Source organism: Salvelinus fontinalis, chromosome 35, assembly GCF_029448725.1.
Source record: "Salvelinus fontinalis isolate EN_2023a chromosome 35, ASM2944872v1, whole genome shotgun sequence".
Classification (NCBI taxonomy): Eukaryota; Metazoa; Chordata; class Actinopteri; order Salmoniformes; family Salmonidae; genus Salvelinus; species Salvelinus fontinalis.
The window spans coordinates 12250345-12394523 of record NC_074699.1 but is presented as its reverse complement, the minus strand read 5'-3'; the positions used below and the strand labels follow the sequence as shown (position 1 = coordinate 12394523).

The following is a 144179-nucleotide window of genomic DNA, read 5'->3' as shown; positions in this document are numbered from 1 at the left end:
TGGGCTCATGGCAGACGGGCGGCTTTGCAGGCTCATGGCAGACGGGCGGCTTTGCAGGCTCATTGCAGACGGATGGCTCAGATGGCGCTGGGGAGACGGATGGCTCAGATGGCGCTGGGGAGACGGATGGCTCAGATGGCGCTGGGGAGACGAGCAGTTCAGTCAATGCTGTGCAGACGGCAGATTCCTGCCGGCTGAGGCGCACTGTAGGCCTGGTGCGTGGTGCCGGGACTGGTGGCACCGGGCTGGGGACACGCATCTCAGGGCTAGTGCGGGGAGCAGCAACAGGACGCACAGGACTCTGGGGACACACAGGAGGCTTGGTGCGTGGTTTAGACACTGGTGGTAAAGGGCTGGAGACACGCACCATATAGCTAGTGCGTGGAGGAGGCACTGGTGGTACTGGGTTGGGGCGGGGAGGTGGCGCCGGAAATACCGGACCGTGCAGGCGTACTGGCTCCCTTGAACGCCGAGCCTGCCCAACCTTACCTGGTTCTATGCTCCCCGTCGCCTGACCAGTGCGGGGAGGTGGAATAACCCGCACCGGCCTAGGTAGGCGAACCGGGGACACCATGCGTAAGGCTGGTGCCATGTACGCCGGCCCGAGGAGACGCACTGGTGACCAGATGCGTTGGGCCGGCTTCATGACATACGGCTCAACGCTCAGTCTAGCCCGGCCGATACGTGGAGCTGAAATGTACCGAACCGGGCTATGCACGCGTACAGGAGACACCGTGCGCTCTACTGCGTAACACGGTGTCTGCCCGTACTCCCGCTCTCCACGGTAAGTACAGGGAGTAGGCGCAGGTTTCCTACCTGACTTCGCCACCCTCCCTTTAAGGCCCCCCCCAAGAAATTTTTGGGGTGTACTCACGGGTTTCCAGCCTTGTCTCCGTGCTGCCTCCTCATATCGCCTCCTCTCGGCTTTCGCTGCCTCCAGCTCTTCACGAGGGAGGCGATATTCTCCAGGTTGATCCCAAGGTCCATCTCTTTCCAATTCGTCCTCCCAACTCCAGAGATCCTGTGTAGGTAGGTCCTGTTGCCGCCTTCCATGCCGCTTGGTCCTATGGTGGGTAATTCTGTCACGATCGTGTGGCGGATTGACGGACCAAAACGCAGCACTTGGAAAATAAGCCATCTTCTTTTATTAAACACAACGAAGATGAACACGACACAAAACTCTATACAAAATAACAAACAACAAAACGACCGTGAAGCTACAAACGTTGTGCACATACAACAGGCTACAAACGTTCTTACATAGACAATTACCCACAATTAATGAGAGCCTATGGCTACCCTAAATAAGGCTCCCAATCAGAGACAACCGACATCAGCTGTCTCTAATTGGGAACTCATTCAGGTAACCATAGACTCTTCTAGATCACTCACCAACATAGACAACGCTAGACATCTACACTAAACACAAAACCATATTTTACACCCCATAACCCCTTTACCAAATAAACATCAAAAACCAACAAAACATAAACATTACCCATGTCACACCCTGACCTAACTAAAATAATCAAGAAAACAAAGAATAATAAGGCCAGGGCGTGACAGAAATCCAAATAAAAATCTATTTAAATTACAGGTTGTAATGCAACGAAATAGAAAAAAATCCAAGGTGGATGAATACTTTTGCAAGGCACTGTATGTACAACTGATTGGCTCAAACGCATTAAGAATAATATTTAGCAAGGCACACCTGTCAATTGAAATATATCCCAGGTGACTACCTCATGAAGCTGGCAGAGAGAATGTTAAGAGTGTGCAAAGCTGTCATCAAGGCAAAGGGTGGCTACTTTGAAGAATCTCAAATATAAAATATATTTACATTTGTTTAACACTTTTCGTTTAACACTTTTTTTGGTTACTACCTGATTCCATATGTGTTTGGATGTCTTCACTATTATTCTACAATGTGGAAAACAGTAAAAATAAAGAAAAACCTTTGAAGGAGTAGGTGTGTCCAAACTTTTGACTGGTACTGTATATATATACTGTATATCAACTTCGGTTTCAGCTCGTCCATTAAACCATTTTGTTCTCCTACTGAACAATTTAAACACTCTAATACTATCTCTTCAGCGTTATACTAATCTAATGAAAGGTTCAGATTTACCTCAGTTTACTGTATTTGGAGAAATTAGTTTTTTGGGGGAAGAAATTAAAGGAAAATAAACTGGTGAACATGATTATGGTTTTCTTGTCCACCATCCTCCTCCACTCAGATGCATATCAATATATTCCCTAATATCTGCAAGTAGCCCGCTGGATGCAATATACTCTAGACATTTTCATTATTATTATTTTCAGGAGTCATCGGGGTCTTATATAAGGAAATGTAAGTGACAGGCGTTTAAAATGGATTTTAAATCATGTGGGATAGCAGAGGCCCTTTCAGAAATATTTGTGTCAAACTGATTTTCACCTTTTGCCAATCAATATGCACACGTATTCATAAACTGACGAATGTCCATCAAAAGACTGCGCTGCCTTTTAATATACACTACCGTTCAAAAGTTTGGGGTCACTTAGAAATGTCATTGTTTTTGAAAGAAAAGTACATTTTTGGTCCATTAAAATAACATCAAATTGTTCAGAAATACAGTGTAGACATTGTTAATGTTGTAAATGACTATTGTAGCTGGAAACGCCAGATTTTGTATGGAATATCTACATTGGTGTACATAGGCCCATTATCAGCAACCATGACTCCTGTGTTCCAATGGCACGTTGTGTTAGCTAATCCAAGTTTATAATTTTAAAAAGCTAATTGATCATTAGAAAACCCTTTTGCAATTATGTTAGCACAGCTGAAAACTGTTGTACTGATTAAAGAAGCAATAAAACTGGCCTTCTTTAGACTGGTTGAGTATCTGGAGCATCAGCATTTGTGGGTTCGATTACAGACTCAAAATGGCCAGAAACAAAGAGCTTTCTTCTGAAACTCGTCAGTCTATTCTTGCTCTGAGAAATGAAGGCTATTCCATGCGAGAAATTGCCAAGAAACTAAAGATCTCTTACAACGCTGTGTACTACTCCCTTCACAGAACAGCGCAAACGGTCTCTAACCAGAATAGAAAGAGGAGTGGGAGGTCCTGGTGCACAACTGAGCAAGAGGACAAATGCATTAGAGTGTCTAGTTTGAGAAACAGACGCCTCACAAGTCCTCAACTGGCAGCTTCATTAAATAGTACACGCACAACACCAGTCTCAACGTCAACAGTGTGGAGGCGACTCCAGGATGCTGGCCTTCTAGACACTGGCCTTCTAGGCAGAGTCTGTGTTCTTTTGCCCATCTTAATATTTTATTTTTATTGGCCAGTCTGAGATATGGCTTTTTCTTTGCAACTCTGCCTAGAAGGCCAACAGTTTTCAGCTGTTTTAACATAATTGCAAAAGGGTTTTCTAATGATCAACTACCCTTTTAAAATTATAAACTTGGACTAGCTAACACAACGTGCCATTGGAACCCAGCAGTGATGGTCGCTGATAATGGGCTTCTGTACGCCTGTTTAGATATTCCATAAAAATCTGCCGTTTCCAGCTACAATAGTCATTTACAACATAACAATGTCTACATTGTATTTCTGATCAATTTGATGTTATTTTAATGGACAAAAAATGTGCTTTTATTACAAAAACAAGGACATTTCTAAGCGACCCCAAACTTTTGAACTGTAGTGTACATGCTTGGATTTTAATGGGCTACTTTGGCAACAATGCTGCAGACAACAATATGACTCCATGTAATATTCACTAGAAAAATGATGATACTGACTCTTTGGTTAGCATGCTCAGACATGCTCAGACTCAACTCACACACTCTGACATGCACGTACACGTACACGTACGTACGCACACACACACACACACACACACACACACACACACACACACACACACACACACACACACACACACACACACACACACACACACACACACACACACACACACACAGGGAGAGGGAGAGATACACACGCATCGGCACACAGTTTGTTGTTAAGTGGTGGCCTAAGTCAGCGTAATCACAGTCACTTTGTTACACGGTTCGTAAATGATTTAAAACTAGATTTCATGCATGCTTTCATACTAATTCACTCTCATTTTTTCATTTTGGTTGGAGAAACTCTGAAAATAATCAAGATTTACTCCATTCTCCAATTAAGCTTCTAAACAGGACTAAGAAAAGGGACTCTATTCATTTTCTTTTGATTAAAATTATCGCAACACGCGTGGAGCTTTGGGGTTTACATATTAAATAATGCATCATTTCATAATTATATAGAATATATAGATTTTTTTAAATAGGATACTGGGCAAAATGGTGACTTTAATTAGATCGGTGTGTAAGATATCTCCAGGGTATGATAAAACAATGTTAAATATCTCACAATGGATGTAAAATATGTTGAAACAGATAATGAAACACAAATAAGGCCTCATTTTGTCATGGCTCCTATTTGTTGAAACATCCCCCTATGTATTACTGAAATGTGTTAATTATATTGAAAATACATGTATGATCAGGGGAGAACATATTTAGGTGCTGAATATGATACACCCTGTTTAGGAGTGTACATTATCATATTATTACTATAACAGTACATTACTGAGGAGTTGCACAGGAACAAACATATCAAGTTCCGTAGGAACAGTCTCACATTCGTTAAAGGCATTCTGTTTATCGACATACAAAAACACGCCTGCGCGCCTGCATGCAGGCATTCCCACATGCACACAATACACCACAATGAATGAGCAGATGTGTTCTTTTGGCCAGAAAGGTCACTGGGACCATAATATCAAGGCAAAGATGAGCTAAGAGTGAAGATTACTCACTGATGTTAAAGAGCACTTGGCTGAAAAGAATGCATTTACAACCAGAGCAATAATAGAGGAATTAACTATGCTCTAAACACATGACTTTGCCAAGCAAACAATGCCTGCAGTCTTGTTGAAAATTACAGCGGCTAATTTGAAATGAAACACAAACAGTGGCGTGTTTGTTTCAAACCTCCATTATAATTCTCTGCATAGATCCCTCCTTTGCTATATATAAAGTATGTAAATGCTAGCTGCGGAAGTCAAATACATCAATGAAAGTTGACAGCTGAATTATAACCGGAGCTGAATGCATCAGTCTTTTGTTTTAACTCAAAGAATGGAGCATTTTTAAAACTCACAATGGCTTTAATCAAATTCTCAAGGTTGTTCAGTTTGGCATTGTATTAGTTTAATAGTTTCTGGTTCGCCGTTGACGTTAATGACACATTCCTATGTAAATATAATGTGCCTCTGAGAAGCCATCAAAACATTTTAAGGTCCAATGAATACGGTTGCATTTTTCCTTTTTCTTCATACAGAAATCTTTTTTATTTAGCAATCTGCGCCACGCTTACAGAAATAATAAAAATGGTGGATTGATTAATGGTGAGTTTAAGGTAGTGATGCAAAGCATTCATACAAATAACTTGGGTGAAAGAGAGGCAGGATGAGAGGAGAGAGAAAGGTTGCCCTCCACCTCCTCTCCAAGCTCCTCATTGACTTGGAATGACTCTCCATCCCATCCCACCCCCACCTTCCCTCCTCTATATACCATGTATGGTTTAGGGGCCTTTGGCAAAGATTCATCACCCACTATTGAGAGATAATAAACCGCACAGTTTCTCAGTTTTCAAAGACTGATGAAACCATTTAGAGTAATATACCAGAATACATTAAAGTCTCTATCATTTTTGGAGGCTTCATAATATGTCACTATCTAAAAAGAAAAATGTATGTGTGGAGATCTCAGTTCATATCTTGAGCATTGATGATAGGCCTTCTTTTGTAAAAATGAATTGCTTATTTAACTCTTTTTGGGGATATTTGTAATAGTTATTGTCAGTTCTGCTCATGTGATCATATGCTGATGCCCCTTACCCGTCTTACAGCCTCTTCCCCCCTCCTGCCAATAGCATACTACTGTCTCTACTCTGTATGCCCCCAAGTGAAAAAGAGAGGCACTATTGACCCCAAGGCCAGATTACCTGCCCCATCTTTTTGTTTGCCATCACTGAATGTCATCTAACCTGGATTTATAGGGGAAGACCAGTTACGATAGACCAGACCAGATAGATACAGACCCTGCTAGAATGCTGACATTCTCCAAATGAGTTATCAAAGTCTGAGCTGAATCATAGTGACAACTAGAACACTCAAAGGCCCCTCTGACCTCTGTCCCTAGACAGCATGTCCCTAGACAGCATGGGCTGTCCAACCTAGGTAGCATGGGCTGTCCATACGGGGCATGGAGGGATTCCAGACAGATGTTTCACCTACTTGTATGTCCCAAATCTTTAGCATACCCTCTGTCTCTTAGTTACAGTAATAACAGGGCAACAGGGTAGAATAGTTTTTTTTTCACTCACTTAGAGTGAGTGAGAGAAGCAGATTGAAAGAGACAAATATCTAAGGAAATAAAACGAGGCAGTTATTTATGCATCTTTAATAAAACGTTTCTCAAGACAAGTATTCAAGTCGTTCAGCCTTTAAACATCACCTATGCAAATATCAATTATGATTTACGATGGAGAATGTGTGTTTCATTCTATCTCCTTTCTTTGTGTTGTTTTTGTTGCTTTGTGTGTAGCCTTAAAATAAAAAAACTTCCAAATCAATCAATGTTGACCTGATGTCTATTGTTCTGTCTCTCTTTTAATGTGTCATTATTATTTATCTACAGAATGCGCTCCAGCTCAAGCTGAATCTACAGTAAAGGAGAGGTACGTGTCAAACAAATACTGCACAAATAAATGTTTTATTCATGTGGATCTTATAATTGGTTTATTTGTGTTTTTACCTCAAATTAGAATCTCAGTGGAAAAGGGGAGTGGCATAAGGGTAATGGCCTTAAATTAGAACGTCAGAGTATCTCTTTTCATTTATCATACTGTATTTATCCAAGAAGGCTGACAGAGGTGAAAACAATTTTTTTAGCCTCTTATTCCTCACAAAGTCGGCACAAGATGGCGCCGACAGAGATGGTCGCCTTGCTTCAGATCCTTAGGAAACTGTGCAGTAATTTTTTTTTTTATGTATTATTTCTTACACTGTTAGCCCAGGAAATATCAAGTGTTATTACATACAGCCGGGAAGAATTATTGGATATAAAAGTGATGACAACTTACCAACATTACGACCAGGAATACGTCTTTCCTGAAGCAGATCCTTTGTTTGGACCTCCACCCTGGACAATGGATCTTATCCCAGAGGCCGACCCAAAACAACGCGGTCGCCGCAGGAGAGGCAGACGGAGCGGCCTACTGGTCAGAATCAGAAGGCGAGCACACCATCCACCGCTCCCGAGCATATTACTCGCCAATGTCCGAACTCTAGATAACAAGGTGGACGAAATTAGGGCACGAGTTGCCTTCCAGAGAGACATCAGAGATTGTAACATTCTCTGTTTCACGGAAACATGGCTCACTCGGGATATGTTGTCAGAGTCGGTACAGCCACCCGGTTTTTCATGCTTCGCGCCGACAGAAACAAACATCTCTCTGGTAAGAAGAAGGGCGGGGGTGTATGACTTATGATTAACGACTCATGGTGTGATCACAACAACATACAGGAACTTAAGTCCTTACAATCAAATGCCGACCGTATTATCTTCCAAGGGAATTCTCTTCGATTATGGTCACAGCCGTGTATATTCTCCCCAAGCAGATACCTCGTCGGCTCTGAAAGAACTTCAATGGACTTTATGTAAACTGGAAGCCATACATCCTGAGGCTGCATTTATTGTAGCCGGGGATTTTAACAAAGCTAACCTGAGAATGAGACTTCCTAAATTCTATCAGCATATCGAATGGGTAACACGGGCTGCTAGCGTTCTGGATCAATGCTACTTCCGCGACGCATGCAAAGCCCTCCCCCGCCCTGCCTTCGGTAAATCTGACCATGATTCCATTTTGTTGCTCCCAGCCTATAGACAGAAACTAAAACAGGAAACGCCCGTGCTCAGGTCCGTCCAACGCTGGTCTGACCAATCGGATTCCACGCTCCAGGATTGCTTCGATCACGTGGACTGGGATATGTTCCAGGTAGCCTCAGACAACAACATTGATATATACGCTGACTTGGTGAGCGAGTTTATTAGCAAGTGCATTGGAGATGTTGTACCCACTGTGACAATAAAACATTTCCTAACCAGAAACCGTGGATTGATGGCAGCATTCGCGCAAAACTGAAAGCACGAACCACCGCTTTTAATCATGGCAAGGCGACTGGAAACATGACCGAACACAAACAGTGCAACTATTCCCTCCTCAAGGCAATCAAACAAGCAAAGCGTCAGTATATAGACAAAGTAGAGTCACAATTCAATGGCTCAAACGCGAGACGTACGTGGCAGAGTCTACAGACAATCACGGATTACAAAAATAAAACAAGCCCCTTCGCGGACATCAACGTCTTGCTCCCAGATGTTAAACATCTTCTTTGATCACTTTGAGGACAATGCAGTGCCACTGACACAGCCCGCTACCAAAGCCTGTGGGCTCTCCTTCTCCTTGGCCAACCTGAGTAAAACATTTAACCTTGTTAACCCTCGCAAGGCTGCCGGCCCAGGTCGCTTTCCTAGCCGCGTCCTCAGAGTATGCGCAGACCAGCTAGCTGGTGTGTTTACGGACATATTCAATCAGTCCCTATCCCAGTCTGTTGTCCCCACATGTTTCAAGATGGCCACCATTGTGCCTGTTCCCAAGAAAGCTATACCTATGTAAGATTAATGTTCAGTGACTACAACTCAGCATTTAATACCATAGTACCCTCCAAACTCGTCATTAATCTCGAGACCCTGGGTCTCGACCCCGCCCTGTACAACTGGGTCCTGGACTTTCTGACGGGCCTCCCCCAGGTGGTGAAAGAATGAAACTACATCTCATCCCACAATGGTGCGTTCTCAGTCCTCTCCTGTACTCCCTGTTCACCCATGACTGCATGGCCATGCACGCTTCCAACTCAATCATCAAGTTTGCAGACGACACTACAGTGGTAGGCTTGATTACCAACAACGATGAGACGGCCTACAGAGAGGAGGTGAGGGCCCTGGGAGTGTGGTGTCAGGAAAATAACCTCTCACTCCTCAGTCAACGTCAAACTAAACAAAGGAGATGATCGTGGACTCCAGGAAACAGCAGAGGGAGCACCCCCCCCCCCCCCCCCCCCACATCCACTTCGACGGGACAGTAATGGAGAATGTGGAAACTTTGAAGTTCCTCGGCGTACACATCACGAACAAACTGAAATGGTCCACCCACACAGACAGCGTGGTGAAGAAGGCGCAACAGCGCAAGAAATTTGGCATGTCACCTAAAACACTCACAAACTTTTACACGTGCACAATCGAGAGCATCCTGTCGGGCTGTATCACCACCTGGTTCGGCAATTGCACCGCCCTCAACCGCAAGGCTCTCCAGAGGGTAGTACGGTCTGCACATCGCATCACCGGGGGCAAACTACCTTCCCTCCAGGACACCTACAGCACCCGATGTCACAGGAAGACCAAAAAGATAATCAAGGACAACAACCACCCGAGCCACTGCCTGTTCACCCCACTATCATCCAGAAGGTGAGATCAGTACAGGTGCATCAAGACTGAAAAACAGCTTCTATCTCAAGGCCATCAGACTGTTAAACAGCCATCACTAACATAGAGAGGCTGCTGTCAACATACAGACTCAAATCTCTGGCCACTTTAATAAAAGGACTTAATAAAGGTATCACTAGTCACTTTTAATAATGCCACTTTAATAATGTTTACATATCCTACATTACTCATCTCATATGTATATACTGCTTTATACCATCTACTGCATCTTGCCTATGCCGCACGGCCATCGCTCATCCATATATGTATATGTACATATTCTTATTCGTCTCTTACATTTGTTGTTATAAGATAGTTGTTGTGAATTTGTTATCTTCTACTTCATCACAATCCCGGATCCGGGAGCACCCCCATCAGTAAAAAAGCTGACTAGCATAGCCTAGCATAGCGTCACAAGTAAATACTAGCATCTAAATATCATTAAATCACAAGTCCAAGACACCAGATGAAAGATACACATCTTGTGAATCCAGCCATCATTTCCGATTTTTAAAATGTTTTACAGGGAAGACACAATATGTAAATCTATTAGCTAACCACGATAGCAAAAGACACAACTTTTTTTTTCCCACCCTTTTTTTCCTGCATAGGTAGCTATCACAATTTCGACCAAATAAAGATGTAAATAGTCACTAACCAAGAAACAACTTCATCAGATGACAGTCTGATAACATATTTATTGTATAGCATATGTTTTGTTAGAAAAATGTGCATATTTCAGGTATAAATCATAGTTTTACATTGCAGCCACCATCACAACTCTCACCAAAGCAACTAGAATAACTACAGAGACCAACGTGAATTACCTAAATACTCATCATAAAACATTTATGAAAAATACACAGCGTACAGCAAATGAAAGACAAAGATCTCGTAAATCCAGCCAATATTTCAGATTTTTTAAGTGTTTTACAGCGAAAACACAATATAGCATTATATTAGCTTACTACAATAGCCAACCACACAACAGCATTGATTCAAGCCAACAATAGCGATAACGAATAAACCAGCAAAAGATATTAATTTTTTCACTAACCTTCTCAAACTTCTTCAGATGACAGTCCTATAACATCATATTACACAATACATATAGAGTTTGTTCGAAAATGTGCATATTTAGCGGCACAAATCGTGGTTAAACAATGAGAATAGTAGCCAAGCTGCCAACAAAATCTTGGGAGAAATCTTGGGAGAGGCACCTAATCTAATCAGTAACTAATCATAAACTTGACAAAAAAATACAGGTTGGACAGCAAATTAAAGATACATTAGTTCTTAATGCAACCGCTGTGTTGGATTTTTTAAATTAACGTTACTACGACATACAGCGTGCGTTAAAGCGAGACCGCACCGAAATTAATGGCGGAATAGTATTTTTACATTTTCCAACAGAACAAAGAATTAACATCATAAATACTTCTTACTTTTTGATGAGCTCCCATCAGAATCTTGGGCAAGTTGTCCTTTGTCCAGAGGAATCGTTGCTCGGTTGTAGATTGTCGCCTTCAACTTTGGAATTAGCAGTAAACATTAGCCATGTGGCAAAGACGTGTCCAACTCACTTTAACGCAGCACTAAGAAATATACGAAAATCGCAATATACTGATATAAACTGATATAACTCGGTTTAAAATAACAACATTATGATGTCTTTAACACCTATATCGAATAAAATCAGAGCCGGATATATCTAAGGGCTATAACGGGAGCTTTCTAGAACGCCATCCTGAGGTCTGTCTTGCGTCATGGCGAACGAAGGAAAGACTGGACCCCACGTTCCCAATCCATTTATATGGCCTCAGATCTGCCTAGCAACTCCATTCCAATTCTCACTATTTGCTGACATCTAGGGGAAGGCGTATGCAGTGCATCTCAACCAATAGAAGACATGCAAATTAATAAACTAACCTCAGAACAGCCTGGCTGATTTCAGATTTCTCACTTCCTCACAGGAAAATTGCTCCAACTTGAGTTCTGTTTTACTCACAGATATAATTCAAACGGTTTTAGAAACTAGAGAGTGTTTTCTATCCAATAGTAATAATAATATGCATATTGTACAAGCAAGAATTGAGTACGAGGCAGTTTAATTTGGGAACAAAATTATTACAAAGTGCCAACAGCACCCCCTATTGAGAAAAGGTTAAATTACTAGTTAGATATTACTGCATTGTCAGAAACTAGAAGCACAAGCATTTTGCTTCACTTGCATTAACATCTGCTAACCATGTGTATGTGACCAATAAAATTTGATTTGATTTGAAGTAGGCCCAAAACGAGTACTTAGACACCATTGAAAGGCGTTCCAAATGAATTATCCTGTCCAGGTAACAAAAAACGCCAGTCTTGCCCGTCCTGCCAAACAACAGAAATAAAGAACACCAAGTAGGTTATGTCTGATTCCCTCCACTCGTCAGACTCACATATATTTGCTTGCATTGTCCTCTCTGTGCTCTGGGGTGTTATATTTGCTTGGTTGGGAAAAACAATCTGATTTGAAAACGACAATATGACTAATTCACCCCCCTTACCCCACCCTTTTAATTTACAATGCAAAGTATAAAAATAAACAGTGAGGACTCAATTTACCGTGGTTTTCACGTGGAACCCCTAATCCCCTCCCCTCCTCGTCTTCTGCTCGGGGACCTGGATTTTCCACTGGGAGGCTGTGGCCCCTTCTTGGGAGAGATAGGTGGGCAGAGTGGAGGGCCATTTCACACAGCACACAGCACCCCCGGGCCCCAAGCAGCCCTGCTCTGATACAGCGCACTAATCACACAAACAAGCAGGAAACTCTGGTTCACGCTGCCGTGAAGAAAACAAGCAACTTAAAGACAAACAAAAGAGAGTTGGTTAGACACGGATCTCCATGCAGAAACAGGACTTAGAGAACAAAGGGTGACATGAATAGGTGAGAAACAAACTGGGATGTGGTTGCTACTGTGCCTCAAAGCCATTCTGAGGCTTAAACCCTCTCATCACCATCACTCTCTCCACAAGGGTTTCAGTTCTTATTGAATGACCAACGAGATGGAGACACATAGTCACTATACCATATCTTTTTCCCTCTATCTACCTCTGTAGGCCGACCTTTCTCCACTTTCAAGAGCACAACAGTATTACGATGGAGGACAACTGACAGCTGTTTACCTTGATGCTCAGCGGTGTTTTTGTTTTCCAAGTTAACCACGCAAAGTGGCGTCCTGAATCACGGCTGATGTGAGTGAGCACACCAGACCTGTCTGATTCCTGGAACCCCTACCAGCTCCAAAACAAGCCTCCCTCCCTCCCCAGGAGCTTGCTGTCCACCCAGTGGGAGACTATCTACCTGCTGAACAGCCCCACGCTTCAGGGGGGCCGCGGTATGATGAGCAGCCCCCCCCCCCCCCCCCCCCATCACCACCCCCCCACTTCACACCAAGCTAGGCTGACAGACTTTTGGAAGGGAGGAGATGATGGGGGGAGAGCGATCGTTAGTAAACAGAGAGAGAGGGATTGAGACAAGGGGATGACGGCGTGAGATGGATAAAGAGAGAATATACATTTAGAATGTATTGCTGAACAATGATACTTTGTTATACAGAGCTCTGTTAGAGGGGTACAGCCTTGGAGGTAAAAATATACCTTGGTCACTTTTTATGTGATGTTGTGGACACAAAGCAAAGTTGCTACAATACCCCAGTTTAAGCACTACCTCAAAAGAATGGTGCGTTTGCAGCCTGATTATAGTCCCCTATCTTCTTCAAAGTAGGGGGGATTTTCAAATTGACATTTCAAGAACAAATACAAAGCTCAATTGGGTGGCATATTTGTCCATTGTTCTTTTTAAGTTAAAACTTCTGCTCATGTGGATGTTAAGTCTTCCCGGGTAGCTTTTGTGCGTGCATGTGTGTGTGCTGCCTGTGTGTGTCTACAAAGCCCCATTCAGATAGACCTCAGTCCAACTTTTCTGGTGGCCCATGGCCACAACCAGAGCTCTAATAGTGCATGGGAGTCATACATGCAGCAGTGTGGCTCCCCCTTATCTGACGAGACAGCACGGTAAGCTCGGATTAGCATCTATATCTGGGAAAGTGGACTTCTGCTTGGGACAATGGTGAGAGGAGGGCCCAGGCAGGATGGGAGATATGGGGATGGACAGAGATAGAGGGATGTCAGAAGGCCAATAGACTTGATAGAGAGATCGCTTTCATTCTGTTTTCAGTTGTTGTGTTTGCCTTCTCTCCTCCTTTTCTTTGAGCCGTTTTGTCTTTTGGCCGCTTTGACAAAGTGTATGACAGCAGTATGTTGCATACATTTGAAGAGGACTTTTTGGTGGTCTGTCTTGTGGACGACACTTCAAACCGCTGAAACATCACACTCATGGAGAGGGCTAAATGGCCCTGTTTTTGAAGTCTTTCTTTGAAATAAGCGAGGCAATCCCCTTGGCCCAGGGATCATATTCTATTTACATTCCCCTTGCCAACGACAGAGGCGATGCTGGCCAAATTCACAAAAGAAGATCCACATTGGAAAATCCGGCTAATCCCTGATTGAAAGTTCATGTGTTGGCTTCGATGTATAAGCTCTGGCAGATTTTCCCAGGAAAGAGGAATAAAAAAAACAATAAACTGGGATCTTTTAATGAAAAGGAAGCCACTCTTCCAGGCATACATAGTCAATGTCAGTGGTCAATGCCCATTGTCCCTTTTTTTTAAAGAGAAACCTTTCAAACATTTAAAATGCAGGAGATGTGTGTCTTACCCCTAGTAGAGGAGAGGTAACGTCTTCCAGGAGGTATTGTAGGGAAACACAGTCGTCCAGCTCAAAGAGGCCATCAGGAGGTCATTGACAGTCCAGGACTGCTTGTCCACCTCCTCGTTTGTTATCTTTCTTTCTCTCTCTGTTCCTCTCTTTCTTTCTTTTTTCTTTCCTTCTCTCTGCATCTCTCTCTCTCGTGGTCTCTCTCTCTTTCCCTCTCTTCCAGGGGTGGTGGCTATGGCTAGAGTGTGCGCAGATGGCTGGCCAGCTTGCCTTTAGGGGAAGGCTCCACAGCTTAAACTTCTTGATTTTTCTTTTCTGTTCTTAGGCAAAACTTTGGCCCTGCAACTTTTGATACCGCCTGGCGCGGCTTTATCTCGGCGTACATGTGAGGGATAGCGGGGTCCTCCGAGGAGCTGTGGTTGGAAGCTAAAATGCCCGGGCTCTATGGCTCTGTGTCCTGCTGCATCAATGAGGCCATCAGTGAAACTCACACATACAGTAGCCGACTCTAGCAGCTCTCAGAACCGTGGGTCACTGGCGTGTTGTATGGACTTGAAGGAGGAGAGATTTGGGACTATAACTTCCCTCCCTCCCGTCCCCTTCTCTAAAGCACTGACTTACTGGTACAATGGGAGGGAGGTCTCCCATTCTGAGGGGTTGGATTTGATGGACACATTGATGCTCTAAGCTGCTTTAGATAAGTTGAAGCTATGATCTAAGGCTCTGTCGGATTGTCAGAAACAACAGCGTTTTGACAGTCCACATCATACAAATGTACTTGACAACTTGCAATGGACATCATTTCATTTCGTGAACGACATTTTGTTCCATGCTTATTATAGTGCTAAATTGTGGCTAATCTAATTCAATTAAAAAAGCAGGGTTAACAGACATACGGTGGTATTGATGTCTTCTATGGTGTTTGACCCCATGATTGTGCTATATTACCACTCCACATACCGTGCTCTGGAACTGAGTCATCCTCAATAGTGCTGCTTAATGGCTCGTTGTACTGAAAGCTATTCACTAGACAAGTGCCACGGTCAACCATGGCCCTCCTGTGTAACAGATCAGTCAAGCAACTTGACCTGATACTGCTAGCTCTGCTTTTAGTGTCCTTTCAGACCATGGAGCTAGTGCTAACTCTCATCTGGAATGAACGGTAGCCTCAGAGAAATATAGGCATGTTCTCTATGGCTGTTCTCTGTACCTCCTGAGCTATGGAGATAAGGACATTTTCCTGGATAGGTACTGTAGATTCAAATATTCCTTCACTATGTATTCTTCATTTTTAATGTCAATACCTGTATGTGTGCTGTGCACTAGCAAGTGTGTAATTCAATCCGAAGCTACTGTAATCTCTCTGTAAAGAAGACATAAGTAGACATGGCTCTGTGTGCCTGGTTTTTGTGAAATTACCGGAGGGTCATTACATTGTCTTGGATGATAGTGGTTTTTAAATATTTTATTATAGTTTTATTGTGGTGGTTGTCTTGTGGAGGACGACCATATGGGAATTACATTCACCTTCACCTCTGACACTCACGAGCAATTACTCATAAAATTCTAATTATATGGAGAGATTATAACGTTTTTAAATATGATTGCAATATTTAATACACTTAAAAAGTTGTATGTGCCAGTACAGGACATATTTTATAGCATCATAATTAAGCTTAGAACGGATTTATCATCAACGCGCTTCAAGCATAACCTAATTCTAATTTTCATAAAACAGCTGTGAATAGCCCATATTAAACGCATATTATGGTTATTTCATGTGGCCTTTTTTGTCTGTTTCTCAGACATCTCCAAGTAGAGATAGCAGACCCATCTCTGAGGGAGTCGAGCACCCTTTTCAAATGTCATAGTCAGAGTTGAAAATGATTTCAGACTTTGCCATAGAAATCAATTGAGAACGCATACAAAATCGGGAGCAAATTGGGCACCTGCGATAAGGCAAGAAGTCCTTTCTCTCCCTAACGAAGAGCAGTGAAGCATGAGGTGTCCCAGGGTAAATAATAGACACATCTCTCCATTTCTTTCTCTTGTTCTCTCTCTCTCTTTTTTCCTTCCTCTCTTTCGCCAGTCGGAGCTCCCGAGTGGCGCAGCGTTCTAAGACACTGCATCAAGCGCAAGAGGCGTCACTAGAGTCCCTGGTACGAATCCAGGCTGTATCACATCTGGCCGTGATTGAGAGTCCCATAGGGCGACGCACAATTGGCCCAGCATCGTCCGGGTTTGGCCGGAGTAGGCCGTCATTGTAAATAAGAATTTGTTCTTAACTGACTTGCCTAATTAAATAAAGGTTAAAGGCATTCCCTCTTCCTGTTCATCTTTCTCTCTAGGTGCTCCCTCATCTCTCTCTCTCTCTGTACCTGTGTCTCTGTCCCTGTGCAATGTCACAGCACTGAGAAACCTTTAAGGCAATCTTATTTGCCCGTTTGTGAAGCCTAAGAGGGAGTGTAAGTTTTCTGCGAGGGCACATAGAGGGTGCGGGAGTGTTTACCCTTGCAGAATATAGAACAATGTGAGCATGCAGTCAGTCACTCCGTCTCTGTGGCTGGGCTCAGAGGTATTTTGCAGGTGCTGTAGAAAAGGACCCTTCTGCAGCAATGTGTCTTGTCTTGGATGGATCCTGACAAAGCCTCGTCTTTGGGTGCCAGATGGACCCATGCATTCCCCATACTCTTGCGCAGCTAAGACCTAGGCTTTTCTCCCCTTTTTTTCGACAAAAGAAAAGCGCTTTGGCTGAAAGAAAACCACAGCTGAATTTTATGGTGCCACTTCTTTTGCCAAGCTGATTTTACAATTCAAAGGACGAAGTGCACGGAGATGCTGTTTCGGCTGCGTGGTCGACACGCTTTTGATGCAAGTTTGAATTGGCAGATATATCTGCCACACTAATATTTCTCTACTCAGTGGGAAATCTTGATGAAATCCAGAACAGCACAGAAATGCTAAAACGCAGCTCAGTGTGTTGTAAGAGCAGATCTTCTCCAGTCTAATTCCTATAAGGCCTAAATAGGGTGACAGCGTTGTCAGCGCAAACGTGATCCTGCTGTGTTTCGACTGATCACAAGTCTGTGCAGTGTAATAAACAGACACACAAACACTCTCAGAGACACAAACGCACACAGGCGTTGCCATAAACTGACGGTCAAAAGCAGCCATTTTCATAGCAGCCAACCCAAGGTCTTTATTGCTCTCCTCTCTGCCTTTACAATGTGTACAGACAGTATCCGTTGGAGGCAGACCAGAATAAACAGATCCGCCGATGGCTACTGCTCTAAGAGAATGGTTAGTTCTCACTGTTTGGATTGCAACATATCCCAATTCCCATAATCATGACCTTCAACATCATTATATGCAGTGCATTCGGAAAGTATTCAGACCCCTTGACTTTTTACACATTTTGTTACGTTACAGCCTTATTCTAAAATTGAAACAATCAAAAAAAATCCTCATCAATCTACACACAATACCCCATAAGGACAAAGTGAAAACAGGTTTTTAGAAATGTTTGCAAATGTATTAAACAAAAAAAACAGAAATACCTTATTTGCATAAGTATTCAGACCCTTTGCTATGAGACTCGAAATTGAGCTCAGGTGCATCCTGTTTCCATTGTTCATCCTTGAAATGTTTCTACAACTTGACTGGAGTCCACCTATGGTAAGTTTAATTGTTTGGGGAAAGGCACACACCTGTCTATGTAAGGTCCCACAGTTGACAGTGCTTGTCAGATCAAAAACCAAGCCATGAGGTCGAAGTAATTGCCCGTAGAGCTCCTGAGACAGGATTGTGTTGAGGCACAGATCTAGGGAAGGGTTCCAAAAAATGTCCGCAGCATTGAATGTCCCCAAAAACACAATGTCCTCCTTCTGGGTACCTTCTTACATTCTTAAATGTAAGAAGTTTGGAACCATCAAGACTCTTCCTAGAGCTGGCCGCCCGGCCAAACTGAGCAATCAGGGGAGAAGGGCCTTGGTCAGGGAGGTGAACCCGATGGTCACTCTGACAGAGATGAAAACCTGCTCCAGAGCGCTTTGGACCTCAGATTGGGGCGATGGTTTACCTTCCAACAGGGCAACGACCCTATGCACACAGCCAAGACAATGCAGGAGTGGCTTCGGGTCAAGTCTCAATGTCCTTGAGTGGCCCAGCCAGACCCCGAAATTGAACCCGATCGAACATCTCTGGAGAGACCTGACAATAGCTGTGCAGCGATGCTTCCCATCCAACCTGACAGAGCTTCAGCGGATCTGCAGAGAAGAATGGGAGAAACTCCCCAAATACAGGTGTGCCAAGCTAGTAGCGTCATATCCAAGAAGACTCAAGGCTGTAATTGCTGCCAAATGTACTTCAACAAAGTACTGAGTAAAAGGGCCTCCCGGGTGGCGCAGTGGTCTAGGGCACTGCATCACAGCGCTAGATGTGCCACCAGAGATTCTGGGTTTGCGCCCAGGCTCTGTTGCAGCCGGCCGCTACGGGGAGGTCCGTGGGGCGACGCACAATTGGCCTAGCGTCGTCCGGGTTAGGGAGGGTTTGGCCGGTAGGGATATCCTTGTCCCATCGCACACCAGCGACTCCTGTGGCGGGCCGGGCGCAGTGCGTGCTAACCAAGGTTACCAAGTGCGCGGTGTTTCCTCCGACACATTGGTGCGGCTGGCTTCCGGGTTGGATGCGCACTGTGTTAAGAAGCAGTGCCGCTTGGTTGGGTTGTGTTTCGGAGGACGCATGGCTTTCGACCTTCGTCTCTCCCGAGCCCGTACGGGAGTTGTAGCGATGAGACAAGATAGTAATTACTAGCAATTGGATACCACAAAATTGGGGAGAAAAAAGGGGTAAAATGAAATAAAGAAAAAAAGAAAAAGTGGTTTGAATACTTATGTAAATGTGTACTTTTGCTTTGTCATTATGGGCAATTGTGGGTAGAGTGAGGGGGGGGACGATTTAATCCATTTTAGAATAAATAACATAACAAAATGTGGAAAAAGTCAACGGGTCTGAATGCTTTCCCGAATGCACTGTATTCGTATGTATGTTCCCTTCTACCCAAACCATTGTTTAAAAACATTTCAACACATGACAACCCCAAAGCCCTCTGAGGGCCTGATGGTATTGTTTTGTATGAGGGTGGTACATTTTAAGGTAGGCCCTATGTCCTCTCAAACAATGGTGAAGTCATACCTGCCAGATTCAACCACTTCAATCGCAGTCCCCTATCTCACTCCTGTATCTCCCAATCCCACTCCCTAACCCCTGCCCACTCCTAGTTTAGTTATGGATTTGATCAGCACAACAATAAATATTCTGTGTTTTAGAGAGCAAGAAGGAATATTGACGTGTGTAAATGTTTCAGCTAAACAGCTTCCACATCGGTCAACCAACTGCCACATCCATCAAGGCAAACCCACTTTAGTGAGTTTCACAGCGACATGTTATCAGACAGGCGTGGTCACTCAGGCCCAAAGTCACAGCGTCGTATCAGCGGGGATGTGAAGCACAGCCAAGGAGAGAGGACCAGGCCGTCTCTGGGTTAATCTCTCTGTTTTTGTATCTTAAACACCTTCGACTATGCAGAGTCCCACGGTAGGCTACATTCTTTCAGTTAAAGAAAGAAAATGTTAAGTATTATTCTGAATACATAATTTGAGCTGAGTAACTCAGGCATAAAAGGCGGCTTAAATCACACTACCCATACCGACTCCCTCATTAATATTATAGGGACCATTCTTTGAGCTCATTTCGTTTCTCAATTTTGAGTGACGACAAACGCTGCAAGAGTAAGGAATTATAAGGTGTGCAAATCACATCTTAGGGGTCAGTGTACAAAGGAACTGCTAAACTTCCTCGACATTCAATGTTAAGCTAAGCTCTAATTTCCCTATATGACTTCCTCCTGTTTCTAACCAACTGAAATAAATGTGGTCCGAATGCTCCGTATAAGTGGCACGATGTTGTTTCATAACGTTTCGATTTTTAGTATTGTCTTGTTCTGTGTGAAACAAAAACACATTCATATAGCTTTTATATGGGTTTTGTTATTAGCACTGTGTTTGAAATACTTTATATTGTCTGTACCAGGGATAAACTGTATTTATGAAATAGTTTATTTCTTGCTGGGTATTAAAAAAGCTGATCTGCTAGTCAGTGAAAGTAAGAAACTGATTTCACATTTTGCCTGCGGGAAAGGCAAGTGAAGATGCTAAAGAGTCTGTGAACATCCAATAATGGAGGCTGTAAGTTTAGGGGATAACTGTTTCAATGCTAATGTTGTCAACCTGGCTATTTTTCACATACACTATCCACCTGGAAGCGAAGTTTCTCTGGATGGAGGTTCATTATGCACAGATATGACTTATGTGCGATGTGAGGTTTTTAAATAAAGGAACTGAGAGGGGAGGCAAGAAATAGATGAAGAATGAGTGAGAGGAGAACGCGTTGGTTGGAAAAGAAAGGCTTATTGTTGCTAAAGTGTAGCAATACTTACTCTTAACTTTTGGTTGGGAGAGATGGAGAGACTCGTTCAAGGGATAGGTCAAATGAGTTTAGAAGTATGCTGTGTTCCTGGTGATATGCAGACCTATGTTTTCCCCTCTTCACATGGGGGAGGTGGACTGCCACAGTTAACAAATGTAAAAGTATCCATTTTATTGATACGTGTGTGTGTGTGTGTGTGTGTGTGTGTGTGTGTGTGTGTGTGTGTGTGTGTGTGTGTGTGTGTGTGTGTGTGTGTGTGTGTGTGTGTGTGTGTGTGTGTGTGTGTGTGTGTGTGTGTGTGTGTGTGTGTGTGTGCAAAAATTAATCAAAGCGGGGGTGATGATGAACAGTTTCTGTAGAATTCTGTCAAAGGTTAAGAGCTAGTTATTTTTAAGAATGACATGAATCTCGGAGAGACAGTGATTGCCTAAATGACCACTGTAATTACCAATTACTTCTTGAAGCAGAGAATATATTCACGGCATGTAGCCCGCTAAATACAGACAGGCATTAGCCCATTTACGTACAGTACTAATGCACATAATTTAGATCCTGAAAAGGGCAGATGGGAACACAATGGAAGATATAATAGATACCGTCTAATATCATTCCAAAAAGAATATTGGATTCATTGGAGATGAATATTACTTTGTGTCAGATTGTTTTCCATAAAACATTCCAAATATATTTCATCTCTCTCGCTCTCTTTTCTCCTTTTGTAACCCATCATACTACTGTGATTATTAACATGGGTATTGCTAAAGTGAGATCCAGCAAGACAGAGCAGATTACTGTTGTGTGTGTTACTGGCCGTTATCCTCCTCTCTGCATTAAAAGACAATGGATATTAGACAAACTTCACAAAACTAGTGTTGAAGTCGGAAGCCCTCACACTAGTTACTGCATGTTGTTTAGTCTGTGGCATACAGCTAAGCAGTTCAACTTCTGTGCCGGAAAACAGACAGCAAATCAGAGAGAATGCATTGTAGTATCAAGACTCGTTTAGTTTTCTCTTTGTCAACCAACCACACTCCAAACCATTGAAGACAGTACGAGGAAAGTCAGACAAAAGCAGAGAGCATAAAGGGGGGGGATGGGGGGGGTTGATGACAAGCCTGACTGGCGAAAGGATATTTACTAAATTAGACATAAACTGCAAAGCTCTGCATCTTCACAGGAACTTGTAAAATCTCATAAATAAGTAACACTAAATGACAAAGACAGAGTGCACAAACAGAAGCGGTGTGCAAGAGAGAGTGTGGGATGTTTTTGGGGTTGGGATAATGAGTTGTATTTTTGCTTCTTCTCTCAACCCCTCTTCTCTCAACCCCATTCTCTCTCTTTTAGACACTGTTCCCTTTACTCGCTTCCTCATACTCCTGCTCTTCCTCCTCCTCCTCTCCTATCCCCTCTCTCCATGTCTCCTCCAGTGTCAGTCTTGTTAGATGCTCCCTGGCAGGATAATAGGGACACATACTTGCTCTCGATGTAATCTCGTCTTCCCTCCATCTGATAAATACTTTGAGTGGAAGCTGATTATTGTAGTTGGCTGTGAGTTTCAAAGGGAAGGTGGTGAATGGGGGGAGTGTGTTTTCAATCCAAACTTTGAACGGGTGACATCATCTCCCCCTTTGCAAAGTCATGTCCGCGGCTGCTGCGTCCCGCTTGAAAGGGATTAGTTTATTCCATGTGGAGTTTTCTTGAACGAGCGTTGGCACTACACAGAAAGCAAATCCATAGGGGCGAGAGATTCACATTGTAATGGTAGTAATAGCTTGGGAAAAAAACACTTGCTCACAGCCGTTGAAAAGCCGCCCTATATCCCACACCCCTTCATCCATTGCCCAATTACAGAATGTTTTAGGATTGAAATGAAACAGGATGTTTTTAAGTAGAGGAAACAAAGTGACTGTGTGATGTTGACTGTTTATTTCTTTCAAATGCCCCTGTCATCTCTTGCCAAAGCAGTTTAGCAGCACCATTGTCACTCCTCACTTTGCCACTGGCTCCACTGTGACATCTTTTTGCTTTAAACAATACCTGCCATTTTACAATAGAAACACTTTTTCAGCTGTCTTGGCGTCATCACCTTGTCTTTTTTAGTGTACTGAGCTTTTTTCATGTGACGTTGGCAGTTGTCTTTAATACTTAATGTTGCAGTGAAATGAGGGGACTTACTTTCTAAACATCCCAAGGGGGATTTGTCTCTCATTGTGACCTCTTCTCAGATGAATGGAGTCATTAGATATTGGAGGTCAAAAGTGACTTTCAATCTGAAAAAGAGACGAGCACAAGGACAATCATGCCAATAAGAACAACCAAAATACCAAAAGAAGAAAGCAACATTCTTCAGTAGTACGGCTATAAAGGCATGGTATTTGAATGACACATTGATGGCCACAACGCGTGTGTCGAATGCCAAGAGTCCAGAAGATGGAACCAGTCTGGTTTGGAGCAGGCCAAACTCTTAGCGGGGAGTCCACAAACTGCTTAGAGCTGACATTTTGTGTCTCCAGGAGGTAAGTAAACAGGGATAGGCAGACATTCAAACTCCACCTAAACCCCCAATCTCCATCGATCACATTTAATTGTTTTTCCATTGGTGATGTTGAAGACAACATACATTTTCCCTTTACACTATAACTGGCGTTGTGAGAACAGACCCTGTCTTCCCTTTGACTCAGGCAGTAGGGCTCGAAAATTGCTGAGGTACTGTATTGTTCTTAGTCTGATAGGACAAGGTTCTTGTTAAATCACAGAGACTGATTGCTTTTATGTTCTACTGCACTGACTTTTCTATTTCAGCCTAAGTAAATAAATAACCTGGCAATACGAAGGGTATGAGAGGGTGAACTCAACATGATTCCAGTCAAGTCGACGGAATATTAGAACATGTGTATTGTTTTACCATGAAACAGATCATTAAAATCAAACAAATGGATCTTCACTTTTTGTAATCTCACAACACTGTATCTGTCCCCAGACCATCCAACTCCAGGGCGGATGGTGGAGGGAAAAGAGAAGAAAAGACAGGGACCCCATAGGCTTGATGGGCGAAGGTACCGTTTTCAAAGCTAATGGAATAGAAACATTATATTGTGATTCCATTGACTTGACTTATATTGCAATTCAACTCACATTTTGAGATCAACAAAGTGGGATCACTTTGGTCAACATCAAAACAAAACTGTAGAGCGACTGGGTACCTACCAGCTTCGATGACTTCCTCGGTGATATGTTCATATGAAATGATGCCGCATGCCATGAAAGCAATATCGGCTTAACAAGAACTCATTGTTTTATGCTGTTGCTCACCATGTGTCATTGACTTTAATGCCTTATAAATACTGTTGATATACTAAATTGCTATTATATTGTCACATTTTATAATCTTGATGGTAAAATGGTGGTGTTTTTATATAGGAAAATATGAAAAGGCTCACTCAAGTTTGGAGTTGTACGATGACGAGTCTTGCTCATTTCACTCAGGGCACTTTGTGTTGATAGCTTACTGTGCATACGAGAGGCGTGCGGTGCTAGAAATAATTGTTCTTTTCATAGTAAGAAAGGCCATATCAATTAAGAATAAATAGCTCCTTAGTTATTATGCCACTGCACAGTGGTCGGTCAGCCATTAAACGTGTTTTTCCCCTATCCCTTTTTCAACTTTTGCGGAAAGACTGAGGGTATATACGCCCATAATAGAAGCATTTCATATCAGCTACTTTAGCCTATGTGCTTATTCATGAGTTGTTGCGTAGCATACGTGTGTGGGGAGAGAGGCGTATTTGAAATGAACACAGAGGAATCTATTCATCTTCGAGTTCAAACAATTCTTTATGGATTATATGCTTTCCCATTTGTACAAATCTTTTTTTATGCATGCAGAAAGGCATACCACTGCTAGAGAAATAAAGAATTTGGCTAAATCCTCCACTGAACTCTGTTACTAGAGCAGTTAGGGGAAATACTGTATTTGGTTGAAATATTTAGGGGAAGGCCGGTGGCTGGACAGCAGGTTTGGATGAAGAGATGACTTGTCTCACTTCACTCCTCTCTTGATCACACACCCATGTGCTTCTCATCCCTCATTTCATTTAGACATGAAGACGGTTTGGTCTTTACAGAGAGTTTGGTTTGGTTGGTTTGGTCTTTACCCACCATACATAAAAGTGAAACTAAATGTAATTTCAGTTAATATCCTTCCAGATTGAATGCTGTCTTCTCATACAGTATATGGCAAATTAATACACCCACACCCAAATGTTACATTTACTCATTGGATTGGAGCAGTTAAGTGATTATTTGGATTAATGGAGACATGGGGACATGTTGAGCTGTGGTGCAGGCGACCTCCGACCTCAGTGATTTTCTGTGAATACATGTGAAGATGGGCCAGGGCTCAGTCAGTGTGGGATGAGACAGGAGAACAGGGTGGATAGATGAGGTGTCTCTAATTGGCAAAACAATAGGCTCATCTGCTCAACTTAGGTATTACTAGAGGCATAGAGAGGTTAAACTGAGAGAGGACTGAGAGTGTAAAAGAGAAGATGTCTACTTACGTGATAGGACTGAGTGTGAAAGAGAAGATGTCTACTTACGTGATAGGACTGAGAGTGTAAAAGAGAAGATGTCTACTTACGTGATAGGACTGAGAGTGTAAAAGAGAAGATGTCTACTTACGTGATAGGACTGAGAGTGTAAAAGAGAAGATGTCTACTTACGTGATAGGACTGAGAGTGTAAAAGAGAAGATGTCTACTTACGTGATAGGACTGAGAGTGTAAAAGAGAAGATGTCTACTTACGTGATAGGACTGAGAGTGTAAAAGAGAAGATGTCTACTTACGTGATAGGACTGAGAGTGTAAAAGAGAAGATGTCTACTTACGTGATAGGACTGAGAGTGTAAAAGAGAAGATGTCTACTTACGTGATAGGACTGAGAGTGTAAAAGAGAAGATGTCTACTTACATGATAGGACTGAGAGTGTAAAAGAGAAGATGTCTACTTACGTGATAGGACTGAGAGTGTAAAAGAGAAGATGTCTACTTACGTGATAGGACTGAGAGTGTGAAAGAGAAGATATCTACTTACGTGATAGGACTGAGAGTGTGAAAGAGAAGATGTCTACTTACATGATAGGACTGAGAGTGTAAAAGAGAAGATGTCTACTTACGTGATAGGACTGAGAGTGTGAAAGAGAAGATGTCTACTTACGTGATAGGACTGAGAGTGTAAAAGAGAAGATGTCTACTTACGTGATAGGACTGAGAGTGTGAAAGAGAAGATGTCTACTTACGTGATAGGACTGAGAGTGTAAAAGAGAAGATGTCTACTTACGTGATAGGACTGAGAGTGTGAAAGAGAAGATATCTACTTACGTGATAGGACTGAGAGTGTAAAAGAGAAGATGTCTACTTACTTGTCCCTCTTTGCTCTTTCCAACAGGACAGGCAGTGGGGGATCTCTGAGCAGCTATGCAGTTGGGAGCATGTGATCTGGTATGTAACAGAGCACCACTAAGACTTTGGTCACGATGCCAGCCAACATCGCTCAGTAGATCCAACATGCTGCTACTACTTTGATACATAGAGTGGTTGAGTTCACATCACGCACAGTTGATTTTTAATCTCAAGTACTCACCAGCCAAGCAACATCTGTTTCAAAACGTGGGATAGTATTTTGACTCAAGGAGACGCCCCCCATTCAAAAAACATTCATCCACATATTCGTACATTGTGCAGTATTTACAAATTCATAAGAATTCAAATATTCTGAATAAAATGTAGCAAACAGAGGAGCAGCCATAAGCATGAAAATACATCAGATTTCTTCCTCCTGTCTTGTTTACTGGTTCACGGAACACTGGATGCAAACAGAATGCAAATGGATTTGATTGAATCAGGTGATGCAGAGGTAATTGTATTTGGAGAAATGTCCAAGATTTTTTTTTATCATTATCAGTAGGGGGGTTTCTTTATGAAATCCATCTTAAACAAAAGCTATCATCGCTCCAAAGGCTTGTGATCTTCCTTTGTCACTTGCGGATGTGGATGCGTCTTTAATTTCCTTTCAATTAAAAGTAAATATGCAGTTTTATTTGTTTCCTACTGTGAAATCTAAACAAGAGGAGTCAACATGAGCAGACAGGTGAGGAGTATTCATTTTTTTTGTGATCTGATTCAACAGGCGCTGCTTGCCTCTCTCAATGCTTGTTCTCCCAGTGAGATCCAAGACTGTGGAAAATGAATACTTTTAAATAAAGGTTTTATTGTCACATATACTGGATAGGTGCAGTGAAATGTGTTGTTTTACAGGGTCAGCCATAGTAGTACGGAGCCCCTGGAGCAAATTAGGTTTAAGTGCCTTGCATCAACAGATTTTTCACCTTGTCGGCTCTAACATCTAAGATACCGGCTACCCTTTATGTAGCTTGTTAATAACTGGACTATATATATATATAAATATATATTTTTATTACTATTATTTGTATTTAAAAAATAAATAAATATAACAAACATAACCATATATATATTTTTTTTAGCTGAACCCACTCTGCTGTAGTTTTAACCAGTTCAATATTCTCGAGAAAGTCAAATCCATACATGATTTTTCTTTCCAGGTGTTAATAAGAAGGTGCTATTTAAACCCCATCGTAAAACATGTTTGCTTTGCTGTACCCAAAAAAGGGTTTAAAGGTTCCCTGAGAAGTATTGGCCTATACAGTATGTCCAGTTACCTCGCTATTCCACAGTAATTAGATATCTAAGCACACATTCTATTCTGTCTTTGTTTGAAAGCACCCCGCTCTCTCCATGTTTGCATCGTGCCGGTCTAAATCCAACCGTATCTATGTTCCACAGTCACAAAAACTGACAACACTATTCCATTTTTTCCCCCCCATTCCACTTCAGGAAGTACACCAGTTCAGCTTAAGTAATACTGAGTCAAGGCCTTGATTTAATATAAGTGATGTCATTACAGGGTCACATGTCAATGCGTAATATGATATCAATTTGGTTTCCTTGGCCCTGTCCAGGCTATACTCTTACTGTGCTTTTAAGCTCCTCTGTTTCTCTGTGGGCTTCACATGATAGATGGCCTCATCCCTTCCAAATGTTTTATTGCTTTTGTCATTAGCAGTTGTGGCAGAGGCACACTACTGTCATTTACTGCATATATATGTGAGATTAGAAGAGTTGGAATGTAAAATGTATGAATGTACACAGATACACCAGCTTGTGGAAATAGATGCATCGTTGAGAATCTAAAGACATGCATTTTACCGGATTGGTTTTGAGTCACACTGTCTCAAACTAACTAGCAAACAATGGGCTGTGACCTTTGACATGTCACCCTCTCAAAACATAATCTCTCCCCGGTTAAGTTAATATATCTTCCATAAGCCTACCACATGACACACTGACAGAGAAAATAAATACAACTTGAGTTTTTTCCAACCCAAACTTACTCTGCGCTCGTTTGTATGCCGCGGAAAGGACTAGATGAAGGTGTGGAGTGGTGGAGAGTGAAGAGAGACAGAGAGATAGAAAAGGAGGTTTTGGTTGTGGGAAACCCTTAGCAAGCACAACATGCCGTAATTGCTAGGATCAGACTGAATATTCGGAGGGACTGTCTTTTGGATCATCCGCCACCTTTTGTCTATTTCTCTCCCAGTTGAAGTGGATGTGTAGCCCAAGGTGAGCTAGTGTGCTGAAGCTTCTCGTTCTTTGGTGTTATTTTGTGTTTTCGACCCGGCGCTGTCGGAAGAATTTGAAATAACACATTTCCTGGTTGTTTTCAGCAAGGCCTCATGTAAAATGGATAGGGGTGGCACATTTATTGAAGTTTGATTTAAAGTGTGGGGCAAAAAAGAGATCTTGTCATAAATTATTTGACTCATATCCAACCCTGCAATGTATGTTGGATTGTTAAATAATGCATCACCTCACGCATAATTAGGACAACACCATTATTTTTACTGCTTCAAGGAAACCATAGGCGGTTCCTTATTATTGGATGCAGAGGACACCTGATTGATCTCAAGAAAACATGACCCTCTGTAAATGGCACCCAGTGTTTTAAATTCAAGTTTCACTCTAAATTATATAGGTTATCATTTGAATGCTCATTATCATTTAGACAGAAAATAAGCGAGGGTAATGGGACCTAGAACGCAAGCCACCAGCGTAATGTTGTACCCAATAATGTACCTATATATTTGCTTTCAGAGAGTGATTATTGCCATGCGGGAATGCACGCTTTGTGATTCTAACGCAATGTGACAAAATGCAATGGGCAGTAAATAAAGAAAAAAATAAAGAATATTTTATGTGCTTTTTTACCTCTCCTGAAGATAACACCTTTAGTGAAAGTGCCTAGGAGCATTAATAAGCAGACAGGATGTATGGGTAATCTTCAGCTTTGAGCCATTACGCTACATTTATCTGTGACCCACACACTTTATATTATTACAGTTAAAGTCCATGAAAGTGTGTTTAGACAAAGATGAAGGCATTACCTGCACAGAAACCCCAAGTGCTATTAGAGGCTTAGCCCTCGTGATGTGAACTGGATATTAAATATCCTTTATCTTACATTTCTCTCAGCCTCGGGTAAGCTGATATCTCACTTCGCCTTGCCTTATATTGCTATTGCTGTAATAAATACATTGATATCAATGGGGTGAGTTTGTCCCAGTCTGAAAAGATTATGGGAGCCATGCCTCCCTTAACAAAGTATGAGGGCTATATATAGCTACATGTATAAAGAGTGGTGGTACGTAAGTAGGTTCTGGATAACGATTGTCTTAGTGACACAGTGAAGCGTCTAGCTGGATGAGTGAAGGGGCAGTGCAGGCCATCTAGAGTTCCTCAGGGACAACACTCACCTGTATTTGATCTCTCCTCACTCCCTCTCCGTCCCTCCCACTACTTGTATTACTTTTCAAGGCCAAGACCGTGCGCTAGCTAGGGAGCTAGTTTTAGCTGTAGCATCTTCCCTTGGGTACGGATGGAGGTTGATGATATTAACCTATAGCGTTTTTTCCCCCTTCTCTATTACACTCCAAATTACACACATTTAAGGATACGAAAGTGGAAATCACATAAGGGATGCAATCTATTTAAAACCCTCTCCTTGGGGTGAAGAATGTGACATTTGCTGAACCCCTCCCCCTCGACCCATCCTTAGCTCATTGCCCCCCCCCCTCGAGTTTTCCTGTTACCGTAGGGCTTCACCCTGCTGTACCCCCCTCATGGGGAGGAATCGGGATGGCATGAACACATTGTTATACATTTTCTATCATTTAGTCTAAAATACGCCTGTAGGTCTGGCCTTGTTGATGATGCTGATGATAGACCACTGTATGTGAATATCCCATGACTGCAGACATCAATGCTGTATCATACATATAGAGGAATATCTCAGCCACTACATGGTCAGTTTAACAGACATTAAAGAGAGACAGACCTGCCACTTGGTGTTCTATAAGCCAACAGTGTAGACTACTTGTTCTGTAGTTCCTCTCATAATGATGTGGGAAAAGACCCACACAATTCAAGCCTTGCTACAGTGTGACTAGGGTGGTTGGGGTGGGGTCGTTAGGGTCGTTAGGGTGGTTGTGACGGAATATAGAAAACCATCTCATAACTTCCTGGTTCTGAATAGCCCTCCACAAAAGGTCACGGCGGTGACAACAGTGTGATGGATGTCACCAACGTGCAATTAAATTCTTCTTAAAAAGGAGAATCCGGGCTGCTCTGTGTTGCTTATTAAATATAAAACAGTTCAATCAAAAGTCAGAGGCCTTTATGTTTAATGTAGTCTGGACAAGCAAGAGTTTATCTCTGAATTATTCATGGTGTTGATGGGTGAGGTCAATAACAGAACCAATACTCGTTATGATTGTTTGTAGCCCAGCGCAAAGGTCACTCGACAACTTCTCTGACGCGTCAAACTTTTTTTCCTGTCTGAATAAATAGTGAAGAGCAAACCATAATGCTCTTGTGTTTTGTGGTACGCAAATATTTGCTGTCCAGTTGCTGGAGGTTTTGATGCACAGCTTCCTCTTTCCCTCTCCTCTCTTTCTCTGTCTCTCTCACATACACACAGTCACGCGCAAATGAACACACACATGCACACACATTTACACGCACAAGTTTCTTTGAGGAAATTGGGACTGACAATCAACGCCTGAATATGAGGAAACCCATCTCTATTTGAATATCTGTCTGGCCATTGAAACAGAACATCTACATACACTATATATACAAAAGTTTGTGGACACCCTTTCAAATAGTGGATTCGACTATTTCAGCCACACCCGTTGCTGACAGGTGTATAAAATCAAGCACACCGCCGTGCAATCTCCATAGACAAACATTGGCAGTAGAATGGCCTTACTGAAGAGCTCAGTTACTTTCAACATGGCACCGTCATGGAATGCCACCTTTCCAACAAATCAGTTCGTAAAATTTCTGCCCTGCTAGAGCTGCCCCAGTCAACTCTAAGTGCTGTTATTGTAAAGTGGAAACATCTAGGAGCAACAATGGCTCAGCGGCAAAGTGGTAGGCCACACAAGCTCACAGAACGGGACCACCGAGTGCTGAAGAATGTAGCGCGTTAAAATTGCCGGTCCTCAGTTACAACACTCACTACCGAGTTCCAAACTGTCTCTGGAAGCTATGTCAGCACAATAACTGTTCGTCAGAAGCTTCATGAAATGGATTTTCCAACCTCCCCGCCATTGGACTCAGGAGCAATGGAAATGAAATCTCTGGAGTGATGAATCATGCTTTATCATCCGGCCGTCCTTTGGACGAATCTGGGTTTGGAGGATGCAGTGGTGGAAAAAGTACGCAAGTGTCATACTTGTGTAAAAGTAAAGATACCTTTAATAGAAATTAGTTAAATAAAGTGAAAGTCACCCAGTAAAATACTACTTGAGTGAAGTCTAAAAGTATTTGGTTTTAAATATACGTAGGTATCAAAAGTAAATGTAATTTCTAAAATATACTTAAGTGTCAAAAGTAAAAGTACAGGTATAAATTATTTCAAATTCCTTATATTAAGCAAACTAGACGGCACCATTTTCTTTTTTTTTCTTTTTTATTCACGGATAGCCAGGGGCACACTCCAACACTCAGACATCATTTACAAACGAGGCAGTTGTGTTTAGTGAGTCGACCAAATCAGAGGTAGTAGAGATGACCAGGGATGTTCTCTTGATAAGTGTGTGAATTGGACCATTTTTCTGTCCTGCTAAGCATTCGACATGTAATGAGTACTTTCGGGTATCAGGGAATATGTATGGAGTAAAAAGTACATTATTTTCTTTAGGAATGTAGTGGAGTAAAGTAAAAGTTGTCAAAAATATAAATAGTAAAGTACAGCTATCCCAAAAAACGACTTAAGTAGTTCTTTAAAGTATATATACTTTACACCACTGGGCGGATGCCAGGAAAACGCTACCTGCCTGAATGCATAGTGCCAAATGTAAAGTGTGGTGGAGGAGGAATAATTGTCTGGGGCTGTTTTTCATGGTTCGGGCCCCTTAGTTCCATTGAAAGGAAATCTTAACGCTACAGCTTACAATGATATTCTAGACTATTCTGTGCTTCAAACTTTGTGGCAACAGTTTGGGGAAGGCCCTTTCCTGTTTCAGCATGACAATGCCCCCGTGCACAAAGCGAGGTACATACAGAAATGGTTTGTCGAGATCGGTGTGGAAGAACTTGACTGGCCTGCACTGAGCCCTGACTTCAACCCCATCGAACACATTTGGTATGATTTGGTACACCGACTGCGAGCCAGGCCTAATCACCCAACATCAGTGCCCGACCTCACTAATGCTCTTGTGGCTGAATGGAAGCAAGTCCCCTCAGCAATGTTCCAACATCTAGTGGAAAGCCTTACCAGAAGAGTGGAGGCTGTTGTAGCAGCAAAGGAGGGACCAACTCCATATTAATGCCCATGCTTTTGGAATGAGATATTCGACGAGCAGGTGTCCACATACTTTTGGTCATGTAGTGTAGCAGCAGCACACACAAGCTGAGGAGGACCTAGAGTTGGTCATTCCCTCGACCAAATGAATAAGAGACAAAATGTCAGATGCGATGGAAAAGTCTTCTCATTCCTTAAGTCTACCTCTAGTTGAACTTATCGTTCTCTTTTTTGCCTTGTATATCCACTCTGAAATTATAGATGATGATAACAATAATAATGTCATTTTGTACCGGAATCTCAGTCATTACCTGCTGTAAAGTGCTTCTAATTGATACCTCCAGGGAGATAATGATTACAATGCCCTCCAGGAAGATATTATTGCAATATTAACCTTTGTATATACTTTTATGCAGAAGACTCTGGCACATTAAGTGATCTGTAAATCTTGCTTCTCTTGTAATGTCATTACAAAAGAATGGATATTCGGAGGTGTGCCCTTTTCCTGATTAAGTGTGTCCAGGGTTTTTGGTCGTCTCTGGGAAATTGATGGCATGGAACTGCAATTTCCGATGTCTCTTCTCTTACTGCGAAAAGGTTCTCAACCCTTGTCTCTGTGTCTCGCTCTTTGTTTGACCGTCTGGCAGCACGGTAGCCATGCGGCACTACGCTGGACTCCCCAAAACAAGACAATATTTTCCAAAGTACCAGCTATTTTTGGATGGGCCATTGCATCAGTGTTAATTGGGCTGCACCACAGTCACCACCAACATGGAGAAACATTTCTCTCTGCATCGTAGGGATGCTACAGGAAGGTTGCATGTCAGAATCTTTTGAGAAGCTCTGCAGCTGTAATCAGATTGAACTGAGATGAGATACTGTGCAGTACACAGTACTTTACTGTTATCTGTCCTGCTATCCCACTGTAAAGAAAAAAAAGGCTGATTTAATGATTAAGGAGGAGGAGACGGACCCTTGCTTAAGAGATCCTTCAGCACAGCAGCAAAGAACAAGTACTGCTGACATACTGCAAATGAAAACAAATTAATTCAGTGTGTGTGTGTGTGTGTGTGTGTGTGTGTGTGTGTGTGTGTGTGTGTGTGTGTGTGTGTGTGTGTGTGTGTGTGTGTGTGTGTGTGTGTGTGTGTGTGTGTGTGTGTGTGTGTGTGTGTGTGTGCATGCGTTGCAAGGGTAGTGATTCAAAACCCATAACACAGAGAGCACATCTAAAACTGAATCTTAAGAGTGAGCACAGGAAATTGACATTACAGCTAGCAGGCACGCTGTGGCCACTGCCCCCTAGTTTACCCCCTGTAATAACAAGCCACGGCCTCTGGTGTGCGCCGTAGTGAGTGTGGTTTTGATGGGAAGGTTGCCAATCATACTACATTTACTGTAGGTAAGCCTACAGGGTATGCAGACAAACAAATCCATAGCTACATGGCCATTGCTGAGCTTGATCACATTGACAAAGTATGGTTACACTTACATTTCTATTCATGTACAATGTTAATATTAGTTGTAGTATCTTTTCATCTTACCACAATGTTGTGCTATATATCTTCACTATAGGGTTCAGCTGGAAATATAAAGTGATCTCGCGTGGAGCCATATAAGCCCTGTTTCCAAGGATGGCTGATGGCCTACAAAGATTATCCTGGGGAATTTGTGTTCGGTAGCTCATATTTGTAACACAAGGTCACTGTCCTTCTGTGGTTGGTTACAAATAACCAACATAATTGTCATGTGATTACAGATTATTCGCTGGTAATTTAAGGCAGTTCTAATGTGTTGCATTTCCCTGACAAAGCAACACATTCCTTGTATTGTCTTATGTTGTTCTCCAGGGCTCCTCGGCTGACATGAACCTACTAAGACTCCCCTTTGTTCGCAGTAACTGGAAACCATTGGTAAGTGTACACAGAGGTTAGTCTGACAGGGACACTTGTGTGGCGCGGCAGCACCTTGCACTATTCAGCACTGCACTCTTATGTGTTGTCCGATGAAAGGAAATGCTACCAAAGGAGGTGAAAGTATAGAGGACCCTTTCTAAGGCTAGAAGCTTATTTCCAGGTGGATGTATAACACCTGTTCATCTGTTTTCTTTCGTTCTAGTTTTCCCACAATCACACACATTGTACCAGACCAGCTTAATGTATTGTGTTCATAGACATGCCTATATCTCTGAGGACATGACTATTGGATTGCCAATGCCAACCCAAGTTAGCTCAATGATAGTGGTCTCACTGGGGAGTAGCTTTGATTGAAGTGTTAAGGGGAGAGGCGCTATAGAGGAGGCATCACGTGTGTCCGGTGGAGGTCACCAATGGTCTGCAGGTTCTAATGATGTGCTAATAGCCACTGAGGAGGTCATTTGGAGCCATTAAGGAGCGCCTGTAGGTAGTTAACGGCCCACAGCATAACCCAGGCTCCTTAATGTTCCCACGGAGGCAGTTAGCCCTCTGTCACCAACGGCAGCTGCCTCGTTATTGCGATTAGAAACCAATTGATAGGTAATAGTAAAATATGATGGTTCACTGTCCCATAAATACAGTACAGTAGTAGTTGGAGTATGAGGGAGTTAGCTGGACTGCAGATGTAGGTCCTGGTTAAATCTATGTGATAACGGCACCCTCTGTAAAGGTATCACCTATGAGCTTATCAACTCAACAACAGAAGGGCAGCCATACTCCTATTTGGGTTGAGGCTTGGGTCATGTATCATTGTTTGCCAAGTGAGGGGAAGTCTGTCAGTAGTGGCCTAATTGTCAACCCATGTTTCTGATTTGTTAAGAAACTCATCACAGGAAAGTCTTTCCCTTCCCTTTTCTTCCTACGCCGTCGACTATGTTGTCATTGGTCTTGTTGTCCGAGGGTTCCTCCTAACACACAGTCGTTTACTTTACTTAGACATATGAGAATGATGGAGCCTATCAAACGAGGGATATTTTCAGCATGCCGTAATCATTATTAAATCCCTGATGCTGAACATTGTTCTTAATCAGTTTGAGTCAGATGTTTTCATTTAGATTTGTTATCTTCCAGTAGAGACATTGATTCAGATGATTTAAATTAGCATGCGTCCAGTTATCGGTCATAGGCAATACACTGCAATCAGTAACTCATCGAGAGAAGCTAAGGTTGATCAGTATATACACTTTATCCTGATAAATATAGGAATACAGTTTTCCCTAGTCTCACAATATGAGGATGACGAAACCTTAGACTTGAGCTCTAAATATTTGTCTCTGCAGTATTTGTGCGAAGCCTCATTAATGATCAGAACTGCCAAACATGTAGTGTACTCGGCCCCAGTCTGAAGGGAAAAAGATACAGTAGTGTGTTTGTGGAAATGTAAAAGCTTCACATACGGGATTGATGTAACCAATAATGATGAGATTGTGAAATGAATCCGGGCAATAGAAACGTTTGTTATAACAGTGCTCCTCATTTAGTGAATGTCATACTTGAAAGTGTAATTGATAGAAATTTGAAGTTACATTTTTAAAGTTTACAGTCATGGAGGGTTCAGAGAATCGAGTTGGTTAAAATTGCACTCAGTCCATTTTCATTTAAAGTAGGCTACTTTGAAAAAATGTCTTCATCAAAGACCTGGAACAGATTAATTATACTTTGAGAAACTCAATTTTAAGAAAGAAGCATCTTCTCTACGTATGAGCCACTCTGGTGTGTTTTCATTTAAATCTGAACTGGGCAAGAATTTACGTTTCAGTCTGGTTTCAAACACACACACACACAACATACAACACACACAACATACAACACACACACACACACACACACACACACACACACACACACACACACACACACACACACACACACACACACACACACACACACACACACACACACACACACACACACACACACACACACACACACACACACACACACACACCATCCTCATAATATGGGATGCACAGCAACATGAGCGTATTGCTACTATAGGTCACACTTTATTGCTATCATGTTGCATCAATGTTCTAAAATTGTTCTGTCTGTTACTAATAGTACTAATTTGCAATTGAGCTGAGGGTTTGAAATGACTACAAGCAGGGCCACATCCAAGAGTACACAGAGAGGAGACTGAAGGAGTAACATCTCAGTTTAGTTGAGAATTGAACAGTGGCGAGTCTGTTTTTCAAGCATGTTTTCTTGGATGCCTCCCAAGCATATAATACATAAGAAGAGCCATCTTCAGCTGGTAGTCAGAAACATCAGTCTAATGGGCCCGGAAGGACTGTCCAACACCCTGCTCTGTGCTCTCCTCCCTGACCCCTGACCCCTGGCCCCCCAAACCTTAGCTCTGTCGACCGCGTTGTTGACTTTTAGTATCTGTTTCCTCTGTCAAATCTCTCTCCTCCTATTCAAAAATGTAAAAGACACAAGTCAAGTTATTGGGAGGTGGTCCACATACAGGAGGCAGGGAAGTACCGGAAACCTCTACATGAGACATGCAGTAATGAAATATCAATTATCGGTGTATTCTTTTTCATAAATATTCATAATTTGTTTTTATATGAAGGAATATGATGATAGAAATAAAGGCTTGGTAGAGGTCCATTTCAAAAGTATCATCTTGAATGTCGGTCAAGAAGTGTATTGGTCTAAAGAGGTCTCTTGTTGTGACTCCCTTTTTCAGCTGGAGCACCTGTTGCTCAGTATAGGTAGAATAGTGCTGTAAAAGTTAACTGTAATCTTTACTCGTGTGTGACTTTTAGATGTTAAAATGTTGGCCTGATTTGCATATAGGCCTATATTCTATTTCCTATAGGCTACTGTATTAATTCAAGTTTTTTAAAACTCAAATTAAACATGAAAAATGATGTGTTGCCTGAATTGCACAGAAAAAGACAAAGGAACAAAATATATAGGCCATTAGGCGTGTATTTTAACTTAAGAGAATAGTTCAATAGTTCAAGGAAGTTAATGTTGTGTGTTCATGTGTTATTCCCTGCAACATAATGCACAATTATTTAAATGCAGGGTATGTTTATGGGACGTACCCGGGCTATATTGTTAGAAATGTGCATGTATAAATCCATATGGCAACTTCCTTTTGACCTGCTTTCACATCCCCGGTCGCATTGTCAAGCCTGTCACCGATAAAGAATCACTTGACTTGCTATAACAAGTTCAAAAGAAACCGAGAACGCGCTGTTGATCCATGAAGAATTGAGAAAAGGAACACCCCTACTGCTCTCGCTATCATTCCCATAGAGATAGCGATATTATTGATGGGTTGGTTATGCTAATTTCTTTAGAGACAAACTTTTATTTTGGAATTTGTTCAAAAAAGAATTTCATACACATCAAACTGGAAAATGCATGCTGGATTCCTAACCGTTTAAGGGGCAGCATGAGAATCCGATTTTCATAGTGAATAATGAATGTGGACTATCTTTAAAAAAATATGTTTTGTCTGGAAGGAAAAGAAAGCGCAGCCGCGTCCTTTCCTTCTGGATTATCTATTAATTTTCCACTGAAAAAAAGATAACACTATAAATGAAGAATACAAGAAAATAGAAAGTTAGAACTATGTAGGCTAACACAATCAAACATTGTAGTTACAAATAATAGTTACAAATAAACATACAGCATTATAGCCATAAAGCCAACAACTACTAGCTATCTGTTTTTACTCTGATTTAAAGTTACATTTTAAATCACAAGATGTCCAAGATTCAATACAGATATAACCCCCCCCCCCCCCCCCCCCCCCCCCCCCCCCCCAATTAGGCTCATTGTAGGCCCTACACTCACACTTGAATCAAGCTGTAACATACCAACGTCCATATCAATTTCATACACAGATGGAGTGGCATGTGCTCATAACACATTAGTTCACTGTCATACTACCACACTGAGCATTTGCATGTGAGTATCCTTGAGTCACACACCGCCTTGGCACAAGTGGAAAGGGGAGACCATACGCTCACAGCTGTTCTATCTCCCGTATAAATACGACCAGGGAGTCCGTTGTGGATTTCTGTCTGATTATATACAGGATTTGATATCATCTCGATCAATGCAATGATGTGTCCCATGGTTCGAGGACATTTTGAATAATCAATCCGTCTGCGTTTGGCCATCATCGCATCACTGTCCTCCTCTTTGTCGACCTCTCCACGTTTTCTGGCTCTTATCATCGTTCCAGAGTCACATACCCTTACATTACAGAAAACCAACCGTTCATATGAGTATTTGATACTTTTTATTATTATTACCAAACCGTTCCCACAATTACGCCATCATCGTTATATGATCCCATAAGAAAGAGTCTGTTTAAGCAATGGCTTTTGTCAACGCCGGAACACTGCATCTATAATTGCATTACATTCAGCTCCTTCCACCCCCTATAGAAACATAATATATCAAACCATCTTGGTGCGAACATTTAGGAGCATGAACGGTCGGCCAGTGCATCTCTGTCCTACCGCAAAAGTTATGCCAAAAAAAGTTTAGAGTCCTCGACGAAGAATACAGGTCTTTAAATCTTTTTCCCACGTTACTTGGAACCGTTGAGTGAGCGCGTTTAATATTGGACTTTTCTCTTTCTGTTTGAGTAAGGTACGAAGAACCCTTGTTCAACAGCTGAGTTGTTTTAAATATCATATTTACTAATAAATATGCTTAATTCCTAGCCTATGGCTGCAAAAAGCGCTCCCATGCATGGTGTTAGAATAAACCCGGTTCGTCAGGGCACCTGAAAAAAAAGCCTCCCTCAGGACTAGTTTGCGTTTGTATGCATGCGATTGGCAACATAACGGGCTTATTTACATTAAATACGCCACAAGGTTACAGTGAGATGAACGTCATTTTATCACTGATTACTTCTCTTAAGCACTAGAGCTGTGACTGATGCTCAGGACGCGCAGACTACACCGATTTACCCTGGAGTTTTTTTGTGAAGAAAAATACTTGAAATAGTTAACTGAAAAGGTAAGGACGTGTACTTTTACAACATTATATGTTTTCAGTTGTTATGTGTTCACTGCATGGTCCTGGACGACATGTATCAAAGCCAATTAGACACGGTGTCAACGTAACAAGACTGACAATGTGAATGGGTTCAGAGGAGAATAGACATATTTTAATAAGAGTGTTTACGGGAGCTCAAGGTCAGAAACAAGCTGCGAGGTTGGGAATCCTTTATTTTTTTACCGTAACACGGGGGAAATGTAGCCTACGATTAGAGTATTATTGTTTACGGTGTTATTTTATCTTGGGTTACGCTCTTAGCTCCAGCAATGCCGAATGCCGCAAGACCTATATCTATTTGCTGTGAATAACGCGGCGGACGACAATGGACTGCTTTTTTAACGGTACAATGCATTTCACCTACCAGATAGGGAGAGTCCAAGCTGAAATATGGAAATGTATTGTGATGCTGAGTAATTAGTATCAATGAACACGTTTGGCCTAGGAAAAAAACTGACCGAATGAAATAAAACGCTATTTTTTACTCAGGATACGTGCGGAACAGTTAGAGAGAGAATTCTGTATTGGACAATCGTAACAGGTCCGAAGCGCACTTTTCCCCCTTCAGCGAAAGAAAATGATCCGGTCAATCATATGGACATGCCTCATTATTCAATGAACACAATCTCTCACCAAGGCATCGTTTACAGACAGGAGTTTCTTCGCGCTACTCCAAATTTAAAGGTAAGAAGTGCGAAGCTTACGCATGGGTTTAGGGGGTTCGGAATGGTAACTCGAAGACGTTTCGCTTTTGAAAGTCAGTCAATTGTTATTTCTATTGTATCATCTCAGTGGGGCCTGTTTTCTACGTGATTAAAAAATACAGTATAATTAAATATCCATAGCGGTGACGTTAGCATGCGGGGTTGTCAGGGGGGAATCGCATAGTCTACATAATGAAAGCATGGGAAGACGTTGAACAGCGACTCAGAACCAACTATTCTCTTTTATATTTCAATGATTTCATAATAGTCACATATAAAAGTTGTATATTCCAGACGTTTAAGATAGACAACGGAGTGTGCATTAACGTATTGGACACATGACATGCATAACACAGGCAGATATTTGCGACTACTTTTAAGGAAGTATAAACTGTTCCCCATCCAATCTGCTTCGAAAACTTTCTCATCACATCCCTAGGGGTTTTGCTTAGAATTTCAGCTAACCTGAGTGCAGATTGTTGGAGAAATAGGATCAAAGTTATCCGCTGCATGCCATGTGTCAAAACTTGTGAGATGGAAGAGCCGGTGAGACCTGCCATTTTGTGCTGTGATCGACCTCTTATGAATAGCAGCCATGCATTATGCTTTGAGGAACGTTATGATGGCATTCAACAACTGAGGGCTAACTGTCATACACGCTTTAAAACCTTTTATGTAGACACAACACGCATATTCCTGGAGAAATTAAGATTTGAACGACTGATTCAAAACGCAGTTGCTTGGGGAAATGTATCCAAATGGTAAAAGTTATAGCGATTCGGAAACGAATAGAATAGACACCCATGACAAATAATTTTATGAAAATGACGTAGCCTAGCCAATAACTTAATCGGTGACGAGGTCGAGTCTAGCAAGTAGCGTATGCCATAACCTTCATAGCTATATACGTTCACGTTGTCTAATTTAAATGTTCCAAAATATAAATTATATATTTAAAGTGCATATAGACTGTTGGTGTGGGTTTAAATGTTTTGTTCTTGCGCTGTGAATCTCAAATCTGTCAGGATAAATATATTCCCATACATACTGATAACCCCCAAATGTTAAAAGTGCCTTAGTACGAGTCTATTATGTATCATTTCGTGGAATAAAACACATGCTCCGTTGCAGGGGCACTACCAGTGCTTCAAACTCTCCCCTGGTAGGACTAGTCTGCAGGTGTCTCTCATCCAACCGAGCAGCCTTTCACCTTGAGTAGAAGGGAGCGATCCTCCCATGTAAACACAGAAGAACCAGGTTTGAGATTAACCCAGCTCGAAGGCAGCAATTTAAAACAGTAGCCTAGGCTACAATGGCTGATAAAACACATGACCCCCTTAACCGTAACGTAAGTGTTACACAACGTCCATCACATTGTTTTACTTTTTTTTTGTATCTTCCGCAAAGTTGAGTTTGCGAAAAATGTTTATTCCTTAGATTCATTGTCAAGGGAAATGAACAAATAGGATGCACAGATGCACTGTCCGAGTTAGCCACTGTCATTGTTTAATGGTATTTGCCAGGCGGATATTATGTCTGTAATAGTGTCTGGGCGTGAACCTTTTTGTGTCAGTTCTTTTTATTTTCTTATTGAGATGAAATAGCGATGGACAACAGTCACACTGGAGTGCACTGAATTCCAGATCGGGGCCCTACAGTAGCCTCCATGCAATTACCGATAGTTAGGAGAATGACAATGAATTGTGAGAGGTGTTATGAGGGAAGAGAAAGTGTGACTTTACTAACTGGCATGTAGTTGCAGCTCCTGTGTGTGTTGTCCTGGAGATACTTGACTGGTAGTTGACTGTCTGCTACAAAATGTATTTTATTATTACATTATTATTACTATTAATATTATCATCATCATTAATTATGCAACAATTCCATGAATTGTATGACAAGCTATCACGTTTCACATAGCTCAAACAATTGCTTTTACACATTCAACATTTTCGTCATGTGTACACTCTATTGTGAATTTGGTATTATATTCCTAGTCCAATTTTTAAACATGCTTTGTTCTCATATAAATCACATTCCTAAGCATCACCAGTGCTGTGTTTGATCTAGTTCGTCAGCCTGTTTAGTGGTTCAGTATTGCAATGTATCCTATTGTACCTGTGTCTGTGTTCCGTGGGTGATGACAAGCTACGGTAATGCACATCTTTAGGGGGAGAGAGAGCGAGAGAGGCGGATGAGAGAGGGCATGGCATGGGCATGGCATCAGTGCTCCTCTCCGGACCTGTCAGTCTGCAGCCAGTCAACTGTAGCCGGAGCAGGAGAGCAGTCAGAGACGTGATCAAACAGCCATCCCACTCTTAAATGATTCTCGGCTCCTTTAATTGGTCGAAATTGTCTTCCAGATGTACGGCAGTAGCCAGGGTCTCTTGTGGGACGGTATGGCAGGCGAGGCCTGGTGATTAGGTATTAATTGATATGTGCAGTGGAGCCCCCATCCCCTCTGGCTCCAAAGGCTAAGGCCTTTACCCCGGTGGCTGTGTGCTCCCTTCACCCCCCCCAACCCCCCCAGTCTAGTTTGGCAGGCAGGAGGGGTTGTTTCAGGAGGGGGCTGGAAGGCAGGCTGGGGGCATAACACATAACAAATAGGCGCTAGGCTATGGTAAGCCTTGTAGTATGGTGACCTTGATTTAGAAGGTACACTTTGGAGAGATGGTCTTCTGTCAAATGTCATGAGCCCTGTTTGAGCACACAAGTGCTACAGAGATGAGCCGTTCACATCTCATGTTTGTGAAGTTAGGTCCCGTTTTCGTCTGTAGGCTGTGGCTCTCAACAGTTCTCTGCTCATGTGTGTCGTATAGCATATATTTTAAAAGGTGTGTGTGTATGTGTGTGTGGATATGAGGGCGACAAGGATGTGAAAGTCCAACGTTTCTGCGGATAGCAATCGTAGACGTCAGTGTGATCTAAGAATAAAGACTGGGCCGACAGATGAGGTGATGACGGATGAGCTTGACTCAATTGCCTCATGCCAGGGTGCCACCAGAAGGAGCGTCTGTCTGTCTGGAAAGAGGGAACGAGGGAGAGGGAGAGCGAGAGCACACAGGAGAGAGGGAGCGAGGGGTTTGCAGTGCTAGAGCGCAAACGAAGAGGTAGGCCTCTGATTAAAAAGAAAGTTAGGCTGGTAAAAGGAGTAACACCAGCTTGAAACACATACGTGATAGCTAGAATTTGTAGATATATTCACAGATATTTTCTCCTTCTCTTTCTCTCTCTCTCTCTCTCTCCCTCCCGGTCTTCCCAGGGGTTCTGGGATAGATCTATATGGATCGTGGACCTAAGTATCTAGATTGATGTTTACGCTCAATAATAGAATGTGTTAAGTTGGACTAGTCTACCCATCCTTGGGAAAGATGAGCAGCTTGTGCTTTGGCCTCTGCCTTTGTCTAAGTGATCTATCTAATCACACACGTCCACAGTAGCCATTAATCTGTGATTTTTCAACAACAAAAAAATACAAAATACAATATTAGAATACCTCCTGAAATGTCCCCTTTGCATACAGTACCCCAGTCAACAGACAGTTTTGCAACATTAAAGCCTATTTTTTTTTTTAAACGTTTATTAGCATTTGGATTTATAAATGTGCTGCACATTGTGTCAAGACTGTTTCCTTTTGATCTGCAAAGGAGCACAAAATTACAGCCATGTCATTTTTGTAGACAACAGCTTAACACAAACAGGCAACCACCCATCAATCACGTGTTCTGAAGCATGGCATTGTGTTATTTAGCATTCTCCCCGGCGTGCCTAAAAGAGTGGTAAATATCTGCAGTCCTGCTGGGGGTTGACTCCAGAACTGTGTGTGGGGGGGGGGGGGGGGGGGGGGGGGTTGGGGGGTTTGGGTGATGGAGGATGTCGGGAGGATGTGGGGTGGGGGGCAGTTACTGAAGGAAATATGTAGTATGAGATCTCTCCAGCCCTATGCGGGCTTCAACGATGTCTGTACTCTGACTTTGTAAAGGTCGTGACCTGCTGATCGCTAGTTAGTGCATTTTGGGTCTATGTAGAGGGGACCCTGGTGGCTTGTTGCAGAGAAGTAAGAAGACCCTGCACCTTTAATTATGATCAAGAGGTTTTCTCCAAAGGACAGAGGCGTAGCAGTTATGTTGCCTCGTAAATCTGCCCCTGATGCCGTATATTGTGTTGAACTATTAATGTATACTATTATACTGCATATTCAGCTGCCTCTTCAGGACCTGATTTGCATAATTGGATCTTTAATGAAACTTGCCTTGTGGAACAAAAAAAAAAAGAAGAAAAACACGATAGGCAAACCCCTGTGTATATTTGTTTGGAGAAGTACTACTTGGACTTTAAAATAAGGGGGGCTTTAAAAGCGAGTGACCTGCGCACCACACACATCAGTGGCGGTGCTACAAATAGGATGAGAAGTGCCTCTGAAAGCTGTACATTCCCAGCCAGGTCTCGCGGGTTATTACTACAATAGCCTGGGGGATTTTAGGTTCTATGTCTACACTCATTTCGTATACTTGTTACACAGGGAAGATGGGTCTTTTGTAGAGGAGCTGCGCCGCTCGGCTGTCGGAATTCCTCTGTCGCAAATATTTTGACAATTCCTAATCAGGAGCAGTCAGATATTAGGAGTGCCGAGTGCCTTTGCTTTCTTGGGGCTGTGAGAGTTTCAAAGCCAGGTCTTTTTTCTGTCCTCTTGCATATGCGTGAGAATCACTGTGTTTGACTGTTTCTGTGATCTTTGTAGTGTGTTTGTTGATATGCATGATACACTATATAAGAAATATAGGGAGAATGTTTTCAACATGTTTATATTCTATGTGTGTGTGTGTGTGTGTGTGTGTGTGTGTGTGTGTGTGTGTGTGTGTGCGCCTTTACGGGACTTCTGCTGTGTTCTCCAACTTGTTTGTGGGTAAGAGGGTATTATGTTTAATTGGTTAATTAAACTCCAGAGTCATTTTTCCTGGACTTCAACAAGTTGAAGGTTAAAAAGCTACTGGTGCCGTTTTCAAATAAACGTGAGAGTCATATATAATGACATGTTATTTGTCCTGCGTTTGAAGGACCTATCGTTTAAAAGTGAATGAAAAAAAAAGAAGCGAGCTGGCTTTTTATCAGCACAGCAGAAGAGGAGCAATTTAGCAGCACTATAGCACAAGTGGTTTTTATCCAGGAGGGGAAGAGTTGTGAATCAGCCACCAATGTTAAAAACGTATAACAACCAAATGGTGATGATGTATCATAGTGCGAGGGGGCCAAAACACTCCCTCTACTCCAGAGACATAAGAGTGGATCGTGTGTCAAAGCAGTTTACAGGTTGCCATTAGAGCCATGCTAGGGAGAGAGAGAGAGAGTGAGGTGGAGGACAAAAAATAGGCTCAAGTGCGTTAGCTAGCATTGAGCTGCCATTTACTCAGGGTGTGCAGAACCCCCCCCTATCTCTTTATTTCTCTCTCTCTTTCCCTCCCCATCATTCTCTCTTTCTCTCTCTCTTCCTCCACTGCCTGTGTGCTCATGGGGAGTTTCAGGCTGGTGCAGTTTGTTCTCCCAGGTGGACCTGTATTGTATTAGACCCTCAGCACCCCCTCCCAGACCCCCCTCACGTGTAATTCCTTGAGGAGATGCCTGGGCCTGAGTTGCTGTATTGTCTCCCTGCCCCCCCCGTGGACCGAGCGCTCCCGCTGTTGAATCTCTCGGTAATGATGTCACAGCGATAGTGGAGGGGAGCAAATGTCTCCTGATTCCACCATTTAACGGCTGGCTGAATTGGCTGATAATGATAGCATTGGCGTCTCCAGGCTCGGAGACGGATCAGGCCCTGTGAATTAGTGGCTCCTAACCAGAGATAGAGAGAGGAGGAGGGAGAGAGAGAGAAAGAAAGAAAGAGAGAGAGAGATAGAGAGGGGGAAGAGATGATCTGACAGTGAGGGCGAGAGAGAGAGGGGGGACAGAGAGAGAGAGAGAGGGAAGAAAAGAGAACAAGACAGTGAGGAGGGGATGAGGTACTTAGCTATGTCTCTGGACTGCTTTTGAAAAAGCTTCTGGAGATTTCAATGGCAGTGTTGATAAATGTGGCTTGATAAAAGTCAGTCAAATGTCGGCCTGTCTGCACACCTCTATTAGGCTAGGGGACATTTGTAATAATGGCCAGTTGGAGTCAAACAGAGAGGTATAATGTCAGCTCGCACAGAATATACTGTAACTCCCAATCAAACGTGTATTTCTATGTGAAGGCCTACTGTATTTCTGGTCTATCATTTCAAATCATTGTCTTGGAATTAGCCGCTGATTTATCTGGTGCAGTCTATGGATGTGTATTTGAGGAGCATGTGGGAATACGGTTGCAAGTTTGCTCTTTATTTGTGTATTGCACTTTATTAACACAGATTTATTCGATGCCGTGTATATCGTCTGCCTTTTTATAACATTTAAAACTGAGCGCATTAGCCTGCATTTTAAAAACACAAGTTTCCCCCTGAGATGCACTAATACCATATTACTGTTTTCCATGGATGCTAAAGTAAATATGTAGGCCTAAAGGCACATTAGGATTCCCAGCTTTGAACACATGCTCTTTTGTGAAGGCTGGCACTCACTGGCCACATCTTCAGGTCAACAGTGTCATAAGAGGGAGCAGGGCAGCTTGTTTTTTTTTGTTTGCACAAATATTGAATATACATTTATTTGTATATTTATGACATGCTCTGCTTGTCCAAAAGCTGGGAGGTACTCGCTCCCCCCCAAAAATGTGGGCTGCGAGTGTCACCAAAGAAGGGCTCTTTTAGAAGGCTCTGGGAACATCTCACATTCCACGAAGGAGGCCTTTTTTTTTAAGAGACAAGGTATGTGGTCCTGTGACTGCTGGACTTAAATTCACATCGAACGCACGCACGCACGCACGAACGCACACACGCACACACACACACAATCAGTAGTTCCCACCTGCTGTTTTAAAAACAGGAGAACAGGCACTGTGTGGGGAGAGCTGTCAGTCCTGTGTGAACCACTTTAAAAACTGCAGCTCAAGGTGTGAGCTAAATAGTATTTACTTTAGGGAATTTGTCTTTATTTATCTGCGTTATTACCTAGGTGAATTTAAAAGGGCTTTTGGAGAGAATTCCCCTGACACGTAGCTTCTTTTTTTTTTACCCCTTTTAAGTGTTAAGATGTGCTCGTACCCCTGCCGCAGCAAACCCTTAACAGATCTCCCGCAATTTCTGATGATTCTCATAAATCAGCCTTTTTTTCTCCCGTCTTTTTGTTTTCTTTCTATTCCTTCTTGATCATGAGACGTTGTTTTCTCCTCTCATTTCTCTGTTTCATCTCTTTGTTATGTCGTTCACACCAATCGTTGTAATGGGGAGAAAGCTAAGTGGAAGTGCTGGGCCACAGTCTTGGATGCTTTCTCCTGTTTTAGTAAATAGGACTGTCAGTGTGGATCAGGCAGGAGCCGTGTAGGCAACACTATCCTCGCTCCACTCAAAGGCCCATCCTCCACTAGAGTTTGTGATAAACAGAGGACTTTGAAGAGAAACACTCCACAAGAGAAACCAAGTTGTTTTGGAAGAAATGTGCATGTGTCTCTGTCCATGGGAATAGAACACAGTGATAGACTTAGAGAGTGAGTGGGAAAGAGTTCACCCATGAGGTTAGTCATCCGTTCACTATGTGCTCCTACAAACGTTGGCCAAGTGACCGTGGTTCCATAGTGCGTTGAACCTGAGCTCACCCTGACCGGCTCTCTGCACAAGGGGCTCACACCGGTCCCTTCACGCGTTAGCCTCTCTGTGGTCAGGTGGTTTCAGACAAGTCTTTGTGTTGTCTTTGTAATGATTGGGTTGTACCCACAGACCTCCAATAGCCTGGTGTGAGGCCCAATCCCAAGTTCCTGGAGTTCTACAGTTCTTCACACTGTATTCCCCATGTAGCCACCTCATCATCTGGGAGATTAAGCTAATGATGACCACACAGATGATGTACTTGTTAGAGTGGTGAACTCGCCTGGTGTTGATAGTTTAGGCTTTTTATGTGGGGGGGGGGGGCATCATTAGTGCAATGAAATATCTTCTCTGTTTAAATTTGCATGATGATGGTTCTGTGACCAGTCATCGTTAGATCAACCAGGCACAGCCTAGGTTGTAGAGAAGATTCATGTGTTATTCCCCAACCCCGCCGTCGTGGGAGGTCTCTGTTAAAACGCTAAACACCCCCCCCCCTCCCCCAGTGACGTTCTGGACCGATCCATTTCAGCGCCGTCGGATTGGGAACGTTTTCCGGAGATTTGGGTGGAGTTTATTCCTCTCTCTCTCACTTTCCTCTGATTGCTGTAGCCTCGGGGCTCTCCAGCACACACTAGATCCCTGTGATTATATTAATGGCCTCCCGCTCTGAGGCGGAGGCAAAGGACCCACAGGATAATGGGCGTCAGCGTGGAGCGGTGGGTTGGGAGATGGATCTCTGACCATCGGGTCGTAGGTTGAAAGGCTCAGGTGAAGGAAGCTGCTCTTGGTCCTCTTGGGCGGGGTGCTTAGCGGGGAAAGTGTTAGTGAGTGGATGCCCAGACTTGCTGGAGTATGGCAACATGAGAAACACATGTATGAAATCTGGAATGAACCGTAACAGTAGAATTACTATACTGTAGCTAGGTAATAGCAGACGTTGGCTATCGTTTTCAGAGCTGGCTGATTATAAGCGCTTAGGTAATGTGGATCATCATTTTGCGTTTATGATAGCGACACAGTGGGATTTAATTTTGTCTGTGTTGGTTTCCAATTCTATTTATCTTTAGCAGACGGTATAGGGACAGAACCCAAAGGTTTGTACATACTGCATGAATGTGTGTATGTTTGTGTGATACGCCGAATCTTGTGCGTGCTTTGTAGTTGTAGTACAATGCCTGAGGTACTTTGATATGGGTCATGTAGCTGTACCCCCCCAGGCCCTGGATCGTATCCGGTGGGAGTCCCTCTCCTGCTGGGGAGCACATTTGATCCAGGCAAGGCCGGTGCTAGCATGGAGCCGAGAGGGGTCAGGCCCGTCCTCACTCTCTTTTTCATCCAATTTCCCCGGCTGCAGGCGGCGCGCTCGCCACGCTTTTGTTGTCAGAGGTAATCTGTGAAGTGATCTTAATTATGGAGGTTCGGCCTGTTTTTTTCTGTTTTTTCTTACACGCTTTTAATCAAACAGCGTAGTTAGTTAGTAATGAGGATGAGGGAGGAACGGTGCGTCTGCTTCCCCATGCTGCTGGGTGTCGGGAAAGAGGAATAGGAAGCGTAAAGAGAGGAGCGTACCAATATATTTATCATACCATCATACTGCGTTTATTTAGGACACGTTAACAATGCGACACATTTGTGATGGATTATCTTCCCCAACAGAATTGTCTCGTTTAATTCTCGAGAGATTTTGCTAATTTACACAAATAACTATTTAGAAGCCAGTCCAAGAGTCAGAAGACCCAAAATAGTCCCGAACATGAACCCAGTAAACATGACTTCAACCATACAACATCACCATTCATGTTGTTGGACAAGCAATGAAATGACTGACTGATTTAATGAATAAAAGGCTAAATTGAAAAGACAAGAGGGAGGGGCAGGTGTGGGAGGATTGGTGGGGTGGGGTGGGGGGGGGTAGATGGAATCCATTACACATAAACACCCTTAGCATTGATGGGATGATCCAGAGGGATTAGATTGGAAATCCTGATGGACGTTGAAAAGGTGACCACATGGAGGGAGGGCTGCATAATGAGCCCATTGGCAGATGCTCGAGAGTGGAGAACCTCACCCGGCCCCCAAGGTCAAACGGGGAGTCACATCCAGGTCACAGGAGGTCAGAGGACAGCAGCCTTAGTTAGAACACAGCGTACTGGAGGCTCAATGTTAACCGCTTAACAAAATCCTGGTTGACTGAAAGACTTCTGTTGACGTCTCCCTGTGGTTTGGGTGCTCGTTTTCTAAAGCTGCGTGTGTTCGTAGTAAACTAACATTTGTGTGCATTAACCTTCATGTGGATGTGACGAAGACAGTCTTTCGAGAATGTTACTACTCTGAACCTATGGGATTTCCGTTAAGGAATAGTTCACCACCTGGGGGACTTTGATGATCTAAACTCTAAACTGTGTATCGTGGTGTCTTGTTTTAGCCGTGACTTTGGCTTTCGGTGGAACCCTTGTGCGACCAGTACCGGAGTAGGACTTGAGGGATTAAGCAAGCTCTGGTTTCCAGAGTTAGGCCTGGCTAATTTAGACAGGGTCACTATGCCAGAGACTGGGGTTAAACGGTGTGACTGTGGAGGTCAACAGTAATTAGCTTCCATATGACCCACTGTGTGTGTGTGTGTGTGTGTGTGTGTGTGTGTGTGTGTGTGTGTGTGTGTGTGTGTGTGTGTGTGTGTGTGTGTGTGTGTGTGTGTGTGGGTGAGTGTGTGTGCGTGCGTGCGTGCGTGTTAGACAGAGAGCGAGAGAAGGGTGGAGGCTGTGTGTGTGTACGTTTGTTGAAGAGTTTTAGGAGTGTGCTTGTGTGTGTGTGAACAAAGGGACAATTGCAGATAGCATCACTTCTCTGTAGCTCTCTCTTGTAATTGTGTGTCTCTTCAAGTGTTCCCAATTCACATCCTTCTATGGCCAACTCACATCTTGTCCTTATATTATTAAAGGTGGCCTCCGTGCTTAAGGAAGACCGACAGATGGCCGTTTTCATAAATCATGCTTATAAGATGATTCTAGAAATCACCAGCCACTATCTCACTTTGGTTACAGTAGCTTACATTCTTACAGGCCTGTCGTTGCAGGGGTTAAAACCGTCCCTACCCTCCGCATGTCAATTATTATTTCAGAGTCAAGACACCGATGACAACCTTCAGTAAAATAGAACAACATGTTAGAAAATGGGTGGCTAACTGTTAAAAAAAATGCAGCAATCCTTTCTTTGCTACCTCCTGTATGTGTAAGCCTCCCTCTCTTACTCTAACGTGTGTTCTTGTGCTTGGCTGAAAGTTGCTCATAACAGGGTGTTAAATATATAGCAGTAAGAAGGGGGGTAGGGGGGAGATTATGTCTGTTTGGTTGCACTATTCCTTGATGTATGCACCATGTCAGGCAGCCATTGTCTCCTGGGTAAAGAATGATAGTTCAAATACCTACCATCTCTCCCCTGGTGCTCCAAATGCTTGGCTTTGAAGTTTTTATAATCCATCTGTCATCTTCGAGCAGGGAGGGCACATGTTCTGTACTGCTCAATTACAGAATCTTCTTTTGCCAGCTACAATGAGACAGGAAGCAAATAATATGGGCGACCCAAAAGGGAGAGGAGTTGGAGAGGAATCGCTCGAAAATGCTGCATTCCTGGCGTTCTCACGCACTTGATTGTGTCCCTCTCTCTCATAACAGGAGAACAAAGCGTGTTTGTTGTGGGTGGAAAGTCTGAAACGCTTCCTACCGTTACAATTATGAAGAATTTGATTGAATGCTTATTGTTTCAAGGACAGCGATTTCGCCACTTTTTGGGCGAGTCAAACATTCACTATATCCACTTAAGAACACTAACCTTACAGCTTATTAATCAAATTGTATTTGAAATTAAGATTAATCTGCTACAAGAAACAAAGGGTAATATATGTTGGCTTGGCAAGTGAGAAAATGTGCATTTTGATGACGCATTATTCGTTCCTTGCACACAGAGTAGTATATATGTCGTCAGTTTGATGTTCATTCTAATGAAGTTTTTTTGCAGTGCATGGTGCTGAAATCCTCTTTAATTGGAGAATACTGTGTTGCAGTGCTTTAAAGCTACACTGAGGAGCCTAGAACTTCCGATACCCTCGCTTCAACAGAAAAATAACAACAGCAGCAGTTGCAAATTAGACCTCAGAAACATTTCTTCTTCAGGAGAAAGAGGCTTTTAATTATTTTACCTTTAATACACAACACTGTTAGATCTCTCGGTCTTATTTCATATATTTTCTGAAAAGCCCCAAAGAAGTCTCAAAGAAGATGAAAGATGGACAAAAATTGACATTTTACATTCTTTTGTTGCCTTTGAATCTTCAATATGTTGCCTGTAATTGTCTCATACTACGGTATGTATCTTCATTTATGGAGGAATAATACATTGGGCCTTTCTTCCTAAATAAAAGCAGCACCCATCTGCTGTTTGAGCCACTCCTGGTTGCCTGCTCCTCACAAAAAGAATACTTGTCCTAATGACTTCCACATATTTTGAAATCTCCCTTTTGAAATTGGTCTTGGCAGATTATTTGCAGGTACTTGAGTTGCATCTGTTTGCAATTTTGCAATGCGGAAGACTTTAATGCAGCGCTCGGTGGGAGCCGAGGAGAGGGGCTATTTTAATCCCAGAGTAACACCGGCTATCATTACACTTGCCTAGGCCCTACCTTGCCCGGGTCCGTCTCACCCAAGCTGGGTCGAAAAATAGGAGACATTGGAGGGGTCAAGGTCAAGATCTCCGTGGGTCAGGTTTAGTGTGCCCTTCCTTTAGTGAAGCCGCACTGTCTGCCCTGATAACTGGTCAGTCCCCTTGCAGTGACACGGCCCTCTCCAACGAGATGGGTCCTTTATAAAAGAAGTGATTAGGAATCGAAAGCTGAACTCATTGTGACTTCAGTCCTTATTATTTCTACCATGTGGCGGGCAGCTGACTGGCTTAAGACGGTTTTTTTCTTTTGTGTTCTTTTTCCCCCTTCATTCAACTGTAATAACTTACCCTATTGTCCCACCCAGGATATCAGGACATAACCAAGGCTGCCAAACTGGGATTGTATAGGTGGTTACAATTACATTCATTAGATTTCATCAGGGGTGTTTATGCAGTCGGACGATAAATGAAAAAGACGACCTTTCAACTCCTTTCTTTGTTTTGTATTTTTTGTTCTTTTTGTTTTATTAGGAGTGAGGGGAGGGCGATGCCAGAGGAGGAATTATGTTGAAAGTGTATGCCTTGCAACTTTTTCCCTGTTGGAAATGTTTATTTGAACAGTAAGCTCATGATTTGAATATTTGTAATCCATGCTTAAATTTACAGGCCAGATGAACTTTTTGGCACAGAATGGCAACCATAAGTAGGATTTTCTGAAAAGCTTTACAAAATTTTAAGCCATTTGCATAGCTTATATAATTTAGAGGCAAAAAAATGTGTTCTGTCTTATTGCTTTATACCTTTAAAATGTTCCTTATTTGTCCTCTCAATTTATGTACATTTGCTACTTTACGTCCTATAGTAATGTGCATTTTAAAGCTCAGTTAGGTCATTGAACGAGTATATGAAGACTTCAAAAAATGCAGTGGCCCAGACGCTGGAGTGGTTTTCCTCCATGTTCAATTCAAATGAGTTTACTCCATATTGACTTCTAATGCTGAAAGGCCACCCATCTTGTAGGCTGGGCGGTCGCTGAGCCGAGCAAAAAGGAACGCTTTCTTAAATGATGCTAATCAGTCCGGAGGGGCCTGGCCTCCATCCTTCATCAGTTTTCTGTAATTCAGATGTGCTGAGAACCTGAAATTAAACGTGTCAGTGTGTGTGCATGTGTGTATGTGCGCTGCAGGGGTGTGGGGGGTTAAGGAGAACCAAATTAGTGGATGGGAGAAATAACTGAAGCCGTGGCTTTCTCTTGGGCTCCACGTTGGTGAATGTCAAGATGATTTAGCTTCTTCTCTATTTGCTGTCTGCCTGAAAAGTCCAGCCCTCCTAAGATTGCAGGGGTTTCTGCTAGCCATTTGATGAAGGTATACCTTTATTGAGTCAATCAGAGCCTATAGGCAAAGTGTCAGTATGTGTGTGTGTGTGTTCTTGTATGTGTGTGTGCAGACGCCAGTTGGGCGAACAGCTGAACCATGGCGCAGCCCCCTGCCCCTCGTAGGCCTTGGCAGTTAGCGGTGTGAAAAAGCCCACTCTTTGAGGGCATTATATAGATTAATGTGGTGTGCCTGGGGCTTCCAGCGACACCTCACCAGGGAGGCCGTACGGCAGATCTGGGGGCTGACGGGCGTTAAGGGGGGACCGTGGAGGACTGGGGGGAGCAGAGCCCCGTCCTGGGGAAGGCAAACAGAGGCTTCTGGCCTGGGTATTGGGGGGATTGTGTGGGGCTTGTGTGACCTGCGATGGGCATCATCTGGCCCAGGCGGCTCGTTATAGGACCCTGCTCTCCTCAGCCAAGCAGCTCCACTGTCTGGACCTCTGTTTCAGCCAACTGAGACACTTCCTTTCACACACACACACACACACACACACACACACACACACACACACACACACACACACACACACACACACACACACACACACACACACACACACACACACACACACACACACACACACACACACACTGCTCCAACTTCCCGCACACACACACTCACACGCTACTCCTACTCTACACGTACACACACACTGCTCCAACTTCCCGCACACACACACTCACACGCTACTCCTACTCTACACGTACGCACGCACGCACGCACGCACGCACGCACACACACACATTGACATAAGAATACATGCTAATACACTCATCAGTGCATACTTACAGAGAACAAAGGACTGTGCTGTGTAACCCTATATTCATTGTAATAAACAGAAATATCCAATGTGAATGTTCTTGTATCAAATAGTCAACAGTAGTTAGTCTGAACCATGTATCAGATTATCTCACACACACACACACACACACACACACACACACACACACACACACACACACACACACACACACACACACACACACACACACACACACACACACACACACACACACACACACACACACACACACACACACACACACACACTGTATCCCTCTTAAGATCTGTATGTGTAAAAGAAAGTAGAAAAGAACAACAGAGTACTAATCTTTCTAAGTTGGAATAAAATCTTGCCTACTTAAACAGCACATGAAGAACAACAACGGTCCCATTGTTGTCTCTCTGGTGATTGTTAATGTTTCCGAATCTCTGATTTCATAACCTCACTTTCTATAGTGAAAATGTGGAGATTTATTATCAGGATTTTACCACATTCCATTCAAGATTAGGCACATCTGGTATTGTGTGTTTGATTTGGTTTATATCAAATTGTGTATACAGTATATACCTGAGACACATGGATATTTGTGGGTCTCTATATACCTCTCTATCCATGCATGTGTGTGTGTGTGTGTCTATCTGTGCGTGTGTGTGTGTCTATCTGTGTTTTTTGTGTGTGTGTGTGTCTATCTGTGTGTGTGTGTGTGTGTGTGTGTGTGTGTGTGTGTGTGTGTGTGTGTGTGTGTGTGTGTGTGTGTGTGTGTGTGTGTGTGTGTGTGTGTGTGTGTGTGTGTGTGTGTGTATGTGTGTGTCTATCTGTGCGTGTGTGTGTGTGTGTGTGTGTGTGTGTGTGTGTGTGTGTGTGTGTGTGTGTGTGTGTGTGTGTCTATCTGTGTGTGTGTGTGTGATTGTTCTAGCAGGAGCGCTCCTTAAATAACCTACTTTTGTCTGACAACAGCATTAGTTGTAGAGGTGCACATATGCAAAAAGCTATTTGGAAAGGCATCCTCGTTGCTGTCAGCTTTTATTATGCGGGAAGGTGTCATGTTTGTAACGAAGCTGAGTGCAGATGGCAGAGTGGAAGAAATGGATCACTAATTTTAACAATGATTAATGAACAGAGATGGAAAATGAATTACATTGGACTATTGGAGGCAAGGAATATTTGCAGTTAAAATGTTAACTTTCTCTGCCAGGCTGGTGTAGTATTGGGAAGGGGAATGAGTGTGTGTAGTGTGTGTAGTGTCTATAGTGTGTGTAAAATCAACACTTGTCTGCTCTTGACTGCCATTCCCCTGCTTAAACACTGCATGTGCTATACACATTGTTTTCACCCCCTGTGTATCACGCTAGCATTAAAAGAACACAATGCTTAATAGGATAAACACAGCAAAGGTTATCCTGTCTAAAAATGTTATAGTATTTCCTGCATGCTCTGGAATCAAGCCACTGTGTACGTCTATACATTCTGGAGAACTAGTGAGGTAGAAGTCCTTCACCCCTTTGCCTTTTTGGCAGTTACCGTATGGCCCAAATCTCACACCATCGTTGACCACACCGCTACCCGCCCTAGTACCAATTATTGGCTACGCCATGACTGTTGGGCTGACTCTTTCTAAGACAGGAGAGGTGAGCTACTCAACTCAACCCCTCTCAAAGGAACATCTGAAAGACCCCAGAGTAGCAAAGTCTCATCCATGACAAACAGGATTCTGAGAGCAGGAGTTGTCTCTCTCTGTTTCTTTACTTTTTTTTTTCTTCTCCTCTCCTTTTTTTGTTGCTCCCAGTCTTGCGTCTCTACCGGGGCTTGCAGGGTGGGCGGCTTGTGCGATCCTGCATAGTAGGTATATGTGAACTATTTTGAATTTAATTAAGCTCCTGATGGGAAATAGTTAAAGGGGGAAAAACAACTTCTGGAAACAATGTGAGTGTGCGCAGAGGAGATCTCACGTTACCCAGCATATGCTAAGCACTCAGAAAACATACACAATGCCTTTGGTGAACAAGGTAGGGGAAATGCTCCTGGGAGCCAATTTAGAATGTGACTTAAGGCAAGTGTGCCTTTGTGTGTGCTCACGTGTGTGTGTGTGTGTCTTTTCCTATTGAAATAGTAGTGGGGATAAGAATTCCCCTTGCAGGCTCCTGGGGTGGCCTCCTTTGAGAACCACATCTGTGCCCCTCTGCCCCAGCTCCCCTGCCCCACTCACTCTGACTCGACGTGAGGCCGCAACCCAAACCCACTCACTGAGTTACGCTCTACTATAGAGGGAGAGCAGGACGTGTAGTTCACGTGCCTCATGCCGACCTGATTGTTTGTCTTGTGTGAAGCGGCGGGCCTTTAAAGTAGGATTGCGTAACATTCTGAGCGCTGAAGGTTTGTTTCGCATTTTGTAACGCCTGTCATTTTGGAGGACCTAGCCTCGGTTTCGATTATCAAACGTAAATGTAACCCTTCTCAGTGTTTTCCCCCCCGTACCATATGCCATGAACCATACCTGTTCTTACTGTCATTATAACACCTGAATTTTGTTTAGGCTTCTCTGTGTAACGACTGTACTTGTACTACTGTACTTGCACTAGTTCGCAGAATTCTATGAAAATGATCAAATGTTTGGAAAGTATTTACTGTAATGGGTATGTTGGTGTTGTTTTCTCTGTCGCCATTGTGCACTCTTGTCAAACTTCAATAGCACCGGCACTGAATGTCCTGGTTTGTCTGCTTTGTTTACAGGCGCTTGTCTCCCCCCCCCCCCCCTCTGCAAACCTGTCTGTGTTCTTCCTGAGCTACGTCGGTGAGGTGGCAGTACTGCAGGTATGGATTAGTGGCACCCCGATTGATCACGTAAAGAGCAGGATATTAAAGATGTCTGTCACACTCCCCCTCCTCTGGCATGGTTCTGGGGTGGAATTGAACAAGTGAATGTGAACTTTTCAGCTCAACGCTGTCACCTCCCCTAATCAGGAAGTGAAATCTGTAGCACAGCACTCTCATTTAACTTTCCTAGATCCCCCCCCCCCCCCCCCCCGACCCAAAAGAAAAAATAACAATTGCGCTGGAAGTAATGTGATTTCTAAATAAACGCCCGCCTGTCAAAAGCCGAGATGCATTTACTTCCCCAATGTAGCTCAAGGAGACAATTAGCAAACAGAGGTGACACGGTAAACAGGTGCACCCATTATTTCTGGAGCTGATGGCGATATATCCCCATCTCTGAGACTGATGGTAGATCATGTGACATGGAGGGTGAAGGATCTGTCTGCATCAGGGCTCGGCTGACGGGGTCTGCCAGCAGTTTGCAATGTCCTCCTCACCATCACTATCATCATCATCTCAAAATATGTACTCTCTCTCTCTTTACCGTCACAACGTATAGGTTAGATCATGTCTGTCCTCTATGTTTTTCATACCATCTCTTTTCTCATCGCCCGTTCTTTTCTCTTTCTCACTCTGTACATCTCTTTTTCTTGCATGTTCTCCCTTTTCCTTACCCACAATTCCTTCCCTGGAGTTATTGACAAGGTTTTCTTTTATTTTAATTCAAAGTAGACCGTCGTCCAGTGAGAGAGGTCAAGCCGGTTTGTAAAAATGGATTGCTTGTAAAGTGCTAATCAATGGAAACCTTTTTTCTTGAAGCTGGAAAATTCTAGCTATAACATTTATTGAAAAAATATTCTACTGTTTGAACTTGAATTATATGACAGCTGTCTTATATACCCCGCAGGACTCCGAAGTCAAAGTATCCGACAGCCTTTATACACTATACAATACACTAATGATGCTATACTTTTTATTATTTGAAAATTTTGTTCATTATATATATATATTTTTAAATATAGAGCAATCCAAAAGTATTTCAATCTAAGATTATGTGAAATGCCATATTTCTAAAATATGTGCTATGTTGTAACAGTGTAACAGCCTTGGTAATTGTCGCTGGTGTTTTGGACTGCATTTGCATGCTGAGATGTATAAATCTGATCTAAAATAGTGAGTCAGTCTTTTGGCTTGTGCGGCATCAGAGGTATGTGAGACAGATCTCAGTCATATTGGATCCATCGCAAACACATGTTCTCTCTGACGCATTCTCACACAAGGCACATATGCACACAATCGTCAGGCTTTCTCCAAATGATATCTGGGCCATCACAAGTACAGGGACTAGCTACAAAGAGGATTCCATAAATACGTACCGTACTCACCTACTCTCTCCCCTCCAGCATGTGCTATTGACGTTCCACAGACATGATGTAAAAGAGGAAGGTCGAGTCTATTTGGATCGTTTAGGGACGTTGAGACAGCAGAAGGGTTCACTTATGGGTTAGTTTATAGCAGTTTGATCCGTACGACGGGACTTTTTCCACCCTAGCCTTTGGATGGATTCAGTTAGTTCAGCCTGTCACTGTTGTGAGAATACATCCTGCTGTTAGAAATATGACATGATTGGCATCCAAGGGACACATTTTGTCTCTGACAGTTTTGACAGAATTAGTTGAAGGAGCGACAGTCTTGATAAGGAGTTATAATGATAATAATTATTTTGCTTTTTTTTATTTTTTATTGCAGCATAATTATTGAAGAGGTTCATGTAGTCATCGCTGTAATCAGTAAAGAGAGCTCACAGAAAATCCACAGGGAAACAGATGGTACTTAGTTGTTGTTTTTTTTAAATATATTGAACTAGTAAACTTAGTACCAGGATGAGGATGAGGACAATCAAAAGGAGAAATTATCAAATTAAAATCTCTTCACCCTCAAAAAATAAATAAATAAATGAGATTCACATGCATAATTAGGACTGGTTGGTGTCCTTTGCCAAAGCCACCCAATCAACCCTCAACACACTGTACCGATAGGAAGAAATGCACAAAAAGCTCTTCAACTCAAAGAGCGGTATTTAACCATTAAACCCTGACCCCTTGACTTTGTCTATTAGCATAGAGTGGATTGCATTGGTCGTTCGCACGCAATCGGCACGAATAAGGTCACCGTTTGTTAGTTTCACTCTTTTGGGATCCGCCTACGCGGCGTCCACCCGGACTTTTGCTGGTGCCCAGGCCTCGGATATGTTTTTTTAAAAATGATTATTTATTTTATTGTGCACGACCAGTGAGGAAGAAAAAGGCTCTTGCTTTCCAGGGTCGGAGCGATCGGAACACGGAGGCTGCTGCCCTACATTCCTGACTAATTGTATAATTGGAAAAGCTCTCCAAATGACCCCCCCCCCCCCCCCCCCCTTTCGCGCTGATCTTCCCAGCGCTTCCCCCCTTCAAAGCAAATCACAAAAGAGCATTTTGGGAATAATAATAATTGTAAAAAGCGTCCATTATTAATCTCGTTTACCACCACCACCGCTGCTGATACTCTTGCTACCACACATAGCACTCATACTCATTGGGAGCCAGCCCACCAATAGCGGCAACTTTTCTCTGACCAATATCAGCCATAGTCAAAGTACAACCTGTGGACGACCCTGGAACTAGCCTACTCACCACATTATTTTGGGATGGCCCTGCCTTTAGTGAAAAAGTCTGTGTATAAACTTTTTAAAATGTTGCCTCACTGGCATATAACTGATGATCTATCTACCTGTGAGCTGTCATTGCTTTCATATTTTACTGTTACACCCGTGCTCCTGGCTGAATTGGATTTTTCGATTTATGGCCTCTCTTACCCGCCTTTCATTTCCATGGATACGGAGGGACAGCGGGATGATTTCTGAGGTCGACGGCTCAAACAGGATTCCAAAGTGCCTTTAAAACGAATCTCTTAATTAACCCTATTGATCAGTAAAAAAATAGAGGCAAATGTGATTTGCATACACTGAGAGTGATCAATGCATTAACTCGTTTTCTTTTTTTCCCCCCAAAATCTGATTTCCTCAGTTTTCAAAGTGAGCGAAGGAGAGTTCAGTCTAATGTGGATCGATCCTGCATCTTGCAGACCGGAATACAAAGCATTTTATTAGTCACTGAAGAGTGAAACATATCAGGAAGACTTTTGTCTGAAGTCTGATATGTCAGATTCTTTTCTCACTTAACCAAACATTGAAAGTACTCATCCAGTCTCTCTACCTCGCTTATACTCTGTAACAACAGGAATGATCATAAATCACAGATTTGCTTTGGGAACATGAGATTTAAACAATACTCTATTTGTAAGCTGAATGGAACACATATTAGAAAGGTAATATTTATTCAGGGAAAACAACATTTGTTTCTCTTTTTATTTAGTGAAAAGCAACAGCAAAAAACACCACCCCCACCACCACCTACAACAACAGGAAGAAAAAACTAAAGGTGTTAAGCAGTATGCTGCTTTTTCCCAAGAGCAGCTTATTATAGAGTATTGATTTATAAGGCTTTAAACGTGATCCTCCATGCTCAAGTCAAGGGCAGGGAGAGATGGCTGCAGTCAGGCTACATGACAATCATCGGGTGCTGCAGAAAGCCTGTTTCTGAATAGTTTTGGAACACAAAAGGGTAATTGTTTTAGCCCAGATGTTGCTTTCGCACAACAAGCAGGATACAATGTTCCTACTGAGCTGATGAGCCCAATCAGTGAAATGATTAAAAATTGATTTTGTCCCTGTAATTACAGTATGTAAACTACTTAGCCAGGATTGCAAAGGAAGTGATTTTCTAATTACGTATATACTCTGGTGTCTAATGATTGGTTTTTTGAAGTAATGAAGAGAGGGTCCTAACGACTCCTCTGTGTTCTGTTGTTTAAGAAAAAAAAAAGAGACCATCGTTAGGGCAAGGCATCAGGCAGACAAAGAGCTCAAATTGAATTTTCGCCAGCGCTAACATGCACAGATTCTGTTTGTTAGCATGCGATCTGGACGCTAATGTTGGCCATGACTTCTGCGGGGTCACCAGTCCAACAATCTGGACCCTCCAATTAAAACCTCCAGAGTTTATGATGTCATTGTCACCCCCAACACTCCCGCCGTTGGCCCCCACTTCTCTCACACACACACACACACCGAAGAAATACATCTCAATCTTAACCAGACAACAACCACAGCAGTATTTTCATCTTGTAGCATTTAGCAACTCAATATGGTGAGACAGGAATGTAATATTAGAAAGACTATCCTGTCCTTCAGTTCATCAGAGGTGATGCTATCCAAACGCAGCAGTAGCGGTGAGTGGGTAAAATCACCGGGGAAGCCAAGCCAGAAAACAAACGCAGCAGTAGCGGTGAGTGGGTAAAATCACCGGGGAAGCCAAGCCAGAAAACAAACGCAGCAGTAGCGGTGAGTGGGTAAAATCACCGGGGAAGCCAAGCCAGAAAACAAACGCAGCAGTAGCGGTGAGTGGGTAAAATCACCGGGGAAGCCAAGCCAGAAAACAAACGCAGCAGTAGCGGTGAGTGGGTAAAATCACCGGGGAAGCCAAGCCAGAAAACAAACGCAGCAGTAGCGGTGAGTGGGTAAAATCACCGGGGAAGCCAAGCCAGAAAACAAACGCAGCAGTAGCGGTGAGTGGGTAAAATCACCGGGGAAGCCAAGCCAGAAAACAAACGCAGCAGTAGCGGTGAGTGGGTAAAATCACCGGGGAAGCCAAGCCAGAAAACAAACGCAGCAGTAGCGGTGAGTGGGTAAAATCACCGGGGAAGCCAAGCCAGAAAACAAACGCAGCAGTAGAGGTGAGTGGGTAAAATCACCGGGGAAGCCAAGCCAGAAAACAAACGCAGATTACAACCTCTGTGTTGTGATAATTGCGTTGTTTGCTCTATAACCTGTTAGTTCACATGCCTTGCCACCGTAATATATAGACTGAAGGCCGAGACGATAAGAAGACACAGTGGCAGAATAAATTCAACCACACCTTTGTTTCATCACTAAACCGGAGAGCAACATCTGTCCCGTGAAGTCCACAAAGCATATTGCATGTAACAAACAGTTACCTGACCTACAGAATGGTCAAGCAAGTTAATGTTTCCAACATTTTCGGACGACTAAACAACTATTGATTTAGAACCATGGAGAGTTACCTCATGTCGCAAAGAAAACAGGAGCTGCCTCCACTATTCCAGCACCATTTCAACTTCAACATTTTAACATCATCAAATCATCTATGCTTTGACTCACCCTACTTGTAGGGTTGATGAAACGGTCTATGAAACGGTCTATGACTCTTTCATACATACTCCCTTCAAAGAACAGCGCAAACTGGCTCTAACCAGAATAGAAATAGTGGTGGGAGGCCCTGGTGCACAACTGAGCAAGAGGACAATTACATTAGAGTGTCTAGTTTGAGAAACATACACCTCACAAGTCCTCAACTGGCATCTTCATTAAATAGTACCCGCAAAACACCAGTCTCAACGTCAACAGTAAAGAGGCGACTCTGGGATGCTGGCCTTCTAGGCAGAATTGCAAAGAAATCATCAGTTTCTTGGCAATTTCTCGCATGGAATAGCCTTCATTTCTCAGAAAAATAATAGACTGACGAGTTTCAGAAGAAAGGTATTTGTTTCTGGCCATTTTGAGCCTGTAATCAAACCCACAAATGCTGATTCTCCAGATACTCAACTAGTCTAAAGAAGGCCAGTTTTATTGCTTATTTAATCAGTACAACAGTTTTCAGCTGTGTTAATATAATTGCAAAAGAGTTTTCTAATGATCAATTAGCCTTTTAAAATGATACACCTACTCATTCAAGGGTTTTTCATTATTTTTACTATTTTCTACATTGTAGAATAATAGTTTAGACATCAAAACTATGAAATAACACATATAGAATCATGTTTATTTTATATTTTATATTTGAGATTATTCAAATAGCCACCCTTTGCCTTGATGACATCTTTGCAAACTCTTGGCATTCTCTCAACCAGCTTCATGAGGTTTCTTTCCTTCTTAATGTGTGTGTGCCAATCAGTGACAAGGCAGGGGTGGTATACAGAAGATAGCCCTATTTGGCAAAATACCGTACATATTATGGCAAGAACAGTTAAAATTAGCTAAGATAATCGACAGTCCATCATTACTTTAAGACATGAAGGTCAGGCAATACGGAAAATTTCAAGAACTATGAAAGTTTCTTCTAGTACAGTCACAATAACCATCAAGTACTATGATGAAACTGTCTCTCATGAAGATCGCCACAGGAAAGGAAAACCCAGAGATTCCTCTGCTGCAGAGGATACGTTCATTAGAGTTACTGCAACTCAACTATTCAGAGGAGACTGCATGAATCAGGCCTTCATGGTCTAATTGCTGCAAAGAAACCACTACCAAAGGACACCATTATGAAGATGAGACTTGCTTCGGCCAAGAAACACGAGCAATGGACATTAGACAGGTGGAAATCTGTCCTTTGGTGTGATGAGTCCAAATTTGAGATTTTTGGTTTCAACCGCTGTGTCTTTGTGAGACACAGGGTATGTGAACAGATCATCTCCGCATGTGTGGATCCCACCGTGAAGCATGGAGGAAGAGGTGTGATGGTGTGGGGGTGCTTTGCTGGTGACACTGTCTTTGATTTATTTAGTATTCAAGGCACACTTAACCAGCATGGCTACCACAGCATTCTGGAGCGATTAGTGGGACTGTCATTTATTTTTCAACATGACAATGACCCAACAAACCTACAGGCTGTGTAAGGGCTATTTGACCAAGAAGGAGAGTGATTGAGTGCTGCATCAGATGACCTGGCCTCCACAATCACCCAAACTCAACCCAATTCAGTTGGTTTGGGATGAGTTGGACAGAAGAGTGAAGGAAAAGCAGCCAACAAGTGCTCAGCATATGTGGGAACTCCTTCAAGACTTTTGGAAAAGCATTCCAGGTGAAGCTGGTTGAAAGAATGCCAAGAGTGTGCAAAGCTGTCATCAAGGCAAAGGGTGGCTACTTTGAAGAATCTCAAATATAAAATATATTTTGATTTGTTTAACACTTTTTTTGGTAACTACATGATTCCATGAGTTATTTCTCTTCTTGATATCTTTACTATTATTCTACAACGTAGAAAATATTAAAAAGAAAGAAAAACCCTTGAATGATTAGGTGTGTCCAGACTTTTGACTGGTTCTGTATATATATGTACAGTATATATATTTTTTAAAAATGTGTATGTTTTTTTGGGAAGCCTGGCTTCCCTTGGCGTCCATCAATACACATCACTGAATATACTAACCATGATGTACTGTATCTTTGGGTGTCAGTGTGCCATTAGTATTTTCACTGACCTTAATACTCCTTTAAATGTATCATTAACACTTCTTTATCTTTTATTCCATTGTTCTAACTCTTTAAAGTATAAGGATCATAAGAGGTTCAGACTCTCTGTCCTCTCTGGCTCCCTTGTAGAATCACAAGCTCTGAACTGTTCCAGGTCACACGGCTTTTTATTGTCAGTGCATGAACTTCTGATACAGATTTGACCTAGAATGGAGGCCATGTGTAATATGGGCAAATCTAAAAAGGGTTTCAGGGTTTTACCAGGGGAAATAGAGAGATAAATCTCATGGGACGTGATGTATTATGAAGAAAACACAAATCATAGCCACTCAAAATATGTCATTATATCAGTCCTGCTCTTCACTCTTTAGCAACAAACGCAGTACTTTGGAAATCGTTTTCATTGAACAGGACAGAAAATAACTAACTGGAAAGGTCTGGTTACTGTTGTGCTCATGTGGTTTTAGATTTTGGTACATTTTTTGGTGACACAAATCCAGATTCATTACAGTGATCCAAAACTTAAGAGTGAGAAAATAAAACTAGGAGAAAAAAAAAACACTGAAATGCTGCCAGTATCAAACGGTTCTTTTCAGACACAGTTGATTGTAAGAGAAGCTGATAGCACAGCCAGCACAACCTATTAATAATTCATTTAGTTAGGCTATGATCTATCATTTTGTACCTTTTGACATGCGATATTGAAATTTAATATTGCATCAATACAAATGATGTATTGCCAGTCGGCCCAAGGATGTGGATTGCAAAGAGATCTCAGAACGTCTTTTGAGTTCCTTCTCTATTCAAAGTGACATTGTACTAGAGCAGAGAAGCAGAAGAAACGCATCCATCTTTCTGCAGCTTTGATATGTATGTTTAAAAATGACATCTTAAAAAACTTCTTTCCTCTACCCAAAGTCGTGTCTGAGAAGGGAAGAAAGGGAAGCGAAGGGAACATGACAGTGGTGTTTAGGGGAGACATCTTATGTTGTAAGGATCTTTGACATACTGTTTAGTTTCATGAAATCCCCTGGCAAAACTCTGGAGCTCGCTATGAGGGAGTGTTTGGTGCGACGTCTGTAGTCTAGGCTGTAGACTAGCCTATTTCTCGATTACTGTATATTCATACATTTCCTAGTTTATCGTTCAATCCGTCTTTACTGTTTACTAACTAACCTCTAAATCCCTAAGATGATGCCAACCCATGTTTCTCAAGTTTTATTCTCTCTCAACGTTTTCTTGTAATGCGATAGACAACATGTATTTGATTGTATTGAACTGAGATCCTGATCTGTTTTTATCTGTGGTGCTAATGATTTCCTGTTTGTGCGATATTTATGATGCTGCTCTTGGAGACGAGTCTGTTGGTGTGTCATTAACACTCTCTCTCTCTCTCTCTCTCTCTCTCTCTCTCTCTCTCTCTCTCTCTCTCTCTCTCTCTGTTATTTGCTTCTCCAGTGATCTACGGATGTCAATTAGAAGACCCAAGAAAACACATTAGGTGAGGAACTATGCTTACTGTATTTCTGTTATACCACGTAGAGGTGAGACTGAGAAATTGGACCCAACTGACATTTCCATATTCCCCATTTATCTCAAAAACAACACCCATCTACAATTTGAATTGATTTATTTTTTAGGGACTATACCAGTTTAAATGGCTTCGGTTTGGCTCGTGGTGTGCGTCAGCATCAAACGCAGTGCAGGTTGTCAGGTTAGTGTCCTGGGCCTGTGACAATGGGAGAGGGATGTCATGTGAGGAGGTGCTTTGGGGCTCTGTGGGGCCTCTCCCTGTGCCTTATGCTTATTAGTCTACCTGCGAGGGCCTTCTCTGGAGGTGTGTGGGGCAACACCTAGGCAGGAGGGATCCTCTGTGACAGATGACCTCTGTCTGTCGTTCGCCAGACTCACACCTCACTCTGAGAGGCTGACAGTCAGACAGAGCCCAGGTGGACTTCAGCTGGCTCACCCAGGGCTTGTTGTCAGTGAGGGATCTCCTCACTAGCTCTGGGTTGTCTCAATGGAGGACTGGCCGTGCTATGTGTGTATTTGTGTGAGGGATGTTTGTGCGTTTGCCGTCTAAGGGGGGACAGACTGTTGACACACTTCATATTTCAAAATGTAGGACTGCGGAAAGAAATGAAGATTGATGTGGAAACACGTCTTATAGCAGTAAATATATTATAATTTACACGTATGTGACACATCTCACAAGCATACTGTATATGCATACGCATGATCAAAAACCCGCACATATTCACAGGGGGCTCAGATGTTATTAAAGCTATATGATGTAATTGCATTTGATCTCAAATAAACACAAATTCAGTCCATCTCCCACATAAAGATGGCAGATGTGATGGATGATCATATTAGCGCCAGGGGCAACATTAGATTTGCTCAAAATTATTGATCTTTTGTTTGCGAGCCAAGTCGGCAATAAATAACCGTATAAGAGAGATGTGACTCATTATCGCCGTGCCAACTGACAGACCTCTGTCAAAACAACTCTCCTACCTCGCCACTCTCCTCTCTAACTGGATGGGTTTAGTCCACTTTTAATTGTCAAACTATTACTATCTGATTCGCTGTGAATGTTAATACCACACAGATAGCTGGTATTATTCAATATTTTATACACACGCATTCAGAGGTTTTCTGTTTTATCCCTACCTTAGTGAAAAAAAATCCTTTTATCACACAATGGGTAATTTATATCCATTACCAACATTTTCAATCCTTTTCAGTGCTGCTGTCAGTGCCTTTGGCGCAGTCATGATTAATGTGATCTAATAATAGTATGCCATTATATTTCCTTTAGTAAAACATATACCAACATCCTATTCAGCTCCACCAAATTCATTGCCTCTTAAAATATTTGTCCTTCTTCAGTTAAAAAATGGGAACGCTGTTTTCTCTCAGGAGATGATTACGGAGGTTTTTAGTGAGAATGGTTTCCTATTTCCGCTCTTATGACTTTGTGTGAGTTTGATGAGTGGTGGCAAGATGGTGGTGGTGTGAGGTGATTTGGACATGTGTGAGTCTTCTCACGCTGCAGGTAACACAACACTGCTTCCCTGCCTCCATTGTTCACTAGTGGCTTTGTGTTCGATCAGAGTGAGGGACATGCGAGCTTCAAGCGCACGGCAATCGTTTATCATTTTAGACGCACACTGAGTGGTTCTAGACATTATGTTCAATCATCAAACCTACAGCCTATGGGTTAAAAATATAATTGAAATATGATCTCATATAAAATGTTATGTTTCTTTTATTTTCTCCACGAATAGTCTACACGTGTTGGTGATCAAACTTCAAGAACATTGTGGTTTCATACGGTAAGAGTCCTTCAAAACGTAGATAGATTCATGTAAATTGACCGAGACAATGATTTCCTGGTTGGGATAGGATGGGGGGGATGAGGGGTTGGGGGGTAATGGAGGGGCAGCATACTGACTCTGTTTGGAGCGACTGGAGGATTTGGGGGAGATGTGGAGCGGTCCAAGACTGGGCTCCCGTCCCACCCAGCCGGACGGTCTGAGCCAGCCTGCCACTCGTGGGGGCACGTTTCTGACTGGGGTGCCAACAACCTCCCCCGCTCGCTCCCCAAAGAGGGTTAACCCTTACTGGGTTCTTAGACTTGTATCCAGAATGAACAGGTGGTCGGACAAAACATGGGCATCAATTTCCTCATGACTTATCCCAGTGTGGGTAGAGGGGGAGGGAGAGATAGATCGGGAGACTGTAACTGAGGGAAAGGAAGAGATAGAGGACAGAGACAGATAGCGAGACACAGAAAGGAAGCTTGTGCATGTGTGTGTGTTACTATCTTGGTTTTGTTTATTACTCGTGTTGTTGGTGGTATGGACCAGCTTGTGGAGGGTCCCACCACTGTGTGAAATTGACATCAGATGGCCGTGATGACTAGAACAATATCACATCTCGTTTCCATTTAGCAAGGGGCAGCTGAGGCGGGCAGGTGGGGGGGGTGGGGGGGGGTGGGGGGGGGCACCTGACCCCGGAGTCAAACCACACTCCGACCTCCACTCTCCCAGAACCAAGCACAGCTGTTAACACTTTACATCAAAAACACTCTTTTCACCCCGCATATGTATTTTTCCATTCTCAAATGCTATGGTCCAGAATTGATCCTACTCCATTAAGGATAACGTGTATTGAGCCACAGCTTTTTTTTATTTGATTTTTTTTGTCTCAAGTATCCGGTTCCAAGCAGAGAAAATCAAACGAAACCATTTCAAAGCCAAACAATATGGGCCGGAGTTTAGTGTATCTGAACAATGCACACACTGCACATGCCTCTGACCACACAATTCATCCAGCCCTCTGTAGTTCGGATAGCTGTGGTCACTTAGACATGTCAAGATCAAACACTCGACTGCGTTCAACACTGTTGTTCTTGTTATGGTGGGAGGTCTTTGTTTAGTAGGACGCAAGCAGAGAGTAACCAATAAACAGTTGGCGAAAACAGTCTTTCTGAGTCAGCATATTTACTAATGTCTGATTACATTCCTAGACAAAAAGCTTGTCGGTTGTAAATAACATACTGTCAAAATGTTATTTACCGACTTTGATATGCACTCCATGTGATGAATATTTTCTGCATGTTTTATGTGCATGAAAGAAACGTTCCCTCTGGTACTGTACGGGGACCAAGACTGGAAGGTTACTGTTGAAAAGTACCTTTTTTATGTCCTCATAAATGGATCAGTCAAAGGAGAGATTGAGACGGATAGATAACAGAGGAGAGGAGGGATTGTGTACTGGGGTTATTACCATTCAGTGGACTCACCTTTTCCTCCTCTAGCTCCTCCCCATCGACTCTCCCTCTTAATAGGGGGAATCCTTCAGGAGGGGGTGAGAGAGGAGGAGGAGGGGGAGGAGGAGGAGGTGGAGGGTGGTGGAGGCTGTGAGCTCAGCAATTTCCTTCCAGGACCCAGAGTAGACCAGACCAGAGCTAAGCAGAGCGTCACAGTCTGGAGTGAGTCAGGCATTTAGAGGGGGGGGTTAAGAGACGGGGAGAGAGCGATCGCGAGGGAAGGAGAGGGGGTAGACAGAGAGGGGTAGAGAGAGTGAGAGAGAGAGAGGGAGGGGGGAAAGAGAGTGGCGCTGACATGGAATAAGCCCCACGCGTCTGGTGGCACCACACAGTTATTCCCATGATGCAATCTGTGTTGGGTGATGATGATGAACATGATGACGATGATGAAGGTGATTATGATAATGATGAGTGCACAGACAACAGTTGTTGTGGCTGCCTCTCAGTTTGCATCATCTGGCCCTATATAAATATACAGACGGCCTACATGGGCATATCAACGCTAATGCCCCTTTAATCCCATAAGTGCTCCGTTATGGCAGAGGTGGGTTAGTCTCTTAAAGTCCAAGCTGGCTCTCCTTCCCTCCATCCTTCCATTCCTCCATCCCTCCTCCCTAATTAGGCACCAGAGGCTCTGACTTGAGGGGCTGTGTGTGGCAACAGCCCTGACCTGAGCTGAGCCTGGGTGGTGGTGGTGGTGGTGGGAGCACACAGGACTGCAGCAACCCAGCCAGGAGGCAGGTCACAGGGGGAGAGTGGCAGGGCAGCAGTGGACACTCTGGAGGTGAGGCCCCTGGCATGCCACACCAAGGTTAGTTCACCTAGCAGCTGTTTCTAACCCGGCCACAGAAAGGCCTTCACCATTACTCCCTGAATATGTTGAGGAGGTGTGGGATAATATGTATCTGTTGATAGCGGGTAAAACACAGTGCCCCGCATGTTGATTTATATCTATTTATATCAAAGCCAGGATGGCTTGTGAGCCTGACACCTAAATATAGTGTGATGGAGTTAGCACCGCCCCCCACCTTCTCCTCTCTGCACCCCCCCCCCCCCCCACCTTCTCCTCTCTGCACCCCCCCCACCTTCTCTGCCACGCCCCCCCCCCCCCACCCCACCTTCTCTGCACCGCCCCCCCACCTTCACCGCCCCTCCCACATTCTCTTCTCTGCACCCCCCCTCCCCTTCTCTGCACTGCTCCCCCACCTTCTCTGCACTGCCTCCCCACCTTCTCTCATCTTTTCCTTTTCTAAATTTGGATGATGACATGAAATGGATTTGCTATAATTCTGTGTATGTGTGTGTGCGTGTGTGTGTGTGTGTGTGTGCGTGTGTGCGTGCGTGCGTGTGTGCGTGCGTGTGTGCGTGCGTGCGTGCGTGTGGGTGTGGGTGTACATAGTTCTGTGGTTATGAAGTGAAGCATTATGGCAAAAATGCTTAAATAATTTAGCGACCACATTATTTTGTAATGCCATTCTTTAGAAGACTCATTCACTCTAATAAATGCGTTGCTGGAAAGTTCTGGGGATTTTGTGGGGCGCCAGTGAGCGATAGCAGCCACCCGACTCCTCGCTCCAGTCTCCCCCTCGATGCTACCATGTGACCTGCGCCATATTCCTCAGGATCAACATTGTGGCCAATTGAGAAAAAAAAAGGCCACATATTTTATTTATGTGTCAAAAGTGCGGTGGAACGATGGAGGGAGGGCGGTATCACTCCATCCGCGTGGATCAATTCTCCCAGATGGAGGGTCCGGATGGTGCACAGAAATGGTAGGGTTATTGATTTATCAAAGAAATACAGTGTGCGTGTTATGCTTAAACGGCCACGTAAACCTGAGCTGTCAGGAGCAGAGAGGCAGAGCGCTGACATTTAGCCACACAAACGGAGCGGATGGATTTACCGCGCCACACGCCCGTCTCAGCCAGATCGTATTCTCTATTGTGAGAGCCTCGGAGAGGCTCACTTATGTAGGGGATTTTTCACATTACACCACAGTGGCATAAAAAAAGTTACCCTCCTCCTTTATTGGAATACATACCTGGCATTAATACAAGGAGTGGGAGGGAGAGAAAAGGCACACAGCGGAGTCTGGGCCATAAAAAGGATAGTTTAACAATTGATCGAGAGCAGTACTGGAAATGGCAGCTGTAAATCAATTTAATCTCCGAGCAGTTAAAGTGCGTTTTCTAATGAGGTTAATGTCACATAATGACCAAATTCCTCCATTTAAAAGATGCCCTCAAGGTGTTGGAAAAAGATAGATGTCGCCGTGCAACATTAACTCGTCATGACGCAGATGACACTGAGGGGAAAAGTTTTCCCACAAGAGGAATGCATGTTTTATCAAAATAATAAAACGTGGAACATTGAAGTGGATGGCGGTTGGGAAAGCAAGCGAGGGAGGGAGGGTTGGGAACACACTGGGCAGGCTAGCACTACAGGACAGAGGCTCAGAAGAGAAGCCATGGCTTTGGAGGAGAGTGAAAAGAGGGAATGACCCATCACTAATACACAGTGAATCGGGTTTGCCCTCCAGGGTTTCGGGGTGTTTATGAATCTCTTATGTCATGGGAGACGATACTGGGAGGGGTGGCGTGCACTTTGCGGAGGGCAGTGAAATGCCAACAGACGTGCCAACACAAAAACAACGGGTAAATGATGAGATCATTATTAGACCCATACAAAGTACTTTACTTTGAATCTAACACAAAACTTACCGTTCTAACATTTGGGCTCTGTCTGTTTTGCAAATCTAAGGCTGAACTACTGTATACGCACAATGTGCACAACCTGAAACTGAAGAAAGGTTCCGATCCACAGGCCAACCATTTATCACCGAGGCCCTAAAGCTATTATCATGATCTAATTAGGTTTAAGATAAGTCTGTGTCCAAGGCTGCCATGTCCCCAATTCTACAAATTCAGAACATCCCAATTTCAAAATGCCACTCACGCTGTAGGTTGAACGAATACAGTAACGACTAATGCAATTTCATACTACGACTTACAGAAGTCCATAAACACGATGACACAGATTTACACACATTAACGCGTACAGTAGTGTGCGTGCATGTTCACAGTTCACTCACTAGAGGCATAATTTTCTCAGCACTGTGCTCTTGCCCCTTCTGTGTTCCTCTCCTCCTGTGCTGTAATGAATTGAGGCGCAGATGAGATGATTTTTTGGGGGATTACACGCAGGCACTGACCTATAAAGAAGCCCTTTAAGGAGACCTATTAATCCACCTGTCCAGAAATACTATATTTATATGTGTATCATAAATCTAGGCTGAGGTAGTCAAATGCCATTTGGATTTACCAACACAGACACGCAATTCATTTTTTTAGCATGATTAGCGACGGTGGTGCGACTGGCTGGCTCAGTGGGTGGCAATGATGACCTGATGTACACCGTGTGCTCATTACACCAACTAACTGCACTGGGTGTGTAAAGAACACACATGCACGTACGTGCACACAAAGTATTTATATATATATATATACATACAGTACAGTATACACATACTCATCAGAGATGGTCCTGCTAACATCGTGGTCTAGCCACGCTTATGTAATTACACTTGTATAATCCGCGTGGCTCAGTTGGTAGAGCTTGGCACTTGCAACGCCAGGGTTGTGGGTTTGATTCCCGCGGGGGACCAGTCGGACAAATGTACGCGCTCAACTACTGTAAGCGTTTCTGTATAAGAGCGTCCTCTTAAATGACTCAAATGTAAATTTTAAAAAAAGTGTTTCTATATTTGTGAAACACTTAACTAAAGATATAGGTCACCCCAGAAATCATGACCTGATGAGATGCGTTTCATTCTCTTTGTCATGCCCCGTTCTCCGTTACTGCAATAGGAAGAGAAATACGATTAAGAATGAGGGCTCTCTTTCACTTACTTACTTCCCTCATCTGATAAAACACAGCTGGATGGCCACAATAAGAAGGGATATAGCATTTACTCCATTTTGATCTGTGCAGGTTTTCTGAAGGGCCACTTTTACCCCGACGAGGGTCTTTCTGTCCTCTTTGATTGATATGTGAAATACGTCTCCCTCTCCGGCTCTAAAGGCAGACCCTGTGTGGGGCTGAAAGGTGCTCATTGTCAAGGCAGGGACACTTTGTCAGGAAACAATACTGTTCCCAAGGCTCGGAGAATGTGTCAAAAAGACAGCCCCCATTGTGTACTTTAGGAACTTTCATTTTGCGTCTGAGGTCATTTTAATCCTGATGAATTTTTATAGACACTGTGGCGTTGAATAGCTAGCCGGTCTAATGCCTAAAAACGAGAGAAAACCCACCCACAGAACCAACTAACAATCCTAAACTTAAAGCATTAAAGGGAGAGTAAAAAGGAGAGGTCTTTGTTGAAGGACACATTGGGGTGTATTTAAGTTCTACAAAGGCCCTCTCCTGAATGGAGCCTGATTTCTGTGACCAGATTTCAAATTCGGGGCCTAAAAATAGCAGCGTTGTGATGAAACAGGGCTTGTAAAAAAGAAAACTCTCATGGGACAGAGAACCTGATGTGAGTTAGACACCCAGGACGCTGAGACGTTGCTACACCGAAGGAAAACAACAAGAAGAGACAGCTGGGGAGTATCTGGTACGATGGAATGATGGAGCATGTTAAATCGCGCAGTGGATTCTTTAACCTTGTTTTTTTTTATCAGTGTTTTTCCAAAACCACACAACGGGGGTGCTGTGTGGATAGAAGGATATTTTTCTAATGTACTTCTCAATAACACATCCCAGGTTGACTCCTAGAATCCACCTTATCCTTATTTAAACAGCCGTTGTTCTTTTCTGGTTGGATGTTTTTGTTGTCTGGCTGCTTCTCGGGCTTCTTTTTCGGCATCAAATTGGAGGCACATTTATGCAAATGCCGTAGACACCTACAACCAGAGGAATATGTGGCAGCTGTAGAGGAGAATTCAATTAAGACACCCCTGAGGTGTGGTAATTGATCCGCCAAACATTTTTTTTTCTTTCTGCCTCTCTCGTTCTTCTCTCCCCCTCTTTTTTTATTGCCTTTTGCCGTTGTTGTCTAATGAAAACCCAAACCCTGTCTCAGGATTGAGGAACGCAAATGCCACAGTGACTCATCAGCAGTTATTTAATGAATGGGAAGCTCTCGATAGGTGCCAATGCTGTGCCCCTTACTAACTCGATCACTTTCTTTCGCTGTTTTATTTTGTCACCCAGTGTTCAATGACTGCTCTTTACGTTATCTAACGTCCGACGTGTCATTTTTGTCCTGATTTTGTTTTGATCTTCGGAACTCCAGAGTGATAAAAGGAGTGTATGAATCTGTCTGTTTTTAAGAAACAAGGCCAATTCAAACAGATGACCTGTTGTCACAGACAGAATGAAGATCCCCACTGAGGATTCATCCCAATGGGAAGTTTATGAAGCCGCCCACCACACTGTAACCCGTGGACTTGTTTTCTCCTTATTCTAGTTGGTTGAAACGTTCTCTTCTACTGACTTTGCTCCGTCACTGTGCTCGCCCTCTCTGTCTTGCCCCTCCCCCTCCTCCTCCTCCTCCTCCTGTACTGAGGTGCAGGGTTCCAAGTGCTCGATGGTGCATTAATACGGACACCTGCTTTGTTCTGGCGGCCGGCGTATCGCCTGTTTCGCCCGCTCCCCCTCTTTTATCATCCTTCTGCGGTTTTGTCTGGAACGGACCTACCTGATCTGAGAGCATGGCTGGCTTGGGTTTCACTCTCACATTCATCTTCAAGGGAGGTGGGCATGCAGGCGGAAAGCTGGGGGTGTAGGGTATGGATGTGTGTGTGTATTGTGTGTGTGAAGGGACTAGTGGTCCACGGGTCTGTCTGAACTTATTCCCCTCTGACTTACATGTGACATGTGTTGTTCTGCCAATGTGGCACGCTGGCTTCAGGTCAGCGGGTTCATCCCCCAGCTTAGGCAGTACATGCAAGAATGGAGCAGTGTTAGAATCCATCCCACGTCCTTGAAAGATTCAGACTAACCCTCCCCTGACTTGTCATTCCATTAAATCCGAAAGAACCAAGAAAAAAAAAAGAGTTGAATACTTAATATGGCACAATATGTTCTGTTACAATGTACTTTCTTAGCTGGGAGAGAGGCAAAAGGCCAGTGAAAAGGAATACTTGCTATTTAATTACTGTCAGCTGAATGAGCTCTGTTCTGTTCGCCCCCTCCCTGATGTAAAAATTCTTATTCACTTAGTATGTAGGTCACATTACAGCGATGTCTAGTTGTTGGACAGGGGCTTAGATAACTGTTTGTTGACTATTAAATGCTTTTGCTGCCTCAGCATCCTTTCTAACTGGTATTTTTCACACAGCTGTGCCACTGAAAGGAGGCAACGCTGCAGCAGAAACCATGCCACCCCCTCAGCCCCCTCAGCCCCCTCCGCCCCCTCCGCCCCCTCAGCCCCCTCAGCCCCCTCAGCCCCCTCAGCCCCCTCAGCCCCCTCCAAAAATGTGGAGCTTTAGTGTTTTAGTGCCATAAAAAGCGATTTGGTGACATACATTAGAATTTTTTTCCTGCGATGTGATACTTTTAAGTTCAGAAGATCAATTACACATGAAGCGCAGGTACAACTATGAAGCTAGTCGCGCGGAATGGCAAAGAATAAACAGAGATGAGCTCTTTGAAAGAAACCAAATGACCTGTGGTGTTAGCCAAGCAGGTGAATCTGTGCTTTCTGTACTCTTATCCGTGTTTTGCTTTCTGTGACCTTGCACTCAGCTAACGCCGGGCTGCTTTTCGCACAGTGCCGCCTTAATGCTGTGGATAGGCCCCAATGTTGCCATAATGCTTTTCGGAGGTTTGTTCTGTTGTTTCTGGCCAAACGGGAGCTGTTGGTTGTTCCTCTCTCTCTCCCTTGTATGACATGAGCCCAGATGGTGATTGATTTTTCAAGTGCTGACATCCCTGCTTGAGAACACGCTCCCTTCCCTCTTTGTGCCGAGCAAGTCAGGCACAATAACATCATGATGCGATCATCAGCTTTGTGCCGCCAAACATCCACCGTTGATTGACAAAGGACGCACACACACACGCCACGCAAACACACACACCACACAAAAAACAACACAACTGGCATACTTCTAAAAGCATCTTCTCTTTAAAGAGGAAGATGTTGACAATGAAGACAGAGACACCACCGGAGGGATCTTGGGAGACCTACTGGTTCTGAAAACACCAAATATGTCCTGTAATGCAGAGGGGTGATAGCACTGTAGATATGAGACAGACAGTTCTTTGACAGAGCGAGCAGAGCCTGGATGGGTGGACGTGGCAACAGTGAACATTTGCTCCAGCCCCATTGAGTCAACTCTGAAGCTAAATGATGTCATTGGCTAACTAGCCATTCTCAGGCCATTGCCTCGGTTTGCGTGACTAAATACATACAATTAAGGCCCCGGCACTTCTCAATCTCTATGAACTCATTGTTATCCCGGGTTCAAGTGCACTGATAATGGGGGCCGGAGGAAAACAGGCGTATCATCGAGGCGCTGCACACAGAGGGCTGGTGGGTAAAATAGATGTCTCATTATTAGTCGCATTCTCTTTCACCCAACAGCACAGCACAGCTCTCACTCTTTCTCTCTCTCTATGTCCTTTCTTTCTCTGTCCTTTCTCTCTCTCTGTCCTTTCTCTCTCTCTGTTCCTTTCTCTCTCTTTAACTCTCTCTGTCTTTTCTATCTCTCTTTCTCTCTCTCTGTCCTTTCTATCTCTCTTTCTCGCTCTCTGTCCTTTCTATCGCTCTTTCTCTCTCTCTGTCCTTGCTCTCTCTTTATCTTTCTCTGTCCTTTATATCTCTATTTATCTCTCTTTATCGCTCTCTCTGTCCTTTCTCTCTCTCTGTCCTTGCTCTCTCTTTATCTCTCCGTCCTTTCTATCTCTCTTTCTCTCTCTCTGTCCTTTCTATCTCTCTTTCTCGCTCTCTGTCCTTTCTATCGCTCTTTCTCTCTCTCTGTCCTTGCTCTCTCTTTATCTTTCTCTGTCCTTTATATCTCTATTTATCTCTCTTTATCGCTCTCTCTGTCCTTTCTCTCTCTCTGTCCTTGCTCTCTCTTTATCTCTCCGTCCTTTCTATCTCTCTTTATCTCTCTCTGTCCTTTCTCTCTCTCTCTCTCTCTCTCTCTCTCTCTCTGTCCTTTCTCTCCATCTATCTTTCTCGCTCTCTGTCCTTTCTCTCTCTGTCCTTGCTCTCTCTTTATCTCTCTCTCTGTCCTTTATATCTCTACTTATCTCTCTCTCTGTCCATTCTATCTCTCTTTCTTTCTCTTTTTCCTTTCAATCTCTATTTCTCTCTCTCTGTCCTTTCTCTCTCTCTGCTCTTGCTCTCTCTTTATCTCTCTCTCTGTCCTTTCTATCTCTCTTTATCTCTCTCTCTGTACTTTCTCTCTCTTTATTTCTCTGTCCTTTTTATCGCTCTTTATCTCTCTCTCTGTCCTTTCTATCTCTCTTTATCTCTCTCTGTCCTTTCTCTCTCTTTGTCCTTGCTCTCTCTCTCTCTCTCTTTCTCTCTCTCTGTCCTTTCTATCTCTCTTTCTCTCTCTGTCCATTCTCTCTCTCTCTCTCTCTCTGTCTCTCTCTGTCCTTTCTCTCCATCTATCTTTCTTGCTCTCTGTCCTTTCTCTTTCTCTTTCTCTTTCTCTCTCTCTCTGTCCTTACTCTCTCTTTTGTTTTCTGAGGCCGCTGTGTGGAATCGGTGTCGTCTTTTACGATGTATATTCCCACGTAGGTACAGTACGAACACTATGACGCAGGGCTGTGTGCTGAGCTCTCTGGACCGCTGTACACTCGTGACAAGGCCATTTCCCCTCTGCTCTCCTGCTAATTCTCCCTTTAAATGCATCGTTAGTTCTTTAGGGTGGTGTGAAAATGGCTGGACAGTGGACAGGAAGATAAACGAAGAGAAAATAGCTTGGTTAGATATGGTACGTTATGGATATGAGCTTCGATTTTCTTCATTTACAGTTGTTGTCTTATCAGACCTTTGTGGTTTATCAGATCTCTCAGTAAACTGTCAAAAATTCATAATCTATCCAAAACCATTGTGTCAATTGTAATACTAATTTAGCAGATGGTTTATAATTATATCCACACAAATCAAGCAGAATAGTTTATAATGTCCTACTCATGAAAGTCACATACTGTCCAATCGGACCACATGGTCAAGTGCAACATTTACGGGGTCACTTCCTTGACTGTTTCAGTCCCCCTTGACAGCGATGCCTTGAAGTCATGTGACACTAGAGCTCAATTGCTTCTGTCTGTCTGTGTAAGAGGATCACCCCTCTCCTCCTCCTCCTCTGACTGCCCCCCCCCCCCCCCCCCTCCCTCTCCAGAGATAGATGGGCTGACCACAGAGGCAGAGCAGACAGAGCTCCGAGTTTTTCGAGAGGGTGGGTTCACCTCCGAGATTGGGGGGTGGGGCAGCGGGCGGAACGTGCGTTCCCCTCCAGTTGCTAGTGGCCGTGTAGGTAAATGGATCTTATTTTGTGGCGCGTCAACACGTGTAAGGGGGCCCACGGCTCATTACACGGCCCTGATCCCGCTGCAGACACACTGATGGATGGAGAGGAGGGAGCCGGCCCCAAAGACTTCTCTCCTTCCGTCGCTCTTTCTGCTCCCTTTCTCTGTCTCCACTCTCTCCCTCCTTCACACTGTCTCTCTCTCTCTCTCCCTTTATGTATCTCTCTCCTGTTGGAGGGTGGCGGGGTGGAGGGGCGGGGGGGAGACGAAGAAGAGGCGTCGTGTACCAAGCCTGGGGCTGATTATCAGGGCCACACCACAAGACCCCGTAAATCGTGGTCAGGTTTGATGGTTTTACCAGGTAGTGTTGGGTCCCAGTGTCACCATGGAAGGCTTTAACCCCATCATCCCCGCTCCCCCTTCACTCGTAACCCCTTGCTCAGTTGTCGCCACCACCAACACGCCTGCATCCAGCCAGAGGTTTTCCACTGCTCTGTGCATTCCTCCCATTCACGGAATGCAGGCTTTGCTAGTCAAATGGTTAATTGGTTACAGATTGCTCTTTAACCTCGGGGTTACACACCACTCACAGGCTGTTAAAGTATTATGGGAAATAGAGTGTGGTTTACAATGCACCCGAGGGGGGAAAGGTCACCGGATTCCCCACACCACATCTCCAAGGCTCTGTCACTCACTCACTATGACGGTCACATGACGCTATGGGTTACCTCGCTCTGCACGAGGAGAAGATTTACCCGTTATTGTTCTCACTATTAAACACACACGCACACGCACACGCACGCACGCACGCACACACACACACACACACACACACACACACACACACACACACACACACACACACACACACATGAACAGAGAGACATAGAGCACCATTGAAGGGGCTGGTCTCAAGCAATGTGTTACTTCAAGGCATCTGGTGAGGGTGGTGTTTTGTCATTGGTCCTCTGTGTGTCATGACAAACATGCACCGTTGGATCTGCGACAGTCAACTTGGCAGAACTCCTTTCAAAACTGGGGGGTGGTTCTGAGAGTTGATCCTCTTGCCAGTCACTTTAACCCCATGTCCGTCTTGGACTGCTACACTGATCGTTCCTTCACATTTACACAGACCCAGTTGTCCACACCAGGCTCGGGTCTGGGAAGAAAGGACAGAAAGAACAGAGCAGAGGTATTGCCATGCACACTCCTGTGAGCACAGGTCCCACCATTCTTTGTTGTCACGGTCTCTCTCTCTCTCTCTCTCTCTCTCTCTCTCTCTCTCTCTCTCTCTCTCTCTCTCTCCTCTCTCTCTCCTCTCTCATCTCTCTCTCTCTCTCTCTCTCTCTCTCTCTCTCTCTCTCTCTCTCTCTCTCTCTCTCTCTCTCTCTCTCTCTCTCTCTCTCTCTCTCTCTCTCTCTCTCCTTCTATACTTTCAATCTTTCCATGCCAGGTCAATACATAGCTCAGAGTATCTATATCCCAAACGCATTTGGCCTCTATAGCGCAGGTAGATACAGTATTTCTGCAGACAAACAAAGAAACCAAACCAATGTAGGGTAAGGGGTTAACATGGTGAGTGCCAATTCTTTTATGATGCACTGGCTGTTGGGCTGATAGAATGAAATGAAGCACAGATGTCTGTTTGTAGAGGCGCGTCTCCTTTGATGCAGAAGAGGGGTGTCATAATCAATATCATCATAAGCATTCAGAAACCTGTCCAAGGGGAAACATTTCAGAAGACTCAAAAAGCCCTGTAAGCCAAGGGCCTTAGTGTCAAGGGCCTTAGTAAAATACTAGCAAGAATGCCACTCCAGTTGTCGGGAAAGACAGTTATTATCTTCGTACGTTCCATGAGATGTCCGTCACAGAACGTCTGTTAATGGTCTAACGTATTACTTTCGTTCTTATCAAAGGCAGTCTGAAGCTGATTACCAAGGACATTGGATTATCGACCGGTTACGCAGTATCCCAATACGCCCCAATAAGTGCGGGTGCTTTTGTTTCCACTTGCCTTTCCCTCTGGGTCTGTGTAGTGCTGTGTGGGTCAGAGGTCAAACAACGTGGCATAGATCCACTTCTGTTGTCCTCCTCCGTTTCCTCTTCATTATCGTCTGGTGAATATGATTTTCCGCATGACTACATTTTCCAAAATAATTAAGACGCTTGTTTGTCACCTGAATTAGATTTGCACTCCTATCCGAGCGTATGAAAGAGCCCACCGCGCGTGTGTATGCCTGTGTGCGCGTTGATAGTGATTCTTGTAAATAGATTTTGTTAAACACGGGAACATTACTTAACGTAGCAGTTGGAATCACACAACACGCGGGAACTGATCGTTATGTCAGAAGATAGTTTGCGACCGTCACTTTATTCTGTGTGAAAAAGACCCGTTTGGGTTTAGGTTCCAGCGCTAGATGGCTTGCGATGCTTAGCTCATGAATGACTAAGCTATCATTGAGGGTAGATCATATTCTGACGCCATTTTGTATCTTGCCTCTACACTCCTCCACGTCTCTAATCATGTAAGCGATTTATCCTGAATGAGATGGAAGGTGTCCCTCTGTGTGCAAGGCAGGCGGGCAGCATGTGCTGGTTTATACACGGCGCGAGATGGAAGGGGATGGCATGGCATGGGATGGCATGCTCACAGTTAATGCCATGGGTTGTTTTTCAGGTCCCCTCTTATACTGCATTTGGACAGGAAGGGAATAAATGTGATTGGCTTTGTTCAGTCTTCCTGGCAGTCGACATGCGCTGACATCTGTTCCCTCCTAACCATTCAAACTAATCTCGATCAGAGCACGCACCAGACACATACATGGACATACACACACACACACACACACCACACACACACACACACACACACACACACACACACACACACACACACACACACACACACACACACACACACACACACACACACACACACACACACACACACACACACACACACACACACACACACACACGTAATTGTGGCACCAGTCATGCAGGGTTCAGTGATGAGGAACATCAACAGGCACAATGGCATATAAAAAGTGGCATGAATTATTAGCAGTGCTTGAGTCTCAGAGCTAGACGGATAGAGGGATCATTATGTGACTGAGTAAAAAGCGACACTGGCATGGGTGGGTGAGAGAAGGCGGCTGATTTGCTCATGCATTCAGGGCTGATTGTGGCAGCGTTGCAAATCTTATTGCATTGCTAATTTATATTATTGGCGGAATAGATGCTGGCACCGAAACCATCATATATCTTAGACATGTGGAATTTGAGGCGAGAGCGGTACGAGGGGGGGGGGGGGGGGGTGGGGGGGGGGGTAGAAGCATAAAGAATTTCTGTCAGTTGTCCCTCTTAAGCAAATAACCGTCTGGATATCTGTGTGGTATTAAAGAAACTGAACAGCTTTCAGAGAGAAAAACAAAAGATGAAAAGTCCATCGATGGGAAGCTGTTTCAAATTACTCTCAGTTGGGGCCCTGAGAAATGGATGTGACGCGTCCAGATTTCATATTTTTGTTGCAATTACCCCCCAACTCTAAATGAATTCTTTGCAGGCCCTGTGTGATTGTGTTGCGCGCCTGTGAGCAGGTGTTCGCCACGTTTGAAGATGACAGTGAGGGTAAGACCCACGCCTCGGCTAATAAAGGCACTCTGCGATGGAGCTCATGTGACACTCCCTCTCTAGGGTCTGGGGGTCTACCCCCCCCCCCCATCCACCCCTACCCCCTCTCTCTGGCAGGGATCCCTCTCTGACAGTTATGGCTGCAGTCTTTGATTACAGGGGATTGTTGTAAGGCATGTGTGAGGTCCTAGGACATGGCTAAGTTAAGTTCAACTCAATACCATATTGATTTATCCCACACCCGGTAGTGTACAGAACAGGTACATGCACAATTTGCCGACGTATACAGTCTGCTAACATAGACTTATATGTAACCCGCAACTTAAGTCACCACATGCATGATGCATGAGCTCTAGCTAGAGGATATGCAGTAATGAAGAACGGAGCTGGAGTGTTGAGGTGATGTGTTATCATTAACTAATCCAATTGCCTATGAGATGAGGAGGAATTTCCCGCTCTTGAGAAGTCTCTCTCTCTCTCTCTCTCTCTCTCTCTCTCTCTCTCTCTCTCTCTCTCTCTCTCTCTCTCTTTCTCTCTCTCTCTCTCTCTCTCTCTCTCTCTTTCTCTCTCTTTCTCTATTTCTCTCTCTCTCACACTCTCTCTTTCTCTCATTTGCTCATTCTCTCTCTCTCTCTCTCTCGGTCTCTCTCTCTCTCGCTCTCTGGTTGCTGTTGTGTCGCTGTGACTGTGTGGCTGTGGTGTAGGACTCAGCTCTTCGGTGGGGCCTGCCCTAGGTGTCTCGTCGTATTCCCTGAAGGTGCTGCCTAACAGGGGAGAAGCAGAGTAGTGCGCTCCGTCTCGTGACAGTAATGCCGTGCGGCAGACACAACTATTTCAGCGGGAGCTTAGCGTGGCTGTCGGATGATGTATTCTGTCATCGCTACATAGATCCAATCTGAACTCGGCACAACTTTCCCAATATTCCCGATGGCTTATGTCTTGGGATGACGGAGAATGGTGAAGACACGGGAGGGATTGAGAGAGTGAGTGTGCATCTGTAATCCTTGGAGTGGAGTGTGTGCAGCGTTTTAGTCTCTTAAAGAGGAGATGGAAGGGGAGAGGGATTGAAATGAAGCAGGACAGCTGGAAAGGGGCTGAGAGTGATAGGATCTCTCTCACACAATGATGTCATTTAAGTTAAAAAGACTTCCACTAGCTGGGTCATACCTGGGCTAGCCAGACTCTTTGCATCCTCAAATTGACAATTACAATCAGGAATCATTTCAGATATGTCCACCTTTACTCAGCCTTTCGCAAACCAGGAAACGTTCTTCAAAGAAGGACTAAATAAGCAACAACTGAACGAAGTGAAACAAAGTTATTCTGGAATTCCTTCCCCTCTGCTGATTATTCTGCTAGTGGGGAGGGGACACAGAGATCTTAAAGGAGGACAGTAACATTCTGTTCTACTGAACAATTCTCGGTTTAAACAACCAATCACGCCACAGCCCATTTGATGCGATAATCAGCCAGGCTAAGAAAGTGATTAGAATATATCAGCACACCTCTTTTCAGCAATGCAGCTGCTCGGAAACACAAGTCTTACAAGATAACGTCAGACTGACTGGGCCTTATGTGTGTGTGTGTGTGTGTGTGTGTGTGTGTGTGTGTGTGTGTGTGTGTGTGTGTGTGTGTGTGTGTGTGTGTGTGTGTGTGTGTGTGTGTGTGTGTGTGTGTGTGTGTGTGTGTGTGTGTGTGTGTGTGTGTGTGTTTTTGTTTGTGTTCATCCATTGTCTCACTGAGGTTTCTGCTAAGCCTTGAAATGTTGCACATTATTTTTTTAAACTCAAGCTCCACTGAAGATAAATACACAGGTTTAATTGTTTAAATAGTTCATTTCATTATCTTCGGAATAATGCTCGGCGACCTTGAGTGTTATTCACCGCGACACGTCTATCTTATAGAGAGAGCAGTTTGTTCCGGTAGCTATTTAGGAAATGTTTTGTACGTTTTACGATGTTCACTGTTTGAGGCGGTGGATGTGATTTCTTAATCCATGGAGTGCCTTGTGTTGTAGCAGACTAGGTATGTTTCAAAGGCCAGGGGGCGATGTGCTATTGTGGAGATGTGATTCTCAGAGACTTTTACCTTTGAGTGTTGAAAATCCTGGCTGCCATAGTCCCCCAGAAAGGATTTCCACAACCAAGGCTTCAGGGTCACCTTTTTTAACCCTTTCTTACACAAAACATAGATCTCCCTTTGACTGGGCAGAGACCCATCACATAGTGAATGCTCTTTCTGGGATAATATTGCACTCGTCTTCTTACTCAAAAGGAGCAGAGAGAGAGAGGGAGAGGGAGAGGGAGAGGGAGAGGGAGAGGGATGAGAGAGAGAGAGAGAGAGAGAGAGAGAGAGAGAGAGAGAGAGAGAGAGAGAGAGAGAGAGAGAGAGAGAGAGAGAGAGAGAGATTACCATTTGTAAGATAAACCCATTCCAGCCCTGCCCCAGTTTAAATTACACTGTGTTTTTCTTTTTTGATTTCCATTTGCGCATAATGCTCTCTCTCAGCATGTTTAAGTTATATTATTAGCGTGTGAGCGTTTCTCAAGAGATTTTTTTTTTCTTCTCGCTTTTTTCCCTCCCTTTTATTTCAGTGGGGATCCTCGCCTCCCGATGCATTAGCCTCCTGTAATTGACAAATGATCTTTAGATGGTCTGGAGATTGAGAGGCGGCTCGCTAGCCTGACTACAGTATAGGGCTGCATTACTGTAGTCTATTTGGGACGGGCTCTTTTGGTACAGGGGGTGTTCAGGTCACTCTGCCATCCAGACCCCTAATCGTCCCTCTCTCTCTCACAGCTCATTGTGTGAAATAACAAATGGCTGGGCAGCTCCTAGCACAAAGGGCTATCACCACATTATTCAAGAGAAGCCGTGGAGCCTTGCCAGAGTCTGCTGTTAGGAGGGGAGGGAAAAAAATCTGCGTATTGTGATTTGCCATTTATAATTGGCTGGTGATGCTAAATGGTCGGTGGCCAGAACTTTTATAAACGCAATCTGTGGCTGCGTTCGGGCTGATGTATCGCTAATGACAGATCGCCACGAACACTTGGGAACAGAATGGTGCTCATGTAAGGCTAGAGAAACACAAATATGTTTATGTGTTCTATCCAGAGATGTTTGGATGAGTCAGAGGTCATTGTACAGAAGTTTGACATTGTAATATAAATATATTAAATAAATGAAGGGGAAAAGATAGGAGTGGGACAGAAAGATAACTGATGACTATACGCTGTGGCTATAAAGCTGTGCTAGAATCCCTGTGACTATTTTATAGAGGACACGCCCTCTGTTTGTAAGCCAGCTGCCCCCCACTCCTAGCTGCCCCCCAGTCTGAACAGAGCAGTCTTTTTGAGGTATGGGATGACAGGGCTCATGGCTGATACTCCTGTTGGCAGTGAGAGAAAGATACCGGGCTGGTTCTCAGGGGGAGCTGTCCTCTACATAGTGAGCTCAATCAAAGATACTATTTGATAAAGACTCCCCTCCCCAAAGCCTCCATAAATAATGAAAAGTTAATGAAGAGGTAACTTAATGATGTAATGAATATCACTCGAGCAAGGTCAAGCTGAAGGGGAAAAGTTGGTGGGCTTTCTAAAAGCCATGAGATCTATTGTATGAGCCTGTCTGTGTGCCTGTTGTGTTCTTTCTGGTCGGTTGTGCAGTCTAACCTTGCTTACAGTAAGTGTACTGCGTGTGTGTTTGTGCGTGCGTGTGTGTGCGCGCGCGCGTGTGTGTGTGCATGTGTGTGTGTGTGTGTGTGTCTAACCTTGCTTACAGTAAGTGTACTGTGTGTGTGTGTGTGTGTGTGTGTGTGTGTGTGTGTGTGTGTGTGTGTGTGTGTGTGTGTGTGTGTGTGTGTGTGTGTGTGTGTGTGTGTGTGTGTGTGTGTGTGTGTGTGTGTGTGTGTGTGTGTGTGTGTGTGTGTGCGCGTGAGTGTGTGTGTGTGCATGTGCAGCCCAGTGGAGCGACTGGATCTAGTGTTGAACTGGTGATTAAAAATTGAGAGGGTTTGAATGACACCGATGAGAGTGTGTCGGAGCCAGATGCGATCGATAGTGCTCTGGGTGGCATGCACTGTGTGTGTGCGTGTGTGTGTGGACGATAAACCATGCCATCCCAGGTCTTCAATGGTCAGCAACCAATGGTCTCTATCACCAATTAACATTTAACATCAGAATGATCTGTAATATGAAGCAGCCTGTATTTACCCAGGACATTATTTTATGTAGTTTTGGGACTTGCCCCAAGATTATATTATATTATATTTTCAACCAAAATAGTTTCCCCCCTGTGTCCTGTACTTAAAGATGAATGGACATTTGGTCCATGTGTGCTGGTGACATGACCCTGCAGAGTGGTTCCAGTTTCAGCGCTCTCATCTCAGTCCGAGAAGTGCTTACTTGGCGGTGGCCAGGTGGCCTGTTCGATCTGTTTCCCTTTGTCTGAGGTAAAGAAATGTCTGCCCTGACTCCCTATGCTGTGAGGCTGAGGTAAAGAAGAGTCTGCCCTGACTCCCTATGCTGTGAGGCTGAGGTATAGAAGTGTCTGCCCTGACTCCCTATGCTGTGAGGCTGAGGTATAGAAGTGTCTGCCCTGACTCCCTATGCTGTGAGGCTGAGGTATAGAAGTGTCTGCCCTGACTCCCTATGCTGTGAGGCTGAGGTAAAGACGTGTCTGCCCTGACTCCCTATGCTGTGAGGCTGAGGTAAAGACGTGTCTGCCCTGACTCCCTATGCTGTGAGGCTGAGGTAAAGAGGTGTCTGCCCTGACTCCCTATGCTGTGAGGCTGAGGTAAAGACGTGTCTGCCCTGACTCCCTATGCTGTGAGGCTGAGGTATAGAAGTGTCTGCCCTGACTCCCTATGCTGTGAGTCTGAGGTATAGAAGTGTCTGCCCTGACTCCCTATGCTGTGAGTCTGAGGTATAGAAGTGTCTGCCCTGACTCCCTATGCTGTGAGGCTGGGGTATAGAAGTGTCTGCCCTGACTCCCTATGCTGTGAGGCTGAGGTATAGAAGTGTCTGCCCTGACTCCCTATGCTGTGAGTCTGAGGTATAGAAGTGTCTGCCCTGACTCCCTATGCTGTGAGTCTGAGGTATAGAAGTGTCTGCCCTGACTCCCTATGCTGTGAGGCTGAGGTATAGAAGTGTCTGCCCTGACTCCCTATGCTGTGAGGCTGAGGTAAAGAAGTGTCTGCCCTGACTCCCTATGCTGTGAGGCTGAGGTAAAGAAGTGTCTGCCCTGACTCCCTATGCTGTGAGGCTGAGGTAAAGACGTGTCTGCCCTGACTCCCTATGCTGTGAGGCTTCTACAGCACATGCGATTGGGGGAGAGGGATATACAAGGCTACACTAAAGCCAAGATCTGGTGGTATGGCTTCGATCTGTTGTCGAGGTAGACCACATTAGCATAGTGTTGTCGGGCAGGTTGTTGTAAAAGGCTGTGTGTGTGTGTGTGTGTGTGTGTGTGTGTGTGTGTGTGTGTGTGTTTGTGGATTTGCCAATGTATGAAACTAGGTTTGGGGATAATGGTCTGAGAACTTGTGAGGAAAGTGACAGAGAGAGAGAGACAGCCTGTGTGCTGCAGAACAAGCCTCTCACATGGGCTTTGCCTTGCCCCAGGCAGGGCCAGGGTCTGTGCAGGTTATACAGATTGTTTGCAGACACACACACACACACGCACGCCGTTACGCTAGAACTCAACTCCAATGCAATGTGGGAATAGCATGATTTGTAGCACAAGTGCAAACACGTTGCTGAGCGGTTACCTAATGTGCCTGGAGAGACTGGGGTCTCCCTCTCTGGCGACTTTATAGATGACTGGTGTGTCTGTGCCTGTGTGTCACGGAGACACAATCCACCCGTCTAGTTCCCTTAACAAGCCTCAGGTCAGACTGCCTGGCACTCATCTACCCTTAAGCACAAGTCAAGCTATTAAACAGATGGAGTCAGTACTGAGAACGTTTTTCCCCCCGCTTTATTTAAACTACTCAAATATAGCTAGTCAACCTCGGATATACAGTAGGCACTATTAGGATAGTAGCAAGAGTATGAGCTCGAAGTAGCTTTCCAACCCAGGCATTAACAGGCCAGTCATATAGCCGGGTCTTAGTAAATATGCTCAAGTAGCAGCAGACAGAGTCAGTGAAAAAGAACACCTGAACTCAGAACAGAAATGAAGCGACTAGCATGGTTGGGTGGTTGTATAGCAGAGCACATTTTAAAAGTGAAATCATTTCATTTTCTTCATCAAAAGACGGCAAACCCAGGCTTCAGAAGTCCCGTCTGCACACAGCAGCACAGCCCCGAGCCCTTAGATGGCCAGCGATTCACAGGAGATATTCACCCTGTGGTTATCATAGAGCACAGGGCATGTCCCAGGTCAACTCCTATGGGACGGCTGTGGGTTACAAGGGGAACGGCGGTAGAGAGCTTTCCATTAGGAACAGAGAATGAAAAAGCATGCTTACGCCCAAAGCCTTTTACCAACATTCATATCTGAGATTGGGTTTTTGGTTTCTTTGAGGGGCAAAAGCGGATGTTTTTTATACAGGATAAATAAGGATGCACATTAAATAGAACCCTTTGAATTTTGTTGTATAAAAGTGAGTGTCTGTATGGCGGCTTTTAACAAGGCATGGAGTACAGTACATGTGACTGCTGGTGTGTGACCAGTCCAGCCTTTTCCCATCCTTGATTGTCGCCATCCTTTGCTGTATATTTCTAAAAAGCAGAATAGTATGGAGCATCAAAGGTGTGATAGGTGGTGCGTGTGTACGTGTTAAAAGCAAGCCTCCTTGACTGGAAGCTTCTTGGATGTGCCCTGTGCTCTACCACCACCTGACTCACTATGATGTGTGACACTTAAATTCTGCATGCTGGTGTACTGCGCATCAGTCATCAGAAGACACCATTAAAATATATCTGCTCCGGAATCTGATCCTGTCTAGTGTTGTGTCTCCACAAACATAACTCACTTTTACTTTCAGCCTGGTCCTGTCTAGTGTTGTTTCTCCACAAACATAACTCACTTTTACTTTCAGCCTGGTCCTGTCTAGTGTTGTGTCTCCACAAACATAACTCACTTTTACTTTCAGCCTGGTCCTGTCTAGTGTTGTTTCTCCACAAACATAACTCACTTTTACTTTCAGCCTGGTCCTGTCTAGTGTTGTTTCTCCACAAACATAACTCACTTTTACTTTCAGCCTGGTCCTGTCTAGTGTTGTTTCTCCACAAACATAACTCACTTTTACTTTCAGCCTGGTCCTGTCTAGTGTTGTGTCTCCACAAACATAACTCACTTTTACTTTCAGCCTGATCCTGTCTAGTGTTGTGTCTCCACAAACATAACTCACTTTTACTTTCAGCCTGATCCTGTCTAGTGTTGTGTCTCCACAAACATAACTCACTTTTACTTTCAGCCTGGTCCTGAAACCACACAGAGACTGCCAAAGCCACCCTCTTAGACAGCCAGACACACAGTGACCCCTACAGCCTTGTAGGCCCCCAGAAAACCTTGATGTGTGTTTTTGGTTTGTGGATATGCAAGTTTGCAGTGTGTGTGTGTGTGTGTGTCTATGTTGGGGATACTGGAAACCACTTTTTTCTCTGGGTAGATATTAGATATTACTACTCCAGTAAGCTGATAATAAGCATTTGCTGAGCCTACTATTATTTTTGTATCACTTCTGATGAAGTGTAAACATTCAATCTTTCCATCAAATTCCATTAAACACAGTGAGAATGCAAACATGCACGTGCACTCTTAAAAAAAAAACAAGCAACGAATTTAAACAGCCGTGCCTGGACATAAATAGTTGAATCTGATGTCCATAAATCATATGGAGAATGTACATTTGGCCTGGGTAAGACCTTCAAGTTCACACCCGGATTCTGTAAACAGGTTTTTCTAGCCGGTCGCGTCGAGTCTTAAGAGACTGCCGGTAATCAAAAACAATAACCGCTCTAAGCGTAAACTCTTCAAAAAGTCCTGGAGAAGTATGAAATAATAATCTGTGTGTGGGCCCTGCCGAATGCTGAGAACGCAAACATTTCACAATAAAGTTGTTTAAATAAAGGCCTTGGCATAGATGGCTGAGAGATAGGACATGCTGCCTTAATTACACACGGCCATAAAAATAAACCGCCGGTACAAAGTATGACTCGCCGTTCAACAGGGTTTAACCTATAAAACGTCAGCGAGGTGTGTACTTCAGATGTGAGAGGGGATGTATTGTTTGGAGAGAAAACAACAGGCTCTGAAGGAGAAAAAAATATCCACACCAAAAAAAAAAAAAAAAAAAAAACGAAAGACTGTACAATCAACAAAGAGAGCAGTGTTTACTCTGAATTTAAAGACTTTCAAATTCTTCCCCCGCCATTGCGAGGCATTACAGAGAGAAAATAGACCAGCTAAGCACCCCGTTTATTGTTCTTAAACTCTGTGAAAGGTAATATGCTTTAAAGGCACAGTAAATGTATTGGTATTGCTGAAGTTTGCGCTTATGGATGGTGCAAGTGAGTAAGTTACATTAGCCTTTGGAGAGAAATAGAGGATTTTTCCTGAAGCATGGACTTAAGTTTCTACTGCTGGGTGGGCCCACTCCTCTTTAGCTGTGTTAGCATAAGAATAGAGGGTTGGCTAGAGGGTGAGGAGGGGTTAGCTGGTTTAAATTATTCTGCGCCTCCGCTGCTGCATAGCAGGGGCTGTTGTTATCCACTTATAACATCAGACGTTCACTCTCTCTCTCTTTTACTCCCTCTGTTTCATATCCCTCCCTCCCTCCCTCTCTCTCTCTCTCTCTCTCTCTCTCTCTCTCTCTCTCTCTCTCTCTCTCTCTCTCTCTCTCTCTCTCTCTCTCTCTCGCTCCCTCTTTTCCCATCTTTGCTCCACTGTGTTGTAGAGCAGTTGGGGCATCAAATCGGGGCCTATATACTAGTCTTATTTTGTAATGCCTGACTCAGCCTTGGCACACCTCTGTCCCAGATCTCCTCAGGCGCGTGGCCTACAATGTGACGCGGCGTCACGCCGCGTGGAATTCCCAACCCACGAGAGGATAAAACGTCTCTCCTGTTCACAGCCAGAAGGCCCAGAGCAGGCATACACACGACACAAGACAGGAACTCTCAATCACGTTTCATCCTCCAGTCTTAAAGCCCTGGATCTGAATGGTAATTCACCTTAACACGAGCTATAGTCTGGGGGAGTGGAGGGGACCGGGACACTCTTAAGCATGGAGGAGGAATGCAGTTAGATATAAATGTTTGTATACGTTTTGCGTACGTCTTGGAGTGCAGGGATGGTGCTTAAAGACATCTGGATGCGATGAAATACCATTAGTCTAAACAAAAGTGAGCCCCGTCTCTCTGCCGAGCAAGCCACCCAACGTGCGTTCTGCTCTTACTACATGTTTGTGCAATGTTTTCTAAAGTACTATATTAAAAAATATTTCATTGCAACAGTATTAGGCTTTCCAACATGAGAGGGTTTTCCTTGCTCCAATTTCCCCCGAGATAAACACGGAGGCCATTGGAAATAGCTGTGCACTTGATGAATGACTGAAAAGGCATACTTTATGACTGAATAGTCCTACTTTAGTGCTGGTCTAAAGAAGAAAAAGACCACAAACGTTGCCATTGGATTGACCTTTTAGAATAACAGTAATATTCTTTTCAACTTCTGTGGCGCTATTCATTACACAAAGAATCTCAAAAAGGACAAGCAATTTAGAAAAACAACAGCATCGTTCATAAAATGTACGTTCATGGATTGAGTTGTCATCGGAGGGAGGTGGTCACAGGGGGAGATCAAGCAAAGATGGTCTCTGGACCATCATATATAAACAAGCTCAGAACATCGGAGGCCGTACCAAGTGTTAACTTCTTATTTTTGGGGGGAAATACATGAGCTAGTTTTGTGCTTTACAGTGCTACAGGGTATCCGTCAAGATCGATTTCACTCCCTATTGTTCCACATCGTTGGTGATCTGCAGATCAGACCAACTGTGAGAGAAAGAGAGAGAGAGAGAGAGAGGGAGAGAGAGTGAGAGAGTAGGGGGAGAGGTGGCATGCGTGTGCATGAGAAGCACACCTATAGATTTATCAGCTCTTTCGTTCTATTTAAACAAATAGTCTTCGAGCCTTGGAAGGCAGTGTAGAGACATGCCTAGGATAATAAGCGTCATGGAATCTAATCAGATTTATAAGAGGAATTGATTGTTGTGTGGCAGGAGGAGCAGGAGTGGGGTTGGCAATAAGCTGAAATTTAAGTGTTAATTTTTATGCTAATCCGCTGGCATCTCCGTGTGATGCAATTTGGTTCCCTGCACCGCAGATATGAAATTGTCCTGCTCACAGAGAAAATGTCAGCTTGCCAGACCCTGAAAGCTTGTTATTTATTAGGTATGTTTCTATTAGTATGTGTCACAGTTGTTAGAGAGCCACATGCACACGTATAGACACACACACGCGCACACACACGCAAACACACACACACACACAAATACACACACACAATGGTGCTTCATGCTTGTTCCGCCCAGCTCTCGGCCTTAAAATCGTCTCAGCTCACTGGCTGCAACACTGGGGCATTAATGTATTATCATATATCGGGTGGTCCTTGCCCTCTGGACAAAAGGCTATTTAATACAATTTAATGACATTCCCAAGCAGGAGAAAGGGAGGGAGACAAGGAGGCAGAGCCTAGATGAAAATAGCATCTGTGTTTCTCATGGCTCACCCATGCAAACATTTCAGCTTAAGATGCGTGACTTCTCTCCTTTCTCCGGCAGAAAGGAGAGAAAGAGGGAGAAGCTAATGGCAGGGAGAATTAGAGAGGAATGAGAAGTCTAAATATGAATATCCATAAAGTCAGTGTGCTGTAATCCAGGTCTTAATGCTGCATACAGTAACATGTCACAGACGGCATTGCTCTCCAAAGGCCATTAAGTCATCCATTTCCACAGTCGCACAGTGATGTCATCCGCACGAGACAGCAGAGGGACAGTGACAGCCAGGCGCTGTCTTTGAGTTTCATCCAGCTCTGACAGCTTCCTGTCAAGACACCGCTCTCCTTTGAAACACCTATTCTCTCCGTCTCTCGTGTTCAAACTGTTTCTCACTCTGTCTACTCCCCATTCACACTGCTGTTCTGTGTGCCAGTCCCTGAATCCAGTTATATTGTACACTGGGCGTAGTAACAGAGTAAAAGGTTTGGATGCAATTCACATATAGGTCAATTAAATGCACCAACATCTGCTCTCTCCTATCTATTTGCATATAGTATTCATATGTTAATGATGTCCCTTGTTTTTGTGTTTGTGTGTGTTTTTTGTTTTTGCAATTCCTCCCCTCCTCCCCATCTCTTTGTAAAAAAAGGTTCATGCTTCCTAAAACCGGATACAGCCGTCCTATTTTTACTTCCCCTCTCACCAATTCTTAAAGGAAAGAGTTTCTTGAGCAGACAAGTGCCGGGGTTGTTCTGTTGCCATGCCCCTGATTTCAAAAAGAAGAACCTTTTTACTGTAGTGGGAAGGTCTCCCTTTCCAAAGCAGCTTAATGCCTTATAAATCAATGATGACACAGATGGACCAGCGATAATATATTTAGAATGCCTCACAGCAAATATTGTCGTACAGATGATTAGAGATTGAGCTATTTTAACTCACCCCCTTAAAACATCTTCTGCTCATTTTAATACTTTGAATTATATGGGGGGTTCACAAATTTGGTTCTTTGAAATAAATCTCAAACATTAGAAAAAGGGTCTAATGTTTAAACGTCTGAAGTCTGTCTTCTCTTTGTGGCGTTATGGGTGGGGATAAGGGAACAAAGAGCATATGAAGAGCGTGGTGGTCTGTTGCCAAAACCATAATGACAACGCATGTTTCTTTAACCAGAAAAGGGGGGTCCTTTAATGGAATTGTGTCTGAGGGTGTAAATGGCAAAGCTAGAGGCCTCAGTCTCTTTTATGGTTGATGGCTCCCGATTTAGCGTGAGGAGGAGGAGGAGTGAGAAAATGAAGTGGAGGTTGTCAGATGTGGCAGCTGCTTGGAATCCTGATAAATATAAGCCCTTATTGATCGGATGAAAATGAAAGATCCCAGAGTGCCGTGCAGTATTTAGCATCTTGTCTGCCGCGCGTCAGCGATGGCCTTGCCTTGGAGGGATAGATTTTCAGCCCGCTGCAAGGCACGGCTTTGATTTCATCTTTAACCTTTTCGGCTGTATTTCCCTGACCTCTGCGCATCGCTGCCTTTCAGTGAATTTGTTACATTTCACTTGACATCATCTCCCTCTCTCTCTCTCTCTCTCTCTCCCTGTTCCTGTCCCTCTCTCTCTCTCTCTCTCTCTCTCTCTCCCTGTTCCTGTCCCTCTCTCTCTCTCTCTCTCTCTCTTTCCCTCTCCCTTTCTCTCTCTTTCCCTCTCTCTCTCTCTGACAGGACAGAGGCACATCCTTCTAGGTCGGTCGTCATTGCTGTGTGCTGTAGTGACTCAGTGGCAGTGATCTGCCTGGGTCTCCTCGAACCTGACAGACAGGCTCCAGAGCAGTATGCAGTTAGTGTGTTAAGGTACGCCCCCCCCCCCCCCACCCACCCACCTTCTGTCACACACTGATCAGTGATCAGTCACCCTGTCCCACTGGCACAGCTCTATCACACTCACATCGCTCTCTCTCTACATTGCCACCATAGGCTTCTGCTAATGCTTGTAACTTGTTACAATCTGGATTGTGATAATCTACCATAATCATCAGCCATCTAAAAACACACTGAACGTCATTCAGTTCCCCCACTGAAACATGTCTGTTCCAAATCTCCCCCTCCCCTTGTGCCACCTCTCCAATGTCACTACACTTCCACTTCATGACTACCCACCTTATTTATTTTTCATTTATAAGAGCCAGCTAGCAATATAACATGGACAATATGGGACGAATCATGAACAATTTATGTTTGGCATTAGTGTAATTGAATTCTACTCGTATATCACAGAGAGACGTTTCAGGCTTGAATTAAACGAGAGGTACGGATCCATGAAAATAAGGCTCCCTTCCTTGTCTTTTGAACAATGCTCCCTTACTCTTTTAGATGGATGATAAATTCCCTGTGAGGGAGCCTGCAACAGCTGTTGGCAGACAGGCTAGATATGAGAATAGCAGCATAGGATGAGCGAGCATTAAAAATTAATACGCTATTTAGCCTAGGTGTATTTTAGGTATTTGACATTTTCATGTCCGGGACAGACTAAATTTATTCATAGTGCAGAAAATAAAAAAAAGAGAAATGGTGAGGAAAGAACCGTAAGTGAAGGCCATTCTGTTTTTATGGTCACTCCTTCCCTACAGTAGTGATCCGTGTGAAGGCTTAAAGCACACTGTCTGTGTCTATGGAGGAGACTAAAGCTCGTTATGGCTGGAGTAATAATTAGCACACTGCAGAAAGGAAATGATTTGCCTCTTAAGCCACCAATATCTTTCTTTTTTGTGATTCCCCCCCCCCTCCCCCCTCCCCCTTTTCACTCTCTCTTAACACTGACTGGGAAAGCTACACACAAACACAAAATAAGCAGGGACATTGGGTAGTGTCCTTAAAAAAGCTGCTAGGGTAGCTAGCTAGGCCCAGGCCCAGGCCCCAGACAGTGAAAGTGGAAATCCCAGACCTCATAGTGATTAATTACTAATGCTCCTTTCGAACATCTCCCATATCCCTCACGATCTAATCGCACTGAAATCTAAGACATGTCCTGTAAGGAAGGATCTGACTATAAGAGCCACCTCACTCAACCTCCCTCCCTCCATCTATGTCCCTCTTCCTTCCGCTGTCTGACTCTTACTCTTTGCCTTTCCGTCACTTCTCTCTCTGTCTGTGTCACTAGCTTTTTCCTTCTTCTCCACACACTATTCTGCATGTGTCCTTTGACTCTTTCTCTCCATATGTTTCTCTTATTGTCTCTTCTGTACCCAACCCCCCCCTCTTTCTTTCATTTTCTCACGCTTCCAATCGTCATATATACACTGTTATTACCCTGGGGAATATTTAGCAGTAACATGTTCAACACCGCATACCACCCTCTAGTCTTAACTCCGAACACAAACCTGGAAGGCACAAACTGGAGAAGCATGTGTAAGTACACTGTGCAAATGATCACGAGGATAAACAGAAAGCTTTTATTTAGCAGTTTAAACCTATTACGGGATCGCTAAATCTCAAGCCTGGGATAATTTTCGGAGACATCTCTCCGACTACAAAGAAAATGGGAATCGAAAGCCATTCAACATTTAAAGGAGATGGAGGCACTTTGAAAACAACAGTCTCAACAACGTCCTTCATTTTCACATTTCATTGATTTCACATTGCTGGAGTTCAATGCTGCTAGTGCTTGAGACAAGGGCCCGCGTTACCTGCAGCTTTGTAGAGATACACTCGTAGAAAATGATAAACATTTGAAAGCTGTCAGTAGAAAATATCCTCAATCCCGAAGTCTCTCAGAAAAACAAGAAAATGACACAGAAACATGTCCAATGTTCTTTGTGTAATCAGTGCCATAAATGCCCAGGATTGAGTGATCATTTTTAGCCGAGCCATGTGTTTTTGCGAAGGGAACGTGGAGTTCTTGCTGGAGTGTGACAGTGCGACATATGTAGATAGTTGGTCTCCCTGGGTCTATAGGGGTTTACCAGGGAGCTGCTTCTCTGTGGCGCGAGGGTTTCGGTGTCAGAGCCAATGTGCCTTTGAGGCCGTATCCTAGCAGATTAGTGTCTCTCCTTATCATTCAGATCAAGCCCCTGCTCCCTTTGAAAACATATTGTACATATCTACCCCTCCCCTCCCTGCCGTTGTCCATGACAACAATCTGTAGGCGTGATGTCTGTCTCAGAGAAGCAGTGGGAGCCCTTGACAGATAGCAGGTCTGGCGCTGGAGTCAAAAGCAGGCACGTCCGTCCTCCTCCCTACCCGGTGCAGGGGAGAGAGAGAGACTGTCAGACGACAGAGGGGACCGAAGGGGGCTGGGCTGGGGGGCCTGGAGCCCAACACTCAAGCCCTTCATCATCCTCCTATGATAGCAGGGGTAATTGATATATGGGCACAGCCGTCTCTTCCCCTTCGCGTGTTAAGGTCGACTTATCTACAGTTCACCCCTGATTTCTCCACTTCCATTATATTTCCGAGATATTGACTGACTGGTGAGGGTGGTGTGTGAAAAAAAAACAGAGAAAAAGAAAAGAAAAGTGCTTTTATTCCGGCGCCTAACCCTGCCTGTTATCAAAGTAACTTTGAGCTTATTAGCAACAAAGGGCCTTTTCCCCCCCTTCCTGCTTTGTGCGGCCGTGTACGCCAGCGCTTCCTGAATTAAACTGCTGGCTTCCTGTTCTTTTATATGCATGGCCACATCTGGGGAGCTTGCTCACAGCCCTGCTGCCTAATAACAATCACCTTCCCTTTCAGTCCCCCCTGATTGTTTCTAATTCACTCTGACAGATAGTGGCTGACAAGCCGCCCGCGCCTCCCTCCCTCCGTGACCCCGGATCACTCACCGCACTTATAAGGCCTGTCATTTTTAATATTTGATTTCAGTTTTAAGTTATGTGTTTTACCCAGGTGATGAAATCAGTGTTTAACTGAACACAAAATGGATCTCCCCTCTCTCTTTTCATCTTCAATCTCTCCCTTGCTTGCCCTCTTTGCCTTTTCTCTCTCTCCTTCTCTCCTATGTTTATGGAGATTGGCGGAGAGGAGGATATTAGAGATAATATAGGCACACAGACACAGAAATGCGCACAGCCACAGACAGACACACAAAGACACACAACTCACAGACACACGGACACACTACATTGTACGTTGTGATCTGCCAGTGGGTATTATACATTTTCTCAGTATCTAGAAGTCCAGCAACAGAACTTAATGCTTGACCATTGACAAATATCCGATTTTGTATATGTCCTCAGGCCTGCAAGTTACTTAGTTTCCGACATTCTTTGCTTTCCATTGATTGCCAATAAAGGTGTTTAGACATGGGTAAAATGCATATCAGGTAGAGTAATCACTAAATGAATGGATAGATTCATCGACAGGTAGATGGATGACATTTTGCAGGGCAATCCATGCAGTCCCTCAATAAAAAACACAATTTAGAGTTAAATGAAAAAAAGCAATTACTTAGTTAGCCGGTTCAATAGTTTGCTACCCACATACTTCACAGAGCTTCATATATATACAGAGAGAGATAGAAGAACAAGAATGAGAAGACCAGAGAAAGAGAGAGATCGAGAGATCCATTGTAACCTTGTGCCTACTACACCCACCGTCTCAAATAGACACATCCACCGTCTTACGAACACGTTGACTGTGTATCCCCCTCACAACAACAAGACAACATCTCCCAAACTCATCCAGGCACCAACTTATAAACACTCTGCACCCCTATCACCCCAACGTACCCAGACACCATCTCAAATGCACACCCACTTCATACCGCCAAGGCATTGTGTCATTCCGGGACACGACGGTGCCCTGGGCATGCCCGATTCCATTTTTTCTCTCCCGATGACAAAAACACAACTAATTGGAGTACCACTGCATGTTTTCACTAAAGGCACAATTTAATTACATTTGAGCTGGGAATGAGTATTTTGGGAATGTCATATGTTCGTTCAGCAAATGGAGCGAACGAAAAGCAATATTTGTTTTGCTTTGATTAGCAAACCGGCAGGGTAATTTGTTAAGAGAGGGACAGAAAATCTCTGTTTAACCCCCTTCCCCCCGAACAGACTCTCATCCCCCCACACCCGTTCCCGACAATGTCCCTACAATGTGGAATCAGCCTCGACCCCCCCCCCCCCTTCCTTAAGCCGTTTATGCCCTATCTTAAATGTTAATGAACTTTTGCCCCCCAGCATTTTGACTTTGGACTGCTGTCTCCAGTCTCCAGTCCCTAATCTCTGTCCTTTTGTGGCATTGTTGATAAATACTTTATTAATAATGTAAAGACTATTGTTTTCTCCAAGGTTGTATTAATAAACATGAATGAATGTATTTGTCTTCGCCAAAACATGATTAATGCACATTAGCCTGTGTATTGCACACTCTAGCTCTCACCCCCACTCCCAAAAAAATGACCCATCAACATAAAATATTTATGGCATAATATTAATGGTTTTGTAAAGAAAATAACAAGTTATTAATCCTCTGATTAACAACTGATTAACCTTTTTATTAAACACGTGATCCGTGCATCGTCGATTCAGGATATGTCGCCTGAGTGTGCTGCAGAATAATTATTTTTGTGTCTTTTCTAATTGCAAAAATCGCATGGCTGAACTGTTGTTTTTTTTTTTACACATGCACACACACTTACACTTGCTCACACAACGTGAGATATGCAGTCCAAGTGCAGGAATACAAAAACATTGGCAGAATTCTATTGCATGAAGCGAAAGCGACTAAATATAGCAGCAGCTCTTTAAAACAATGGGGTTTAATTCACATATCCGTTTATTCCACAGTTATTGGCATGCTGTGGGAAAGTACAGAGAAAACACTGTGCTGAAGGACAAACGCTTTCTTTTCTCTGTTTTTGTGTGTTTGCTCATCTCCACGCCATTGTGTGTATTTTTAGTCCCCGTCTCAGTCCGCTAAAACACAATTATGGTATGTTTTGAGACATGCCAAGAGTGACTTCACTGTGCGGCCTAGGGGAAAAAAGGCATTTCTTTGGTGCCATGATCTACCAGGTGCTTATGCAAGTAGGGCTTTTTCACTGGACATTCACTGCAAGAATTGGTGAAGTTTTTAGGGATGGGCTTGTTAGGAAAACAGACATGACCGTAGCAGTCCAAAGAGAGGTACGAAGCACTCCCAACTCTAGACTGTTTCTCATCGGATATTCACAGGGGTTTTCTAAAGTAGTTCTCTGTAGTGTGCATATGAAGTAGGTAGGTAAATAATGAGAGAATAGACATTGTTGTCATTAACATTTCTTTATTTCACTAATGATAAAACTAATTCTATAGTCTTTGTGAGAAGGCTTTGGCTCAGTGCTCAGGCCTCAGGCACAACTCAGGGACAGTCCTGGGTCCTGGGTTCTGGGTCCTGGGCCATCTCACAACTTCTTTTCTTTTAATTCATATCTTTGTTTAAGCATGTTTTTTTTTTGTCTTCATACACCCTGCCTTTCATTCGGGCCCTTTTCTTTAGCGGGCAGAATCCATCAAAGCCCAATGTGTTGTGAAAGGCAACGACAATGGGCCTCTTTGTGGAAAGATGTGTGAGGGGGATAAGTGTGTTGGGGACACTTGTTGTTTTTTTATGGCCTGGTCTTATGATGGATTGGTGCTTGTTCGCCAGGGTGTCTTTGTTCGCTTTGTTCTTTCTCAAATACCAATGGAAGATTTCACCTTCAGCGACTTTCCCCTAACCCCCATCTCACTTTGGACTTGCTCTCTTTCTTTCTGCTCTCCTTCTATCTCTCTCTTTAATTCGCCTGTCTCTAGTCTCTCTCTCTCTCGCTCACACACTAGCCTCTATCTATGTCTTTCTGTCTTTCTCTCTCTCTCTCTTTCTCTCTGTTTCTCTCTCCACCACACAAACTGGCCGCCCTGGGATTCCTCGCAGTCAGTCACACACCCCTCCAAAAACAATTATCTTTGAACTTGCTTTTAGTGCTGTTTGTCCTAATTACAGATCATTTTCTCTGTCAGATTTCTACTTTTATTGCAGTTTTGCCCTGAATGTTGATCCTATTGAGGTTCAACCTTATTTTACTCCCTGAAACACCCCTAAGACCTGGATTCATCACATATCCCCCCTAGGACTTCTCTCTCTTTCTCCCTCTTCAAATTCCTTTTTTTTTCTCATCATTCTTCTTTTTTTTTTTTTTTTTTTATATAATTTTTTGTAGTATTATCCAAATGAATTAGTGGGATCCCAAAATACACAGAAGGACGTATGGTTTGTCCCAATTTCTGTGTTACGGTTCACATTTTGGGCTAGGATTTTTTTTTCTTCTGAGGTATATCTCTGTAAGACATTGGACTGAGTAACTTCAGTGCCACTTGGGATTCACTATGTATTTATAGATCGGTGGTACAGAGGTGGACTTCGTAGTAATTAAAGACGAGTAAAGGTGGTTAATTCCTTCCTGTGCGTCGTTCTGTTAACTATTTATGAGACGGTCTCGACTGAAAACGCACACACACTGTGCACGCATGCACCTAAGCTTCTTAAGGATGCTTGTCACCATGCAGACACCGCACAACATGCACTGCAGTTGCAGAGAGAGGTTTAGATACGGTGCCGGGCTTTTCAAATTAGAACTGGATTGTGTGGCAGATATGTTCATGGGCCGGGTCAATGACCGTCTATGGGATTACTATCATAAAGTGGTTCCAGCCACAATTTATTTATTTGAACCTTTATTTAACTAGGCAAGTCAGTTAAGAGCAAATTCTTATTTACAACGACGGCCTCGGAACAGTGGGTTAACAGCCTTGTTCAGGGGCAGAACGACAGCTCGGGGATTTGATCTAGCAACCTTTCGGTTACTGGCCCAACGCTCCAACCACTAGGCTACCTGCCGCCCCAATGAGCGTGAGAAGTCCTCTGCCCCAGATGTACAGTGAACCTGCCCTACCTGAGGGAAAGAATGCGACATACAATGCTGGAATCTGACGGTCCCAAATGCCGGTGCATGATGCAACCGCTCACAATCTGTTCAGGATGAATCATGTCATCATTCATCATAGTGACAGCACTATAGCACATTTCCTGTACTTGACTGAAGCAGTCAGTGGCACTCCTCTGTTGCATGTTTAGGCAGTTGTTGTCCTGACTGTCTAATCACACAGGATGTCTGGGTTTTGAGATTTTCTCCTCCAATGAGAGTACAGCAATTAAATGATGTCTACTTTGCATTAATTTGATACAGTATATGGATCCTAAAGACACACTTTTCGCTATTTTTGCTGACAATTAGAATTAACTTGAAAAACAAATTATTTCCTCCCACGCGCTCTCACTCGACTGTTCAGTCCCGTCTTGTTGTTTTCTGTTTTGTTTCTTAACAAAAGGCAGAGGAGAAGCTCTTTACCTTCGTTCGGTGAGTGAGGGATGGCAGTTTTTTTGAAGTACCTCCTCGACGCGACACACACTAGAGAGATGTTCATTTATTCAGGGCACAGTGTGAGATAGAGAGGCAGCGCTCTCCTCTCCTTCCTCTCCAGTGGCCCGCCTGCCCGGACGCCTGGCCCACGGTGGCCTGAACTTCCACACCGATTGATGGCCCCGTGTAGACCCCCAGCTCCTCCAAACTCCCATAATGCTCAGGGAGCGCATCTTTATACACACACACACACACACACACACACACACACACACACACACACACACACACACACACACACACACACACACACACACACACACACACACACACACACACACACACACACACACACACACAGGGCCTAATTGAATTACATCTCCTTCAGCTCTGGGGTCCTCTACTGAAGGAAAGAGATGGTCTGTTTCACTGAGACTGAGCTACGGAGTCCTAGTTCTCCCAATGCCTATCATCCACGTTAGATGTGTCACCAAGACAAATGGAGACATAATGCAGGCAGGCAAAGAGATCCGTCACAGTGACTTTGGCAGTGGTTTGCGACTGTTTCAGAGAGTTTCTTCTTGCACCGCCACTGTGCTCCTCATCACAGAGAGCGCCGGTGACAGCCAGTGAAGGCTGCTTTGTTTGTGTAGTCGTCTGCTCTCTTTAATGAGCCATTATTGTGTGTTTTGTATTCGTCGTGTTTGTATCGTTTTTTCGCTGGTTGAGTTTCGGAAAGAGAGGCCTTGTCTTCCCGGACTCCTTTAGAAAGTAGTCGAACCGCCCTGAGAGTGACTGGGGCTGCGTGTTTGGAGCACGTCAAGTTTCGACGCTCCGTCGCTCTTAACCGTTTCCCAAATCAAAGCATCAGAGCTGCAGTCAAACTCTCCTCCTCCTCCTCTTCTTCTCGTCTCGCTGTGTGCCTGAAGCGGCGCGGCTCTCTCCGCAGCAGGGGAAAGGCAGGGCGGCGGGTAGGAGCGGGACGGGGGGAATGTAGCAGACTGTGACACGTACCTGTCAGCAGGTACTCCAAATAATTGGTAAATTACTACCGCGGGATAGGAGGAATCTCTCTCTTCTTTCTGTTTGATGAATATTTGAAGTCGTAGAACAGCGCTGCGTGTTTGGCTCGGAGAGTTGGGCTATCACGCGCATCGAGGAAGAGGAGCAGCTCTCGCACGGAGAACAGGAGGGATCCTACTGTACTGCTTAGTGTAGACAGATGCTGAACAGAGAGCACGGCAGTACGGCGTGGAGACCGTCCTCGTAATCGAAGCAGGTCTGAACTAACAAGCAGCATAAACGTATACATCGAGACAGTGCTTAACTAAGAGACATATGCTCTCTGTTACACACACTGGCTGACACTGACACGCCCACACACTACGCTGACATACTCACTTCCACACACTTGGAAGCCAAACCCTTTTTTCCCATTTTGAATGAATACCATAGAAAGTTCACTTACTCTGTGGACAAATGGGTTTTAACTTTGGGGAATCTTCACTCCCTGCCAATTCGATGGGAGCCATTGGGCTCTGTTTGTCTGTTAATGAAACATCTTCACGTTGCTCTTTCGTCGGCCTCAAACTCACTTTACGCCACTGTCAATTAAACCCCTTAGGGTCGCTCTGTGCATAAAAAGATATAGAACGCGTTTGATATTTCAGCTCGCTCGTGTTAGGCACACCCATAGAACACTTTGCTTTGAGCTGTAGGGGGAAAAAACACAGAGAAAGGAACCATTAGGACATTTTAAAGGGCCGTGCCACGACACTAGTATGAGGTGGAGAAACAGTAGCCCCAAGCACAGAACAGTCTCCAAGGGAATGTGTCCTATGTAAAGTAGCCATATCTACGCTGGTGACTTATAATGGCAGGTTTTGGTATAACTGAGGCAAGTGCGAGCTGGGGACATTGAATGCTATTGGTCAAAAGACACAGAATGGACTAGACTAGATTGAGGTTGTGGCACAAAAGAATTGTGACTGGGCTTGAGGACCTTGGTCCATATCGCCTGAATGAACTGGTTGTGTTGGGCGGTGATGCAGTCAGTGAATGCCTTAGATATGGCCAGTGGGCCAGAAGTGTAATGAAGCGTATGGGGCACATCCTCGATTCTAACCCCACAAAGCAAGGCATCCTTCAGAGCTGACTGGACCTAGGGTGGCCCACAGGCCTGTAGTCGAGCCCACGTTTCAGTGGCGTGAAACAGCTTGACATGTGAGACACTTCCCCAGGGTATGAGGCGTTTTATCTGCCTTTTACCCTGTCTGCCGTGGTGAGGCTGAGTCAATGAAGGCCATGTCTGGTCAGTGGACCTCATTGGTAGTAGCCGCTGTTGTGCGCATTCTATGGTATTTTCTTATCCCCATCACGATCCAAATCAAATGTGATTTTCTATAGCGTTCCATACGACATGTCCGTGTCAGATTGCGTTTCTGAGAAGAATGTGATTGTTTTGTTGCGGAGACGTTCATGGTGGTACGTGTTTCCTTACGTAGGTTGTATCAATAGGTCCAGTGTATTAGATGTCTGAACTCTGTTTGGTATGCTCAGCAACCAGTAACCTGAACAACAGATCTCCGTCGCATTGTTTCATGTTACTCTATGGGGACTGTGTCCGGCCTGCATATAAACAGGGGTGTTTTATATGGTTGTGTTTCACTCGCGACATCTTTGGGTAGACGTTCAAGAAATCGTCCCCGCAATTTTGATGTGTTCACCTCGGCTGAGGATTTATGCGGAGGCGCTTAAAAACGTAGATCTCGCACGGATCGACGGAGGATCTATTATTCACGAAAGCTAATGCATTGTTTCTGTTGCTTTATATAATCTTCCCCCCTTTTTCCCCCACCAGCATTTTCTCAGGCAGGTTGGCAGTAAAATCAGTATTGAAATGAGAAGTCTGAAAGACAAACCACTAGCTCCTTATATATGTAAACTGCGTTAAATCACACTTTGAGCTTACAGAACAGAGCTTCAAATGTTAAATGGGGGTTGAAGTCTGCCTGAACTAATTTGTAGGGCTTTGCACCATGTTGACATTTAAATGTGATAAGAATAGAAAACTGTATGCCGACCTATTTTGAAGATGCTTTCGGAATACATTCACATCAGCGCCGGTCTATAATTAATAAAAATAGACAGGCTTTCGTGCTCCAGATTTGATTGTAATACAACCTTATAAACACTACAGGGATGGAAAAAAAATGGAGAAAAAAATGGATGGGGGCAGGAATTAAGAGGGAAGTGGATTGCACACACCTGGTTTTGCAGGAGATTGCGTTGGCTGGCTGCTGTGCTATCACATTACTGTGATCCAGCCCCTGTGTTTGTGAGAGAATTGAGGAGAGGGACCGGCAAAATCAGCATGCAAATAACGGCACATTGTTAACTTAATCAGATGCAGGAGAAAAACTATGGAGAGGGAGGGAGAGAGGGAGAAAGGGAGAGGATGGAGGGTAGGAAGGAGAGATGTAGAGGAGGTGGGTCACATAAATAAGAATCAGGGCCCTGAGATGGAGGAGGGCAGAGGGGAAGGGATATGTGTATGGGGGTAAGGGGTGAGGGGTGAGGGGCCGAGTGGGGGTAAGGGGGCTGGTTTCAGGGCATGAAGATGATGCTGCCTCTCCAGAGGTCTGTCAAGTGGCTCAGACAGGCAGTTCAGCGGTGATAGCAGAACACCGTCCGTGTTGTGAGCCCTGCTGTCACCGGCCCCCGACAACAGATCACAGCTGTAGGACATGGGTGATTTAATACCCCGCATTATCAAAAGGCTGAGGGGACAGGGAGGGGTGGTGGGGTGCAGCAGGCAGGCTAAACATGGCAGGTGCCCCCATGCTGCTGGTGACTGTTTAGGCTAAGCTATGCGTAACAGTGCCATCCTCAAATGTTTATTCACTAAAAATACATCCTAGCCTCATCATGGAAGAAATGCAGTACAATTTGACCAAAACATGGATGCCCTTTCATATGGCTGTAAGATCATTTTGATTTGTAAATCTGGAATTGTATGTGAATGTGTTGAAATGGCACAATGTACCTTTAGAGTTCACAGCTGCTACGTGGTCACCACTATGGGAATGAAACAGAGAGGTTACGACCCGTGATGCATCGATCATGCAGTGATGCCTCTTGAATAGAATATGTACAGTTTGCAGCCATGGTAACATAAACAACATATTAGCATCATGGTGGTGGGGGTTAGCGATGACGAGGGTTCAGGAAAACAGAGAATGTGAGTAATGTCACTTATCACCAGCCACACGGCACTACACCGGGACAATTAAAGAAGAGGCCTTGTGTTGCTTCAGGAGCAAGACCTCTCCAGGGAGGGGAGCACTGAATGCACTATACAGAGAGTTCCTTTTTCATTAAACATTATCAACCTTTATGAACACACATGCGCACACACACAGGCACACGCACAAATACACACGCAGGGAGAAGTTGTATAAATGCAGACAGGTCAGAGAGAGAGGATTGTGGAGAGACATTAGTAATCCGTTCCTGGGCCAGACTGACCCTTCAATACACACATCTCTTATTTACCTCAGTAGAATGAAATATAAAACACTTCTGGTAATGTATACTGTCCTTTACCTCTCACATTCACTGTAGAAATATGTCTTCTAAATGTTATTTGCTGTAAAAGCTATTATCTTTAGCAACCTCACCCAAAGGAAGCTGCTGTTCTGGGTTGGGTGTTTCAAAGAGGAGAACAGGATGAGAGGTTTTTGTAGTGGAGTTCAGAGAGAGGCCTGTTTTGAAGTTTGACCAACTTGCCTTATTCTCCTAATCAGAGTCTCGTCTTAGTGAAGCGTTGGCATGTAGGCAAACACTTCTGTCTGGCCCGCAAAATGGTTGCACTCGCTCTCTCTTCCCCCTTCTTCCCCTCTTTCTCTCTCCCTCCCTTCCTCTCTCACTTTTTCCTCTGATCCTAAGAAGAGTAGCCCCACTGTTTCCGATGAAGTGAGATAAATACACATGTTCCCTGATGTCCCGAAGGCTTCCCACCCTCCCTCCTGAGAGCACACCCTCCTAACGCACTTCCTCTGCCACAATTAGTCCATAATAAATACACTTTACTCTTAATGCCGATAATGTGCCCTGCTCTCTGAATCTCCCTCTCTTCCTCTCTGTCTTTTTTTCCCTTTCTTATTAAGCCACATTAAGACGTAACTTTGGGTCACACGAGAGGGAGAGAGAAAATTATGAATTATTCTCAGAGCTACTCACAGCTGCAAACAATAGCGGCAAAGAAAATACAGATATTGTAACGTATGCAAAGAATCGAGAGCATTTGCAGTCAAGTCTCACTTCCTGATGGCTTTGATAAGATTAGTTGCTTTCTTAAACAGGATGTGTGCTGCTTTTAAAAAACTGCTCTATGGACATACCGAGTACAGTTGCATAACGGCCTGCCTCGACAGAGTGCCTGCAAGAATTGAACGTTTCCTTCACATGAAGTCTCTCCAGATTAGCTTGAGATAGTTTATCAAAGTGATGGAATAAAGAAGATTTAGCATTGTCATATTAAAAAGACATGCAGTGGTTCAATATTTAAAAAGCCCATTTGCCTTGACAGAAGTGCTTTTTCATTCAAGAGCACATGGCTCCCCTACCTGTTTATAGTCTCCCCTTATCTTCTCACAGAGAAAAAAAGGAGAGAAAAATAGATATTTTCAAAGATATTGAAGAATCGTTCAATTAACAGCGGCATGATGTAAAATAATTACTTGACTTGCTTTCCATAATGAGTGTCTCTAATTAGCCATACATTTGTTTTGTGAAAACTCCAAACTACAGTTGTGAGGAGATGATAAGTACGTTGAAGTAGCACCCAACCCCTCTCCCTTCCCTTCACAAAGGCAGCATCACTTGGCTTCAAGGCGCAATTCGCATCCCCATGTATGCATACAAGCGACGATAAGTAGTCAGGAGTGTAAGGGATCTTTTTTTTTAATTAGCTATGCAACAATTAAAGGATTCACAAACTAAATTGAACCTTGTCTCCGTCGCCTCCCGGTTTGATTTCAGCACCTGTCACAACAACAGCCCCTGTTCAGCCATTATGCAAAACTTCCTAAGAACAGAACCAGCATGAGGAGGAGAAAACAGCAATTATTTATGATATTCACTTATTTCAGGTGATATTGACATTTAGAGTCTAGAAGAAAAGAAAAAAAAATGACCTGAAAGGGAAGAAAACGTGACCTGGTTGACTTTGTCAACCGGCGCTAGGCAGATATGGTTTTATTTTGCCAACATTAAAGCCGCTCTAATGCCTGTGAGAGTGTGATGATGGGTGACTCACTCAGCACTACCAGGCTGCCCTTCTCATTTCCCACTGTAGAGTGAAAACAATCGCTGGGTTGATTGTACTGTTAGCATGTGTGCGCCGTTCTCTCTCCCTGTCTGCCTTTAAGAAACAGTGTCGGCCATGCCTTACTAGCGATGTGTCATTGCATTTTCCAGTGAGTAGTATTCAAATGCAGGCAGGCAGCCCAGGGGAATGATGTAAGCCATGATCGACCCTACACGGACAGCTACACTGTGGTCATTGTTCGCTGGCCTTTCTCTGCTGTAGAGTAACCATGCGTGATCAGCGATTCGACCGTGACTACTGTAGGACATGGCCCCGTTACCCCCCCCCCGACAGAGGGTTGTGTCACAGGAGGGGGAGGTGTAGGACGGGAGGAACTGCACACGACAGAATACGGACAATCATTTATATGTTGGAAATTCTTCCCCATGATCTAAAATCATTTACTTTTCATCACTTTTTGTGCGCTAGTTTGTCCTCTGTCGTCTATCTCATCCATCGCCCTTCTTATTGTGAAACACGGTCTGGTTAACAAATGTTCGAGACAATTAATCCCCCACTCATCACAATGCGTAAAATCTACTGGCAGGAGTCTTTCCACACTGCTGTGACCACTATTGCAAGATATACACATGAAAAAGACACACACACACACACACACACACACACATCTGCTGGTCATCAAAATAATACCAGGAATGGTTAGCATAAAAGGAAGCTTTGAGCTTTTGGCCGGCTCCGGAAGATGATGCGGCTGACCAGGACAATGAACTGTGGGAATTCGCTTGTCTCCCGTTGATCTTCCTCCTTGGCATCCCGAAAGCCTGTCAGACGCAGGGATAAAAAGACAGGCATTTTTCTTTCTCTCTTTTCTTTCTATTTTTTCTTTCAGCGGGGGCCTCATAGTGATCTGTGGAGATGAGCTGAAAGCCGAACTACCTGTTGACAAGTCCTCTTAAGAGACCTCAATGACATATTGTGTGGGACTACAGAGCAGAAAGGAAAGGCCCAGCTAGGTCGATTCATATTTGTCACTGTTGTATAGCCTTCAAGTTCTTGTATAGAATTGTTGTTTTGATGTATTGGTTTACTTCATTCGTACTATGTTATGAAGCTCGAATCTTGGTTCTTAACTCATACGTTAGCGTAGTTGTGTGGGGTCTAGGGTATGACGTTGGAAGAAACGGACTGGGTTTATTCTACTTTATTTCACTTGTTGTGCTGGGAACCTTTCTGTTTTCGCCTCATTACAGCATGTAATAATCCAGTTCAGTCAAAGAGCATGGAGAGGAAGAAAAACAACTCACGTTTTATTGGGTTAATGAGAAGCGTTCCGAAGACCACCTGCAATAGACTAAACAAGCATGAGGAAATATTCATATTAGCTTCAATTTACTGCCATGCTTAAAATGATCCCAGCTCTACTTGTGTTGGTATCTGCTTTCCTTCAATATTTAAAAAAAAAAAAAAATGCTTTCCTCAGAGTATGTAACATATGGCAAACACACTCATTTTCCATCAGATTGTTTTTCCCCTCTAAATGCGTTAATGATTTGGTGCGAATATGATGGAATTTCGTTACTTTGTGAATAATGATGGATTTATTAAAAGCAATGACCTTCATTATAACTTAATGAGGTATTTCATTGTAATTAGTTCATGGATTCTTGTCAATACATGCCAAAATAACAAAGTAATGTCTTACTAATGGCTTTTCCATTCATCATTTCTCCTTATAAACCTAGAATCCGCCGTTAAAACAATAACAAAGTGGTCAACCTACCTCTGTTTTGGTTTTTTAAAAAGGCTGAGGGATGGGCCTGGAGAAGTGTAACCACTTTCAAATTCATAGACAGAGCTATGGATGCAAGGACTGAACATCCATTATATCAAAATGATAGTTTTAAACATGTTTTGAGGCTATACATTGTTTTTTTGCATTGTATTGTTTGCTAACATTGGAGTAAATTTTTTTTAATATTTGGGGTTCTGATGAACTAAGCTCCTGAGACATTTATAAGTTATATTATTAAAGAATCAATTGGTATATATAATTCATTTATAAGTCCAAAAATTGTTGTAGCAATTAAGGATTATAGCTTTAAAATATCCAAAAAGTTTTATTTGGCCTGCATTCAGTTGACCCAGTTGATACATTTACCATCAATATCACATCAAGCAATACTTCCTGTCTTTTATCAAATCCAAAACCTTCACAAGAGCATGTTTAGCCATACTCTGCTCATGTGTTTTAGCCTTAGAATATGCAAATGTCTGTGGTATTCAGTGTATACATCATTTGTAATACTCTACCTGACCAAGTGTTTTCTGTTTCCTTCAACTTTGCATGTACTTTATAGGATCAGAGCACATATGCCCTCATACGTTTGTGATGCTTGTTAATTAGATGATGACACGTACTGAGCCCAAATATATTCAGACAGAAATACACTTCCATTGTGTTGAAGATACCGTCCGTAATTAAGCTGTAGGTTGCAGAGCAATTTGCTCAGAGAGAAAGAAGAGGAGAAATCTGGTTGTGTGCCGCTTTACTAAAAACTGTGAATATTAACCACAAACTGTAAAGAAGAGCACTACTGCACCTCTGTGAGAGAGTGCAAAAGGAAGTCTGGTGGCTTTGCAGGCGTCATTTGAGCCTTATCGTTAATGAAAGAGCATTTTTTGTAGACACCAGACAAACGTTAGATCTGTTTCGGGTTAGAGCAAGTGCAGACATTGCTACAGTGTGCTGTTTGGATGGCTGAGATGTCAAGGTCAAGCATACAGGTGTACAGTTACTCGGGAGCTACTTGTAATGCTAACTATGACGGTAAGAAGTTACAACTTGTGACCCTGTGAGTTTATAATGCGAACCACACAGACTTGAATTGCGTACTTGTGTACAAGAGAAGGACACGTTGGATTACTGGTACTTTCTGTGTAACAACTGGTACTACTTGCTCTATGTGAGTACATCAAAGCGTTTGCTTTTTCAGAAACGGAATTCCATATGAATGAAATAAGACTGTCGTGAGTACACTGAACACTCATTGTGTTGTTGTTCTAAGAGCATTGCTACCTGCATTGTTACACATAGAGGGCACTCTGATATTGAATTATTGTCAAAAGCAATGTGTGTGTGTGTGTGTGTGTGTGTGTCTGTGTGTGTGTGTGTGTCTGTGTGTGTGTGTGTGTGTGTGTGTGTGTGTGTGTGTGTGTGTGTGTGTGTGTGTGTGTGTGTGTGTGTGTGTGTGTGTGTGTGTGTGTGTGTGTGTGTGTGTGTGTGTGTGTGTGTGTGTGTGTGTGTGTGTGTCTGTGTACGTGCGTGCGTGCGTGTGCTTGCATGTGTGTTGATAGGATGGGGGGGTGTCACATAAGAAATGCCCTTTTTAATCAGGAAAAAAATATAAAATGACTTGGGCGCAAGGGAAGCATATTAATGCAGTTCATTTGCATACGCTCGTCAGCAAGGATACGTTCAAAAAACAAACTGGATTTGTCAGTTCATTTCACATTATTCCATTGTCTATCTGCCTTTGTTATATGTTAAAGATAAAGCCGGAAATCAAATGTAAGAAAAGGGCAAGCTGCTATCTCTATAAATGAGCAACAGCTCATCAGTCTTGTTTGAATCATATATTTCTATGGCAGAAGGCAACGTGCATGCAGGGCACTTTCAAAAAGGGTTCCGTCTGATATTGGCAGAGTTTGCAACGGATTGTGGGAGGCACATTTAAGAGTCCCTTCATTTTGTCTGGCAATGGACAATCCTTCCTAAGAAATCAGGATGAGAAAGTTGTCCATGAACTGTTTTTTATCTACCTATGTATTCTCCCAACATTGTATTTTGAAAATATACTCATATCAATGTAATATTATTACAGTATTACATAGACATTTTCTGAATGGTATTTGCAATAGTGCGGGATAGTATATTCGTGTCTCAGTTACATGATAATAAGCTCATACAGTCGTCCGTGACCTCGTCAATGTAAGTAAGCTCTGCATACATGAGGCATGCCCAGTCATCACATAGTCTACATAATATAGCCATTATATCCTTCAAGGGTTCATTTGATGGCCTTCACCTTTATTACTAGACAATGATTGCGGTCAAGTTCTAGAGAAGAAGAACGCATTCATAAGCAGCCCACAGACCTTATTCATATGTTAGAGATAAGAGTCAACAACAAGCAACAGTGTTGGAGGAACGGTTGGCTAAAGAACAGCCAGGCCTAAGTCTTCCAGGGTGCGTCAGCAATGCGCTTCACTCCCACGTCCTCTGTATCGGGTGTGTACTGTACGTGTGTAACGGGTTTGATTCAAAGCTATGTTTTTTTGTTTATGTTGTTCTGTCTAGCCTTGTCAGTTGGTGGGTGTCTGGGTTAGCACTAGTTAGAAGCAGAGAGAGATGGCTATAAGAGAGAGAGAGAGAGAGCAAGAGAGAGAGAGCAAGAGAGAGAGTGTGAGAGAGAGAGATCTTAAGAGCGAGAGCGAGTTGTCCTTGAGCCCTGTGAAGTGTATGTGTGCAGGTGCGTGTGTCTATGTGTGTTTAGGTTGGGGGTGTCCCTGACTTCACAGGAGTCTGGACATAAACTGGTCTCACTCCACTAAATGTGAACTCGTGTTATTCTAGTGCTTAGTAGTCCCTGAAAGGATTTTTAAAAATGATTATAATCATGTGTTATAGCACGCTGCCACTGTTACTAGGCAGCATACTAATCAGCTTAATGAGATATTATACAGTATTTTGTTGACCAAGGCAGAACTCGCTTTATTGTGTCGGAAGCTTGACCCCGCCAGTTACAAGGGAAGAACACGCCATTATCCTTCTTAAGAGAGGGGAGGGCATCACAAACAACCCGGCAAGCAAGAAGACAAAAACAGACTCTGCTTGTGTATTCCCTTCAGCTTGACGGTGTATGCTCTGGGCCGTTGAAACCATTCTTAATGGCTGGGAGGGCCTCTGATACATTGGGAACCCATTCAATAACACCAACTGTTGTTTTCCTCCTTATTGGAAGCCATGAGAGGAGGGGAAAAGAAGGCAAGAGCAAAGTGATTCACATCAAATGTAATGTGCCTCTTTAATGGAGAATTACGCCGAGACAAGTGTCGCAGTAGGGAGATAAGAGCGTGTGTTTACTGAAGTAACCCCTTGGTTTTAAGTGCTATTGTTAATATCATAATTGTAGCATTGCGGCAGCTTCATGACAATGGCATTGCTCCGTTTCATTAAGGCGTGTAATTGGAGGAATTCTGATAGGATGGGCCCAAGTAGCATAATTATGCAGCGCCCGCCGTGTTTACCGTGTAATTATTGCATCCAAAACTGTGTTGCAGTCTGAGAAAGTTCTGAGAGTTACAGTCTTCCAACCACAAGTGTGAGAACATAAGCTGTACTGAAAATCAAAAGAAGAAAATGACATTTCAATGGGCGGCAGGTAGCATAGCGGTTAAGAGCTTCCCCGAGGCGACTAGGTGAAAATCTGCTTTTGTGCCCTTGAGCAAGACACTTAACCCTAATTCCTTCCGTAAGACGCTCTGCTAAATGACATCTCTATTTCCATTCATCATGCACTGACAATTTACTCTAATACTTCTCCTTCTCTTCCGGTTTTCAGATTTTTGGATGAGTCATAGCTCTTTTTTAATGCATTGCTCATCAGGTTGATTGACTGTGGTTGACCGACATGATATCCTTCTCTCTTACAGGATGGAGGACTCTAGTTTGTGCCTTGGTGTGTCTTCAGCAGTATCGGACGCTGACAGAGACCATCTGAGCAACGCAGTGCTAAATGGCCGATATCCCATCAGTCAGAAGCTCCACCAGCTGACGGCCCAGCTGGGCCACGCCTTTCCCGACCTACAGAGCCGACAGCAGATCCCTGAGGAGAAAGCTGCCACCCCATTGGATGAGAAGAGCCACGCTGCCCTGGCCAGTCAACCAATCAGCAGTCAGATGGCACTGCTCGCCAACCAGCTCAACCGGGACATAGATGCAAGTGCCCTGGCCAACCTGAATGGGCGTGTGGACCTGCAGCAGTTTCTCAATGGGCAGAACCTGGGCATCATGTCCCAGATGAACGACATTGAAGACGATGCCCGTAAGAACAGGAAGTACCCGTGTCCGTTGTGCGGCAAGCGATTCCGCTTTAACAGCATCTTGTCGCTGCACATGCGCACACATACAGGTGAGAAGCCTTTCAAGTGCCCCTACTGCGACCATCGAGCAGCACAGAAGGGCAACCTCAAAATCCACCTACGCACCCACAAGCTGGGAAACCTCGGTAAGGGACGCGGCCGCGTCCGTGAGGAGAACCGTCTTCTACATGAGCTGGAAGAGAGGGCCATCCTGAGGGACAAGCAGATCAGGAGCAGCAGCCTCCTTCAGCCAGCCCAGCCCCTGCAGCACCAGCCACACCTTGGCCCTCAGACCCAGCAGCAGCAGCAACAGCCTGGCTCTGCCTGTGGCCTCCTCACCCCCACCAGCCTGGGAACTCCAGACTCCCTCTCCCAGCCCTCGTCCTCCCCCAAGCCGGCCGGCACCCAAGATGACCAGGCCCTGAACCCACCCACTGGATTCCGCTGCACCTTCTGCAAGGGCAAGTTTAAGAAGCGTGAGGAGCTGGATCGTCACATCCGCATCCTGCACAAGCCCTACAAGTGCACCTTATGTGAGTTTGCTGCCTCGCAGGAGGAGGACCTGATCAGCCATGTGGAAAAAGCCCATATCACGGCCGAGTCAGCTGCGGGACAGGGTGCAGCTGGCGGAGCTGAGAAGCCTGCCAACGAGTTCCGATGTGAGGTGTGTGGCCAGGTCTTCAGCCAAGCCTGGTTCCTCAAGGGCCACATGCGCAAGCACAAGGACTCATTTGAACACGTCTGCCAGATCTGTGGTCGTCGCTTCAAGGAGCCCTGGTTTCTCAAGAACCACATGAAGGTCCATCTCAATAAGCTGGCCATCAAGAGCAAGCCCCCAGCAGAGGACATAAACGCTGTCAACACCATGAACAGCATGGCCCAGGAGGCCCATGCTAACCTCTACTCACGTTACATCTCCTGCCTGCAGGGCGGCTTCCTATCCCCAGACAAACAGGGTCTGAGCGAGCAACACCAGATGCTGGCCAAAGCCGGCATTGCCATGAAAGAGAAGGAGATGCTGGGGAAGCTGCTGGGCCCAATGGCAGGGATGGGCCATGGCCTTGGCGAGGGGGAGAAGCGCTCTCTCCTGGGCTGCCTGAACCTGGTGCCCCCCCTGAAGTCCAGCTGCATGGAACGCCTCCAGGCGGCTGCCAAAGTTGCAGAGATGGACCCACTGAATAGCTATCAGGCCTGGCAGATCATGGCACGAGGCATGGCCATGGACCGTGCCTTTATGCCCAAGGAGCAGCACCATGAGCAGCACCATGAGGAGATGACCAATGCTGCCGGCATGGCCTTCACTAAAGAGAAGCATGACTACCCTATGATGTGCTCCAACGATGGCTCCAAGCAGAAGCAGCACAGCGAAGCTCTGCATGGCTCGAAGGCCGGCAGTGGAGCCATGATGCCCCTGAAAGACGACGGAGTGGGCTTCGACAGCCATCGTGACTTCATGCCCCATCATGGCGGCCATGGCCTGGGCCTGGTCCACGGCCTGGAGTACAACCACCTGACTAGCCTGAAAGAGAAACCCACAGAGTGTCCTGACTGTGGCCGGGTCTTCAGGACCTATCACCAGATGGTGGTCCACTCTCGGGTGCACAACAAGGAGCGGCGGCCCATAGAAGAAGCCATCCAGCAGCAGAACAACACCACAGGACTGGATGAGCGGCGTGGCTCAGCCAGCGACCCCGAGTCCCAGTCCATCAGCAGGTCCACCACCCCTGGATCCTCCAACGTGACGGAGGAAAGCGGAGCCGGAGGAGGTCACTCCCAGACCGGCAGTGTCCGAGACGACAGCCCACACCCTTCCTCCCCATCCTCAGGTAAGACTAAGTCATTACTATACCCTGAATAATGATCAATCCCATAGTCACATTATCCTTATTATCAGGACTTCTTCCAATGTATTCTTCATTATTTATATGGGGAGGACACGTAAGGGGGAGACCATTGTGTCCGAAGAGGATAGGTCCTTACACAAAGATGAGTTGGTTGATGGCTGGCACAAGATCTCTTACATACGCCATTTGCTTTGACATCCCTTCTACACAACACTGGACTCTAAGGAGTCCACTTAGACTGGAGAGAGAGATGGGGGGGGGGGGGGGGGGGGGGGGGTCGGATCAAAACTGCCTGTTCAAAAAGCCCACCACAAATCCGAGCTGCACATTCCGTGCATAACTGGGATACTTAACGCCCATGTTCAAATACCCGTCAAACACCCTCACACAGCCTGCTTCTATAGGAAACCTTCTGCACACTGTTTTTTACTGGAGAGGGGAGGCCTGTCTAAACACTCACACACACTCACACACGCACACATGAACACACAGACACACTTTGAGTCACGCACTCACACAAAACAACCGTACGAAGACGCTCAACTCCCATGACGGAGCCGTGACTTGTGTCATTCACACTGGCACATAGAACACAGACGCAAGAAGGGCTTTATAAATACAGTTGAGACATTGAGACACAGTGTGGTGAAGAACATGCTCTATACAGACTAGTATGTGTCCCCGTGTAACATCAGTCAAGACGACGAGAACGGGCCAAACATATTATGAGTGATTAAAACATCTCCTTGAACGTGGGAGGGAAAGCGATTCCACCGTAGCCAAATAAGAAAAAGCAGATAAAGTATACGTTTAGCAGGATTAAGAGAGGCTGTTCCTAATGATTAGAGAAGTTTTAAAGGTAACTTTCTCATTCCTCCGGGCGGAACACCACAAGCTAAGCAGCGCGCCCGTTAATTAGGCCATGACTATGTGATAATCAGTTGGTTTAAGCTAAACAAGACACTAATTAAAGATATACGTATAAAGCAGGTCATTTATTTTTTTTGACTTCATTTGCGTAGTGAAATGTGCTTTTAAGCCGTTTGAAAAAAGTGGCTTATGCTTAAGGCTCGAAGTAACTTAATTCCAACAGTACAGACAAAATTGTTTATTTATTCACAGTAGCAGAGAGTCCTTATCATTCCAATGTAGTGTGATGGGTTTGAACATGGAATGGGCTATGTTTATTTTAATCTAAGAAATAATAACAGACAATCCCCCCCACCCCAATTAGGAATTAATGAAAACGAGAGTGAGATAAAAATGTATTTTCTTTATAGAGACTATTAAACATAACACTTTTCAACGGGGTGGGGGTATGTTGCGGAAGTAATTATCTTCTGAATTTTAATGCGGGAAGTTTTATTTATTTTTCTTCTGGTTCTCAAGTAAATCAGAGAACTGTAGCTCATGGCATTTAGTCAACTTTAGAAGTATTTACATATGTGTGATGTGAAGAACTTCCACATCATCAAAAACTTGAAAAGTCTCTGAAAAGATCATGTTCTTACAAATATTGCCAATTGAAATTATATTTACAATAAAACCTACATCAACTGAAATATTTTGGGTATTCATGTTACAAAAAAACTAAGTTGAATATCACACACACACACACACACATGCAGACATGCACAGACTCTGTCTCTCTCTCTCTCTCTCTCTCTCTCTCTCTCTCTCTCTCTCTCTCTCTCTCTCTCTCTCTCTCTCTCTCTCTCTCTCTCTCTCTCTCTCTCTCTCTCTCTTTCTTTCTCTATTGCTCTCTTCAGCTCTCGCTCCATCTCACTCTCTCTCACTGTAGTCCTACCTCATCTATCAGTGCTCTCATGCCCTGCCTCCTCCTCTGTCCCTCTCTTTACAATAAAAATTTTTTTTACAATAAAACCTACATCAACTGAAATATTTTGGGTATTCATGTTACAAAAAAACTAAGTTGAATATCACACACACACACACATGCAGACATGCACAGACTCTGTCTCTCTCTCTCTCTCTCTCTCTCTCTCTCTCTCTCTCTCTCTCTCTCTCTCTCTCTCTCTCTCTCTCTCTCTCTCTCTTTCTTTCTCTATTGCTCTCTTCAGCTCTCGCTCCATCTCACTCTCTCTCACTGTAGTCCTACCTCGTCTATCAGTGCTCTCATGCCCTGCCTCCTCCTCTGTCCCTCTCTGAGTGCTGTGATGGAGTGTGATAGCCAGCTTAAACCCCTGTGTTTCTCCACCGTACAGGGGGATGCGGGCATCGTGCCAGCTCCCTCCTGCTGGATCTAACGGGCCTTAAGGTTGACCTTGAGGGCCCCCCACCTGCTCTTTTTTTTGGGGGGGGAGTTGTCTCTGCGTTTGGGGCTGACATTGTTACAGGTACAGCCTCTTAGCCTGGTTCTTTCTCACAGTCTTTCCATTCAGACACAGTTCACCGGCTTTCTGTTGTGAGACTCAGGAAGCTGTGTAGACACTACTCCACCACAACAACAGGGTCAAAGGGGAAAGAAACACTAAAGATGTACAACTGTAAAAAAAATAAAAATGAAAGGGTTTTGTTTTGTTGCAGTCTGTATTACATTACTGACAGCACAAAGCCCTAGAAGTGTTTCTTCCTTCATGACATTGAGTGTGATTCATATTTGGAGCTTTGGGGCACCTCATTTAGAAACTGAGGTGTGTGAAAAAATGTGTCTGCAGCTAATGTGGAGGAAGGTGTCATTTGTGTGTGAGTGTGTGTGTGTGAGTGTGTTTGTATATGAGTGTGTTTCTGCTTATGTGTGTGTTGCCTGAATGTGTCAGTGTTTTTAAATTAACAGGATGTGGCTGACTATACCTCTCTGTTAGTCTTAATAGTGCACTCTTGCGTTTTTGCGTGTTGAGAATTGTTTGTATTTTTATTGTAAGGCACTGTGTGTGTGTGTGTGTGTGTGTCTTGAAAACATTGCTAACCATCACCATACCGCCAACCTCGTAACCACCTTCCCACTGCAATTTTGAGTTAAACTTGAATTACAGTCATCAACAATAACATCTCAACTGTGAAAGAAGGTCGAGACAATCTCTTTTGTCTTTGACACTGCACTTGTTTAAAGACTTGCTGAGAAAAATGTCTGCCTCAGAAATGTCCTTCAGAGACCTTCCTTCTTTCATCCACAGTAGTAAAACCTTAAATGCTTTGTGTTTCATAGAGACGTCAGAACCTTTCGCCCCTTTTTCATTAGTACGGTTTTCACCCCAATCATCTCTTTTATTTGTGTTATTAGGCTGACAGATTGGTTTGACTGTGGAAGGAATCTAATGCTTCAGATTTCAGAGTTCTCCGGTCTGACTTGGGCTTGATAAACAAGAGGGTTCCTACTTGATAGTGTCTCTCTCTGAATTCATTATGGTGGGCCTCAGAGCGACAGGCCCTGCAGAGTGCAGGTCTTAAACAGAGGCTTACCCTGAATGGCGTAACAGAACCCATTGAAACCTGATGTAATACTATGTAAAGCAGAGCTGCCAGTGTGTTGTAAGATGGGGGGTATTTATATTCACGTCCATTGTAGATTCTAAAATGTAAGAAAAAAGAGAGATGGAGAGATTAGGATGAACTAAAGGCAAGTTTAACGTTGTTTCTGGTTGGGTCTCTTACAGACTATGAGGATTCCGTCAGTTGCTAGCAGGAGGTAAGCGTAAGTAAGCAATTCACTGTTAAAGGCGCTGCGTGGTCAATCCGACGTCTGCATTGGCCGTGCAGCATTTACGGTGATACTGCCTCGGCAGAAGTCAGGGCGTTCATACTTCTTGCGCTTCGCGGAGCAGAGCAGAGCTGTTGTGAAGGAAGTTGTCAAGGAAGTGAGTTTGTGTTTATACAGGACCTCCTGGCCCCACCTACTGTCAACCAATCATGTCAGTGCGGAGCTATATGAACCCCCCCTGCATTGTTACAACATTTGGGAGGTGCACAGCGATGCGGCACGGAGCTCAATTTGGCCTCTGCGTGCCTCAGGAGTTTCCGCAATTGCGGCACACCCTTCATACGGAATCTCTGACCACATTTTCGGATTGACAATAAATGGGCTCTTAGTCTACAACTGTTGTATGCGAAGCATGTGACAAATGCAATTTTACTTGGGCTGTATGGAGAAATAAAGAGAGCCGAGACGGAAAGAAAGAGATAATGAGGCGGAGAGAGAGACAGAGAAAAGAAGGAAGAGAGTGAGGCAGAGAGAGAGAGAGAGAGAGTGAGGCAGAGAGACAGAGGGAGAGAGAGAGAGAGAGTGAGCAAGGCAGAGAGACAGAGGCAGAGAAAAGAAGGAAGAGAGCGAGGCAGAGAGAGAGAGCGCGAGGCAGAGAGACAGAGAGAGCGAGGCAGAGAGACAGAGGCAGAGAAAAGAAGGAAGAGAGCGAGGCAGAGAGAGAGAGAGAGAGAGCGCGAGGCAGAGAGACAGAGAGAAAGAGAGAGAGAGAGAGCGAGGCAGAGAGACAGAGAGAGGCAGAGAAAAGAAGGAAGAGAGTGAGGCAGAGAGAGAGAGCGAGGCAGAGAGACAGAGAGAGAGACAGAATTTGCAAAGGGAAGGATGGCAACCAGTTGATGCAAATGACTTGCTGCTGAGAAAGGAATGTACAGTATGATCATGCAGCTACTCAGAAGCTGGTCTCATCAGACTATAGAGAGAGAGGGGCTTTTCTCAAGGCCTCGAGCAGGAGCACCTCCACTCCACCCCTCACTCCCACCTCTCCGCTCCGGCTACAAACCTACCGCTCCGTTTCCCTGGAGAATCCCCATGTCTAAATATTTTTAAGAGGAACAGCATTTTAACATGGCAAGGATTAGTCATTTATCCCTAGGTCTTTACAGCTCTCAAACATGGAGGCAAAACGCTTGCGCCATACAAATTGGAAATTGGATTTGCCGACTGACGCCTTAGGTTATAAAGCATGGATATTCATCTAATTACGTAATTACAATGGGGGGTAATTACACATGCAGACTTACTGTTACATTGTAATTGCTGTGTAATTAAAGCAAAAATAACTAGAAGTGTTCAGGCCCAAATTGATAGAAAAGCAAGTGTCAAAACGGTCGCTTTCTGAAACAGCTCTACATCTGTCTGCATTTGTCTCCGTGGAAACCAACTCCGATTTAAGATTGCTATTCAATCCCACCTTAACTGTCCTACTAAGACTTACGTTCTGTCCGTCTCTCGTCATCTTTCTAGCCTAAGAGGCAAGACTGCGGCCTCTGTTCAGATATATGAAGTGGTGACCAAGAATGTGACCAAAAATAGACAAAGAAGTGAAAGGAGAAACAACTAAGGGCATTCGTGTCATGCGGTAGATGGCATTGAAATTGTGATTTGATGGTTAGGTAGAGCTGGTCTGTGAAACCCCATCCCAGTGTCAGATGGAGGAGAGGTTGGCACCTTCAAAGGGCTGGAGCTAGTATGGCCAAGTAAACAGGTATCTGTGGGATCATCGAGAGTCTCCGACAGTACATTCTTTCTCACAAAGATACCGTTCCTCTCTCCCAGTCAAGCCAAACCTTTGAAATGAGAACAGTGATCTGTGTGTGTGTGTGTGTGTGTGTGTGTTTTTTTATAGCTAATTACGGGGATATTTGGAAGAATTATGTCAATGCCTTCTCTCTCGCTTCCTATCTCCATCTTTCTCCCTGTCTCCATCTTTGTCCCTGTCTCCATCTTTGTCCCTGTCTCCATCTTTCTCTCTGTCTATCTCTCTCTCTCTCTCTCCCTGTTTCTCTCTGTCTATCTCTCTCCCTCTATCTCTCTCCCTCTCTCTCCCTGTTTCTCTCTGTCTATCTCACCCTCTCTCTCTCTCCCTCTCTCCCCCCCCTCTCTCTCTCCCTCTCTTCTTCTCTTCACTTATTTCTTTCTCTTTGTAATTGACATCCGGTTCTCTTTTTTTCTCTATTTTTCTTTCTTGATCTGAGAACTTGCCTGCTTCAAACCTGTGGTATAGCCACTCTATTGAAGACTGGCGCCTCAAACTGGCATGTCATATCTGTATTTTTTATGTGTCACAAAATTCAAATAGATGTCATTGTGTGCGAGGCGAATTCATTACAGAGCTGTATTTCAGTACAGTAGGTCAGGGTTCGGGTGTCTTTAAGTGACAAAAGTTCTATTCACTAATTGTCAGTGTGCTCTACTGATTAACATGTCATGGATAAATGTAGACTTAGTATTTTTGTACATGCTTGCACAATATAAAAGGGCAATTTATTTCTCTTTGACGACTCATTCGATTTCTCTCCCTTTTTCATACGCACTGTCTCCATCTCTCTCTCCCCTCTCTCTCTCGCTTTCTTTCTCTCTCTCTTAGACTCAATTTGTAAATATTACCCATGGTGGGAATAAGCTAAGCCTTTTAGATATTTAAAAATTCCAATTGTATTCCAAAGTGTATTTGAAAGAGCAGCAGTCAGGGTCGTTTTCTCTTGCTCACCGTATTCCTGGGTGGTTATCACCGGGCAGTCCTTATGAAACATTTATCAGGCTGTTTCATGTCTTAATGATCACGTTAGGATTCCCCACTTGGTTATGGAGCTGTAGCAAAGAGATGTGCTGTTGAGAGAGAGAGTGAGAGAGCGAGAGAAAGAGAGAGAAAGAGAGAGAGAGACAGAGAGAGAGAGAGAGAGAGAGACAGAGACAGAGACAGAGCGAGAGAGAGAGAGAGAGAGAGACAGAGAGAGAGAGAGAAAGAGAGAGAGAGAGAGAGACAGAGAGAGAGAGAGAGAGAGAGAGAGAGAGACAGAGACAGAGCGAGAGAGACAGAGCGAGAGAGAGAGAGCGAGAGAGAGAGCCAGAGAGAGAGAGAGAAAGAGAGAGAGAGACAGAGAGAGACAGAGACAGAGCGAGAGAGAGAGAGCGAGAGAGAGACAGAGACAGAGAGCGAGAGAGAGAAAGAGAGAAAGAAAGAGAGAGAGAGAGAGAGAGAGAGAGAGAGAGAGAGAGAGAGAGAACTCCCTGCATTATACCAACGACTCTTTAATTCACATCTTTGCCAAAACATTGCTTGCCTTTCTCCTGAACAAGCCTCCTTGGCACGTCACACATTTTCTTCCTCGTTCTCCCCATTTCTGTTTTATGTTTTTATAATTAAAACATAATATTTATCTTTCCATAACAGAAGGCTGCCTTACTGTGGTAGGTAGACTGTTTGAATATTAATATTCTACATGCTATCTCCTCCAGTGTCTGAGGAAGTGTCATTGGTAAAATAGTGAAAGTGAAGGTGACTCGCCCTCTGTTCTGTCAGAGAGCTGGGAACCAGAGCAGGGTTGCAAAGTTTAGCTGATTGAACATGGAAGAGATTGTGAAGAGGTTTGACTAAATGAACACGAGGGACACGTTGGGGGAATGCATCATGCCGTATTTACCTAGCCACAGTCCGGATGCATAGAGTACTCTGACAAAATAACCCTTTATCCAAAAGTTGAAACTTAAACTGAAACTTTGAATACATAAAAGACTTCATGTAGGAGTTTCTTTGTTGTTGTCTCTGACAGGGATAGTTAAATGAGAGGAACGTAGGGTTCCATGTTCCACTGGTGACAGCTGTCTGACTCTGTCAATTCTGAATTCCTCCTAAATGAGTCTGGGCTCAGACAAGAATGCAAATGGCTGGCAGGGTGGGTGGCTGGGTGAGAGAGCTTTGTTTGAACAAGTTAACTTGGGCATGATTGGGGTTCCTCCCGTGTGAAAGAGCAAGTGAATACATTGACCTTTGTCTCATAAAAAATGGAGGACCAGCCATATGATACCATGACAGAGGAATCTCTCTCTTTCTACCCCTCTCTCTTTCTCTCCACACACACACACACACACACACACACACACACACACACACACACACACACACACACACACACACACACACACACACACACACACACACACACACACACACACACACACACACACACACACACACACACACACACACACACATTAAAAAACAGGGTTATGGGTAATGTCATATTTGTTTTTTTCCGACTTGGATATCACCACTGGCCATGGCACGGGGTCACTCGTTACAGAGAGATGAGTATTTCTCCTTTCCCTCCCAGTCCTAACCCCACTGACAGGTCACATAAAACAGCTCTTTGTGTCAACATCGGGGTGCTGACATGAGCCAGATAATGACATGAACATGTTGCCTCTTTTTTTACCAAAAGTTATCTCCTAATCAGAGAGGAAAACCAATGGGCAAGAAAAATGAAGTCCATGGATTGAGATCTTTGCCTGCACATTCCAATTGTTCTTAAAATATTTGGCAATGTCAATTAGTAAGTGAGCAGAGCTAGCTGATGAACACAATTTTCCACTAGACTGAGCACCCTATTGTTGTGGAGTGAACAGCAGATTTCTGAGGTCATTATCATTCCCCGTTAGCCTGGCCCAGCTGCTCCTCTCGGCTCCAGCCAAACTCTACACCACGACTCAGGGTAGCACGCAGCAACAGGGGGCCGCCGGGGAGGAGGGGGCTGGCAGGCTGGAGAGAGAGATAGAAAGAGAGAGAGAGAGATGGAGGGCAAGAGAGAGGAGGGGAGAAATGAGGGACAGAAATAGAGGGATGGAGCGAGGTTGGGCGCCAAGGAAAGAAGGAAAGATGGGCTCGACAACGTAAGAGGGGTAGGATAGGAAAAAGAGATGATAGAAAGAAAGGGAGAAATACCCTTAGCGTTCTAGGATAATACAATATTTGAACTGGACTTACAGCTGAACTCAGAGGCTTGGAAAACAGAAACTAAGACCTATCTAAGACATGTGAGAAAGCTGTATCTACACTAACATCCTGCTCTGCTTCATAGGCCCTCAGAAAAAATACGTCTCCCACCGTGTCTCTCTGCACACTGTAAATTCCACCGTGGTGTGTTGAGGATATGTTTGAGCTGGTGTTCAGGCTGGAGCTGGAGGAGAGACAGATGTAGGGATGTTCTGTAGAGCAGGATCCACTGAGCCCTGGTCTCCCACCCAAACCCTGCTCAGACTCAGCTCCTCTGTCCTGGATCGGAAGCTCAGAAGTGCTTAGACACTAGCAGTGCTCATGCTTCTAACCCAGCAGACTCCACTCTCTCTCTCTCTGTCTCTCTTTGTCTCTCGTTCTCTCTTCTCTCTCTCTCCCTCTCTCTCTCTCTCTCTCTCTCTCTCTCTCTAAAAATTCCTGTCAGCCTGTTAGTGTGTTGTTAGAGTGAACCTGGTTTCTCTGGCCGAGTACGGATCCATGTTTGCAGGAGATTTTAGCGTTGAGCAGGGAGCTTGTGCTATGTGTGCATATATCACCCAGGCTCAGAACAGCCAGGCCGTTTAAGAGAGATAGGATGACAGTAAAGCTGCTAAGGGGACAGGGACTCACAGATGACAAGGCAAGGGGAGGAGAGGGGGATAAGGGGAAGGAGAGGGCGCCACAGCGTGCACTGTTATGTGACTCAGACATCCACTCTGACACCTCCCCCTATAAGAGACATTATCTCTGATAGGTCAATATCTCTGATAGTTCACCGCTTCCTTTGAACGTACAGTTTGAGAGGTTTGAGAGGCCAGCTGTAGTAGTATCAAAGATAGTCTAGGTCAGGGACAAGTATAGGGGTCTCCGCCACTCAGGAGAAGTGTCATTGGACAAGTACAACTATCTCAGACAAAGTGTCACATGAGTAACTGACAGTTGTGAGTATTGCACAAGGACATACAGCGTGGTTCCCCAACTGGCGGCCCGCGGGTAGGTTTACTTGGCCCTCCAAGTTTTCTGAGCAAAAAATATACAGTACCAGTCAAAGGTTTGGACACACCCACTCTTTCCAGGTTTTTTGTCTATTTTTACTAATTTCTACATTGTAGAATAATAGTGAAGACATCAAAACTATGAAATAACACATACAGAATCATGTAGTAACCAAAAATGTGTTAAACAAATTAAAATATATTATTATCTGAGACTGTTCAAAGTAACCATTCTTTGCCTTGATGACAGCTTTGCACACTCTTGGCATTCTCTCAACCAGCTTCATGAGGTAGTCACCTGGAATGCATTTAAATTAACAGTTGTGCTTTGTTAAAAGTTCATTTGTAGAATTTCTTTCGTTCTTAATGCGTTTCAGCCAATCAGTTCTGTTGTGACATGGTAGGGGTGGTATGCAGAAGATAGCCCTATTTGGTAAAAGACCAAGTCGATATTATGGCAAGAACAGCTCAAATAAGCAAAGAGAAAAGACAGTCCATCATTATTTTAAGACATGAAAGTTTTGAAGAACTTTGAAAGTTTCTTCAAGTACAGTCGCAAAAACCGCCAAGTGCTATGATAAAACTGGCTCTCATGAGGACTGCCACAGGAAAGGAAGACCCAGAGTTACCCCTGCTGCAGAGGACAAGTTACTTAGAGTTACCAGCCTCAGAAATTGCAGCCCAATTATATGCTTCACAGAGTTCAAGTAACAGACACATCTCAACATCCACTGTTCAGAGGAGACTGCATGAATAAGGCCTTCATGGTGGAATTGCTGCAAAGAAACCACTACTAAAGTACACAAATAAGAAGAAGACGCTTGGGCCAAGAAACACAACAAAATCAACATTAGACCAGTGGAAATCTGTCCTTTGGTCTGATGAGTCCAAATTTGAGATTTTTGGATCCAGCGGCCGTGTCTTTGTGAAATGCAGAGTGGGGAACGGATGATCGCCGCATGTGTGGTTCCCACCGTGAAGCATAGAGGAGGAGGTGTGATGGTGTGGGGGTGCTTTGCTGGTGACACTGTCAGTGATTTATTTAGAATTCAAGGCACATGATATTCTCCAAACACCCCACAGGGCGAACATCCCAGTTATTCGCAAAAGGAAGCGACGCAGAGGACGAAGAGCCGGATGCCTCGTCCGGATCCGCAGAAGGCGAGTAGGAAAGCTGCCGTTACCGTCAATATTACTCGCCAAAGTGCAATAATTGGACAATAAACTAGACGAGGTACGATCACGAATATCCTACCAACGGGACATCAAAAACTGTAATATCCTATGTTTCACGGAATCGTGGCTGAATGACGACATGGATATTCAGCTAGCGGGATACACGCTGCACCGGCAGGATAGAACATCACACTCCGGTAAGACGGACGGACGGACGGGGGGTCTGTGCATATTTGTAAACAGCAGCTGGTGCACGAAATCTAAGGAAGTCTCTAGATTTTGGATGCCTGAAGTAGAGTATATTGTGATAAATTGCAGGCCAAACTACTTGCCTAGAGAGTTCTCAGCTATACTTTTCGTGGCTGTTTATTTACCACCAAAACAGTTACAGGCACTAAGACCGCACTCAGTCAGCTGTATAAGGAAGTAAACAAACAGGAAACCGCTCACCCAGAGGCGGCGCTCCTAGTGGCCAGAGATTTTAATGCAGGGAAACTTAAATCAGTTCTACCAAATCTGTATCAACATGTTAAATGTGCAACCAGAGGGAAAAAAACACGTACAAAGCTCTCCCTCGCCCTCCATTTGGTAAATCCGACCACAACTCTATCCTCCTGATTCCTGCTTACAAGCAAAAATTAAAGCCAGAAGCACCAGTGACTTGGTCTATAAAAAAGTGGTCAGATGAAGCAGATGCTAAACCACAGGACTGTTTTGCTATCACAGACTGGAACATGTTCCGGGATTCTTCCGATGACATTGAGGAATACACCACATCAGTCACTGGCTTTATCAATAAGTGCATTGAGGACGTCGTCCCCACAGTGACTGTACGTACATACCCCAACCAGAAGCCATGGATTACAGGCAACATTCGCACTGGGCTAAAGGGTTAAGCTGCTGCTTTCAAGGTGCGGGAATCTAACCCGGAAGCTTACAAGAAATCCCGCTATGCCCTGCGACGAACCATCAAACAGGCAAAGCGTCAATATAGGGCTAAGATTGAATCATCTACACCGGCTCCGACGCTCATCGGATGTGGCAGAGCTTGCAAACTATTACAGACTACAAAGGGAAGCACAGCTGCCCAGTGACACAAGCCTACCAGACGAGCTAAATCACTTCTATGCTCGCTTCGAGGCAAGCAACACTGACGCATACATGGGAGCATCAGATGTTCCGGACGACTGTGTGATCACGCTCTCCGTAGCCGATGTGAGTAAGACCTTTAAACAGGTTAACATACACAAGGCTGCGGGGCCAGACGGATTACCAGGACGTGTGCTCCAGGCATGTGCTGACCAACTGGCAGGTGTCTTCACTGACATTTTCAACATGTCCCTGATTGAGTCTGTAATCCCAAAATGTCTCAAGCAGACCACCATAGTCCCTGTCCCCAAGAAAACTAAGGCAACCTGCCTAAATGACTACAGACCCGTAGCACTCACGTCCGTAGCCATGAAGTGCTTTGAAAGGCTGGTATTGGCTCACATCAACACCATTATCCCAGAAACCCTAGACCCACTCCAATTTGAATACCGCCCAAATAAGATCCACAGATGATGCAATCTCTAATGCACTCCACACTGCCCTTTCCCACCTGGACAAAAGGAACACCTATGTGAGAATGCTATTCATTGACTACAGCTCAGCGTTCAACACCATAGTACCCTCAAAGCTCATCACTAAGCTAAGGACCCTGGGACTAAACACCTCCCTCTGCAACTGGATCCTGGACTTCTTGACGTGCCGCCCCAGGTGGTGAGGGTAGGTAGCAACACATCTGCCACGCTGATCCTCAACACTGGAGCTCCCCAGGGGTGCATGCTCAGTCCCATCCTGTACTCCCTGTTCACCCACTACTGCATGGCCAGGCACGACTCCAACACCATCATTAAGATTGCAGATGACACAACAGTGGTGGCCTGATCAACGACGAGACAGCCTATAGGGAGGAGGTCAGAGACCTGGCCGGGTGGTGCCCGAATAACAACCTATCCCTCAACGTAACCAAGACTAAGGAGATGATTGTGGATACAGGAAAAGGAGCACCAAGCATGTCCCCATTCTCATCGACGGGGCTGTAGTGGAGCAGGTTGAGAGCTTCAAGTTCCTTGGTGTACACATCAACTACAAACTAGAATGGTCCAAACACACCAAGACAGCCGTGAAGAGGGCACGACAAAGGAAATGAAAAAGATTTTGCATGGGTCCTGAGATCCTCAAAAGGTTCTACAGCTGCAACATCGAGAGCATGCTCGGCCTCCGACCGCAAGGTACTTCAGAGGGTAGTGCGTACGGCCCTGTACATCACTGGGGCATAGCTGCCTGCCATCCAGGACCTCTACACCAGGCTGTACCAGAGGAAGGCCCTAAAAATTGTCAAAGACCCCAGCCACCCCAGTCATAGACTGTTCTCTCTACTACCGCATGGCAAGCGGTACCGGAGTGCCAAGTCTAGGATCAAACGGCTTCTCAACAGTTTTTACCCCCAAGCCATAAGACTCCTGAACAGGTAACCAAATGGTTACCTGGACTATTTGCATTGTGTGCCTCCACCAACCCCTCTTTTACGCTGCTGCTATTCTCTGTTTATCATATATGCATAGTCACTTTAACCATACCTACATGTACATACTACCTCAATCAGCCTGACTAACCTGTGTCTGTATATAGCATTGCTACTCTTATTTTCAAATGTCTTTTTACTGTAGTTTTATTTCTTTACTTACCTACACACACACACACACACACACACACACACACACACACACACACACACACACACACACACACACACACACACACACACACACCTTTTTTTTCTCGCACTATTGGTTAGAGCCTATAAGTAAGCATTTCACTGTAAGGTCTACACCTGTTGTATTCGGCGCACGTGACAAATAAACGTGGATTTGATTTGATTTGATTTGACACTTAACCAGCATGGCTACCACTGCATTCTGCAGCAATACGCCATCCCAGATGCTTTGTGCTTAGTGGGACCATCATTTGCTTTTCAACAGGACAATAACCGAACACACCTCCAGGCTGTGTGAGGGCTATTTGACCAAGAAGGAGAGTGATGGAGTGGTTTGGGATGAGTTGGAGTGCGGAGTGAAGGGAAATTTTCCAGCAAGTGCTCAGCATATGTGGGAACAAAGAGTGTGCAAAGCTGACATCAAGGGAAATGGTGGCTACTTTGAAGAATCTAAAATCTAAAATATTTTTGGATTTGTTTAACACTTTTTTGGTTACAGCAGGATTTCAAATGTTATTTCATAGTTTTGTCTCATTGTCTAATTCTACAATGTACAATAGAACAAAAAAATAAAATATCCCATTGAATGAGTAGATGTGTGTGTCCAGACTTTTGACAGGTACTGTATATAGAGTTGAAGTCGGAAGTTTACATACACCTTAGCCAAATACATTTAAACTAAGTTTTTCACAATTCCTGACATTTAATCCTATTAAAAATTCCCTGTCTTAGGTCAGTAGGGATCACCACTTTATTCTAAGAATGTGAAATGTCAGAATAATAGTAGAGAGAATGATTTATTTCTGCTTTTATTTCTTTCATCACATACCCAGTGGGTCAGAAATGTACATACACTCAATTAGTATTTGGTAGCATTGCCTTTAAATTGTTTAACTTGGGTCAAATGTTTCGGGTAGCCTCTCACAAGCTTCCCACAATAAGTTGGGTAACATTTAGCCCATTCCTCCTTACAGAGCTGGTGTAACTGAGTCAGGTTTGTAGGCCTCCTTGCTCGCACAGGCTTTTTCAGTTCTTCCCACAAATGTTCTATAGGATTGAGGTCAGGGCTTTGTGATGGCCACCCCAATACCTTGACTTTGTTGTCCTTTAGCCATTTTGCCACAACTTTGGAAGTATGCTTGGGGTCATTGTCCATTTGAAAGACCCATTTGCGACCAAGCTTTAACTTCCTGACTGATGTCTTGAGATGTTGCTTCAAAATATCCACATAATTTTTCTTCCTCATGATGCCATCTATTTTGTGAACTGCACCGGTCCCTCCTGCAGCAAAGCACCCCCACAACATGAAGCTGCCGCCCCCGTGTTCTTCGGCTTGCAAGCCTCCCCCTTTTTCCTCCAAACATAACAATGGTCATTTTGGCCGAACAGTTCTATTTTCGTTTCATCAGACCAGAGGACATTTCTCCAAAAGAAGAACGATCTTTGTCCCCATGTCCAGATGTAAACTGTAGTCTGGCTTTTTATGGCGGTTTTGGAGCAGTGGCTTCTTCCTTGCTGAGCTGCCTTTCAGGTTATGTCGATATAGATCTAGTTTTACTGTGGATACAGATACTTTTGTACCTGTTTGCTCCAGCATCTTCACAAGGTCCTTTGCTGTGGTTCTGGGATTGATTTGCACTTTTCGCACCATAGTACGTTCATTTCAAGGAGACAGAACGCGTCTCCTTCCTGAGCAGTATGGTGGCTGCGTGGTCCCATGGTGTTTATACTTGCGTACTATTGTTTGTACAGATGAACGCGGTACCTTCAGGCATTTGGAAATTGCTCCCAAGGATGAACCAGACTTGTGGACGTCTACAATTTTTGTTCAGAGGTCTTGGCTGATTTCTTTAGATTTTTCCACGATGTCAAGCAAAGAGACACTGAGTTTGAAGGTAGTCCTTGAAAAAAATCCACAGGTACACCTCCAATTGAGTCAAATGATGTCAATTAGCCTATCAGAAGCTTCTAAAGCCATGATTACATTTTCTGGAATTTCCCAAGCTGTTTAAAGGCACAGTCAACTTAGTGTATGTAAACTTTTGACCCACTGGAATTGTGATACAGTGAATTATAAGTTAAATAATCTGTCTGTAAACAATTGTAGGAAAAAATACTTGTGTCATGCACAAAGTAGATGACTTACCAAGACTATAGTTTGTTAACAAGAAATTTGTGGAGAGGTTGAAAAACGAGTTTTAATGACTCCAACCTAAGTGTATGTAAACTTCTGACTTCAACTGTATATATGTTTTTGTGTGTGGAATTTTTTATTGTGGACATAAAAGACTGTAAAAACACTAGGAAATCAACTCCAAGTGATTTTAATTTAAGAAATCTGTTCCCAATTATCCCCACGCATAATAGAGAGACACGTGATCATATACAGATGTAAGCAAGGTTTGAAATGATTATATGTTTTAGTCCAACTTTATATCTGTTTTGGCTTCTTGCAGTCAATTTTTTGTCGACAAATGATTTGTAATTATGTTCCAGCCCCCCAACCATCCGCTCCAGAAGAAAATCCTCCCGCAGCTGAATCTAGTTGATGATCCCTGATATACAGTATGCAAACCTTCACGTTGGGGTTTGTGGATTCATATCTTCTGTAGTTATTAGGAGGAATAATTATTGTTATGTTGCATGACAGCAGACAGTTATTGATGAAGGCTGAATGATGTCATCTGGACTGGATGGGACTGTGGCATCCCCATTGTACTTGCAGCCCCACTTTCTCTTCTAAAACGCTGTCCTCTTTCTCCTGAGAGTCAGAACACAATATCAGTGGAATTGGCCAGTAGTCATTGATACTGTACATACAGTGGTATCATAGTGACATATCATTTAACATCCAATACCTTGCTGTTCTACATGTGAAAACCGGGTTTTCCTTCATATTACACAAAGCATCCTGAGACCTGCATCTTAACATCCAAAGGAGTCCTTTTTAAAAAAATATTAAAGGTTCTTTGACTCAAAGTACAACAAACTATGGAAGAGAAACAAGCTCTCTCACTTTTGTACTTGCCAGCTGTACGTTTTAATGTCCTCCCAGTAGCAATTTCCAGTAGCAATTTCACCCCCCCCCCCCGCCCCCCGTCACCCCCTGGAACCCTTTCCCTCTCGCACCTTTCCGTATTCTACTGTATATGCCTAATCTCCCCTTGCCTACCTGTAGAAAGTTTGCATTAGTTGCGCGAGCGGCATCAAAGCGTTGCTCTCAGCTTGCAGCTGCCAAGCTCCCCCGTCCCCAGTTAGCAGGCATCCAGCTGTCAGGCTCAGAGAAGAGGAAGAGAGGGTGGAAATCTCTCACCAGCCATATGGTACCGAGTTCTGCCGGAGCCTCGCCGCTTCGTGGGCAAATGGCAAACTCATATATCTCATCAACACTCTTAATATCCAGGGCTAAGATGGAGAATATATGTTTTTTTCCAACCAATACTAGATAGTAGGTGACATGTGGTACAATATTGATGTGACCTTCTGCCCACTCTGATGTGAGTGTGACTATTAGCATTGATAGGAGTAGGTATTACCGAGCATTATGTGTTTGATTAATTAGCATTCAAACTCCCTTGATATCTCCCTAGATCAGTAACATGTTTCACTTTATAGAACCCCTTCCGGAAGGCCCAGGCAGTGAGATTTGAGCGGGCCTAACCCCAGAGACATTGGGCTTTCTCATTTTTCTGTTAGCAGGATGCTACGCTTCCTCCGTTAATCCTTAAAGGCCTGTGCATCCAGGATCTCCTGCTGCAGTGTAAGTAACGCCTTATGCCACAGAAAGCCCCAGCGAATCGCAGGGAATGTTGGCGGTATTAGCATTACATTACCGCATAAAGCTCAAATACACTGTCACCCTCAGTGGTGACGAATCCCCCCCTGTTCTTTTGCAAACACCATTACGTTGCCCTGAGTGGAAGTTACACAATCTAATTGGGGGAGAGAGAGAGCTAGAGAGAGAGAGAGTGCTATATATAGAGAGAGAGCTATAGAGAGAGAGAGAGAGCTATATAGAGAGAGCTATAGAGAGAGAGAGAAAGAAAGAGAGCTATATACATATATATAGAGAGATAGAGAGATAAAAAGAGAGACAGCGAGATAGAAAGAGAACTAGAAAGAGATAAAGAGAGCTAGAGAGAGAGAGATAAAGTAAGAGAGAGCGTGAGAGAGAGAGCTTGAGTGAGAATGATAAAGAAAGAGAGAGATGAGGAGCGAGAGAGAGAGCGCTAGAGAGAGAGATAAAGAAAGAGAGAGAGAGCTGAAGAGCGAGAGAGAGAGCAAGAGAGAGAGATAAAGAAAGAGAGAGAGAGCTAGAGAGGTAAAGAAAGAGAGAGTGAGAGCTGGAGAGAGAACTAGAGTGAGAATGATAGAGAGATAAAGGGAGACCTAGATAAAGAAAGAGCTAGATAGAGATAGAGAGATAGAGAAAGAGCGAGAGAGCGCTAGAGAGGGTGAGCTATAGAGAGAGATAATGTGTCTGCTATGTGAGAAATAGAGAGATCAGGAGAAAAACAGGGAAAGAAGTGAAAAACACATCTTTTCTCAGCCCAACCTGAAGCAGTCGCCATTACAAGCGAGGCTAGAGGAGATTGATATGGCGGCTGCAGTGTTTTGGAGGGACGGTAACGTTAATGGCCCCACTGGGTTTTTAATGAGTGTTGTGCCCCAAACAAAATGAGCTAATTAGTGTTATCATCCATATATCAGACCCTATACACACAGACACAAACACACACATAGACACACACACACACACAAACAGATATGGACAAAACCAATATGGTATGCTAAGATGGCTGATAATGTTTCTTTGAGCCATCCTGCTGTACCTACATTTAAACCCATGATTTAAGTATTTTCGATCAGTTGTCCACCTTGCAGTGAGAATTAGGAAACTATATATATATATATATACAGTGCCTTTAGAAATTATTCAGACCCCTTGACTTTTTCCACATTTGGTTACGTTACAACCTTGTTCTAAAATGTATTAAATAAATAAAAATCTTAATCAGTCTACACACAATACCCCATAATGACCAAGCAAATATTTACATACGTATTCAGACCCTTTGCTATGAGACTCAACATTGAGCTCAGGTGCATCCTGTTTCCATTGATCATCATTGAGATGTTTCTATGACTTGATTGGTCCACCTGTTGTAAATTCAATTGATTGGACATTATTTGGAAAGGCACACATCTGTCTATATATAGTCCCACTGTTGACAGCGCATGTCAGAGTAAAAACCAAGCCATGAGGACAAAGGAATTGTCCGTGGAGCTCCGTGGCAGGATTGTGTCGTTGCACAGAAAAATGTCTGCAGCATTTAAGGTCCCCAAGAACACAGTCACCTCCATCATTCTTAAATGGAAGAAGTTTGGAATCACCAAGACTCTTCCTAGAGCTGGCTGCCCAGCCAAACTGAGGAATCGGGGGAGAAGGTCATTGTTCAAGGAGGTGACAAAGAGCCCGATGGTCACTCTGAAAGAGCTCTAGAGTTCCTCTGGGTATTTGTGAGAACCTTCCAGAAGGACAACCATCTCTACAGCACTCCACCAATCAGGCCTTTATGGTATGCTTAGAAGGCCAGAAAGTTGCCTCTTAGAAGGTCGCCTCTTCACTGTTGACGTTGAGACTGGTGTTTTGCAGGTACTATTTAATGAAGCTGCCAATTAAGTACTTGTGAGGCTTCTGTTTCTCAAACTAGACACTCTAGTGTACTTGTCCTCTTGCTCAGTTGTGCACCGGGGCCTCCCACTCCTCTGTCTATTCTGGTTAGAGACAATTTGCGCTGTTCTGTGAAGGGAGAAGTACACAGCATTGTACGAGATCTTCAGTTTCTTGGCAATTTCTCACATGGAATAGCCTCCATTTCTTAGAACAAGAATAGACTGACAAGTTTCAGAAAGAAGGTCTTTGTTTCTAGCCATTTTGAGCCTGTAATCAAACCCACAAATGCGTATTCTCCAGATACTCAAGTAGTCGAAATAAGTTTTATTGCTTCTTTAACCAGAACAACAGTTTTCAGCTGTGCTAACATAATTGCAAATGGGTTTTCTAATGATCATTTAGCTCATTTAACCCTTGTGTTGTCTTAAGGGTCAAAAAGGACCCGCCACTATGTTTAACAGCAGAGAAAACCCCCTAAGTTATATTTTTTTACTTTTCCTAGAGTGACCTCAACATTAGAAAAAGTGAAACATCACCTTCGTTCATATTTCCTTGAAAGCTGTACACCACCAGGGTACAAAGATTGTCTTAGGGTCATTTTTGACTGAGCAGTTATAAAATCATAAAATCCTTTACACACCGCAAATACCCACACACACATGCACACACACACACACAATGAGAAGTTGAGATTGTGTGTTACTGATTGAGCTCAGCCAGCAGCTCCTGAAGAGGAAGATCACCATGGTTGGCACAGTTAGAAAGAACCAACCTGAGCTCCCCCTGCACTCCTCTCAACAAGGGGGAGAGAAGCCTTCTCATCAAAGTTTGCCTTCACCCCCACCACCACTCTAGTTTCTTACCTCCCAAAAAGGTACAAGAATGTGTTCCTGAGCACACAGAACAAAACGTCTGGGATTAGTGATCGTGAGGACAGGAAGCCAGCCGTCATCCTGAACTACAACCACAACAAAGGAGGTGTGGACAACCTGGACAAGGTGATTGGAACTTACAGCTGCAGGAGGATGACTGCCCGCTGGCCCCTGGTCATCTTCCATAACATCATTGATGTGTCCTCATGCAATGCCTTCATGATATGAAACAAGATCAACCCTACCTGGATGCCTGATAAGCGGAACAAGAGGAGGGTGTTCCTGGAGCAGCTGGGAAATGCATCCCACACATTCAAAGAAGGGAGCGCCTCCCCCGCACAGCAGCCTCTGCAGCGCTTGTGAAAGCTGTTCAGATGGCTGAATCTTGTCCTGATCCACCTGAGGCTGCAGCTGGGGCAGGCAAGAGGAGGAGATGCCAATTCTGCACCCCAAAGAAGGACTGTAAAACAAATAATATGTGCTGCACATGTGAAAAATACATCTGCAAAGTCCATGCACACACACTTGCATACTGTTCTACATGTGGTAATTCGAGTTGATTGATTTATGTTCTTCTCATTTTTGTTTTGTATCTATTATCTTATTTTATTCTTATTTATTGTTGTTGTTTATACACTCTGTGGGTGGGGGCAATGGTTAAAAAATGGGAGAAGACTAGTATTTTGTAGTTGAATTCCTCATTGTACAGCATAAAATAATATATCACTATGTTGCTAAAAATGTTCAAGACTTATTGTTTCCCTTCAATAAAATACATTCAAACTACTTACTGCACATTTCTGCTACTTTCTTAGGCTATAGAAGTGCTATCTCTTTCTAAAAAATGTATGTTTACACCTATGCAGTATCTTTAGCAATAATAATAATAATAATAAACCTCTACTTTAGTAAAGAAAACAATTATGACAGGTGTGTTGTAATAAAAATGAGTGGTGTCCACTGATTAAATGCACTCTTTCTGCATTGTGGAGAGGGAGAATCCAGATATTCACAAAGTTTGTGATGAATGACAGGTTACTTCTTCATGCAAATTAGATATGGGGTTAAAAATTCAATTACGATGCTTTATTTTAAGGGTTTAGTGAAGGCGGGTCATTTTTGACCCTTAGGACAAGGGGAGTATACCGAATGTTAAGACTACACAAGGGTTAAAATGATCAACTTGGATTAGCTAACACAATGTGCCATTGGAACACAGGAGGGATGGTTGCTGATAATGGGCCACTGTAATGCCTATGTAGATATTCCATACAAAATCTGCCGTTTCCAGCTACAATAGTCATATACAACATTATTAATGTCTGCACTGTATTTCTGATAAATTTTATGTTATTTTAATGGACAAAAATGTGCTTTTCTTTCAAAAACAAGGACATTTCTAAGTGATCACAAACTTTTGAACGGTAGTATATATACTGTATATTGTATACTGTTTATATATATATATATATATATATATATATATATATGACTTCTGTTGTGCTGGTATCATCAGCCACAATGTTCTCCTTCTATATCAGTCATACTGGAAAACACAACAATTGCTTAATTTCCCAGTGTATGTGGATGGACTAAAGATATATCTGTCTTGAGTTGTATTATCCTTTTTTCATAGTGCTTTGTCCTCTGAAGCCCGTGAAGCCGTGCCCTGTTTGTGAGTGGAGCGATTATGTCCACAGGTTTAAAAGCAGGATACCAATGCCACCAGCAACGTCGGGGAAACTAAAGGGTCTGCCGATATCCTGGCATTTGGACTCAATCCCTGTTACCTGCGTGTAAGCCTGTGTTTGTCCCGCCACTGCTTCTCGTTGACCACGTAGACTGACCCCCACTTTATTGTTCTGCCGCTAAGCCTATTATAAAATCAATAAACAATCGTGTATTTTTTTGTTGTTGTTTTTCTTGAAATCTTTTTCCCCCTCTGTATATCCTCTGCGATGGAGGGAAATGGGCCGCACTCTCTCTGTAAACCTGTTGCTTTCTCTTCTCCTGCCTGCCAGAGCAGACTCAATTGAGTCTTTAACCAACTGGCCCCCATGTCAGAGTCATTATCCGATTGTGTCTATTCTACCAGTGAGCGTATGTGACCCTAGGATGACCGGAAGATCCATCGTTTTCACTTAAAACAGTCATGGGGAAAACCTCTCTTATGACAGCCGCTAACAGAGGAATAGCTCTGTACTCGAAAGGGTATTCTGTACAGGGGGAAATGATTTCCAGACTTCCCCTGTATAATTTGATATTGATGAAGAGATTCTGTGTTTTGTTGTGACGTTTAGAACTCTGGACAAATCACCAAATATTTAATACTGATCCTTAGTGGCTTTTCACTAAGTTTACATCCACTAATATGCTGCTTACAATAGTGTATCATTCCACCCCCATGTTACAGATTGGTGTTTGATGGCTATGGCGTGATAGACATTTTTAATTGTCACTTTCTGAAAATGTAATAATCCTCTCGATAAAAGTCAACAAACACTGACTTTGACAGCTGATTTTTAAATTGAGCATAAAAGTAAAGCAGCATTTACAGATTTTAATTCTCACTGTCAGTTCAAACTAATGTGTCAAACACAGCGGTAGCGATGTCAATGTAAACCAATTTCATTCCACCAGCTTGAAAGAAGTGTCTACATAAAGTCTACATAAAAAAAAAAAAATCCACCATTTTTTTCATTTCTCCCTTGTTGTTTTTCTTTTAGGTCTTCTTGGAGTGTTCATAATGATGGGTAATCATAAACAACTTAGGAGTTACTAATGAGACTGTGTTGTACTGTATGTTGGGTTCGTATGGGCCCTCTCCACAGCCGTACCAGTGTGGGCAGAAGAAACCGCTCTCTGTTCTGTGTTAGGTGTTCCTTTTTGCCAATTTGATCTTGTGCCTTTACAATAGATTAATTCCCCCCTTACCATACTGTGCATTAGACACTGGAACAGATTTCTCCAAGCTGTTGAATCCTCTGCTGTGGGTTCCCACTAGCCTCCAGATTGGCTGCCTCTCTTCGCTGAAGCCCTCATAGGTTATCCTAATTGGGAAGGCTCTGACCAGCAGGCCCTTGCCCAAATGGTCCCCTGGACTGCGTTATGGGCCCCAGGGACCAGGGAGGGACACACAGGGGCCGCTCGCAGTGAGCTCCACCGTGACACTGAGTGGGCCGCTGGCTCCAGCCCTGGGAGAGGCAGGATGGTGCAGGCATGTGTTTCATCTCTCCCATCCAAAGCAGACGGAGGATTGTATCGTTGTCATTAATGTGTCACGCAACCCTGCTCAGTGTCTGCACTGTCAGAGCCTGCCTTAGCGACAATTACCGTGGAAACCCGCTTTTGATCTGCCTGGTTCGAAAGGTCTGTGTAGCGATTGGAGGCTGTTTCATTTTCCTCTCCTCCGCTCCGTCTCCATCTCCGTCTCCTTTACCCTCCCTCTATTCCTTTTGGAGCATGCTCAGTTTGTGTCCTCTGTTGGATACGGGTGTAGTGTGCTCATATTATGGTATTAGGTAATGAATGCTTCTTACCCTAGTTTGTCTGTTTAGATACTAGTTCCTGGGTAAGCAGTGACAACCCCTGGACAGCCCACCTCCTCAAGCCCTATTTACCTGGCCTCTGCCACTAAGTCGTACTGCTCTGGAATCACAGAGAGAAAAGCACTCCTCTTGCTCTCTGTCTCTGTTTCTCTCACTATTCCCTTATTTCCACTGGGAGGAACATTGACCTCATTTGTAAGGACAATAACCCCCTTGACTTTGGGGATTAAGACATGAAACCTTTGTGGATTAATTAGGTTTGGAGCTGAATTCATTTTGTCGCTATGGAATGCAACCCAAAAAAGAAAGGAAAAAAGAGAAAGTGTGTATGAGCTCTAGGTTGTGTTGTGTTTTTACTGTTTGCCCAGGTGGATACTAGTTGAACAATCTTACCGGCAATAGGCTATAGTGATTTGGAGCTGGAGTCAATGTAGTCGACTCTCGAGATCTCTACTTTGGCTTGTCACACACAACGAGCAGGAAGTAGCAGCTCTGACAATGCCGCAGGAGTCATATTGTCTCAGTTGTCTTGGTAACAAAGCAAAGTGTTTGTTTTTGTAAGATCTAGCACAATTGCAATTGAGACGCTTAACACCTATTGTTTTTTCTTAAGAGCATATGTTACTTGAGATTAACTTTCACGTGAAAAGAGCTGTTAGCAATGTTTGTTTACAAAATACCAAAGGTGTTTAATTCACTGAAGATGAAACAACATAAGCTCAGAACATTGCATTTTTTCTCTCTGTATATATTGAAACTGTGGTGTTGTTCAAGTCACACCTTTATAACGTGGTAGATCAAGATCAATATACGTTGTGTCCGCTCCCATAATTCCAGGCTCTGTCTCAAAGTTTCCTCCAACACTCAGTGGACGCTGCTCTGCTCTGAACATCAGGCCTCGACCCTGTCTGAAGTGAGCTGTTCTCTCTGGAGACAGGACACAGGTTTAGCAAGGGCTTTTGGGGAAGCTCAATCCCCCCCTTGTGCCCCCCCCCCCCCTTAAGACACGGGGCTAAGTCGTGGCTGAGCCCCTTGTGGCGACGGATCGGCCAAATGCCACCTCTCCTGGCGTGGGTTGCAGGTGAGGTGTAATCGTGCTGGTGCAGCGCTCCTGTGGCCAGAATCAGGTATTTGCTATTAGACACAGAGATGAGGATTCAGAAGAGGACGTGAAATCCCTTTTGGTCCCACACTCTCTGGGTCTTTGAGCCCCGGTCTCACATTTCATACCTTTCTGCTGGTCCTCAACAACACAGGATCAGCCTTTTGTCCCGTTTATTTCATCTCTTGGAGAGAAATAAAGGGCGGTCTGAAAGTTGGGAGAGAAAAGTTTGGAGGACATTTCTGGATTATGTTCATGAGACACAAGCTGCTCACAGTATGAACATGGCACCCATTCAACGAGATCTATTTCCATAAAGAGTATTTTTACATCACGAGAGTCATTACGCAGTTATTGTTGGATCGAAGTTGAGTTACCATAAGAAGTCTGGTTGAGTTAAGCTTTACCAAACACCAACTGGAAACACCTCCCATTTCCATTTGACCTGAAAACCGGCAATGCAGCCGTCCGATAATGACCAGCTGCCACCTATCTCGTTCAGCATTTCATCGCTACGTATCTGTCCTGCTGAGTTGACAAGTGTTGTGCTCTCCTTTGCCTCCCGCCTGTTTCCTTATCTGATGCTCCCTACTGCTCACCGTAGCGGTAAGCCTAACATCTGATGGCTTTCTGAAATCCAACGTGTTGGACAGGTGAGATGCTGTAGCGCGCGACACTTTTGAGATGCGTGTTAGCACCGTGTCACCGTTCTCCGTCTGTAAGCTTTCTGCAGCGTCTATCTATACAAATTACAGTGCGTCTGTAAAAGTAACAGCCAATCATTTGAATTCCGACTTGTTTCGCCTGCTTTCGCTACAATTAATTGCTCAAATCTTAGCTATTTCAGAGGAAGCAGGAGTACTGTCTATTTATTTTATATCATGTTGTGATGTTATTAATTGGGATTTCAATGGTACATGTGTCTACTGTCAGACCGAGACAAATGGATACTTGGTTCAGAGACCATATATATTCCTTACCCAGTATCCCCATATACCCCTTACTAAATGAAGTAGCAGCCATTGATTGCATTGTAAAATCACTCCCTCATTGTGGAGATGTTTTCTCTTTAACGGCATGCTGCGTGGGCTCTTGGAGGGGCTTTGCCTCAACAGACGGGCTCCCACTGCAGTGTGGGGCCAGGTCCAGACATTTTGATGCTTTTTGGGGTGCATCTCCGTCTCTCTGGAAACGAGCTCACAAGAACACACCATATTTTCCAGCATGGTGTTGGTGAGGCATCTAGCTGCTATCTCAATCAGTGTGTTTTTTGTGCTGTAGCCTGCTGCCTGACGGAAATAGCCCATAGATTGTGTTAGACCGTTGCCAGTGTCTAATTCTCTATGTAGCTATTTATCTCCTGTATGTATCACAGTCTGTTTATCTGACTTTAACAGACTGCCAATGGAGATTACCCAAATCTACAAATGAACACCTAAATGAATCCAGCCTAAATAGTAAAAAAAAAACACACAAAAAAACAATTTCTTGAGATGAAAATGTCTGTTTCCTGTTTTGACTGTTTCCTCATACATTGTAATATAAAAACATGTCTTTACTGTAGTAATTAATACGATCCCGCGGTCTTTCTTCATTAACTAGAAATTGACTTGTTTTGTCTCGCATGCACTTGACGTATGGGTACATTGTAATATACAAACCAGTGGAGGCTGCTGCGGGGAGGACTCCTC

General features: G+C 43.9%; 1 protein-coding gene across 10 annotated transcripts; it reads left to right on the top strand.

The window, feature by feature from the left end:
• Positions 1-39149: 39149 nt before the first annotated feature.
• LOC129834324 (zinc finger protein 536-like) lies at positions 39150-117858 on the top strand. Of its 10 annotated transcripts, none has more exons than XM_055899207.1 (5): positions 39153-39803; positions 57811-57891; positions 66728-66770; positions 95668-95796; positions 115371-117858. In XM_055899207.1, exon 5 carries the CDS (start codon positions 115372-115374, stop codon positions 117655-117657), a length of 2286 nt encoding a protein of 761 aa, XP_055755182.1. In that variant the 5' UTR covers positions 39153-39803; positions 57811-57891; positions 66728-66770; positions 95668-95796; position 115371; the 3' UTR covers positions 117658-117858. The 10 variants fall into 10 exon arrangements, with proteins under 10 accessions (XP_055755191.1, XP_055755182.1, XP_055755188.1 ...); XM_055899208.1 differs by lacking the exon at positions 39153-39803 and adding an exon at positions 39850-40526 and having other exon boundaries at positions 95673-95796; XM_055899206.1 differs by lacking the exon at positions 39153-39803 and adding an exon at positions 39850-40526.
• The last annotated feature ends 26321 nt before the right edge of the window (positions 117859-144179 follow it).

Bases quoted from the DNA above. Each gene is read 5' to 3' on its own strand.
- LOC129834324 (XM_055899216.1), top strand. From the start codon at position 115,372: ATGGAGGACTCTAGTTTGTGCCTTGGTGTGTCTTCAGCAGTATCGGAC.